This window comes from Podarcis vaucheri (assembly GCF_965113315.1).
Source record: "Podarcis vaucheri genome assembly, chromosome: 10".
Lineage (NCBI taxonomy): Eukaryota > Metazoa > Chordata > Lepidosauria > Squamata > Lacertidae > Podarcis > Podarcis vaucheri.
In genome coordinates this window covers 3,889,003-4,010,898 of record NC_138748.1, presented here as the reverse complement: position 1 = coordinate 4,010,898, position 121,896 = coordinate 3,889,003, and the positions used below count along the sequence as shown (strand labels likewise).

General features: G+C 46.0%; 1 protein-coding gene across 3 annotated transcripts; it reads left to right on the top strand.

The window, feature by feature from the left end:
• Window positions 1-1,054: 1,054 nt before the first annotated feature.
• Window positions 1,055-108,557, top strand: FAM107B (family with sequence similarity 107 member B). 3 transcript variants are annotated; one of them, XM_082240179.1, is made up of 5 exons: window positions 1,055-1,069; window positions 32,841-32,919; window positions 83,822-84,005; window positions 102,787-102,940; window positions 103,842-108,557. In XM_082240179.1, exons 2-5 carry the CDS (start codon window positions 32,877-32,879, stop codon window positions 103,956-103,958), a joined length of 498 nt encoding a protein of 165 aa, XP_082096305.1. In that variant the 5' UTR covers window positions 1,055-1,069; window positions 32,841-32,876; the 3' UTR covers window positions 103,959-108,557. The 3 variants fall into 3 exon arrangements, with proteins under 3 accessions (XP_082096305.1, XP_082096306.1, XP_082096307.1); XM_082240180.1 differs by lacking the exons at window positions 1,055-1,069; window positions 32,841-32,919 and adding an exon at window positions 50,308-50,341; XM_082240181.1 differs by lacking the exons at window positions 1,055-1,069; window positions 32,841-32,919 and adding an exon at window positions 52,400-52,705.
• Window positions 108,558-121,896: the final 13,339 nt, after the last annotated feature.

Below are 121,896 nucleotides of genomic sequence, written 5' to 3'. Positions count from 1 at the left end.
CAAAGAATTTGATGGGCGATTTTGCATCATTATTCCTTCCCACTTAAGCTTGGCACAAAAGATCTGAGCCTTATTCTTTCAACAGTTAAAGTCTAGAGTTCAGAAACTTATGCTGTGGTTGAAGTAACTTGTAGGCACCTGGTATGACTCTTATTGTGACCTAATAAGTGACTGCAAACACAAGGGGAGGGGAGGCTATTACACAAGGCGGCTTATTGCTCTAACGGCAGCTGCGCATGGAGAAGCCAAGGTGGAAGGCAGCCCAGGATGTCCTCCTTGCTGGTCCTGTCTGCAGTCCCAGTAGCTGGCCACATGGTCATACACTGCGCCACCCAGGAAAAGCTCTGCTTCAACCCTGAATGCTCAAAATCCCCACAAAAGAGTTCTCCCACTCTTCCTCACAGGGAGGGTTGATAAGCAACACCATTTAATGTTCTCCAGATGAGCCTGTCCGATGAGACACAGTGGGTGGCCTGCTGCAGACGCATACTTACTAAATGTTACTTAAAATGTTACTTTGGAACATTTTAAGCATTTGTGCCAATGGTTTATGCCTCAGAAATACCATGCAATTTCACTGGGCTTCCTCCAAGTATAACCAAGGGCTCCATCCTGCCCCGAGGGGCTTACAATCTTTAATTTGACACAGGGAGGGAACAGAGGAAGGTTGAGGCCCGGGGTGTATCCTAAGTCCTCCTGTGAGACATCAGCCAGGGTCTGTGAGTTTAGACTTTGGGATTCCCGGACATTTCCCATCTGTAACCTCTTCCTCTCTTTTTGCAGTAGGGTAATGAAGGTGATTCTATTAGAATTCCCAAGTGAATGTCCAGCAGGGAGGGAGGGGGAAGAGAGAGAGTGGAATTCTGGTGGAGACTGAAGGTTGGAGGAGGCTTGGAAAGGGAGAGTGAATGTTGGGGGGAGGCCGTTGAGAGTCAGTTGAGAGCGGTGGGTCCTAGAAGGGGGGCACTTGGTGGGGGACCTGAAGCTGGGCTGGGCAGCTCTTCAGGATCAGTAGTCCAGTCATAGGATCAAGTGTGCCCATCAGTGATCATGCGAGGGAACTCTGAAGGTAGGAGGAGCTCTGAGGCCCAGAGGAGATGAGTGGCATAGCATTATTATTATTATTATTATTATTATTATTATTATTAGCATCATCCACCACAGGTGCATGTGTCTTGGCTCCCTGGCTTGATTTGTCCACAGCTGTTGACAGCTTGGCAGGTCCTCAGCTGTGGTCCCCATATGATATTTTCCGTTGTTAATAACGGGTTGCTTACAAGGTTGAACCATATGGTCTTTCCATGTCTCTATTCTCTTTACTCTAAGGCTGCATTCACGTCACACCTTGAAATCACGGGGTCATTCCATTAAAATGGCAACATACACACTCATTGATCCTAAATATGTTCTAGATCTTTTTAAAGGGAATGTCCCAAAGTTTCAGGATCTTGCCCCTGTGTGGAATGGGTTTTAACAGGAAGGAGAGGATACATTAATTGAAATTTATCTCTCCAGATACCCACAAATGTGAGCTAAACAGCGTTTTAAAATCCCCTCCTTAGCAGCAAAACCAAAAGCTTAGGAGCTAGGCTGCGAAATCTTGTTTGGAGCAAGTCCACTTCAGAAAGACCACTTCAGAAAGAATCGGGCAGCAAGCTGAGAAGCTTAAAAATAAGTCTTATTTTATTATCATGCATTGATTCACAGCAACAGTAGCAGTAAAAACTATGCAGGCAAAATACTGTTCTGGATTTGCAGGATACACCCCTAAACCTGGAGATTAATAAATGGTAGGGGTTTGAGGATTTGAAGTATTGCAGGGAAGATTGGAAGTCAGTGGGAAAGTGCAGGCTCCAGTTTCTTTCCAAGCCAGGGTCTCACCTGGGATAGAGAGAGGAACATGCCAAAAGGGGTTGATGGCCCATTGGAGAGCCAGGGAGAGAGGCCTTGGACTCCAGGGCTGCCCTGCTGTGGAGAACAAGCCCCTCTTGACAGGACCCTGCTGTCAGATGCAGATTCCCTCCATGCAGACGGAAAGTGGCAATAGGAGAATAAAGCATATTTCTTGGAGCTCCGACCGTCTCTGTGTCTCCGGTCTCCCGAGGAACACGGACCCTGGGTGAGTGCCTGGACCCTCCAGTGTTGGTTATGTAAATGTCAGTTTTGGTACAAAAGTTGGGGGTGACGAACTGACATTTACATAACCAAGGCCAGGCACATGCGAAAGAGGTATGTCTGCATCCCACACGGGTCCAAGAGAGAGGGAAACAGAAAGTGCAATACAGTGGTACTTAATTCATTCTGGAGGTCCGTTCTTAACCTGAAACTATTCTTAACCTGAAGCACCACTTTAGCTAATGGGGCCTCCTGCTGCCACTGCGCCGCCGGAACACGATTTCTGTTCTCAACCTGAAGCAAAGTTCTTAACCTGAAGCACTATTTCTGGGTTAGCAGAGTCTGTAACCTGAAGTGTATGTAACCTGAAGCGTATGTAACCCAAGGTACCACTGTATACTCTTTTCTCTCCAGGAGAGCGGACCTCGCACAGAGCCCTCTCTGCCAATTGCATTTCTAAGGTCCAAGCCCCGGCCTGTCAGCAATGCTGCTCTGGGGACTTAGCCCCTTTGCAAGCTGCAGGAGCCCCCAATGGATGGTGTGTACACACCTTTGGTTTTAAGGGAAAGGCGCCTGGCGGGCTTCATCTTGCACAGGGCAGGAGCGTAGCGAGATTTATTTTGCGTTATTTCTTTGCACCATCGCTGCATGTGCCCCTTGAGAAGAGGTTCCTGCCCCGAGGGGGCTTACAATCTTTAATTTGACACAGGGAGGGAACAGAGGAAGGTGGAGGTCCAGGGTGTATCCTGAGTCCTGCTGCGAGACATAAGCCAGAGTCTGTGAGTTTAGACTTTGGGATTTCTGGACATTTCTTATCTGTATCTTCTTCCTCTGCTTTTATTTTCCTTTCTGTCTCCTAGCTCCGAAGACAGGTAGGCCGCAGAGGCTCTTGTGGCTCTGCGAAATGAAAGAAGGGGCGGGCGCCACGTGTAAAAATGGTATTTTGGAAGTTGTGGAATCCATTCCCCTCATGTGCCAGTCGGTCGTGGCACCAACCTGAGCGAATCAGGTCTGGGGTGGGGGGAGCAGGCCAGTCTCGCCCCAGCCCCTCGTCCCCCTCCTTTTGAGCCAGGGGTCAGGCCGCCGTGTGCCCAGGCAGGAGCAGCGAGCGCCACCAGCCAGTGGTGACGTGGGCATGGCCAGCAGGGCAGGGGTGCTGCTGCCCCCCCCCCACTTTCCAGGGATAGGTCTGCACTTTCCCGGTCTGTGTCTGAGTGCTGTTTTTTCCACCTCCCTTCCTTCCTCAGGAAAACCTCTCTTTAACCCTGAATCAGAACAAATGGCAATTCTGCTTTCCACAGATTGCTGTTTGATCCAATTCAGCAGTAAAGAGAGGATTTTCATGGTGAAAGCAGCAGGACCAGCCCCCCCCAAGCACTTGGACCTGTGCCTAGAAATGCAGAGCAAAGTTTAAGTGTGGATGAGGCCCAAGATTGCACTCCTAGCCCTGTCTACTCCCTTCAATAAATCCCACTGAATTATCCCAGGTAGGCGGGATTAGGATTACAACCTAAACTGGGATCCAGTCCTATAGCTGCAACCCCATGCTCACTGATCTTGGAGTAATCTCCACTGAAATCTGTGGGACTTAATTTTGTGCAGGTAAGTATATGAGTGCCCTGTAAGTTACTTTTGTGTCTATATGCATAGGATTGCCTATGTAAACATTGCCATGTTTGGTTTTCAGGCTTACAGGAAGCTGCTCAGAGAACCTTCATTTTTTGGGTGGTTTGTAAATATTGTAGATCAATCAATCAATCAATCAATCAATAATAAACATCAAATATCATAAGAAAAATGCTGTTACATGTCAGCTGTCGAATACGGGTGGCACTTTCCCTAACGTTTGACAGACCACTTAGTATCTAACAATATTTGACAGGTAAGGAGAAATGATCATTAGTACTTGACAGTCGCCAGCTCCTTAGGAGATTTCACACGTGAAGTCTGCCAGAATTAAAGGAGTCACGAAATGCCAACCAATTCAGAGTTTTTTGTAGCTGGCCACCAGGTGGCTCTCAGCCCCTGCTCCCCACCTCCGTTATAGCACTGAGAGTTGTTATTTTGCCACAGCCTGACATCGGGAGTCCTGGCAACCGCAGTCTTTGCAGCTGAAGCTGTGTGGCCACTGCTCCCCTTGCAGGTTCCCTTGGCTCCCAGGCATTTTTTAAGCATATCATCCCCTGGGAACTTGTGAAGGAACTGAACTTCCGTATTTGGGGTGTGTGCCTTGCCTTCTTTCTGTTACACCTACAAGACACTTCACTGGAGTTGGAAAAGGTCACTGCCGCCCTTGCAGCAGGGAACCCCACCAAATTAATTCCAAACTCTGCAAAAGCTTCCAGGTTTCCCCGTCTTCAGCATCCCCCCCCCCCATTGCTGAGGGGCACCCTGAGGTCCTGGCGTGGGCCCCTCAGCCCTTTAGAGGAGCAAGACCTGAGTTCAAAGTTTTGCATTTGAAATGTGGATCCGCTTCTTTGCTTTAAATGTCTCATCCAAAGGTTAGGATGGCCAGATGGAATCGTTCACCCAGCGTGGTCCAGGACAAGGGCACGTGGAGGATGGAGAACGGCAATTGCCACTTCCTTTCTGGTTTATGTCACAGCAAAAGGATAGCAAGTGAATAGGGAATGTACATTTTCCTCACGTTGACTTTGCTCAAGTATTCTGCCATGCTAATCCAGATGGAATAATTATGGAGGAATGGATAGAACAGGCACAACTGCCTCCCCCCCCCCCAATGTGAAATCAAGGAGAAAAAATCTTAGTGGCAACATCTTATTTCCATAATCTGGCAGCACGTTGGCCTAGCTGCCTCACGTGAGCACTGGGGGAAGGCACAGTTAATGGGTAAGTTAGTGGAGAATTCCCTCCGTGTCATCAATCATTTCTTTTCTTGCTTTCATTCCATGCCTGAAGCAGTGTCCAGGCTGGTGGATGAGGTGTGGGTGGAAGTCCCCAGCTAAAAAAAAAAAAAAAGATATGTGAAAATGACACACATTTCCTTCCTTAACATCACATCACACTTTCCACTCCCAAACATTTATCACTTGGGTATTATCAGTGGGTTAATAATGTATTTTCTTACATTCCTTACTCATTTTTAGTATCATCATGGTCATGTTTCATGAGCAGGGTGTGCCATTTTAGCAGGCAAAACTTAATTTTTGCAAATTTCTTCAGCGAGGGGTCTTAAGAAGATGCTTATGGACGTGAGGAATTCAAACATGCTGTTATTTTTGTGACTAGACAACATTTAGCTTAGTAAGCCTATGACTGATGAAGAAACACATGAACTACTTTCATAAAACCAAATATTTTAAATTTTATCTTCTGAAAATGTTAAAGGTAAAGGTACCCCTGCCCGTACGGGCCAGTCTTGACAGACTCTAGGGTTGTGCGCTCATCTCATTCTAGAGGCCGGGAGCCAGCACTGTCCGCAGACACTTCTGGGTCACGTGGCCAGTGTGACGAAGCTGCTTTGGCGAGCCAGCACCAGCGCAGCACACGGAAACTCCGTTTACCTTCCCACTATAAAGCGATACCTATTTATCTACTTGCACTTAAGGGGGCTTTCGAACTGCTATTTAGGCAGGAGCTGGGACCGAACGACGGGAGCTCACCCCGCCGCGGGGATTCGAACCGCCGACCATGCGATCGGCAAGCCCTAGGCGCTGAGGTTTTACCCACAGTGCCACCCGCGTCCCTTTCTGAAAATGTTAGGAAATACTAAATAATAATACTGATATTTATATATAATATAACCACAAGTACATGGCAATCAATTTTTATTTCTGTGCAATTTTACACACATCTTACTTACCAAGAAAAACTGAATTATATTAATTTAACCAAAATACCTTTTGAATTCCCAAGCCATGTTACAGCTTTTTAACACCCCTCATTTTTTGAATAGGAAAGTTGAACAATTCAGCGTGCCCTATGACTTGGTGTGATTTGAAAATGTTGTGTAACCAGTGCCCCCCCCAACCCAATCCATATAAAGTGTGTTAGACTGAATATGACCTCCAGTTAGCCATTCTATACTTCTCCTGTTGGTTTCAGTGGGACTGAAGTGGAGCTGAACGCTTTTCCTGGGTTGGGGCCAGACTCATTGCGGGGGAGTGTTTGTCCGTTGTTTGTTTGATAACTGCTGGTCTTCCTTGACTGCTCACTTGGTGCTTTCCAGCGTCCGTCAGTTTCTAGCATGCCTAGTAGTGGCAGGAGATGAACGGTCTCATTGCCCTTGCCGACATGCTGCTTCTTGTCCCGCGCTCTTGGAGAGGATCAGGCCACGAAGGGAACCTTGGAACTGGGCCTGTGCTGTCTTCCAAACCACTTGCCCTGGGTCTGGCCCTCGTGACCTGCTGGCCCTCATGTCCCAGGAATAAGCCTCGTGACCCTGGGCAGCAAACTCCCAAGAACAGCTCGGATCGGGTGAAGCCACATGGAAGAAAGATTCAGGAGTCTTTGGAATGTGCGGCAGGCTGCTCAGGTTTCTGCCGGGAAAAGTGGGCCAACTTGGCTAAAGGCTGTCGGTATGTTTTCGCCTGCCAAACATGCCTGCAAGCCTTTGGCTTCAGGTGTACAGTGAGCCACACCTCATTGCCATGGCTACACAGGAAAAAGTGAAATGATAGTCTCTGTTGATCTGCCAGAGCAATGTTTCCCAAGGGGGAGGGGCATACCGTCCCCTGGGGGACCCAGGATAGTTCAAGAGGGCAGCAGGTGAAAAATGTGTAAACGGGGGGGGGGGGGGGTCACAGCACAAGGCTAGGGGGGCACAGAGGGAAGTGAGAAGGGGGAATCCTGAATAGCTGGCTCTCCACTTGCCAATCCCAAGTGGATAAGGGAGCGTTCCTTTTTTCCACATGTATTTTCTTGGAGCAGTCCTGGTTTCTTTCCAGCAGGAGATGGTGATTGCTGAGGATCCCCTTTTGACCAGTAGAGCCTGCAATCCAGAACCCCCAGGTCAGGTAAGCGCAGTGATGGGGTGGCAATGGGTAGGGCTGGGCGAGCCAGAGCTGCTGGGCCCGGGGGCAGCCTGGGCCTGACTCCGCAGGGTGCAATCCACCCCAGCGCCTAGTGGATCAGGGCCTTTGGATATTGTCCATAGCATCAGCCCGGCTCTGAAAGGCATGGGGTGAAATCCACTCCAGCGCCTAGTCAAGTGGGGTCGTCTGGTTAGGGGGCAGGCTTTTGTTGGGGAGGACAGAACCTCGGATTTGTATTGATTTATACTTATTGGAGAAGCAGCTGCCCACCTTGGCGACACCCATTGGGGTGGCCACAGGAAGGAAACAAGGTTGGAAGGGGGCCATGGTCAGAAAAAGGGTTGGGAAACACTGTCCCAGAGGTCTGAATTCATCCTGGGAGTGTTTGTAATGGGTTGGATCCAACATTGCCGTCTTCCGCTGGTGCAATGGAGCGTCCCCTCCCTATCTTCTCTTTGTGTGCCCCTCCCCAATCTGCTCCAGAGGTCAGGGAAATGCTCAGAAGAGATTTGGGAGGGGTCACGGGGAGGGGAGAGGGAGGTGACTTCATCTGATGTAGGGGAGTCTGGCAAGGACAAGATGGAGTGGCCTGGAGAGGGTCCTTTCAGCCCTGCGCCTGAGGCTCCCACTCCTGATTTAAAGATTCTCTGGTCACTGTAGAGCTGGAAAAGCTCTCCTGGGAATGTTTGTGGGCTCTGCCAGTTTGGGGCGGGAGTGGGTGAATGGTGCCTGGCTGAGTATCAGCCAGTTCCTTCTATTGAGGAAGGGAGGTCTGGATTAGCTGTGAGTGTGACACATTCCTTCAGATGATGCCAGGGTGGAGGGCAGACAACAGTGGACTCTCACAACTTCCTGGGAATGGAATTAATAGCCCTATAATTCAAGAGGCGAAGGTTTGGGCTTCGGTGAGACAAAGACTGACGCTAAGCTGGCGATGCATGAATTATCTTGGAAAAGGGGGGAGCCAACTTGGCAAGCTTGACCTGATGGGATGCAGAAACCTCATATTGTCGTCCTGGTCTGTGGGCCAAGGAATGACGAAAAGCCAGAGCCTGGTGACTGCAGAGCAGAGTTGTCTGACCAATGCAAAGCTTTAGGCTGAATGGACTGTAGATGAATCTGAATGCAGCAGCTTGCAGTTTGGGCAACCAAATGCACATTTCCTTGACCGTATTTGATTGGCTGTTCTCTTCCACCCAAACACGCTCTTGTCTCATAATGTTGACTAATAACTAAATGACATGTCCCCTCACCAAAATATGGCTTTGTCTGTCTCTCCAGTTATCTCCCCCCTTAAATATTTTCCCGTTCCTTGAAAATGCTGTGAACAGATGGCATCATCTGCTTGCTGGCTGCCAGCAATCTCCATGCTGGATTTGCCCCAGCCTGGCTCTAGCCTTCTCTTTTCTCATTCTGATGCCTTCAGTGACATTTTCCTGGACAGATCTTGAGATAATTTCTCATTTTATCTGACCTATATTCAGTCCTTGATAGAGACAAGGCGAGAGGGGAGTTTCTGCTCCTAGGTCATTAAAAAGTCGTATACAGTGGTACCTCGCAAGACGAATACCTCGCAAGACGAAAAATGCGCAAGACGAAAGAGTTTTCCGTTTTTTGAGTCGTTCCGCAAGACGAATTTCCCTATGGGCTTGCTTCACAAGACGAAACGTCTTGCGAGTTCTTGCGAGTTTGTTTCCTTTTTCTTAAAGCCGCTAAGCCGTTAATAGCCGCTAAGCCGCTAATAGCTGTGCTTCGCAAGACGAAAAAACCGCAAGACGAAGAGACTCACGGAACGAATTAATTTCGTCTTGCGAGGCACCACTGTAGTTATTAATCTCCTTGACATCTGGTGGGAGGGTGTTCCACAGGGCTGGTGCCACTACCGAGAAGGCCCTCTGCCTGCTTCTCTGTAACCTCACTTCTCGCAGGGAGGGAACCACTGCTCCATATGCACTGAATTAAATAAAAACATGTCTGTAGGATAAAAACCAAACTTGCAGGTGTCTTTGCTTCTTTATATACTATGCATTCATGCCACATAGGTATGTTTATTGCAGCTACAATATGAAGACTCAGAAATGTGGAATTTAATAAGTACTTCGAAGTACAGTACTTGTGGGTTATGGGATATTATCTCAATAACAACAACCAACTGCTGGCTTTTCCTGCGTCTTTATGTGTTGTGTGTGGAATTTAAAGTTTTGGTATTAAGTATATTATCCTTTGAGCAAGCTGTCTCTTAGACAATCTATTATCCATTAATAGATTATCTATTTTAATCCATTATCTATTACATTAAAGGTAAAGGGACCCCTGACCATTAGGTCCAGTCGTGACTGACTCTGGGGTTGCGGAGCTCATCTCGCTTTATTGGCCAAGAGAGCCGGCGTACCGCTTCAGGGTCATGTGGCCAGCATGACTAAGCTGCTTCTGGTGAACCAGAGCCGCGCACGGAAACGCCGTTTACCTTCCCGCCGGAGCGGTACCTAGTTATCTACTTGCACTTTGACGTGCTTTCGAACTGCTAGGTTGGCAGGAGAAGGGACCGAGCAACGGGAGCTCATCCCGTCACGGGGATTCAAACCGCCGACCTTCTGATCGGCAAGTCCTCGGCTCTGTGCTTTAGACCACAGCGCCACCCGCTTCCCTCATCTATTACATTACCTTTCTATAAAACAGAAGCTATAGTAGCTGTTCTCAGAGGAGTGGTTGGCCTTCCCTACTTCTCTGTCATGGCAGCAGAATAATCCCACTTTCCCCTTTTCAGATTTTTAAAGAAATCACACATGTAAACAGTTGGAATGCAAATGCAAGCTGCCATACATTGGCTGGCCCTAAAGTATTTTTTGCTTCCATAAATCATGAATATTGAAATATACTCAGAGTCGCAAAGTGATTTCATGCTCTTTATTCAGCTCATAGTGGTGAGGAGGAATGAATGAAAGTCCCCTCAAAGTATCTGCTTATATACATTATTTACACAATGGGCTGCACATGATTGGTTAATTCTGGAATTCTACTGTAAGCCAATCAGGTTGTGGTTTCACTTATATCTGGAGCATGATTGGGTGGTTCCTGCCAACCAATCATACTGCTGCATTGTTCTTGGACCAATCAGACTGCTGCAGTTTGGATCCTATTGTTCTAGGACCAATCAGACTGCTGCAGTTTGGATCCTAGTCAACTCAGTACATAACACCCCTCCCCTCTAAGTTCCAGTCCTGCCCGGGAGGTCGCATTCATAGTCCTCGAGGTACGCCGGCGGCCTACGTGTGCGTTGCGGCCTGTGGTGTTCCCTGGTCCGGGGTTCAGGTTCTGGCTCGTGTTCCAAGGATGCTGGCTGTGATGGGCCTGTTTGGTTTGGCACAACCGGCTCGCTCAGTCGTGGTTCTGGTTCCGGTGTCCTTTCGGCCTCACGGGTCCTCTCTGTATTTACTGGTTCTGCCTCTCCTGCTGGCCCCTCCTGCTCTATGGGCCTCACTGCCCCTCTGTTCCCTTGGGACTCCTCTGACCTGTCCTCCTCCTGGTTTTCTCCCGGGAATCGTCGCCGTATCTGGTCGCAGTGGCGGCGCCAGCATTGCCCCCCATCTGTTAGCACCTCGTACGACACGGGGCCAGTGACCCTGGTGACTGTGGCGGGTACCCATGCTGGGCCTGCCCCAAAATTCTTTGCGTACACTGGGTCCTGGGCCTCGAAGGTCCGGGGGTTCCTGCCTTCCCCCACCACTACCTCATCCTGAGCTCTATCGGGGTGAAGGCGGTCCAATCTGATTGCAAGGCGCCGACCCATTAGTAGTTCAGCGGGGCTCCGGCCAGTCGTTGAGCTGGGGGTGCTGTGCTGTGCTAGGAGGAATGTGGCAAGGCGGTACTCCCAATCCCCTTGCGTCATGCGGCGAAGGGTGTCCTTGGTGGTCCACACCATGCGTTCTGCTTGGCCATTGGTGGCAGGGTGGAATGGCGCCGAACGGATGTGGCGGATGGCGTTCTGCGCTGTGAAGGTTTGGAATTCTCCTGACGTAAATGCAGTCCCGTTGTCTGAGACGACAGTGTCAGGGAGCCCGTGGGTTGCAAACAGCCTGCGTGGTACCCGGATGGCTGCGGATGTAGAAGTGGACGGTACCAGTGCGACTTCCAGCCATTTGGTGTAGGAGTCCACCACTATGAAGAATGTTTTCCCCTGAAAGGGGCCAGCGAAGTCCACATGCAGGCGTGACCATGGTGCTCTGGCGGACTCCCAGGACTGGACTGGGGCCCTTGGGGGATCTGGGCGTGATTCTTGGCAGGCCTGGCAGTGTTTGACCCAGGCCTCTATCTCTCTGTCGATCCCTGGCCACCACACATAACTCCTGGCAAGGGCCTTCATTCTTACTACTCCTGGGTGTGTCTCGTGTAGGGCTGTGAGGACCCTTTTGCAGAGGGGCTGGGGAACAACGACCCTGCTTCCCCATAACAGGCACCCCTTGTGGGCCGACAGTTCATGTTTGCGGGTTGTGTAGCCAGCGAATTCTGGCCCAGGGCCATCCCCTCCACACCCAGTCCAGGACCCGGGAGATGACCCTATCTTTCTTGGAATGGTGCGCAACTTCTTGTGCCTGAATGGGGCGGTTGGGAAGCAGCTCCAGGCTCATAACCTCTTGTGCAGGTGCTGGGTCAGGGCCTGTTTCCGGTAGTGGTAGCCTGCTGAGGGCGTCCGCATGGCCTATTGCCTTCCCTGGGTGGTGAATCAGTGCATACTGGTAGCTGGCAAGGAAAATTGACCACCTGAGGACGCGAGGAGACAGCACTTGGGGGGTCTGCTTTTCGGGGGCAAACAAGCCAAGCAACGGCTTGTGGTCAGTCACCACGGTGAAGGGCCGCCCGTACAAGAAATCATGGAATTTTTTTATTCCCTTCACGATTGCCAGACCCTCCTTGTCGATTTGCGAGTAGTTCCGCTCGGTTGCATTGAGTGTCTGGGAAAAGTATGCCACTGGTACCTCTCTTCCATCCGGGAGTTGGTGTCCCAGGACAGCGCCAATGCCATAGGGTGAGGCGTCGCATGCTAGCACCACTGGCAGCCTCTCGTCGAAGTGTGCCAAGACTGAGTTTGAGACAAGCAAGTCCTTGACTGCCTGGAATGCAGCCTCCTGGCGCTGGCCCCACACCCAAGTGGCCCGCTTGTCCAGGAGTCTGTGTAGGGGCTCCGCTACTGCTGCCTTATGGGGAAGGAAGGAATGGTAAAAGTTCAATAGTCCCAAGAAGGCCTGAAGTTCAGTCTTGCTCTCGGGCGCTGGGGCATCACAAATGGCCCGTACCTTGTCCCCAGTCGGGTGGACCCCTTCTGCGTCCACCATAAATCCCAGAAAGTCCACCTGAGGCACTCCTAGTAGACATTTTTCCCGCTTCACCTTGAGACCCGCCGTCTGGAAACGGTGCAGAACAGTGCGGAGGCGGTCCTCAAACTCCTCTGGTGTGGGCCCGGCAATCAGCACATCATCGAAGAAGGGGGTGACGCCAGGAATCCCTTTAAGGAGCGAGTCCATTAGGTTCTGGAATATGCCTGGTGCCACACTGACACCGAATTGCAGCCGCTTTACCCTGAACGCTCCTCTGTGCGTCACAATCGTCTGTGCCTCTGCTGTGGCCTCATCTACTGGCAGCTGTTGTTATGCTTGGGCCAAGTCCAGCTTGCCAAAAATTTTCGACCCAGCCAGGGTGGCAAGGACATGGCTGACCACTGGCACTGGGTATGCGTGGGCCGTGAGGGCCTTGTTTATGGTACATTTGTAGTCTGCGCAGATGCGGACCGAACCATTAGGCTTGACGGGTGTGACGATTGGGGTTTCCCAGGGGGCATTAGGCACTGGCTCCAGCACTCCTTGCTCCACGAGTCGGTCCAATTCCTCGTCTATACGGGGTTTCAAGGCGAATGGGACTCGGCGGGCCTTGAGCCTGACCGGTCGTACTGCGGGGTCAAGCTGTAGCGCAATGGGGGGGCCCGTATACTGTCCCAATTTCCCGTCGAAAACCCCTGGAAATTCCTTGCATATGGCGTCCACGTCCACTTGTAAGCTAGTGTGGTTCACCCCGGTGACAGCTAGCCCCAGTGGTCCAAACCATGCCAATCCCAGTAAGCTAATGTAGGGGCCCTTGACTACGAGCAAGTCCAGTTGCCGTGTCCGCCCTCGGTATTGCACCCTGAAGGTCCCCACCCCCATTGTGGGGACCTTACGTTTCTGGAAGTCCCGGAGGGTGAATGGGGCCGGCCTGAGTTTGGGACCCCCAATAGGACACAGTTTCCTTAAGGTCCTTGCCGAGATTATGGATAGAGTTGAACCTGTGTCAAGTTCCATGCGGCATGGGGCCCCCTCTATCTGTACCTCTACATAAATTTTCTCTACGTTGGGGTGGGGCAACTGGTATACCTGGAAGTCCGTGAGCTCCGTAGAGTTGCCTTGGTGCGTTGGGCCCCGGGACCTGGGGCTCTTGGATTGGTCATCTGATGCCTGGCGTCGGGTGGGCCGAGCTCGACACACCCGGGCGATGTGTCCCAATTTTCTGCACTGCCTGCACTCTGCATTGCGGAAACGGCAGGTCCTCCTCTCGTGACTCTCCCCGCAGCTTGCGCAGTTTCCTCCTTCTCGTCGAGGCAGCTGTGGTCTGTGCGCTGCTTGAGTGCGCTGCTGTACTCGGTGCACCTCCTCCCTGTCAGATCCTGAGTCGTCGGTGAGGTCTTCATGGTGGACCCTCGGTTGGGGTGGCAGGCTCGGCCGTGCCTCTTGCATCGACCTCTCGGCAGCTTCCGTTGCCAGGGCCTCCTCCAGAGCGACCTGGAACGTTAGGTCCTTCTTGGCGTAGAGGCGTCGTTGCAGCTTCTCATCCCTCAGTCCACCGACGAGGCGGTCACGAAGCATGTTCTCCAGCTCTGAGAAGTTGCAGAACTGGGCAGCTTGGCGGAGAGAGGTCACAAACCCAGTTATGGTTTCCCCAGGGGCTTGCCGCTTTGCGTAGAAGGCATTTCGACGAGCCACCACTGAGGGCTGTGGCAAAAAGTGCCCCTTCAGCTGTTCCATTATTGTTTTGGATGGAACAGTAGCGACGTCTTCAGGTGCAAGGAGAGCCCGGGCGATTTCAAATGTCTCCTCTCCGCAGATGCTGAAGAATATTGCCCTCTTCTTGGCGTCTTCTTCATCGGTGACCCCTTTGGCTTCTAGGAGGAAGGTGAAACGGGAGGCATACGCTTCCCAGTCTCCAGATGCTGGGTTGAACGGCGAGAAGCTGCTGTCGGTTGCCATTCTGAGTTCCTTGTATCCCGGAGCTGAAGCCTGGATACACGGTGCGAGGCAGCGGTGCGTCAGGTGGCGGTGCTGCGGTGCTGTGTGTGGCAGTCAGCTCAGCGGGATCCCATCCTCGTCGCCAGTGAAATATACTCAGAGTCGCAAAGTGATTTCATGCTCTTCATTCAGCTCATAGTGGTGAGGAGGAATGAATGAATGTCCCCTCAAAGTATCTGCTTATATACATTATTTACACAATGGGCTGCACATGATTGGTTAATTCTGGAATTCTACTGTAAGCCAATCAGGTTGTGGATTCACTTATATCTGGAGCATGATTGGGTGGTTCCTGCCAACCAATCATACTGCTGCATTGTTCTTGAACCAATCAGACTGCTGCATTCTGAATCCTATTGTTCTAGGACCAATCAGACTGCTGCAATTTGGATCCTATTGTTCTAGGACCAATCAGACTGCTGCAGTTTGGATCCTAGTCAACTCAGTACATAACAAATATAAATTCTTTTTTGTCAATAAAGCTGCCTTTCTAACTAGGACATGCAAATGCTATTTATAAAGAATCCCCATCTCCTCTGTAAATACTGTGGGAAGAGATCTGACACAGCTGGCAATAATAAGTGCTTTGGAGCCAAACACAGCTAAATATTGAAAAATAATTTGTTTCCTGCATTTTTTCAATCTTTAAAAAATAGTTTGGGCTGCAGTTTTCATACTATACTGACAAATAATCTCAAGAACAGACTCTGAAAGACAAAATAACTGATATAGATTAACATTACTTTGAAAGTCAGTTATACAGCATATATCTAATATATAAATACAATATAATAATCATGCTGGGATGCTACCACTTAATTAAATATACATTATAATTACTGTAAGTATAAAATCTAAATAACAATGTAATGAATGAATAATGAATAATGAATTGCAAAATAAAGTTGGACAGAATTCTTCAATGCTCTCGGTGCACCTCTTATTATGCTAAACTCAGTCATCTTGATGATTCGATAAAACAGCAACTTGGTAATTATGTCTTTGAGTAATCCCGTATCCAGGGAAGTCAATTGTCAATGGAAGTACTCAGCTTTTTTCTGAGTATCAAAATTTGTTGATCTGCAGCCAAATATTTGATTAGCTGATTCAAATCCTATGTAAACTTCAGCCTATCCTTATTTATTCTAAGGTACAGAGCCCCCTTGCTTGCTGAGCTCTTTCCTTCAAAAAGCACACAATCATTCCCAAACATCAGAGTTTGGGGTCACCTTAAAGATTAAGGAATTCATTAGGGCAAAAGGTTTCTTGGAGCATGGTCCACTTCATCAGAGGTATGAAGTCTTAATTTAAATGATAGACAGATAGACATGGTGGTGCTGGAGTTCTAAACACACGCTGTAGCACCCTGCTTGTGGTTAACGCTTAGCTGGAATGAAATATTCAACGCAGCAATAGAGAAATTAAAATAATTATTTATTTGTCAGACAAATAAATGAGAGACACAGTGGTATATGGTTACCAAGCTCTGGCCTGGGCTCCTGCCATTATGGCCAGCACTTATATTCCCTTAATCCAGCCCCCTTTGCTCCTCCTGTGGCTGCCTCTGTCCAATCAGCCTGGTTGAAATTCCTATTGGCTGATTGCTAGAACCAATCACAAAAGATACACCCATATCCTCCTGTCCTTATATGGAACACAAAGAGCTATATATTGTTACATCTATAAATGACAAATAAGTAGTAATATATCTTACATGTGTCTCAACAAGGCATCTTAATTACCAGCTCACCTCTTGCCCTCCTTGCCCTATTGCCTTCTAAAACAAATGGTTAATCTTAAATTTTTATCTTAAACATATGTCAAGGATCTTGAGTTTCACATCAACATTGAAAGATCTCCTTCATTTGAAGGTTTCTAAACAAATGTCTGACAACTAATATATCAGGACTGCTCAGGACGGCGTCTCTTGTCTAGCAAGGGGGGCAAGACTGGTGGCTGACTTAATTTCAAAATACAACTCTTAGAACTATATGAAATCTAGCATTTCTTAAATCCTTTGCATAATTACATTTAAGACAATATATTTAATACATAACATAGGTAGCCTTTTAAAAGGAATAAGGCCTTTGTAAAGTAAAAAGGAACTCAGTAAAAAAACAGCTTCAAAAGAAGCCTCTCCAGTTTACAACCCCTCCTTCAGCCAGCTGCTTTTCCCATTAGAAAAAAAGACTTGCCAGCTAGATGCTTCCCCATTTGGTCTTGGCCTTTTAACCTTAGAAAGAAGATCTGGCTCATTTTACTGGGAGGCACATTGGCATTATTTTACTATTTACTCATTCCTAATTATATTTATTTCTGCCTTTTTTTATCTTCTGTAACATGTAGGGTCAGTGTCCTCATTCAGTCTGTAATTTCAGCTTTTACGACTTTGAGAATTGTTTTCTGCTATCAATCAAAGGGGCCCTTGTCTAGGAGGATAAACATTACCAAGGTTGTAAACTGCTGGTCTTCTGCCTGGCTTGAAACTTTTGAAAATCTGAGCTCTCTCTTTAATATACAAGTCCTGATCAAACATTAATAAAATGCAGTCTTATGCCTGATGCCTCATTGCCATCTGAATCGGGGCCTGCTTTGGCAATTCAGGATCCAGTTCTCAGTCAAGGGTGGGTGGGTGAAACCCACATCTTCAGAAATCCCATTGGGAATGGGAAACCCAAATGGCACTCATGGAATTTAGGGGAATGTTAGTCCCTACAAACCTGCTCCCCCAAAATGTTGAACTTTTTGTTACAGGAAACTGTACTCTAAAATGTGGGATATCACTTGCTTTGATCCAACGCCATCCAACCTGCCAGCAAACAAATGAGAATGACTGCTCATTAAATGAGCAAACAAATCAGGATGAATGCTTAATAAACAGATCAGCAGGAAGAGCCCTAAGTCCAGCATGCTAAATTAATGGACTGGCTGGATGCAGAGGAGTGGTGGAAGGGCACCAACTGGGGAATCCCCAAGGGAACCCCCAGGGACTGGTGGTGGAAAGACAATGAGTGGTCAGAGGGAGGAGACTGGGAAGAGGAGAAGTTGGAAGCAGAAGAGGTCACTAGGTTTAGAGAGCAGGAAGACGCTGTGGCAGAGAGCAGTTCAGATTCCAAGGCTGAAGCAGAAGCTGGAGAGGACTGGGGCCAAGAGGCAGCCATGAGGTAGGCTGCCGAAGAAGCCGGGGGGGGGGTTCCCCCTCCCATTGTGACCAGCTCCCCACCCCCCACCCCGGTTTCCCAGAACCGGCAGAGGTGTGAAGAGGGTGGAACAAAGACAGACCAGGCGAAGAAGTCTCAGATTGCTTGGGAAGGACCTGGGAGAGGAGGAAATTTAGCTAGTTGTGTGAAAGTGTGGACCTTTAGTCCCCACAGCTGCCTCATAGGGGCAAGTTCCACCAGGAAGAGATGCTGCGCTCACTAGGCCTGAGCTGTTCTGTTTTTTGCAAAAAGTGTTAACTTCACTGGCACCTTGTGACCTGCGCCCAACTCCTGCCTTGAGACACTGCTCCGTAGTTCTTTGTAGTATCCCGGATGCTAAACAAGCCCTCTCCCTGCAGCGTATGGAGGGAGGAGCTTCAGGAACTGGGGTAAAGAAAAAGGACCACTTTCCCCTGCCCACTCTCTGGAAATCGACCCCTTGCATATCAATGCGGTTCTCAGATTTAGGGCTGACAAAAGAGCTATTCCTGAAACTGCCTTCCTCCCTCTGCAAACCTTGAACAGTGCTGCAAAGCTCCAGGTCCAGGCTTGATGGAACCTTGAACAGGAATTTTGCACTATTTTGCTGCAAGTGGTCAGTTTTCCTTTCTAGTATAAGCTGTGTTTGAAGCCGGGTGGGATGCCACCCACTTCCTTTTGTGTGGCCCTTTTCCCCCTGTTTCTTTTCAATGGATGTAAAACCATCCTGGGATGCTGCCAGAGAGGTTTAGCAAAATGCCACTTAAACCCTTTGTAAAGCTGGGAGAGGCAGGGACCTGCTAAGGCAGCTCTTTCTCTGACTGCTGAAGTGGGAAGCCCCAAGCTCTGCTGGAGGAAGAGAACGATGCCCATTAGGTACCTGCCTGCTGATGCCGCCTCTCCCAGTCTAGCCTGGGGATTGCTAGAAGACAGATCAAGGTCCTGTATGGGAATTTTTTTAAAAGAAAAGAAAAGCATGCCATGCCTAATATTATTAATTTTTTTATATAAAATATTTATTAAAGTTTCAGAAAAAGGAATTACATAAAAACAAGAAATACAAAAGTAAAAGACAAAAATAAAAATACAAGAAAAATACAGAATAAAAAAGTAAGTACACTTACAGAAAAAGGGAAAAAAATAATAAAAAAACAATCTTTCCATATCTTACATTCATATCCTTGTTTCCCTGACCTCCTCATACCTCCCTTTTTTGTGTTCCAATTCAATTAATTAATTCAGCAATTTCTTTCCCTCCTTATTATCCTGATCTTTAATCTTAATATATTGTAACATTAAATTTTTACCTATTTAGAGATCCAATTTTCCATATTCTTTTATATCATTACAGCTAGAAACCACTTAACTTCAATCAAACATCATGCCATGCCTAATATTAGGCCACATTCTTTTAATGGCAATGATTGATGATACTTGACAGTTATTATTTTAAAGGGTGAATGTACTAGTTTGTGTTTGCTAGCAAGCTTTATTTACATGGTTTACAGGTGAATGGACCACAGACAAGTTGATCTTGCCTAATTTGAAAAGGAACCAATTTAAAATGGATAAAATAAAAATAAGAGGTCCAGTGAGGACTGAGCTGTGTAGGTTCATACCTGAGCTATCACCATTGCTAGAAGAGAAAGACTCCATCATTGAACCCTGACTGGCTGTGCAGATACACAGTCTTGAAGGATCCTACCATTGCCTGCCCATTGTTCTGGGAGCTGATTGGCAAAGTACCTATATATCTTATTGAGAGTAAATGGATGTGTGTGTCTCATTTTAATGCATAAACAAAACTGTGTCCTGAGTATTGAAAGAAGGCTGTTTGGACTAGTCCTGTCTGCTGAACAGGAGTCCCCAGAATGATGTAGCCATGGGAGGCCTTTGGCTCCTTTTAAATATGTGCTCAGGGATGCGGGTGGCACTGTGGGTTAAACCACAGAGCCTAGGACTTGCCGATCAGAAGGTTGGGGGTTCGAATCCCTGCAATGGGGTGAGCTCCTGTTGCTCGGTCCCTGCTCCTGCCAACCTAGCAGTTTGAAAGCACATCAAAGTGCAAGTAGATAAATAGGTACCGCTCTGGCGGGAAGGTAAACGGCATTTCCATGTGCTGCTCTGGTTCACCAGAAGCGGCTTAGTCATGCTGGCTGCATGACCCGGAAGCTGTATGCTGGCTCCCTCGGCCAGTAAAGTGAGATGAGCGCCGCAACCCCGGAGTCAGCCATGACTGGACCTAATAGTCAGGGGTCCCCTTTACCTTTACCTTTAAGTATGTGCCCAGGGGACCTCTGATTCTTGCTTCCTCATTCTCACACCCCCTTTTAAAGAGGTTCTCCTGGTTCTTCCAAGAGAATGGGATTGAGATTTGTTTGGTAGTAGTGAATTCTTTTCAGTATTCAGTGCTGGTTTTGGCTTTGATTGGGTTCCAAGTATTTGCTAAAGCCGAAGGAAAATTGGACCAGAGGGTATGGAAAAAAGAATCTGAGGTTCTTAAGCAAAGGGAAGTTTACAAGAATAGCTTGGCTTCTAAAAAGGAATAAATCTTCTGAACTTTACAAGCCAGAATCACTTTTTTTCTTAGGTCAATTACATTTCTTCTTATGTGACCCATGGTCCTTCCCCCCCAGTCTGGCCAATTTCTGAATGTAGTTATGATTAGGGGGAAGTGGGGCAGATTGATGCAGAAAAATTCAATCTCATATTTTATGTACCAAAATGAGTCAAGTAATAAAAAAATTTGCTTTATGCATGGCATAATCAATATTATAACAGCAATCAAAAGAACCAATAAAGTTAGAATATAATGAGAATATAATGACTTGAATAAAAAATGGGTTTTGTATCATTCTGCCCCACTTACGGGGCACTTTGATACAGTGGATGGGGCACTTTGATACAAAGCGTAAATTGTATGAGAATGGTAATTATTTACAAAAATATATATAAAAAAACAAATTTTATTGTGAGAGATCATAATCAGCCTTACAATTTGTTACTTAAAATCTAAATTATGTATCAAAACTAACAGTGTTTCATACATATCATAGACTTTATTACAGGTTTTCTGAAAAAAACATCAAAACCTATATTAATATTAATATTAAAACTTATATAAAAAAACATAAGAACTCACATTAGGTAGTCAAAAAGTAATTTAAACAGCATGCTTATAAAAGATAAGATAATTACTTAACATTTAGCTTCTATTGCACAATATATCTACTGAAGTCAATAGAAAAAGTATAAAGAGATGATGTTTGAGATGTGTCCTTTGAGAAATTTGGTTTTGGCAACTGCAAAACAACATCCTTGAAATCAACGCTTGCCTTATCTTCTACAATGGGGAAGACAAACATACAAGATCCTGTTTTTTTCCTGAGATATGACACTTGGTCATATTATATTTAGAAATGACTTTGGCCATGTAGTAAACTAAAGTTTTCTTTTCTTTTCCAATTTAATGAGTAGGAAATCTCCAACATTTATATTTTCAGGATTGGGAACATCAAAATTTATATTCTCATCTTCTGGATCAGATGCAACTTAAAAATCTTTTTTGTTATCATCACTCAATTCCACATATTCATTCCGTCTGGTACTGGAGTCAGATTGTGAATGATGACATATTTTCTTCTTAGTTTATTTTTGGTTCTGTTAAACCCAATAAAACTTGTATAAAGGTAAAGGGCCCCTGACCATTAGGTCCAGTTGCAGACGACTCTGGGGTTGTGGTGCTCATCTCGCTTTACAGGCCGAGGGAGCCGGCATTTGTCTGCAGACAGTTTTTGCGGATCATGTGGCCAGCATGACTAAGTGAAACCATGACTCTGGCGAACCAGAGCAGCGCATGGAAACGGTGTTTATCTTCCCGCCGGAGTGGTACCTATTTATCTACTTGCACTTTGAGGTGCTTTTGAACTGCTAGGTTGGCAGGAGCAGGGACCGAGCAACGGGAGCTCACCCCGTCGCAGGGATTCGAACCACCGACCTTCTGATCAGCAAGCCCTAGGCACTGTGGTTTAGACCACAGTGCCACCCACAAAACTTGTATATTAGGGCACTATTGGGGCACTTTTATACGTATCAGTGTGCCCTGTGTATCAAAGTGCCCCAATGGACATTTTCAAAAAACTAACAATTATGAATAAAACCACTGAACTTATTTAAAAATAAGTCCTGATTACTGAGCGGAATAACTTACCTTTGGTATTTTTAAATCTTAACTAAATGATGTAAAACAGCGTTGGAACACTTTTACATTTCATGTAATTTTTTCGTTGGTCACGCTAAAAACACACTGTGGCGATCACACAGGGTCACCGGACGTTTGACGGTCTATTGATCCCTGTGCCACCACTATGATCACTTTCCCACTGCCACCAACCCGTTTCTCTTGGGTACACACGGAGTCCAGACAGTTGTTAACATTAAAACAATTAATCAAGTTTATTTTATAAGCATGAACAAGTTTATGGTTTCGGTTAATTTTTCTTGTCAGTTTCTTATCCTTAGTTTCTATACCTTTCCTAATAACTGCTAACTGATTCTCCCAACTGTCTATCTGACTCCTCCTAACAGTTTCTCTCACTCTCTCACAACACAACTCGACCAACCCACAGACTTATCCTCCCTCTTCCTTCTCCAACTCCCAACTAACTCCTTAACAACCTAACTCTAACTCTAACTCCTCCCCTTGGGTTCCCACTTGTCAATCACTTCACACTCATTTAACCCTTTCCTTATGACCCAGCATGATGTCACCTAGGAGGGCAAAACGCCACACACACCTACTCTCGTCAAACGCCAACTGCTAACTGGCGGGCGGCGTGGTCGCAACTGATGTACTCACACATGTATAGACACGCTTTAGTGATGTCACGACATGAATAATGTTTATTGATATTGAAATATTGTTGGTGTATCAATGTGCCCTGCCTCCCCCCTTTTCACCTATTTGATGGTTAGCTCAGTGTTATTTTGGCAATCAGTCAAGGAAGTCAGGCTTTCTCCAGTTAAACTGTAGGTAATGCCTAAAAATGCTTCATCAGTTTAGCTTAGTTGTTTAGCTTTTTTTCCTGGCCATAGTTTTTGAGCTTTATGGGGGGAGGGGCGGAAATGGAGTTTGAAAACTGTTTTTTAGGAAAATTGCCAAAAAAACCAACACTTCCAATATGGGTTGCCATATGCCTGGTTTTTCTGGGATGTTTTAGCCAGTTTCTGGAAATTCTGCCCGGACGCCATTTTCAAAGGAAATTCGGACATATGGCAGGCCAAGTGCTCAAGATGTTTCACATGCTTTACATGTGAAGTTTTACATATTTCTAATCCCTACAGCAGCTGTAAGGCAAATCCCCCCTGTTCTGGTGTGCTGAGGTTGAGAGAGAGAGGCTTGCCTGGAGTCCACTGGTGGGTTCATGGCAGTGATTAGATCTGAACTTCTGGCCGCCCTGAGACCTATGGGTATAGGGCGGTATATAAATTCAATAAATAAGTAAGATAAATAAATATTTAAATTGTGATTTAGAATGGCCCCCTAAACACCCATCTAGCTGCCCATCACCAGGCAATTATCCACCTTTAACTTCAGTTACAGAAATACTCTGTGAAATGCTGAGTTTAAATACCACAACTTGTTAATGTAGAGAGAAAGATAGATGCCTGGGCAAATAGGGTTTTATTGGGAGAGAAATAAATACTGGGGCTCAGCTGGGCAAATGCCTTGGGTTAGAAAACACTCAGTGCAACTGTTTCATTGGATGAAAATCCTGTTGGCCTTCAAAGTAGAATTTCTGGCCTCTGGCAAAAGACCAGGATCCTCTCAAGAGATTAGTGTTGAATGACAATCTGGATTACCAAATTATAGTTGGTATTTACGCGTCCGTGCGCAGCTCCCAGTGATGATGTGGGCCCTTATCTGGGATGAGGAACAACATCTGTGATTTCTAAAATTACATTCCTGGTTAGGACAGGGGCTGGGAGTAACTCAGGCAGTTAAACAAAATATAGAGGAGAGGTAAACACCCTATAAACTACTATAAAAATGTTGTTGGCATCTGTCTCAAGAGACAACGGAGTGCACCTCCGGGTCATCACTTTCTGCCCTTTCCATGCCCAAGACTTCCTCGTTGCTTTCATTTCTTTTCCAGCTCTGTTCCTGAATGCAATACCCCCTCACACACACCTTTGATCTCTCAGATTTGCACAAAACCATTAAATTGGACATACCAACCATGCAAAAAAATTCTGCACCAGATATATTGGGTAGCAATCTGAAAAGTGTGTGTGAAGAATGTAGTATGTAGTAAGGGTGCCTTCGGAGCTTAGCCTATATGTGTGTAACATTTGCTTGTGTGGTTTTCTGATTTTGGACAAATCTGAGCAATCAAAAGATACTAAACCAGAAAACCACACCAGCAAATTTACAATTGCCTGACTGTCTGGTCCCCCCCCCCCCACTGTGGGTGAGGCTTTTTTGTTTTTGTTTATTAAAAAACAAGGTGTGTGCACAGCTGACTACTAAACTGGCATAATAAATTGGCAGATTGAAGGATGAAGTTTTCGCACCTACTTGTTGGCATCTGTCTCAAGAGACAATGAGGACACATCTGGGGGTAAAGTCAGACCACTACATGAGCAGCTCCAAAGTGCCCCCCCCCCCGGGACGCAAGCCTGAAGGTCCTGAGCTGCCCAGACAACAAGTTCCCCCTCGGAATGTGTAAAATGGATCTTGGGCAGATGTTGAAGCAGGTGGTGAGATGGACCGAATGAAGAGACAGCCTGAAGAAGCCTGGAGAAGAAGCAATTGGAGGTCATGGATGGGAAGTTATTGGGAGAGAAATTCTGTCTGAAAACAGGCTTGATACCATGTTGGATAGAATTTAAGTGGTTATCAGCTGTAATGATTAAGATAATTGGGGGGGGGGAGAAAGAAAGGTGTAAAATTAAGTGAAAATTAAGGGCGAGGATTTGCTGAATGAATAATTTGAATTGGAATACAAAAAGGGGAGGTATGAGGAGGTCTGAGAAGTAAGTTAAGAGAAAATAAGTGAATGAAATTATATGTGTTTTAATTTTTGTATTTTTGTTTTTTGCTTTTTTTGTATAATCTCTGAAAAGTTAATAAATATATTTTAAAAAGAAAAAGAAAACAGGCTTGATACCACACACAGATACCTGCAACAACACAACAAGGTCCCAGCCAGGATGGCCTTGGCGGGTAAATCTGGGTTGCTGTTTCTGAATTATATGTTCAATGTGGCTAGTTGTATTTGGATGTTAAAATTACAGATATTATTATTATTATTATTAAAATGGCTGTTTTGGTTGTCTTGTCTTTCCATAAATCTGTATGTGTTTCACCCCCTGGAATGCCTTTGGGACAGAGAGAGCAGCTGCTGGTGTGCTTCCCTGTCCCCTCCCCCATCTCTCTTTTTCTCCTTCTTCTCCTTCTCCTCCTATGATATCGTAAAATGGCTGGGCAGGGACTCTCTTTTTTTTAAAAAAAAGTTCAGCATATGTGAAAATGTATAAACTTTATAAATGATAAGCAGTAATAGGTAAGTAAATAAAATCTGCAGTCCAGACCTGGTGTCATCTTCAACCTCTTCTTTGGTCCCATCGGAACATTAATTTTAAAGCAGTGCTATACCACTTTAAACAGCCATGTCTCCCCTCCCCAAAGAATTTTGGGAACTGTGGCTTGTTCTGGGTGCTGAGAGTTGTTAGGAACCCCACAGAGCTACAAGGGCAGAGCAGTTTAGCAACCAGTCCCTTTTTGCAGGGAACTGTCACTCTGCGAGGGGACTAGGGGTCTCCTAACAACTCACAGTACCCAGAATAAGCTACAGTTTCCAGGATGCCTTGAGGTTACAGGGCACATGGAGCCTTCCACCCACCCCCCTTGATAAATGGGCTTTCAAATCATGGTCGCCCAAACGCCTTCCCTTTCCAGCCGTGTTTTGCTTAGCTTTGTAGCAGCCAAAGGGGCATAAGCACATGGCGCAGATGAATTGCTTTCTTGCAAATAAGCCGGGCTGGGAAAGCAATCTCCATTGTTGGTCCAGATTTTCTTCTTGCAACACCTGCTTAAATCACATTGAAACACATTCAAGTCAAAGGCCTTTTACATCTTGGGAGATAAAACTGTTGGCAGGGTCATTTGGAAAAAGAATGAAAGAGAACAAGTTGTGAAGCAAGAGCATCTCTGTAGGTCTGCTGTACGTTCTCTCTTGATGTCGTTTTGCTGTAATAGAAACCCGTAACAAATCATTGTCTGGCATCATGGGCGCTTGATGAATAACTGGAGATGAACTCCCAGTGGATTAATGCAGCGGCTGCTCTGTGCCAAGGAGCTTTAATCAAAGGAAGTGAGCCAAAATTAAAGGATGTGTGCATTCTCCTAGCCCTATTATTTGCTGTAATTCTTTAAACACTCTACTCTGCACCATGCAAATGTTTAACATTCATGAGGCCACAGGCAGTGGGTTCAGCTGCCACATCTATGTGGGTTAGATCTTTAAAGGAAAAGGCAGCATTTAGATACCTTGTTTGGCTTTCTGTTCATTGTCTGTTAGATGCCTGTTTGAAAACAGGTCCTAGAGAGTCAGCAAAAGCATCAGATTCTTTAGGCACCTCTGAAAATGTGAGTTTGTGTGAATAGCTTTGCTATTGGGGAAGCCTAGGAATGGCATGTAGGTTGTGGACTGACCAGCAATTTCCAACATCACCAATAGTTGGGCATGATGGGAGTTATTGGCATCTGTCTGTCCAGTGGGACAGTGGAGGAGTGTCAAACTGTGGGAAGGTTATAGTGCCTTCTGTGGGTGTGGAGACTGATATGAGAGAGACATGTTTTCTTGCAGCCGGGGCAGAGGAAGGTGTCCAGTTGTGCTGCTGCAGATGCGCCAGGGCATGTCTTCTCTCTGCCTTCCTCCCACTGGCTATTCCTCCTCTGCTCACTGCTATGAATGCACAACCTGCCTGCCTGTCTCCAGGCACTCGGGTCATTTGCAAGGGGTTCCCACATGGCAAGGTTGATGCTGCCAACCTTCATGTCATGTTTGCAGACTTCTTTGAAATGCAGAGTTGGTTTGCCAAGGGGCCTGATGCCCATTGTGGGAGGCGTGGTCCAGCAATATCTGTCAGACCACGGTCCCCCAACCCCAGCAGAACAGCAGAACAGCATATCTTGGAGCCTCAGTGCAGAAAAGGCTGGTCTAGGAGCAGAGATCATGGGGTAGGCTTCATCATTGTTGAAGTGCAAGACATATGTGGGCAAGGAATCCCTCAGGAAGTCAGAGGTCAAGTTAATCATAGTTTCCTTGCTGTTACTGACAAACAGGGAGACAGGCTGCAGCTGCATCTACTTCCCCCATGTATCTATTTTGTGTTTCCATTTTTCTCATCTAGAACAACAGAAAGTCACAAGGACGTGTCTGGTTGATTGAAGCATAAGTCCGTATTTCCTAAGGAGCAAGACTATCATTCCACGGTCTGTTTAATTGTTTGCCACAAAAACTTTGCAGGCGCAAACAGCATTGAAAGCAGGGTTGTGTATCACTGCCCTGATACCACAATGAAAGCAACTAGTTATGAATGCACCATCAAAAGGATGTCTGGAGGGGACCATAACTGGGGCATATTTCTGCAGGGAGGCGGCTGAAATGCACAGGATATTTCTTCCATTATCTCCCCAGGGACAGGGAGGGGGTACCAAGGGTGAAGCTCCTGGTACAACTCTCCTGCCAGGAAGGGTGGAGACTTTGCTGATCTATAAAAGCAACACAGTTCAGCTCCAAATGCCAATCACTCGCAGCTCCAGTTCAGCCCCAGAGGCTGAACGCACAAGCCCAGAACACAATTTGTATGGACAGCAAGCACTGTATTGGTCCATGCTTCCACTGAGGGAGAAGAAAAGGGGGGAGTTCAGGAAAGGGAATCTGGGGGGTCCAGGGAAGCTTTCCCACGTCCATCCTGGCGAGAGGGGGGGAGGTGATAGACCCGTCCTGGAAGAGGACCACAGAATATCCTGTGCAGCTGTTCAGATTAGTATGTGCACAGTTACCTGAGAAAGGAAAGGTGTGCCTAGGAACAGCCCACACAGCCCAAGACCCGCCACCTCCTTCCCACATGTCCCTCCTGCTTTAGACACTGCTTCCTAGCCTGGTGCGGCAGGATAAATGCAGGGCATCCAGAGCAGCAGTCCTTGGCATGTGGGCGCAGGGTGGAAGCTGTGCTTTGTGCAGTGGAGGCTGATTCATTTGGGGGAATGGGGGTAGTGTCCCACCAACCCAAATCTGTCCTCTGTCCCTGGAGTGGCTTTGCCTCTCTGCCTCCTTAGCCGCAGTGTTGCCTTTGTAGGACTCAACAGGGACGAGGATGAGGACGAAGCCAGAATTAGTAGGCTCTGCCTCTTGTTGGCTCCGTCTCCACCTACACTTGGCCTCCTGGTCTTCTGCTCTACCAGCCCCAATTGGCAGCAGCCGGCCCTTGTTTCAGGGAAAGGGGTTTCCAGGAGGGAAAGATCAGAGCTGCTCTTGTTGCTGCAGAATGTTGCCAAGGTGGGAATTGCAGGTGGGGAGAAGAGGGCTGTTATGCCCCAGTGCTGCTTGCAGGCTTCCCATAGATGTCTGGTTGGTCAGCGTGTCTTTGGTCTGATGCAGCAGACGCTTATCATAGAATTGTAGAGTGGGAAGGGACCCCAGGGGTCATCTAGTCCAACCCCCTGCAATGCAGGAATATCAGCTAAAGCATCCATGACAGACAGCCACCCAACCTCCGCTTAGAAACCTCCAGTGACGGAGAGTCCATCCCCTTCCAATGGAGTCCTTTCCATTGTCAAACAGCTCTTACACTCTTACACTTTCCTGGAAGAAAGTCCCATAGAAGTCAATGGGGCTGTTTTTTAAGTAGACACACATAGGATTGTGCAGTGAAACACTTAGTATAGGTTCTAATGAAATAGTGTTATAGAATAAAATTCAGTTAGGTGGAACTTCATCTGTTCCATGGACACGAGTCAGTTTGAGTGGAGTTTTGTGCCATATTCAACAGGCTTCCTTTAAATTTTCCCACAATCACAGTGAATTCTCCATGCTCGAAGGTCTTTTCATATAGGAAGCATTAGGTGAGAAGGAAGTTGTCGGGATGTTATAGCTGCATTTCTAAATAACATTTTTCATAAAAATAATAAAGTTTCCAGCTATCCGTTGAAATTGCTCCTCTTCAGTTTGGTTTGAATATTCTTCTCTCCAACTCTACAAAGGATTTCCATTGACATCACATTTCCTCCCCAAAGGAAATGAATGACATGTGAAATAAGCTTGAAAAAAATACTAAATATAAAATATGTGCCTGTCTCTCTGCAGTGGGAAGCTGGTCTGCTTTGCGTTCCCGGTGACCCGATCTAAGAACAGCAGTGCTATAGCATGTTTTTCTTCCCAAGAAAATTGTTGACCTGGGTTGTTAATGTCTCTTTGCTCCAGAGTTAGTATAGATGAGTTTTAATGGTTGGAACAAGGGTTGCCAGCAGAGCACCTGTGGGTGTAATGCCACCTTCAAGGTCTCTCAAAGGCCTCCCATGAAGCCTCTGAACTCCCTCCTCCTTCTCACAGACACTCAGCTCGAGTCATGAGGTGGTGAGAGCAGTTACATTTTTCCCTCCTGAAAAGAACTTGGCGCTATGGCAGGAAAACTGAATAAGGACACTCTTTCCCACACCCTCTTTGAGCTCTGTGTGCATTTCAAGGCTCATGTTAATTCTGCTGAACTGGACTTTCATCCAGATCCCTTAGAAAAGTCAAAATGTGTGTTTGCATGGGTGATTTATTTTTTTCCTGCCTCTCTGGGATGTGTGTGTGGAGCTGATCTAGGGAAGAGGGCAAGAAGTATCCAGAGAGGATTTGCTGCCCCCGGCCCTCACCTAAAACTCAAAATGTGCCCCTGGGTCTAGAAACGTTGGCAGCTCTGTGGGAGCAGCCAGAGAGGTGGTGGTGGTGGTGGTTGGCATCCATCTGTCTTGAGTGTCCCTCTGGGCCAGAAGTCTAACTGCTGGGTTGGCAGCACTGAAGTGGTCTCTCTGGGGCGCAAGCCTGGGCAGGGGGTCCGGGGGTCCTGGGCTGCCCAAATGACAAGACCTCCCTCTCAGCCTGGCTGATGTGGCCCAAAGGAAAGCAGAGCAAGACATTTGGCACCAGCTGGGCTGCAGGAGTTGCCAAAAAGAGGCACGCAAGGCGCCATACAACCACCTTAGGGACTCCACTCTGGATTTGTGTAGGGTTCGTGCCTTAACCTTTTTTCCTCCCAGACATTCCTGCAAGGCAGTGAAGCTTTAAGATAAGAGTTTTCCTCCTCCTAGATGGGCTCCTTTCCTAGGTTATAATAATAATAATTTATTATTTGTACTCCGACCATCTGGCTGGGTCTCCCCAGCCACTCTGGGCGGCTTCCAACAAAGCTTAAAATACATTAAAATGTCACACATTAAAAACTTCCCTGAGCAGGGCTGCCTTTGGATGTCTTCTAAATGTCAGGTAGTTGTTGTTCTCTTTGACATCTGGTGGAAGGGCGTTCCACAGGGCAGGCGCCACCACCAAAAAGACCCTCTGCCTGGTTCCCTGTAGCTTTGCTTCTTGCAGTGAGGGAACCGCCAGAAGGCCCTCGGCACTGGACCTCAGCGTCCGGGCAGAATGATGGGGGTGGAGACGCTCCTTCAGGTATACTGGGCTGAGGCCGTTTAGTATATCAGTATATTTATATTATTTATATAAATAAATTATTATTATTATTATTATTATTATTATTATTATTATTATTATTATTATTATTATTATATAGGGCTTTAAAGGTCAACACCAACACTTTGAATTGTGCTCAGAAACGTACTGGGAGCCAATGTAGGTCTTTCAAGACAGGTGTTATATGGTCTTGGCGGCCGCTTCCAGTTCCCAGTCTAGCTGCCGCATTCTGGATTAGTTGTAGTTTCCGAGTCACCTTCAAAGGTAGCCCCAGATAGAGCGCATTGCAGTAGTCCAAGCGGGAGATAACCAGAGCATGACCACTCTGCCATGACAGTCCGCGGACAGATAGGGTCTTAGCCTACGTACCAGATGGAGCTGGCAGACATCTGCCCCGGATACAGAATTGACCTGTCCCTCACTTCCCTCTACAACATGTTGGACCTTTGGACCCACCCTTGGTCTTGTCTACTCAATCGGGTGGAGACGGTCTTTTCATGCAGTGAGTCCCCAACTCACTCAGCTCCCCTCACCTGGTTTAGTCAGCCAGTCAAAGCCGTTCCTGAGGTGCGGTTGCTTTTACATGCTGACAGCTTCTAGGAGCCACAGGTGAGAGGTGAGTGCAGGATGGGGACAAACGGTGGACAAACTACCCCAGAAGGAGCATGACGTGTCCCTCACCAGAGGTACCGCCCATCCCCAAACACCGCATACTAGAGACGTAAGCACTGCAATACTACTTAATTGTCCCTCAAACTGTAGAACATTTTCTGGTTGCACATCCTGCTTTCTCTAGATACGAAGTTGGAGGGCAGATTTGTTACATTATTTGGAACGACCAAAATATAAAGTGCAAAGGAGCTGCACTTCTTCCTCTTTCTACAATTCCTGGGTAACGAGGCTGGCAAGAAAGACTAACACAAGGCATTCTTCCTACCTTTGCATGATGTGCAAAACCATTCTCACAACACTGAAGAGTTAAGAGCACAAGCTCTGTATAGCCCACGAAGCTGAATAATGATTAACACTGAAGGGATTTGCAGAAACTGCACACTTGAGTTTTCAAGGGAGCCATGTGGAAGCAATTTACATTGTTGTTTTTATTTTGCTTAAGTATGGAAGAGATCAGTGTGGTGGTGGTGGGGTGGAGCTAGAAATATTTTTATTCAGAGCAGGATGAGAATGTGGCTACAAAGACAGGCAGTTTCCTAATTTTCAGATGTATACTAACTAATGTTGCTTCCAGACTGTTGCTAGTTTGTGAGAGGAATTCAGTCACATGCTAGGAAATGCAAGTTGCACAATTAAAGTTGTTCCTGAGATCTTTCAGAACTAAACTCACTTTCAAACCCAATAACATTTTTTGTGGTAAGTGAAGAGAGGGGGAAATTCACTAGGAAGTGTGTAATAACAATTGCTTGATGAGACATCATACAATCTTGCAAACAAATAAAAAGGAGTGTTCACTAATCAATAAACAGTGAATGTTGCATAACCAGCCCACAAACTTTGTGTCAGCAAATAAGGCTAGATGCTCGATAAACAGGTCATCTGTAAGCAACTGTAGTGTAACTTGCCGTGCTATCCGATACATATCTGCACAAAATTGAACACTCATGGGGGCCCCTTTGCAACCAGCGACAAGGTCTGGGTAACCAGGGTTATCTTCTTCAAGGGGTTGTTCCATGACAAATCACCACACCTTTACAACATCTGTGCTACTGACTTTCAAACTTTAGGAGTGTTGAAATATATGCAATAATAATCATCATCATCAAACTGAGTCATGTGACTCAGATTGGGTCTACTAGCTGATTCTACTCTGCGGAAGCCCTTTAGGAAGTCTCACAAATCTCTCTCTTGTTTCTTCACCACTGGCATCTTCTGTAGCAATTTCAAAGGCTAATGGCTCAGCTTGTCTTTCTTTCTGCTGCATTTATGAATCACTCCATAACTGCGGGGTTCTCTGTGAAACATACAGTGTACAAAAGTAAAAATAATAAAAGGTAAAAGCAGATCAATTAATCAATCAAATATAAGAATTACAAGTTCAGACTAGTTCCGTGAGATTATTGAAGTAGTTTTCATTACTTTTAAGTAAGTCTGTAACAAATAAAATGACAGATATTTAAGAGGACACTACCCCTCATTTTACCGTGAAGACATACCACAGTTCGTTCCTTCCCCACTGCTGTTTCTGATTGTTTCTGAAATTAGTAAAAAGTGTATTTCAGGTTTTTAAAACATTAATGATTGATTCATTTTTCAAACCCACTCTTCCTTATTGGTAACAGTCTTTAAAAGCTTCACATTAAAAAAAAAAACTGAATTACTTTAAATTTTGAAGGCAGGTACAATTTACTCCACTGCAGTTCTAGTGTGCTCCTGGTTTTTAACTATTCTGTTTCTTGTTGTCCAACCATTCTGTTAATTCACTGTTTTCTTCTTTCTCTTCCAACTCCCTTTCCTTGTTACCTTTGGGTGGATGCAACGTAGCAGGAAAAGCAAGATGGAAAGCAAGTGGAATCACAAATGGATTCAGATTTGACGGCATCTGACAATGGGCTCTTAATAGGTAAGGTGCATTAAGTAGCCTTTACTATTCTTTTCCTGACAACCATACAAAGCAACAGCCTGTCTTCCCTGTGTAAGTGCTACTCTCAGGGTCCCTTAAGACAGTACTTGTTTCCTGTAAGAGTTGTGAACAACTGCCTGAGCAGTCGGCTAATAGAAGCTAGATTGTTTCATGAGACAAATATTGGGCTGGTTCAAATGTAAAACTAAATCCCCCTTTAGTGTTACAAGAATGAGCCAAGGAGACCCTTCTTCTCTCCCCCATGTGCTCAGTGTGGCTATAAAAAGAATTTAGGAAGCTTTTGCTTCTGGTTTATATTATCTGTAGCTCGTTGTCTTGTTTAAACCTGACAAACTGTGCTTAATCTTAACTGTGGTTGCTTGAAACAAACCAATTTCAAACCATAGCTTAAGAAGTTGGCTTGTTTCAACAAACCATGGTTAAGATTAACTGCAGTTTAGGGACGCGGGTGGCGCTGTGGGTTAAACCACAGAGCCTAGGACTTGCTGATCAGAAGGTTGGCGGTTCGAATCCCCGCGACGGGGTGAGCTCCCATTTCTCGGTCCCAGCTCCTGCCGACCAAGCAGTTCAAAAGCACATCAAAGTGCAAGTAGATAAATAGGTACCGTTCCGACGGGAAGGTAAACGGTGTTTCTGTGTGCTGCTCTGGTTCACCAGAAGCGGCTTAGTCATGCTAGCCGCATGACCCAGAAGCTCTACACCGGCTCCCTCGGCCAATAAAGCGAGATGAGCGCCCCAACCCCAGAGGCGGTCACGACTGGACCTAATGGTCAGGGGTCCCTTTACCTTTAGTGTCTGGACATGCATGCTGAACAGTGGTTAATAAAAAATGGAATTGAAAACTTCTGGCAGCACGTCTCTTAGTGACTTTTAGCAGACTGTATAGACTTGCCTTTGCTGGAAAGTTTTGTATTTGAGTCGGTGTTGGGCAATAGGAAAATTCCGCCTCTGGTGACCGAACTGCGATGGCTCCTGAAAACAGACAAGTCATCACTAGATGCTGCAGTCCACAAGGGATTCATATGTCTGTATCAACAGGTCCCTCAGAGTATGTTTCCTTGAAGTCAAAGAGGCCAACTTCCGAGGAAAGACTTTAGAATCCTTATGGAGGGTTGCTGGTTCCTCGTGGATTGGCTCGTGGATCTGGGTGCATGGTAAATCAATTTGAAGTTCCAGGCTTGCTAGTGCCCCCAATAAAGCACATTTTGTCATAATAAAATGATCCTATGAACCAGTCACAATTTGGTTCTCAGTGTTTAGAAGTCTTTGTGCTTCAGGCTGAATGAAATCTGCCCCAAGGCTATTTTTAGAGGATGCCTGGTGTCCCTGGCTATATTGAGCCAGATTACAGAAGGGCAAATGCCAGGCAGTGGTAGATGCCTTAAGAGCTGATTAAGTAATGCACATTTTGAGACAGAGAGGAGGAGAATGCTTTTTGTGGTAAGTGTAGCCAAGAGATTTGCACTGTCTTCTAACATTTGCCTGAGAAATGGATTTTGGACGCCGTGCAAAATGGAACTGCACTTGCCAAATGCCTCCGGAATCATGGGAATGTGTCGTCAAGTAGCTGTGTTGGTTGTTGATCAGCTTTGTAGGCCTGCAATCATTTTTAAACTTTTGCCACCAGGCCCGTTGAAAGTGGCAGCCATTGCCCCTTTCCCTTAGGTGAGTCGTGTTGTTTGCGCCTGTCATGAGTCCCATGGAGACGTCATGGTCAGATCCTGAAGACGACTGGAAGGAGCTTTGGGGGTTGGAGCTGAATGACCCCAGAGAGGGTCCTAGGAAGATTGGTGTGGTGAAATTGGGACCCCAATAAGTGGGTGAGCCCAAGAAGGGGGCCAGCACGCTGGGCTAGGGAGTGGAGAAGTGGATTACACTGTCAGTTGGTAAATGGAGATTTAACATTAGAAACTCTTCTCTGATCCAGTGCATTGATGAAGTTTGTCAACATATTTCATTAAATTTAAAATTTGTTAGATTCGTTTCCCCTACACAACCTAACCCAAACCCTAAAATGTTGGAGCTCTGGGTGCTGCTTGCTCTGTGGGCAAAGAAAGACGGTGCTTGTCAAACAATAAATGTCTGGTGGCAACGGCTGGCAGCACCGAGAAGGAAATAGTCTTGGGTTCCAACCTTCTTTGTTTAGCAATTGCTAACCACTGCACTTACTTTATTGATGGCTTTCATCCTGACATTTCAGTGCTCTGCCCACTGCAGCCCAACCTGGGGTGGTGTGTGGGAGAGGACTATGCACAGCTAGTCAGATTCCTACATTAAATTTCTGCAGATTTTTGGATTATAATGTGACTCTGAAACTCCTTTTTAATTAAAGTGGCCTGGCAAGTCTTTGGAAATTTCAAGTATGACTCAAAATTTTATCCTTCTTTGCTGGAGAGAACATCCTGTAACTGATTAATGAAGTGTAAGGCAGGCAATAAAAGCTTTGTAGCTCTGATAATGATTTATAATCTGGGGCATAAGTACAGTGAGGTCATGTCCCCCAGAAAATAATTGATTTTTTTATTTGATCTGCATAGTCACTGAAATATCTTTCATATGTGTGCCTCCTCTCACTTCTTCATTACCATTTGCTAATTTTATTTTTGTATGTCTAATGCAATCCTAGAGAATAGGATACAGTGGTTGACTTTTCACACCCTGTGGCTGTTGAACATTTATTAAACCATGGCATGTAGTGTTATATCCTCCAGCTGGGCAGGATCCACGGATAACCAGAATCTGAACAAACCACAGTTTAGTAACCTGGGGGGGGGGGGCTGTCATGCTGCCCTAAATTTAGCTCTGCACCGAGAGTTTGATACCCATCGGCTCCCCTCAGGCAGTCAAAGTCGTTCCCCTTGCGTAGCCGCTGTCTCATGCTGACAGCGTCTAGGAGCCACAGGTGAGACGGAGTGCAGGATGGGGACTCAAGGTGGACGAACTACCCCAGAAGGAACATGTTGTGTCCCCCAACAATAATACACCCATATTAATAAATAAATTAATAAATACTAATAAATAATTATTGGGTGGTTTATAACAAAACAATATTAAAATACAATATACAATATTCAAAAACCACAACAAACAAAAACTCAACAGAGATACCATAAAAGCCCTAACTTAAAACACAATTTAAAAGTCTGAGGGACAAGAAATGTTTTCACTGGGTGCCCAAAAGGGGCCTTTTCCCATGGATGTTCACCAGGAACTCCTCTGCAGAAGCCAAGTGCCTCTGATCCAGAAGCCATGGACAGTCTTATCCTCTACCGATTTGCCTCAACTCCTTTTATAGCCTGCTGAGTTGGTGGCCAACCTCACATTGCACAGCAGCAAATTTAATAGTTTAACTTTCCACTGTACATTTCTTTTTTAAAAATAGCCTTGACCTGCCTGGGGGTTGAGTTCTCCTTGTGTTCTCTCAGTGAGAACCAGGCCACCTGAGCTCTGAATGCCAGTTGGTGGGCAGAGGTCAGGGGAAATAGCTCAGGGGAAAGGCTTAGGGAAACCCTCTTGCCATGCCGTAGTCCTCCTCTTTTAAAAGAAATATAAAAGGGAGAGGAGAACCGGCCACAGACCTCCTGGACCCGGCCTTGTTTGGCCATTGGCTCTGGTAAACAGCAACAAGCTCCAAGGGCATCGCTGCCCCGGAATGAAGCAGGAAGGGCAAATGCCGGCCTGCTCTTTGCCCCGCCAGAGGGAAAGGTCCAGTCTCTTGATCAAAGAGGGAACTGTAACGGAGCGGCTGCCCCACTTTCCAGCCATAACTTCAGAGGTGCATTTTAAACCCCAGAGCACTGTAACCCTCAGGATCTGGAGCGGTTAAATACTTTGGATCCTTGCATTTGTTTTCAAGCACTCTGAATGCAAGTCAAATAAAACCACAATCAAATAGAAATAATGGTATTTATACAGCACTTCCCCCTAAGTGCTTCATACGCATTATTATCCCACAACAATGCGCTCCTGTACAAAGCTGCCCATTTGTTAAGGTCATCTTCTTATGCCGTCTCTCCTCCATCAGACGGTGTATGTGTTTGTGCTTGAGGTGGGGAAAGCACTTTTTCTGTCTGTACAATGCCAGGAGCATTAAATAGCAGAAACAAAGACTCTTTGAACCTGGGTTAGTGCAAGTAGAAATGATAGACTGAACTCTTGTTACTTTTAATTAACCTTTAATGCAACCAGCCTCTGTATGTATTCTGCAACCACCCTGTTCGTTCTCAGTGAATATGGAAATGGCAGAGGTTGAATGAATACTCCTTCGCATTTGAGTACAGTATGTTCCTAATTTAACACCAAGGCCACAGATGCTTAGAGAGAGAGAGAGAGAGAGAGATCACAGTGAAACTCCAATCACAGTCAAGACCTGGAATCCAGTATGTGAAATAAATCAAGTTGTGAGACGGCAGGTGTGAGCTGGGAGTCTGAAGTACCAGGAGATGGTAGCACCTCAGGCCAGGCCAGGCCGTCCCTCAGCCAACAATGGTTTGGGCTGCAGACTCAGGCCAGTTTATAGGATCAGGTGGAAAGCTCTTTGCTCATGTCTCCGACCCCTGCAGAGCTGTTGGGGGCAATTTAAGTCTGTGGCTTCACTGACACCAAATCACACAGCAGGCGCGCAGCTGCTCCCTTTGGCAAGCTGACATCATTCTGCAGAGATCAAGCGGCCGGAATCTGCTGTTTTGAGACCCCTGCGCTTTGGAATGGTTTCCTGATGGAAATGATTCTCTCCCCTCCCAAGTTGTTCAGAAGCCCTTAATGCTCCGTTTCTCTCTTTCGCACGCCACACGGCCTGTTGTGTTTCACTGTGCCCTTAACACGCTGGTTACACTTCTGGGCCCACCAGACATTGACCTTTTGCTCTGTGATAGAAAGAAAGAAAGAAAGAAAGAAAGAAAGAAAGAAAGAAAGAAAGAAAGAAGGATAAGCAACCCTACATCCCATCTTGAGCACATGAATCCTGTTTCTCTCCGTCCCTTGTGGGCATATTGCCATGTGCAGGAGGACTTCATTCAGGCAGGCTCCCCCCTCGCCTCCCCTTGCCCCTTCCTCAAACTGTTTCTAATTAGTAGGAACTAGTCTGTGGGAGCCTATCTCAGATATTATTCCACAATATTTTTACTTCTCTGTTTCACTAATATTTAGCCTTCTGTTTTCTTCTCTTCCCACGTGTCCCCAAAACCCTAGCACCTTTGTTGCAAAGCTGGAGTTGCTACAGCCCTCTGGGTGACCCACGCCCTCCTCCTCCACCTCCTGCTGCTGCAGATGTACAAACTGCCTCCGCCTCCACCCTTTCCCCCTCTTTCCCCCTCCATTTCAGCACATTCCCATGATCCGAGACCCTCCCAAATTCCCAAACCTGAGTGCTACATCCTGTTTCCTGCAATTGGAACCACATCAGTAGATTTACAGTGTAGCTATTTTTAGGTGTTTGCTTATGATACGTGTGGTCTGTGAGGCACCTATATCCCAGATCACGACCCGTTCATAGAGACCTTTGTCCATGTGCATGCATTCTGCGGTCACGATGAGGCATGATTGGTGTGCAGTGGGCTGCTGCCAAAACAGCCATCACCACACTGGTTGTCTATTCACTCCAGTTGGAAGAAGCACCACCACAGTACTGGGCATGGCTACCGATTGCAACAGAGAACAGCCTGTTTCACAGTGGTGTTTCCCAACATGTGTGCAGGCATATGCATATGCTAAGGAGTGGCTTGTTGCCATCCATGTGCCTCGGGAGACAGTGGAGGAGTGTGCCTTTGGGGGTGAAGTCATAGTGCTTGCTGTGGCTGGAGAGACCCACAGGGGACAGACATGTTTTGTTGCAGGCGGGGCAGATGAAGGCGTCCAGTTGTGCTGCTGCAGATGCCCCCGGGCCTTTCTCCTCTCAGCGCTCCTCCCGGCAGTCACTCTTCCTCTGGTCACTGCTATGGATGCGCAACCTGTCTGTCTGTCTGTCTCCAGGCGCTGTGCTTGTCTGAAAGGGATTCTCACACGGTAGGCTTGATGTCGCCGGCCTTCATAAGCAGTGGCTGCCAGTGGCGTAGCGTGGGGGGTGCAGGGGGGGCCGGCTGCACCGGGCGCAGCATCTGGGGGTTAGGGGCGCAAATCCACGGGTTAGGGGGCGCAAATCCACGGGTTAGGGGGCACAAATTACTTGCCTTGCCCCGTGTGCTGACAACCCACGCTACGCCACTGGTGGCTGCAGATATTTGCAGGGTGAACTGGGCCAAATGTTTGGATCACTCTGCACCAGTTTTATTCCAGGCCTTATTCCATCCCCTTTTTTTGCATGTCCAAAAATAGACAGTAGAGCAAAAACATCTTTTCAGATGCGCTGTAGTTTGCCAGCAAACTTGTGTTTTGTGGCTGTTTCTCAGATCAACATTCTTGGACTTTCAAAAAATTCCTCATCCAGGGCTTCTGAGTCAACTCAGCAGTTCTGGGATAAGAGGACAGGTTTTCTTAAGGATCAGTCACGGGTTAAAGAGGAAGCAGAGAGCAGGAATAAAGGGACAGTTTTCACAATACAGTACAGGGAAATCTGTGGGTTCCCCCAAGGATCTGAACTGGGATTAGCAAAGGGCGAATCTGACAGTTTCTTTCTCAGTTTCTAATTTTTCTAATCTTAAAGTCAATTCTCCACATTTCTGCGATTCTGTGATTTTTTTTTAAGTCTTCATGAAAATTCAACAGCATTTAAATGCTAATTTCACCTAATAACACATTTCTAATGCAAATTTTCCTAAGATAACACATTTTTGCAATGTGATTTCCCCTAATATATGCATTTTTAGGTGTACTTTAGTATATGCATTTTTGTGCATATTACTGGGTTGGGGAGCTATATTGCCAAAATTAAGAGAAATGTGAATATAAAAAGAATGGCTGTGTTTTGGTTTGCACACTGATTCAGAAAGAATGAATTGGTTAAGTTTACCTTTGAAAACAAACTGAACCAAATTTCTTCTTGATCCCAAATTGAAACTGGGGAAGGGGTCCAGAAGGATCTCTCCAACAAAATTTCAAACAAAATGGCTAGTTGGTGTACACTGATGCACATTGAGACCTCCCCACTCATATAGGGTGTTTGCACATAACAGTACATTCGGGACTCAGTGCTGCTCATGCATGCAAATTTTGTGGACAACACCATCAATTAAATGCTGTCTCATTTTATTTTCCTATTTAATCCAGTTTTACTGGAAAATTTACTGGAAAATTCTATAGATTATAAAACAGCAGAATCTATTTTTCTATAGATTAAAAAATATTCACAGCAGAAATGGTGAATTTGAATTGGTTGTGTGTGATATTTTGATGAGTATGATGGTGATGTGAAAAAAATGCAGATAAGAGAAACACGAGTCCACAATAAACCCCTGTGTGGAAGTAGGGTCTGAATTATCAGTGGCTCCTATGGACACAGCAACTTGGGTCTGAATCCGGAAACAGATTGGGGCCCAGGCAGGTAGCTCAGCAGCCATCATGGGGTGTCAGCAGTCACCCCCAAGCTCTTGGCGTAAACGCGCGTGGATGAGGGCCCTCTGTGTCCTTGGCTGAGGGTCTTCTTCCTATGCTCTAGGCACTGTGAAGCCCTTTAAAGGTTTCTTGCAGCCTGCCCTCTTTACAACAAAGCAGAAACATTTTCTGAGGCAAAACATTAAAAACAAACGCCTTATTGTGTGCACATGGTGCACAAATATTTTCAACTCCAAGTTTTTATTTATATATATACAGTGTGTGTGTGTGTGTGTGTGTGTGTGTGTGTGTGTGTGTGTGTAATATTTAGTGCTATTTTTCTAGAAAAAGATGTGCTGGAACCTCTTTTTTCTGGAACCCTTGTTCTCTTAGAATGCCAATGGCACCCACTTGAGAGATGCCAGAACTGAGTTCCAGTGAGTTCTGGCTGAAAAAACGCCCTGTATATATTTAGTATTATAACCCCCCTTAAAGCATAGCTGTCAACCTTCCCCTTTTTTGCGGGAAATTTGCTTATTCCAGCGCCATTTCCTGCTGCTATCCCGGATTGTTAGATATCCCGTAGACTGTCCCTGGGACAGGGGAGACTGCTGATCCCTTATTTTCAAATCCGAAAGTTGACAGCTATGCCTTAAAGGAGCATTTTGCCAAAAACGTGTAAACAAGGGTATGACTTGAGTGTTTTTCAAATCTTTTCCTTTCGGGGAAGCTCACAGTGAGTTGTGGTCCAAAGAGCTCCCCTCCGCATGGCTGCCACAGAAGGCCAGGCAGGGGATTCTGGGGCATATTTTAGGGGGTCTTCTCAGTTTGTGGGGGATGTAGCTGCCTGACTTCTGGGATAACTTACCCTGCTTAAACAAAAACACACCCAGCAATCTCCTGTGCTGCACACCACAGGGGGAAAAGAGGCGTGATATTGTGAGCAGGCTGCTTTTCAGAGGAGTTTGACAATTAGTTACCGTATTTTTCGCACTATAGGACGCACCGGACAATAGGGTGCACTTTGTTTTAGAGGGGGGAGAACAAGAAAAAAAAATTCTCCCCCTCTCTGCCCAGCACCCCTTCAGTGAAGCGGCAGGAGGCGATGCACAGAGAGGGGGAGAACTTTCCCCCTCTTGTTTTCCCGCTCTAAAACAAGGTGTCGTTTAAGGTGCGTTCAGGCGGCTACCTTGGAAGCCTGGAGAGCGAGAGGGGTCGGTGTGCACTGACCCCTCTCACTCTCCAGGCTTCAGGTTCCTTTTGACCTGCTCTTTGGGGCGGGGGAAGCCCACCACCAGCCACAAAGAGCAGGTCAGGGAGCAGCGGAAAGGCGCAGCGGAGAGGCTCCTGCCATAGCTGCGCGTCACCTCTCCAGCCGGGAGAGCACGCGCGGTGCTAAAGCAGCCCCCCGCAACCCTCTCCTGGCTGAGGAGGTGACACGCAGCTATAGAGGCTCCTGCCATAGCCGCGCGTCACCTCTCCAGCTGGGAGAGGGTGGCGGGGCTATGGTGTCTTCGCTCCATAGGACGCACACACATTTCCCTTTCATTTTTGAAGGGGAAAAAGTGCGTCCTATAGAGTGAAAAATACGGTATCTCCCTGTTGAGAAACCCCTGAGTCACACCTGGGCTGTCAAACACGGTTTGAAAATCAGTGTATTAGGTTACCATAGAGGCATTTTAACTTGAGTTTGAGTTTCATCACAATACCGCCACAAGTGGGCTTCTTTTGTAAGCTGTATTAATTTATGGCTAGTCCCCACCCCCCACCCCGGCCATTATGCGGGGCCTGCACAGAGCAAATGATTTCAGTGACCACAGGCCGTCCAGGAAACGCAAGCAGGAAGCTTTTTGTTTCCATTTCTCTTTGTGATTAACTGAGGTTTATATATTACTCTCATGAAAGCAAAGTTTTCCACTGTGGCCAAAAGGTTGCTCTCTCCACAGCTTTTCATAGCACTGTGCCTGACTTTCATCATTAAAGAAGGCAAGCATAGACAGTGTTGACTGTTACTTCATTTGTAAAAAAAAGCCATAAGTTAGAAAGAACAGATTGGCCATTGCAGACAAATCTCTTAGGCCATGGCCTGTTAACCTATTTGAAAAATCTGACTCTGGTCAAAATCGCCTAAATGTCTGGTGACTGGAGAGGGGAATAAGTACAGGGTCACGCAAAGATATTCTTGACTGTTCCACACCTTTTTCAAGGACTATCCAGATGGAGCTCACAGGCCACCAGTGATTGGGGACCATCGTTTGAGGATTTCTTTAATTCTTTTGTGGGGAATGAACCTGGGGCGACAGAAGCATGCTCCAATGTGGAGAGCAGAGCTTGGATGGCTGAGTCCATTGCAAGCCACTCTCTCTCTGTCTACCCGCCTCACAGGGTTGCTGGGAGAGAGAGCACAGGATGTGCCCCTGAGAGGAAAGAATATAAATTGGATAAACACATAGCAGAATTCAGAGGAAAGGTTCACCAAACTAAAACGGACCTAAAATGTCTGCCAAGGTTTGCCATGTATATTGCTGCAAACCTTCATGAATACACATCATGCAATTAAATTCTCATAAAACTTTGTGCTAATGGCAGTGTGGTTTGTTTGTTGGTTTTTTTTTGCCAGAGGCAATTAACTCTCTCAGAAGACACAAACTCCCTTTGCATTTCTTGCTAATGGAAATGGATTTAAGAAGCTTAACTATGCTTCAGAAAACTGCTAGTACTCAGTGTACATGGTTGAAAGAATCATGTATGATGTTGTTGTTGATGCTGATGATGATTAGAGTATGTAAAATGTTTTATTTGTTTCTAGTTGATGTTATCTGGTCATAAACAGAATGGATGGATTGTTCTGTTTCTGGTCCATGTCAGTTTTGCATTTGTTCATAAGTCAATTCCATCCCATTTCTGCTTCAGTCTGCAGTTTATTTTTATTGCACATCGTCTTTGAATGTATCACACATTTTGGTATGCATTTTACCCTAAAATACACATTTTCCCTTTGCTTTTTGAGCTGAGAACCAAAAACAGTAACAGAGTTCGATTCCACAAATTAGCATGGGGGCGTAAGAAGGGTCTGCTGGATGAGGCCCCTGGCCCACTTTGTCTGCCTTGCTGTTCTCACAGTGGCCAGCCATAGTCCTGTGGGAAGCCAGTCAAGGGCAAGAGCGCCATCCCCTCCTGTGGTCTCCAGCAGCTCAAACTGAAGTGTGAGTTTGCTTACAAAATGTGAACCCAACAAAATCCTTGAGCATTCCTACAAAGAGCTGCAAATGGAAATGAGGCTGTAAGAATGCCTTGAAATCCCATTAGTGTTGCTGACTTCCTTGGTGCTATAGTGGAAGGCTTTAGAAAACGAACTTGTTCACCCTCTTTTTCAGTGACCGAGTAATCAGCCGGTCCAATGCACTCTCTCTGTCAAATCATATACTTTCATCTCTTCTTGACATCCAATATTCTCTATAAATTCCCGTGCAGTGAAAGTGCAGTGATGTCAAAGAGGCTATCACTTTCTACCACCCATGATGCACCCTGCCCTTATAAATCAAACACATTTGTTATAATTTTTATACCATGTCAAGCAACTTTTATTTCTTCCTGTTGGAAAGTATGCTCTCTTTTTTATCTCACCCTTGGAAGTTATGAATCAGAGAAATCTACCTAAGTGCATTTCCTTCCATGACATCACTGTTATTGATGTATTTTCTGAATGCTCAGTTCTTGGCAGCAGGAACTGTTAGTTATGTTCAGCACTAATGTAAGCACAGAAAAAAAGATTCCTGCCACGACACAGTAAGATTACATTAATTGGAATGGTAATAATGTATTGTTCTGCTGGACAACACATGCAATCTTGGTCTTACTCCTGAGCATTCATGTTTACCATACTTAGGAGTGCTTTATCTTCTTCATGCTCACTGGGGAGGCCATGTTTTCAATTGTAATCTTAGATAATTGCACGAGGCATGCAGGATTAGATCAGGTTTTATAATGAGGGTGTAGCAGCAAAGGAGCTGATGCTTTTAGACTGAAGATACATAATTCACCACAATCCTCAGCTGTGAAATGGGCAGTCGGTAGCTGAGCTACAGATAATTTAAAGGCAGCACCAGGTATTCTCGAAAGGTGTCTGCCTTTGTAAGGAGCACCAACTGGGGACACACAAGGGGAGAGAGCGGGACGTCTGGGCAAGAGCATTTGGAATGAAGCTAATATGAAAGGGACACCAGGAATTTGGGATTTCTAACAGATCTATCATCTGAGGAACAAATGAAAAATCCCAGATAAAATAATAATAATAATAATTTTCATTAAAATTTGTATACTGTTCTTCACATGACAATTCACATGACACCATAAAAATACAAAATAAAAACACAAAATACATAATAAAAACAAGAACAAAAACAAAGCAAACCAATAACCGCCCCCTATCACACAAACACATTTAAAAGGACATTGGATGATAATCAGCCCAAGGCCTGCTTTAAGGGGAACATTTTTGCCTGGTGCCTAAAGGTGTCTAATGAAAGCACCAGGCATGCCTCCCCGGGGAGAGCAACCGACAAACGGGAAGCCACCGCTGAAAAGGCCCCTTCTCGTGATGCTGCCTTCTGGACCTCTCATGGGGGAGGCAGACAAAGAACGGCCTGTGAAATAATGTTCCAGGGCTCCCTTTCAACACCTACAAGTCCAGAGACGAGAGCTGTGTACACACTAAAGCACATTCCTTCCCTCAAAGAATTCTGGGTACTGTAGTTTGCCCTTTACAGAGCTATACTTCTGAGCAACCCTTAATGAAGGACCGTGCCCAGAATCCATTGATGGGAAGAATGTGCTTCGAAGGTGCTTTAAAGGTACCTTGTTACCATCCCTTGTTGCTCTTCCTGCACCTCCCTTAGTCCCTACACCTGTTGGAGAGCAAAGTGGCATCTGGTGTGTGCAGACCCTGCAAGAGGCCATCCCGTGACGCAGGAGCAGCAGCAGGGACCAAGAGGCTTCCACCTGGAACGGCCAGCGTAGTTGCTCCTGCGTCCTTCCGCAGGGAGTGACAGGGTCCCCAGGGTTTTTATTTTATTTATCCTTCATAAAAGTATTTCTGTGCATCACCCACTCACATAAAATATCCAGGCATCACCTCTTTGGTAAGCATCGGCAGAGCAGAGCAGGGCCTTTCTTCAGTTATGTCACACCACACGCACGTGCGTGAATGACATTTAAAGTGTCACGCCAGTGTATTGGCCCAAGAGGCACCGTTCCATAACCCAGCAGGTGCTGTGGCGTGAAAGGAATGTTAGAAAACAAGACAGAAGTACAGTGGTACCTCAGTTTACAAACTTAATCTGTTCCTGAAGTCCGTTCTTAAACCGAAACCGTTCTTAAACCGAAGTGCGCTTTTCCTAATTAGGCCTCCCGCCACCGGTGCCCTTCCACCGTTCAGATTCCGTTCTTACACTGAGCTAAAGTTTGCAAACCTGGACACTAATTCCGGTTTTGCAGAGTTCGTAAACCAAATAGTTCGTAAACACGGCTGTTCTTAAACTGAAGTACCACTGTACTAGTGTTATAAACAGGAAGACCAAGACAATATTCCCCACCCCCTGGATGCCCCCCCAGAGAGTAAAAAGACTGGTGTTTTCTTAGCTCATGTTAACTTGGTGCAAAATAACGTGGTTTGTTTATTATAAAATATACATACACCATTTGAATGTAAAAACCTCAAAGTGACTTAGAAAAGATTAAACAGTGTAACAACATCAACAAATTGAAACCAAATTGTTAACCTGGTTTATTTTTAACTGGTTGGAAGGTTCACACAAAATAATGTCCCTTTTCATCTCACATTTCCATTTCAATTTATTTATTAAATTTGCACACTGCCCTTCATACAACGATCTCATGGCAGTTCAGAGCATAAATATACAAGGAAGATCTGATACAGCTAAGATCTCAGGCTGTTGTTTCTAATTAGGTATTGCCGTGTGCTTAAGTTCTACAGATAGAATCATAGAATCATAGAATAGAATCATAGAATCATAGAGTTGGAAGAGACCACAAGGGCCATCGAGTCCAACCCCCTGCCAAGCAGGAAACACCATCAGAGCACTCCTGACATATGGTTGTCAAGCCTCTGCTTAAAGACCTCCAAAGTAGGAGACTCCACCACACTCCTTGGCAGCAAATTCCACTGTCAAACAGCTCTTACTGTCAGGAAGTTCTTCCTAATGTTTAGGTGGAATCTTCTTTCTTGTAGTTTGGATCCATTGCTCCGTGTCCGCTTCTCTGGAGCAGCAGAAAACAACCTTTCTCCCTCCTCTATGTGACATCCTTTTATATATTTGAACATGGCTATCATATCACCCCTTAACCTCCTCTTCTCCAGGCTAAACATGCCCAGCTCCCTTAGCCGTTCCTCATAAGGCATCGTTTCCAGGCCTTTGACCATTTTGGTTGCCCTCCTCTGGACACGTTCCAGTTTGTCAGTGTCCTTCTTGAATTGTGGTGCCCAGAACTGGACACAGTACTCCAGGTGTGGTCTGACCAGAGCAGAATACAGTGGCACTATTACTTCCCTTGATCTAGATGCTATACTCCTATTGATGCAGCCCAGAATTGCTTTGGCTGCCGCATCACACTGTTGGCTCATGTCAAGTTTGTGGTCAACCAAGACTCCTAGATCCTTTTCACATGTACTGCTCTCAAGCCAGGTGTCCCCCATCTTGTATTTGTGCCTCTCATTTTTTTTTGCCCAAGTGCAATACTTTACATTTCTCCCTGTTAAAATTCATCTTGTTTATTTTTGCCCAGTTCTCTAATCTGTCAAGGTCGTTTTGAAGTGTGCTCCTGTCCTCTGGGGTGTTAGCCACCCCTTCCAGTTTGGTGTCATCTGCAAATTTGATCAGGATACCCTTGAGTCCATCATCCAAGTCGTTGATAAAGATGTTGAATAAGACCGGGCCCAAGACAGAACCCTGTGGCACCCCACTAGTCACTCTTCTCCAGGATGAAGAGGAACCATTGATGAGCACCCTTTGGGTTCGGTCAGTCAGCCAGTTACAAATCCACTGAGTGGTAGCAGAGTCAAGACCGCATTTTACCAGCTTCTTTACAAGAATATCATGGGGCACCTTGTCAAATGCCTTGCTGAAATCAAGGTAGGCTACATCCACTGCGTTCCCTTCATCTACCAGGCTTGTAATTCTGTCAAAAAATGAGATCAGGTTAGTTTGACATGACTTATTTTTCAGAAATCCATGCTGACTATTGGTGATCACAGCATTCCTTTCTAGGTGCTCACAGACTGTTTGCTTAATGATCTGCTCCAGAATCTTCCCTGGTATTGATGTCAGACTGACTGGGCGGTAATTATTTGGGTCCTCTCTTTTCCCCTTTTTGAAAATAGGGACAACATTTGCCCTCCTCCAGTCTGCCGGGACTTCGCCTGTTCTCCAGGAATTCTCAAAGATGACTGCCAGTGGTTCTGAGATCACATTTGCCAGTTCTTTTAATACTCTTGGATGCAGTTCATCTGGCCCTGGAGACTTGAATACATCTAGACTAGCCAAGTATTCTTGTACTATCTCCTTAGTTATTCTGGGCTGTGTTTGCTTTGCTGAATCATTTGCTCCAAATTCTTCAGGTTGGGCATTGTTTTCTTTATCGGAGAAGACTGAGGCAAAGAAGGCATTGAGGAGTTCAGCCCTTTCTGTGTCCCCTGTTTGCATTTCACCATCTTCTCCTCTGAGTGACCCCACTGTTTCTTTGTTCTTCCTTTTGCTACGAACATACCCATAAAAGCCTTTTTTGTTGCTTTTAACCTCTCTAGCAAGCCTGAGTTCATTCTGTGCTTTAGCTTTTCTGACTTTGTGTCTACACGTGGTTTCCCCCCTTTTCCATTTTTTTGTACACATCCTTTTTTAATCTTAACTCAGTTAAAAGTTCTTGGCTTCTTTAGGCACCTTCCATGTTTCCGTCTCATTGGTATTGCCTGACGTTGTGCTTTTACTATCTCCCTCTTAACAAACTCCCAGCCATCATGAACTCCCTTTCCTTTTAGTATTACTGTCCATGGGATCTCACCCAGCACTTCCCTAAGTTTTATGAAGTCGGCTTTCTTAAAGTCAAGAAATTGAGTCCTAGTATGCTTGGCCGCTCCTTTCCGCTGTATAGTAAACTTCAGAAGAGCATGATCACTCGCGCCTAATGATCCTTCCACTTCTACCCCACTAACCAGGTCATCAACATCGGTTAGGACCAGATCTAAAATGGCTGTTCCTCTTGTTGCTTCTCCCACTTTCTGGACAATGAAGTTGTCTGCAAGGCCAGTGAGGAATCTGTTTGACCTTATGCTCTTGGCTGAGTTTGACATCCAACAAATATCCGGGTAATTGAAGTCCCCCATTACTACTGTCTCCCTTCCTTTTGCATGCTTGGCCATCTGTTCCAGGAAGGCATCATCTATGTCCTCCGTTTGGCTTGGGGATCTATAGTAAACTCCCACAATGAGGTCTCTGTTATTCTTTTCTCCCATAATTTTGACCCAAATGCTCTCACTTTGGCTTTAAGGATCTAAATCTTGGATCTCTTCACAGGTATACACATCCCTGACATATATCGCCACTCCTCCTCCTTTCTTGTCTGGTCTGTTTCTCTGAAATAGATTGTATCCCCCCATTATTACATTCCAATCGTGGGACTTATCCCACCAGGTTTCAGTGATGCCTATTATGTCATATTTAGTTTGCTGTACCAAGAGCTCAAGCTCATCTTGTTTATTTCACATGCTTTGCGCATTAGTGTACAAACATTGTACAGATGTTTTACCTGAACAGGATTCTCAAAATTTGCCACATTTATGAAGTACATAAACGGAACCCATCACTTGCCTTAAACTTCTTGATTGTAAAAAAGTGCAAACAAGTAAGAAGTGCGGCAAATGTCTTGTTCCATGTACCAACCAATCTTATTTTGTAATGCGGCAATAAAGCATATATTGGGGGAATGCCTTCGACAACGCCATCTTCACAGATGCAATGAGAAGGAATGCCCACAGAACCCATCTAAAACCAGGGGCAGAATCTGCTGAAACATCAGCAAAGTGGATGTTTTCCTTAAGGGGAATTTATAGAAACCTCTGATAAAAATAGGATTCAAAGCCACGGTTGACCTTTATCATAGCAGGCAGATTTCAGAGCTGGCCCATTGCTCCATCTCTAATCTTTATTTGTAATTACCCTTATGTATTCCTGCAAAACCACCCAAGGCATTTGTTGAAAGAAAACTAGGTTAGAGGCTTTATTAATGAATAGCGTTTGCATTTGGGGGGGAAAGGTTTCCTTTAAAGGCTTAATTGGGGAGGGAAAAGAATCCTTTTGACTTTCCACTTTGCTATAGGGGAGGCATCTTCTCCAATCTCAGCCAGCCGACAGCGCCGGCCCCCTCCTGGGGCTCCGGGTCCGCCGGCCTCTCGCCGGGGAGGCGCGCCGAGGGCGGCCGGGTCTCCGCGCGGCGCAGCTCCCACCGACGGCGGGCAGAAGGCAGCGGGCCTCGCTCTTCCGGCAGTGGGCGCCGCCGGGCTCCTTTTCGGCCACCGCGCTCTGCGGAAGCTGATTGGAGACTCGCGCGGAAAGCAGCCCGATTCGGAGCGCCTTCCTGCCCGACGGTCCGCCTGAGACGCCGCCGCCGCCACCGCGCTTCTCGCGCGCCCCAAACAACAAAGGCGGCGGCGGGCGGAGGGGCCGAGACACAAAGCGGCGGAGCGGGGCGGAGCCGCGGCCCGTGAGTCAGCAGCCCGCGCGCCGGCGGGATCCGCCCCGCGGCGCCTGCAAGGCGAGCCCGGGCGCCGAGCGAGCGAGCAGCGAGGAACGGACGAGCGAGCGAGCGAGCGCGGGAAGGAGCCGCCGCGCGGGGCTCCGGCCGGAGGAGAGCGCGCCCCGAGGTGAGGGCTTGGCGGCGGGCGGGCGCGCGGGGCACGTGCGGGCGGAGGGCGCGCGCCGGACGCGGAGGTTCCCCCAAGCGAGGGCGGGCGAGGAGCTGCTCTCCATCCCCGCTTCCTCGCGCCCGCCTCGCCTTTGTCCTCCTCGGGGCGCCCGGCCGCGGCTTTGTCCGCCCTGCGCTTCGGAGAGGAGAACCGCGAAGAGGGGCGGGCTGGGAGAGCGGAGTCGCTTCGGAGTCTGGTGGCGGCTGCTTTGCCCAACCTCCCTCCGCGGAGCTTTCTCCTTCCTTCCTTCTTTCTTTCTCTCCCCCCTCCGGCTTCAAAGGGCTCCTGGGCTGCCTCTGGCTGCGGCTCCCCGGCTCCCCTTGGCCCTTTCCGGGCCACTTTCGGCGCTTCCCGGCGCGCCCCCTGCGCGGGTCTGGGACGCGCCTGGTCCCTTTGTGAGTGGGGCGGGGGCCGCGAGGCGCTTTGGCCCTTCAGTGGGCGGCCCGCGAGCGGGGCAGAGTGCGGCCCCTTCCCCCGGAGTTGTGCGGGAAGGAGGCGACAGGGATGACTTGGCCTGCCTCCGTTCAATCGACGGGGGTTTTGTTTTAATGCCCATAGCAGCGGTTTGGGCTTCAGCCCGATGCGAAGGGCGATGTGCGCGTGTGCGCTTTTCCCTTTCTGTACTTCTTTCGGAGCTTGCCAGCTGGTGTGGGAACGTGGAATACGAAGGGTTCAATTCCAGCCTCCGTGTCGCGCCGCCAGTCCAAAGTGGCTGCAGATGTTCTTGCATCTGGGGTACCGCTCTGGGGCCTGAGCTTTCGGCGACCTTGCAGGGAATGCTACCTCTGCGCATGGGACTTAGAAGGACTGTATGTGTGAGAGAGAAACTTTCGCATAAACTGCCCACACCCCAAACTGAACTGTAATGGCAGATAAGGAATTCTGTTGCCTTCTTCCCAGATGAGGCTGAACTCCAACTCCCATCTTCCCCAGACATCATAGCCCATTGTCAGGGGGGATGAGAGTTGGAGCCCGGCGAGATTGGAGGGCCAACTCAGCTCCGCTGGGAAGAGCAGGGGGCTGATAGCACCAAGGTTGCAGGTTCAATCCCTGGACGGGACAGCTGCAGATTCCTGCATTGGCGGGGGGTGGGTGGGGGTGGGCTAGATGAGCCTCAGGGTCCCTTCCAGCTCCACAGTTCTCTCATTCTGTATGGCCTCCTATGCCAGAAGAAGGGCATTAAGCCTTTAAATGCAATCAGTGACTTGCAAGTGTTGCTTCATAAGGTTTGGAGCCGAGTCTTGTTGATGCTGCCAGAGGGTATCAGGAATTCCCTGGCTGGGGGTCTGTTCATCCACGCCCTCATTCCGTCTCCAGCAGCCAGGTGTGTTGTCTGGGCACTTGCAAGCAGGACATGATAGTAGGGATCTCTCCTATCTGGTGTTCAGATGCCCCTGAACTTGGAGGCTGCTTGTCCCTTACTAGACCTGCCCCCCACGTTCCTCAAATCTGCTTAAAAAAACTTTTCTGCACACGTCTCCTTTGCAGTGTTTCCCATAAATTAGTTTTGTGAAGAGGAAACTCTTCTTTTGCAATTTCTGAACCCGCTTCCAGTAAACTATTGAGGGGAGTAGGAGTTCTACAACTGAGAAGGGAGGGAAAAGCATTTTTCTCCAAACCACTAATATGTAATTTTATAAATCTGTCACGCCTCCCCCATACCTAGTTGTCTCGCTACTCAAAACCAGAAAATGTGGTCTTAAATCATGAGTAATCATGTAAATTCTTGCAAGTATCTTACGTACCATTTGTTTCTCTTTGGATGTCCCCTCAACCCTTCTCTGTAAAAACCAAAACAATAAGGATCATTTCTGTCTGGGTCTGTCTCTGTTCTCCAAGAAGTGATGTTAGCTGCTTCACTTGCTGAGTCTGGGGAAGTGAAGTCCACTATTGCTATTGTGGGCTTATCTAAAGTATTTGAGTACTTTGGTGGCACTTACACCCCCAGGCCGCCTTTGCCTGGGGGCATTTAAGGAATGCAAAGGAAGGTTGGTAGAAGCAGCTGCTGGGCCACAAGGAAGGGAACTGCAGCAGACGTGGAGCCAAGTTGGAAGCAACCAACCCGTAGGGGAAACTCCTGTGCTTCTCTTTCAGTTGGGGTGTTGCAGGAGGTTAAAATTGTGATGTGCAGTCACTTGATTGGCCCATTGAATCTTCTTGATCTCCCACCCCCTCTGACTTCTTGTAACTTTTAACTGTGCCTCTTCCTTCCTAACCGACAAGTGCTGGAGCTGGTTAACATGGGTTCATCCTGAATATTTTCGCTGCTTCAGGAGCCACTAACTCTAGAGGGCTTTGCCTGCAGCAACACCTGTTGCACTGGTAAGTTCAAAAGAGCAAAAAGCAACCTGTTTGTTGCTGTTCCGAATACTTTTGGCCATGCTGAGAAGTGAGCATTTTGTGGCAAGCCGTATGCGTGACAGCCTAAAATTGTCTGAAGTGACTATTAAATATTTGTCAATACATAGTTTTTGCTCTATATGCACACTGTCTAATCTGCCCCTGGAATAGTTGGGCTGACTTAGGTGAAGGTGTGTTTCTTCTGTTTTTATTTTTAGTATCATGCATATAAGGTGTCCAGCGCTTGGCAGAGGAGTCAGAGAGCAGTATTGTCTTACAGAGCTGGGTTCAGTGTACCTTGTGCAGCCGCAGCAAAAGAGAGGATGGTCAACAAAGGCAGGAAAGGACCTTTGAAAGGAAATCAAGTTTCTTAGTGAAGCAGCAGCTGGGCAAAGAAAGGAGGCTTGAGGGCTAAATTGTGTGTTGCATTTTGCCCCCTGACTTTAACCAATGAACTCAAGAATGGCATGCCAGAAATCCTGCAGAGCAGGCGGCTCTGCTCTTCCTCCCCAGTCAGGAGGTGATGCTCCGGAATCCCAGGTGCTGGGGACCAGGGCGGAGGCGGCGGCTCGTGCCTTCGGGTCCTGCTTGCCGCTTTCCCCCAGGCATCTGGTCGGCCACTGTGAGAAGAGGGTGCTGGACTAGATGAGTCCTTGGCCGGATCCAGCAGACTCCTTCTAGTCCTGACACACTTGCATTTTACGCCTGCAAAACTTCTGTGAGTTAGATTTAAGTTAAGAGGGAAGGGGCCAAGCACAGCCCTCTGAGCTTCACGGCTGAGTGGGGAGTTTGTGCCGGGGTCTCCTCAACGCAAGATTTCTCCTTCTTGCCCTGCTTCAGCTCTCCTTGGAGACTGACTACAAATCTGCAGAGGTTGACCTCAAAATGAGGTTTGCTTGGAAGCTGTTAGGAAAAAGCACAGTTTTGGACAAGACGTACTAGGCTTGGGATGGGACTGTGACTATAGGAGCATGTTTGATTCTTGATGGCTGGAGTCACGATGGGTAGGCAGCAAATTTATGGTGTCCCCCACTGCGTGCCTTTATTTCTTCCTCGTAGAACAAAGTGGCTGCCATGATGGGGCATTGTTTATTTTGTTTTGCTTTTGTTCTTGTTTTTATTATGTATTTTGTGTTTTATCTTGTATTTTATGCTGTCCTGAGATCTTCAGATGAAGGGCAGTATACAAATTATATATATAAACACACACTTAAATTAAGTTCTGTGTGTGTGAGTTACAAGTGGCACTTGGGGACACTCCTGCAGTGAAAAAGGAGTCTACCTTTTACCCTCAGGACTGGAGTTCCTTCCACATGCATGCCTGCTGATACAGATAAAGAGTTCCCTCAAAGCCCCCCTTCAGGCAAACGCCCCCCTTGGCGGGGGGGGGCAGCTGCTCCCCCCCATCAAGTAAACAAACAAAAATACTTAACTAACTGGCCAATTGTGTTTCAGACAGCTGGGTTCTGCCCCCCTGTCAGGAATGCTGGCTGTGCCCCTGCCCCTCCCCTGCCAGCTTGTTGCTTCTTCCTTCCTGCCTACAACTCTTCCACCAATAAATAAACTCCTTGGTGCAGTTCTCCTTAAGGCAGCAAGCCTTGACCTGGGCTGCGCCACTTCAGACTCCCTTCCACGGAGGATAAGGCTATGGAGTAGCTCCCCTGTCAGGCAGCATGCTGAGAATCCCAGGTAGGAATAACTCCATTGCTTCCCTGTCCTGCCTGTGGGCTTTCCATGGGCGCCTGGTTGGCCATGGGGAGATGAGCAGGAGTGTCTAGAATGGTCCCTTGGCCTGATCCAGAAGAATATATTCAAATAACCCTGCATAGCTGCCAACCAGGGAGAAAGTTCTCCATCCTGGTCCCCAACATGCTAGCATTTAATGTTCCAGCTGTTTTCCTTTTGAATGTAAGGCCCCCCCCAGCTGTAGCGTTCAAACACAGGCACCACCACACCCACACACCCGCAGTGAGTACCAGGCCTTGGTTCTGACTAAAGGCACTGGTTTTATAAGTATTGCAGTCATTCTGTGCCAGCAGATGTGGGATGATGCAGTGTCACCACTGAAGTCCACTCCTTCAGTTAGAAGGTTTGGTTTTGGTCTAAACGATGGGAATGACACAGCCACCCATCCATTCATACAGTGCCCTTTCTGTATAATATCCGTGTGACCTCATATTTGCTTACTGTCCTTTGTCCTGCTGAAAATTAATAAAAATCACATTATTGAAGGCAGGGTGTCAAGACGGGCATCTGCTGGTACGGAGTGACCACATGGGGCTCATGGTCCTGAGCTCACAGAATGCTTAAAAATGCAGGTGTTTTGGGAGTGATAGAATAGGCACCAAACAAACTAGGTTGGAAGAGATTCACCACAAAAAGCTCAGCACATAAAAAAGTTACATTGATCTTTATCTTATCACCATCTTTCAAAAAACAACAAATGAATGTTTGTTCCCTTGCCTCCGTTCATTCACATGCCTCCATCTCCTTCTGACAGCCTGTGTTCTTGCTGCCCTGCAGGCAGATTGCAACCACAAACACACTGAACTTTCAATTGCTGCAATTGAGATTATTTTGCAGTGACTAGTTTTATGAAATAGTTCTGTGTTTAGGTAGTGCTGGCTTTGCATTCCTTTTTATTAAGGACTTTACAGTAAAAAACTATAAATGGGGAACAATTCCGCAGCAAAATGCATTTTGGAAAACAATTTGGGGAACAATTCTGCAGCAAAATGCATTTTGGAAAAACAAGCCTCTTCCAGTTCCCTCTCAGTGTGGCCAAGATTGGCCAGTTATAATGCAGGTTCCACAAATATCAACTGATGCACATTAACCCGTCTTCATAAGTTGTTTGGGACCTTTCCCAATATTAAACATTTCCAAACTGAAACATAATTTTTAAGTGATGGTGGTGGAACTTGTTTTTAGTATTTTTCACAGTGTAAGCGATAAAGTCATTTCAAACAGGGAAATGTGGTTCTGGTTTCACTGGGCTTTGATCATGTGCATCTGGTGGGTACGTTTCTCTGCTGCCCTCTTCCAGAGCTTCCTGTACCAACGGTCTATGGCATCTGTAGAGTTTTTCCCAATTGTGTAATAAGCAATCTAGCTGCATAAAAAACACAAGCTCTTTTTGTCTCTTCTGTGTCTTCTTCAAACATGGAAAGCAATCTTAGCTTGGGAGTCATTTACTCCCTGAATTTGGACCCACAGGTGCTTCTCGCTAGTGCTTATGCCAGCCCTGAAAAGTAGGCCAGTGCTGAGACCCTCCTTCGACATTTTGTGGCAGGAGGCGGAGGATGGAGGCTCTTAGGTAAGCCAGGTGACGTCAGGTCCATGAGCTGTGTCTTGGCTTTGAAGACAGAAGGAAAGTTCAGGGATAAATACTAAATCAATACATGATAAAAGTGGGGAAAAGAAGTCTCTCCATGGCCACCTTTTTGTTTTCCTCCATTTTTGGGCAGCTAATGTTTACAAACAACAAGGTGGCTTCTGCCACCAAACAGACGAGACTAATGGAGCCTTCAGAGGGGCAGTTTTTTATTCTGTGAATCACCATGAGATCTTTGATGAAGATGTTCCACTTGGCCCATATATTGTGTGTGGCACAAGCATGGTGGAAAGACATGATGGCGGCTTGGTGTAGTGGTCAGAGTTTTTGACCAGGCCTGGGAAGACACGTTCGGCCATGAAGTTCTCTGTTCGAACTGTGGGCTGAGAGAAGGGGCCTGGCTCACCCTCTCTGGCAAGGTGTCCGTAAGGATAACATTGTGTGGGTCCCACAGGCACTGCCCTGAGCCTCTTGGAAGAAAGTTGGACTAGGAATGTAATAAATAAAATTTGTAAGCCCAGGGCTCTCTTCCTATTACCGTCAGAGAGAGGAAACTTGAATTCCAGTGTTGACTTCACCTTTCAGTAAAGTAAAGCCTAAGTATCCCACATGTTCTCTTGACTTCCTTCTAGGTAGGCACAGTTAAGATGGAAAACAGCATGATGACACATTCTTCTCAGTGTGTTTTAGAAGGTGGTGGAGAGAGTCTTCTGTAGGTTAGGTTTATTCTCTTAGTTGTTTTGTCTTTACCTTTATTTTGCTGTTGTCCCAGGTCTTCAATCCAGGCCCCCCAAAGAGCTTGGTGTGGGCTTGTCTGTTCTTTAACATCGGGTATCATCAACAGGGAGAAACTGGGTTGCTGGCTGTCGCATCAGATAAGGCTCTGGGGCCAGTTTGCCCTCTCTGCTGAAGAATTTCAAGAACCAGTTATGCAAAACCAGCGGGTTTTAGGCACACCTTTAGAAACATGCCTGCATAATCATTGTTCCAGGTAACCACAGTCAGGTTGCTATAGCATTGCCATGGTAGCCTGTTGGTGCCTGTAATTTCAGTGGGAAAATCTAGTCCTTCCTTTTCTGATCAATACTGTTCTTGGGGGGAGTCCAGTGCATTGTGGTAGCAATACTCCTTGAAAGGTGGCCTCCATCCGTCTTACTCTAGTGAACCCTGCAGAGCCAGTAACCCTTTGTCAAGTGCTGGGAGCTGGAGGGCTTAGAACAGAGTACCTGCCATGGAGAAGTTTCCTGCTGCCTGCTATCCAGTCTAGAGGCTGCGGGTGGATGGGAGTCGTGGGAATGGGGAATTCTGCAGTGGAGGAAAGGGGCAAGCGGGGACGCCTCTGGGCACAAGCCACACCGCCCAGGTCATGCCGCAGTGTTTTGCTTGGACTGAGGCCGCCAGCAGCTCCCTGCAGAGGCACTTGTGGGACAGGGGATTTGGTAAGAGGAAGAGGCGAGAGTGAGGGTGCAGCAAGCAAAAAACGGGTTGGGGGAGAGGAAGTGAGGAAATTTAGCCACCTGAGTGAGGAAAGGAGGGAGGCTGGAGAGTTGTGACAGATCTTGAAGGAGAGGAAAAGGAGAAGTTCCTGCCCGCCCGCCCCAAATGCTGTGGTCTTCCTCCCCTCCTTCCAGGCCCCCTGCTGAGCCAGAAAGCATCGCCTCCCTTCTGTGAGGAAGATAAGATGCAGGAAGGAAATTTAGGAAGAGAGAGATGGTTCGTCATTTTACTGATAATAAACTTGGGAGTAAGGGAGGGATTAATCAAATTGGCTATTGGGCTTTCTTTTATTGATTGAGTTTCTCTTTGTGCATCTAAATGCGGGAATGAAAGAAGAAATTAATCAGCTGTGTATCATGTAATGGCCTCCTTGGCATAGGCTTCCGACTAGGAGGAAGACGGGGCTGGAAAGGGAGGAGGGATGGAAGAAACAGGCAGTTTGCAGAGAGCAGCAAGGAGATACAGAGAGATAAAAAGAAGTCTTTGCCCTCTGAAACAAAATCTGCCTAAAATGGTATGTCCTGTGTCAACATTTTGTGATTGGTGGGCTTCAGTAGTTTTTTATCCTTTCGAGAAGACTCTGGGGTAAGGAAATCTGAGAAACCCCACCTTGTATTGTTCGCCAAGCATGCAAATAAGGCTGAGTTGAAGCTTGGGGTTGCTCTTTAGCAGCTGCTGATGTCAAAAGGGGATTGACTGAATGCTGCCCCCCCCCAATAATAATTGCTAGACCCTAGTTTAGTGGCATGTGACTGGGCTGCAGTGAGCCTCGGACTCCTATGTTTCTCTCTTTCTCAGCACAGTTGCGAGAAGTTCATACGCTTGGCCTTCTAGTTTAGATTGAAGCTTGCTGGCTGTGTTAACCTAACCGTAAACTGTAGTTTATCTGAACTATGATTTGTTTTGAACAAGCCAACTTCAATTCATGGGTTATGAAGCTGTCCTGCTTGAAAAAAACTGTTAACCACAGTTTAGCATGTTGACCAGATCCTTCACTGTGGTTAACCAAAGCTGCTGGGATCCTATGCAGAGAGATGAAGGGGAGGGGAGCACAGGAGCCCAAACCTCATTGCAGCTTGTCTGGTGGTCATTGCCTCTTCCCTTCTCTGCCTCCCCCACCAAAAAAACAAAACAAGGGAGAAATTGTGTGATTACCTTATTCAGCCCTTGGAGTGTGGTGTGTGGAGAAATTTTATCTTGGAAGAAAAATTGCAGGATATCAAGACTTACTTTGCCCTCTAAAGATTTGGACAGAATCTGTCTGTCACCCATGCTATCAACAAAATTTTAGGAGAAAATGAACATGAAAGTAGGCTGATAATATATGTACTTAACACTCCCACACCACTCCAAGACAGGTATTTCGTAACTCCAGAAAAGGTTCTCCCTTTTCAAAATTAAATAGCGAATTTCTTTAAAGGTCTAACATTGGGACCAGCTTGGAAGTTGAGATGAGTTAACATTTCCCCACATTAAAGAGTTTGAGTTCTGCTTCCTTCCTACATTTGATAACTATCCCATTTGTGCCCAGAAGTTTGGAGTCTAAAGGCGGCACAAGAAGCCCAGTGGAGCCAAGAGCTCTTGAAAGGAAAAGGACTTGTAAAGCTTAAAGGTAAAGGACCCCTGGATGGTTAAGTCCAGTCAAAGGAGAGTATGGGGTTGTAGCGCTCATCTCGCTTTCAGCCCGAGCGAGCCGACGTTTGTCCGCAGACAGCTTTCCAGGTCATGCGGCCAGCAGGACAAAATGCTTCTTGTGCAACAGAACACCATGACGGAAGCCAGAGCGCATGGAAACACTGTTTACCTTCCTGTCGCAGCAGTACCTATTTATCTACTTGCTGGGTTGGTAGGAGTGGGGACACAGCAACAGGAACTCACCCCGTCACAGGGATTCAAACTGATGACCTTCTGATCAGCAAGCCTGAGAGACTCAGTGGATTAGACCACGGCACTACCTGCCTTTGTCTGGTATTTAAATATTGGTGTCGTTTTTAATGCAATAGTTTTTAGGTATGTTTTTTAAAAGCTAGCACAAGTATCCTCAGTCACAGCCTGCCTTATTCCTTTTTGTAAAATGGTAGAACTATGGCAGTAAATGACCGATCAGTAATATTAATTAATATGTTTGATTGTTTGTGGGTTTTTAACTTGCCCTGGGATCTTACTGTGAAGGGGGGGGGGGCTAATAAATAGTAATAAAGAAGCCTCAAGGCTGAAATGAACAAATACATTCAGCTGATATTTAGAGGAAGTTTGCTGGCAAAGGAAAAGCAAGGCTAAAGCTCTGGTGCAGTTTTCCTGTGCTCAGGAGACCCTTGCCTTCCAGGGCCTTTGCAAGTAAGTACAGCAGAGCCCTTCAGAGAGCAGAATACTCTCGAGTTGGGTGTGGCCTGGAGAAACCGGAACACCTTCGTACATCCAACAGTATATTGGTATGCAAAGCTGTTGTGGGGTGAATGGGGAGTTCTTCACTTGTGATGTAAGAATTTCCATTACAGTGCAGAGAGATAGACATTGAGAACCAACTATTCTGGCTTCCAAACTCCCAGTTGACATGCCCAGCATACCTGATAGATGTTAAAAACACAAAAATGTGTGTGAAATAGTAGTAGTGAACAATCTCCTCTTTGCAACCTTGAGCAATTCAATACACATAGGAGGGCTGCTAAATGAGTTTGGCAGTTCAAATAGTCCAGGCAGTGCCATCCATCCAATATATTTTTAGATTTTCTTATGAGAAGACAGACTCCGGAGGATGGAATGGACGAGACCAGTTCTTGTGTACTCAAGAAGGCAGTTTCTGCACATGCTGTAGAGGGAAGTGAAGGGCCGGTGAGGCTTGCCAATGGGAAGGAAAACTCTGACCCTAAAGCGCCACTGCCTTGCGGCATATCTTCAGGAGAAGAAAAGGCTCAGGAGTAAACCCGACACAAATCTGGGGTGGGGTCCTCAATATGGTTAGATGGCGCCTTGTACCCCTCTTTCTGGCAACTCCTGCAGCAAAGCTGGTATCGAATGTCTTGCTCTGCTTACCTTTGGATCACATCAGTGAGGCCAAAAGAGAGGGGGGTTGTTTTGTCTGGGCAGCCCAGGACCTCCAGGCACAACGCCCAGGCTAGCGCCCTGGGGAGGTCACCTTGGCACTGCTAACGCAGAGGCTTGGCTTCACCCCTGGAGGCGCACTCCACTGTGCCTCGAAAATATGAATGGTGTTGCCTGGTATTGTTGAGTGCAAAAAATCCACAAAAACCTTAGTGATGCATTGAGTAGAATTTAATTTTAAAAATGCAAATAGCTCTGTGTTAAGGAAGGACCACAGCTCAGTGGTGGAGCTTTTAGCATGCAAGGCCGTGGTTCAGTCCCCAGCATCTCCAAGTGGGGCTGGGAAAGACTCTCTGTCTGAAAGCCTGGAGAGCTTTGCCAGTTGCTGTAGAAAACTCGGCTAGATGGAGCGGTGGGTCTGTCTTGGGTTAAGGAGATTCTTACGTTGCTGAGATGCATTCTCAGGGTTACAGCGAAGTGCTTGCGTCTTCAGAAAGTCTGCGCACTGCTCAACTTCCACAGGGGTTATGTTCCGGGGATTGCACCTAAAGTCAAAATTGTGTGTAGTCAAAACACATTGGGTGGGATTGCCGATGCCTTTTCCCCTGGACTGCCTCCCCTTAAATTTTTTATATTTTTTATTGCCAAGCATGTAAAGCTGAATGTGCACAAGTTAATTGCGCCTAAGTTGCGGACTTACTAGATCATTGTTTGCCCAACTCTCCTGTTGTTTGGCCAATTATTACAGGTCCCGAAGGAGACTTGCAGCATAAAAACAGTTATAAAAATTGAAATATTGACAGTCATAAAATAACAAAGTCTAGAATAACATCAACATTGACAACCATAAAACAATGAAGTCTACAATAATATCAACAGTCACATGATGGGCTTTGCAGTGAAATAAACCTTTCTAGCAATCTGGCTTGTCTATGTGGCTAAAAACTAGCAATGAAGGTGCCTAATGAAGAGTTTCCAAGAAGAGATCCCATCACAGAGAGGCCTTGGCTCTTTGTCAACATCACGGTAACCTCTGCAAATTGAGGTACTAGGGTAAGTTAGGAGACCCGCTCCAAGAATGTCTTATGAGGAGTTATGCCACCTGGTCAACCAAGGCCTAAAGCCATTTTTTGAAATATAAAGGCGGGAGCCACCGCTTTGATTTGTGCACGAATGCCAGCTAACAACGAGTGAAGCTCTATCTGCACTCTTATGATGTGCTTTTCTTGTGCCCAGTGAACCAGTTGAAGCTATGGACACGTTTATGATGGGAACTGGAAGAGTTGAGTCCTTGGCACCAAGGCAGAGACACTCGCTCATTCCGGGAGGCAGAGTGAGGAGGAGGAGTCCTTGCTCCGTCCCAAACACCAAGTGCAGATGATCCTTAATGATTGTATTCCAAACTCAGCAATCAAATATGCCTGAAATATATAAATCTTTACCTTTAGATTGATCTTCCTGTTTCGTGTGTGTTTTTGCTTTGCTGCCAGACTAGAGGAGAGATGAAACAAGAAGAGTTTGCAGAAATTAATGGTCAAGAAATGAGGGAATTGGGCTACCTGGTGGTGGGCAGACCGTAGCTAGCTTCCTGGGATTGGTGATAAGGCAAAGTACTGCAGATACAGTCTTGTGGAGGAGGCAGGACTTCCTGTAGTGTTTTAAACCTTGGCTTGGACTGTGATTTCTTCCACTCCCACCCTAAGAATGGAACATCATGTTCAAACTCTCATTGGGACCCTCTCCCCCCCCCCCATGTTGGGCAAAGGTTTCCTGCACTGCAGGGGGTTGGACTAGATGACCCTTGCGGTCCCTTCCAACTCTGCAATTCTATGATTCTGCCCCCACAAGCAAAAGGACCGAGGAATGCTGACCCAAGCTTGTGTTGCCCTCACTGGGGAAGAGGGAGGGAGATACCTTGGCCTGACCAGCTGTGTGAGAGAAGGTGGCTGAGAGTGTGGGTGGGGTTGTGAACTGTGTTACAGGTGTGGTGGGAAACCTCTTAGGTCGGGGTGGGGTGGGGTGGGGTGGAGGGACTCGTTCTTCCTCTAGTTCCATTGTCAACTGCATTGTTTTGCAGCACCTCCTCGAGTCCTCTGGTAACTGCTGCTGTCTGTCTGCTGGCATGGCAAATGTTCCTTTTTTCTGCTTTCCTTTTTGTGCAAACTGTTGCACCACATTGTTTTTCTTGCTGCTGAAGCATTCCCCAGCCTAGAAAGGAAATAAAGAAATAAGCCACAATGGCAAGATAACATTAATTGACCCACCTTCAAGAATTATACATAGATCAACAGTTGCATAGATGGTAAGGAAATTCTGGGCCGCTTCTGCTTGGCTCTGAGAAACAGGAAACAAATGTGGTGGTTTTCCTGTCAAAACAAGAGGAGGAGGGTGTGTGCTCAGAGAGGAGAGAGTTTTGTGTTTAGATATGTGCACAGCCCTCTTAAAACACACAAGGTGCTTGTGTTCCCTGTTGGTTGAAGGTGGAAGGAAATTGCCAAAGAGACATATGTAGTGGAGAGGAGCAGGGCGTTTCTTATTACTCCTGAGGTACAACAGTAGGGATCATTTAAAAATCAAACCCCCAGCTGTGGTGTGCCGTGCTGGGAAGTAACAGACCAAAATTGGGGGTGTGTGTGATGTAGACTTCATTCTCTTGATTATTATTTTTTAAACCAATGTGCTTGCAGCAAAAGGGAAATAAATTGTCCTGGCAAGAGGTGGGCTTGCAGAATTTAATGTTTCCCAAATGTGTGAAAGGAAAAAGACATGTCTCTCTCTCACACACCGGCCCTATATTGGAAGGATCCACACTTGTTTGTCACCCCTGGACTGCATTGTCAAAGTTTCATGTATTTTAATCACCTCAAATGGGCATGAAGCTTAGTTGAGTTGGAAGGAGCCTCTCTGCCCCCATGGAAGCCAGGCAGGCAGACCAGCTCCTTCGCACAGTATCAGTGGCTGGTAAGTCTCAGCAGCTTTGAAGCTCAGTGTGCTGTCAGGCGAGTGTCCGTGAGTGGAGATCTTGGGCTGGCTGCAAAGGGTGGCTAAAAATTGGGAACACTTGTCCATTCAAATAATTTGCACATTCCCTTCCATCATCTGTTGAATGGTGGATTAACAGAAACATCTGTTAGAACCAGTCTTCCAGGCTTAGTTCTGAAGGCTGTAGTTCATATAGTTTACACACAACCTTTCCTGATGTAATTGAAAGAGGAGGTTCTACACCGGAACTCTCCGTTCAAGTGACTTTGCTTTTGGGATCATTAGACTACCACCTGGGTGATCAGCTTGCAGCATTAGCTAGCCTAGGCAGGTTGGGTTGGGGCTTGCACTCCTAGACAGGAGCAGGAGGACCTGCAGGCCTTCTGTGGACCTTCTTCCTGCCTCTCCCGTGCTATGGCCTGTTCTATAGATCGGCAGACTGAGGCGAAAGCACCCAAAGCATGCTGGCCTATGCTGGTATGATCTGCTGCTTTGGGCATGTTGCAGCCTGTTTGTAAACACAGATCAAGGACTGCTGAAAGACCAGCAATAATGGATTGTCTGGAGAAATTCCAGGATGGATTGTAGAGTGGGCATGCTCCTTTGTCCTCTTCTCCACTGGTATTCAGAGTAAATCCCATTCAAAGAACAGCATATATATATACAGTGGTGCCTCGCAAGACGAAAAGAATCTGTTCTGTGATTCTCTTTCACAGAAAGAAGAAAGAAGATTCCACCTAAACATTAGGAAGAACTTCCTGACAGTGAGAGCTGTTCGACAGTGGAATTTGCTGCCAAGGAGTGTGGTGGAGTCTCCTTCCTTGGAGGTCTTTAAGCAGAGGCTTGACAACCATATGTCAGGAGTGCTCTGATGGTGTTTCCTGCTTGGCAGGGGGTTGGACTCGATGGCCCTTGTGGCCTCTTCCAACTCTAGGATTCTATGATTCTATGATTCTTTGTCTAGCGGTTTTTTCGTCTTGCGAAGCAAGCCCATTGACGGATTAGCGCTATTAGCGGCTTTTAGCGGCTTTTAGCGGCTTATCTGCTGATCGGATCAGCTGATAAGCGGCTTAGCGGATTAGCGGATTAGAAAAAAGGGGGGGGAACCAGCAGGAACTCGCAAGACATTGTCGTCTTGCGAAGCAAGCCCATTGGAAATTCGTTTTGCGAAGCACCTCCAAAATGGAAAACCCTTTCGTCTAGCGGGTTTTCCATCTTGCGAGGCATTCGTCTTGCGGGGCACCACTGTGTGTGTGTGTGTGTGTGTGTATCAGTTCTGAATTTTATGTGTATTGGAAGGATTGTATTTTCCACAAGACTTAACTGAATATATTTGTGTGGAGGATATAATGGAGAAGGCATTGGGGCCATTGGCAATACTTTATTCTTCAGCTTATGGGGCTGCAGAAGGGACTGAGTACCCTATGCTGTTAGATATATTTAAGTTATGCTTATTTTAAGTGTTTGTATGTAAATAATTCATATTCCTTTGACCTGATTTTCTGGCACTGAAATTGAATGGATACAGCCCAGCACTTGACTAATGGAAAATTCAAAGAAAATAGCTGATATCCATTACAACAGAAATCATGAAGCGTGACAAAGTTAAGTGGTGCAAAGAAATGCCCTTTTAAAAAGTGGACAGATAAGTCCTTGCCTGTTAGCTGAAAGCCTTGCCTGTAGCTGTATTTTCACAAGCCTTTGTGCCTTGTGAAAATGGTTGGGTGTTCTCCCACTCCTTCTCAACATGCCTGAGCAAGACCTAATCTCTCGTGCCAGTAGAACCCAGTGACTTAGTGTTATGTGTGAACTTGACCAGGCAGCTTAACTGGATTTTTCCGCTGCCAACAAAACAAAATCAGATGCTGCCATTTGTTGCTGATTATCACCATTGGTTTTGTCTGAACTGTGGCTTAGCACTACATGTGAAACCAGCAGCCATTCTTTGTGATGGCTAGTTTGACCAGCCTACTCTGGACGCTCAAGAAACTATAAGACTAGCTGGAAAACAAGCCAAACTTCAAGGAAACAAGCTATAGTTTGTTTGATCATCCATGGGACAACGCATGGCTGCCACATAGTTTGTCAAGCAAACCACGGTCTATGGTCTAGCATGTGTGAGCCGGGCCAGAGCAAGGTGTCGGACCACCTAGGCCCAAGATGTCTTAAACATCTATATGAGTCTGACTGGGTGAGAAACCCTTTTGTCTCTCGTCGTTGGTGGCGGATTATGGGGAGGCCACGAGAGAGGGACAACCTTCTCTCCCTGGGGAAGTCATCAGTCTCCTTTCCTGCCTGTCTTGACCTTTTTGTTCTCTGCAGTCTTTGGCTGTTGAACCATATCACTATTGATTTTTGTGTAATGTATTCATAGTGAAATAAAGTGCCTTCTGGGCCACATTACATGAGCCAGTGCTCTTTTCTCAGGAACTCACTTGTGTTCAGAATGCATGAGTGTGCATGTGCAGGCAGACACACCCTTGGTGCAGTGTAGGCTTGTAGCTGCAATCCTGATCCCCTGATCATTCTCTCTATTCGCCTTCCTTCACGTGCAGTGTTAACCTTGTACTTCACCCATTCTTGAATGCACCTTTTGCATGATAAGAAATCATTTGGAAAATCATTTGGAAATGCCCATTTTGTGTGTGTTTCTTCTAAGGGATGTGTGATGCATGCTTTTCTCCTGAGTATTCATGAAGGACTTGCATTCTGCGTCTGTTCATGTTCTTCCCAGAGATAAATAATTCCCCTGGGTGAATCTTGCTGCCTCGTGTACTTCCATTCACCCCTATTCCAGACAGAATGAAAGGAACACTTGGCTTTCAAGGCAGTCTCTCCCTGTGACTGAGAGACCCGGATCAGAGGTTTCTGGAGCTGTTATAAGTCAGAGAGGTCTCTGCATCAAAGTGCCCACTAAGATAACACTGGGCATTGTTGTCTCTTAGTGCAACAAAGTCCCTGGTGAATTGCTGCTTGCAATCACTGAGTAACAACATCCACTCAGAAGTAAGTCCTACTTGAATTCAGTTGGGTTTACTCCCAGGTAAGTGGGGTAGGATTGCTTATTTTGGTGAGCATTTGTTTTCCTTTTCTTTTTGTAATCTAGCACGTTGCAAGCAATAATTTGGGCTACTCTGTGTTAATCTTGAGATCCAACAGACAGACATAGGTCTTACCTATTGAATTTTTATTGGAATAATATTCTGAGTACAGAAAAGTTAAAGCTGGTTGTAAGGAGGAGGTGGCAGAATGAGGATGGATTTAAAAATCTGGCATTGGTTAAATTGGTTAAATGCCCCCGCCTCAAATATGATCTAGTGTGGGATTCCTTATCTGCCTACACCCTTTCATCCGAAAACCTAGACTTCAGTAAAGTTCATTTACTGTCTAGACTATAATAGTTTTATTTCATTTGTTACAAGCCCATGAACTAGTTACTAGTTTTGCTGCCCACGCATATCAGTCGTCAGAACGACATGTTCCTACGCCTAGCTGCCAGGTAGGACTGTCTGTCGTGAGGACACCTTCACTTGCAGTCAGGGGGAGTCTTGCACAGTCAAGTGCCAAAGCCTCTCGGTTGTGTTTAAGCCAGAAAACCTTGTCAACGAAATGCTGTCTATTAAATGCAATACATTAATGGTTCCCTTTAAATAAAAGTGGGGCAGCATATCTATAGGAAAGCAAAGTTGAGTTATTGGAAGGTGTGCTCTCATCGGACCTTGTGTGTTTTCTTTCTCATTTATACTTCCTGTTTTTGCATTTTGCTCCAAGGCTTTTGCCTTAAGGTGGTTTCTGAAGCTCTTCAGAAACTTTTCTGATTCTAAATAAAAAAAAATCCTTCCAGTAGCACCTTAAAGACCAACTAAGTTAGTTCTTGGTATGAGCTTTCGTGTGCATGCACACTTCTTCAGATACACTGAAACAGAAGTTGCCAGATCCTTCTATATAGTGAGAAGGTGGGGAGGGGTGTTTTCTGATTCTGTAAACACTCTATAAACACACAAATTAACTACTGGGCGAGCTGATAAGATGAGAAGATAAGCAGCCAGATTGGATGTTTATGGCTGCTTTCTGGCAAGTAACACACTACGGATGCTGAGAAGGAAGGTGGGGAGGATCTGGCTTCTATCTTGGGGTGTCATTCAGATGATGATGGGGCTTTAATTGGTGGAATGGAGAAGGAAGCAATTTTTGGTTGTTCTCCTCCACTCCCCATCTGCTTTGGAGGGTCCCTCAACCTGGGATTAGGAAGGCTACAGCAGGAAAAACTAATTGCCTTGTTTTCAGCTGGGCAACGGCTGTTAGATATAACCCTCTGTCTTCAACTTGCTCTCTATTTTTAGGCTAATCTTCTTGCTTTGCTGCACAGACCTGATAGATCTAGTTACAGGTAGGTAGTTGTGTTGGTCTGCTGTAGTCGAAACAAAATTTAAAAAATTCCTTTCAGTAGCACCTTAGAGACCAACTAAGTTTGTCATTGGTATGAGCTTTCATGTGCATGCACAATTCTTCAGATACCTTCTTCTGATCTTCTGCTTCTTCAGATATTATTCCGAAGAAGTGTGTTTAGACCTGATAGAGAATGACTTCCTGAATAATTGCTGCCCTGTAGCGCTATTGAAAAGCATTTGCTTGATAAGTGAATGAGAAACCTAATTAAGTTCATGTGAAATGTTATGTGTGCAGCTACCATCTTTTGGATTTTAAAAACTACATGTCAAAAGATAGTCAAGGCCGTAAAGCAGATCAGGGCACAGGCGTGGCCAAGCTGAGCTCTTCCGTTGTTTCATCCATGAACTCTGAATGGGGTCCCAGATGCACAGATGAAGGAATGGTTGCTCCAGCACTGCCATCTTGTCATTTCCCGTAATCGGCTGATCTAGCCATCCCAAGTTAAGATTTGATGCTTATGAGTTTCTCACAGTGCAATTCTAAAATAGTTGGTCAGAAGTAAGCCTCATTGAGTTCAAGGAGTCTTGTAGTATGTGTGTAACATTGCAAAAGTAACCTGCATGTGCAGAAAACTTGCGCTTGGGAAGCTATGGTTGCGCTTATGTGAAGGAGGGGGAAGAGAGAGCAAGAGAGCGCACATTTTTATTGCATGCCCTGTAGGGTGTCAACATGTATAAAGTGGAGCTGCTTTATTCCGCATACTTTTTTTTTCATTCCAAAATAGTCTAATTATACTAAAGAGAGGCAGCTAGTATTGAATTAAAGACCTTTCACCTGATACAAGGCTACCTAAAGTTGGTGATGGAAAGAGATGGATTTCAGTTGATTTCTAAGTGTAATGGGGACTATGTGAGGAGACAGGAATAAATGTTTGGACTCATTGAAATCCATGTTGGTTTTCAGAGCCCAAGAACAATTAGATTTTTTAAGGTTGGAAGCAAATAGTACATTTTAGAGTTGTAAGAGACTTCATTCCCAATGTATAGGCACACTAATTTTGTTTCTTTATTGCTTTTAGGTCAGGAGCTCCCCAACACCACTGTTGCTTGACCAACTGCAATTTGCTGAGGTCTTGGTGGAGCATTTCATGATTTTTCTGTCTGTTGTAACAGTTGTAATGCACTGCTCTAGATGCTGTCTGGTTTTTAATTGCATTTTTACAGTCATGCTGCAGACCGCCTGAATGAGCAGAGCAGAGTTTTGGGCCCTGAGCTGTAGGCTAAGCAAAGTTGGTTAACCAAAGTTGAGACGATACAAAAACATATGGATCACATGTGCCTGTTTCGTACCTGATGTTTTTGTGTTGCTTGGATGTGTGAGCCATCACTTTGGGCGTTGCAGTGAGAAACGCCACACTTTTCGGTGGAGTCTGTTAATATGTTCAGTTTATAAGCCAACCATCAAGTGAGTTGTCTCTCTTCCCTTGAGTACTGGCAAGGTCAGCACCTTCAAATGGACTAACCTGCCTTCTGAAAGTTGAGCTCAACACTCCGCTCTGTTCACAGAGTCTTTCCTGTAGATTTTGGGTTAGTGTAAAAACAAGGCTGCAAATGGGCACCAGCCTGAGCAAAAGTGACCTCAGTGCCAGGAGGTTTTTCTAAACTGGAAGGAAATTGGTTCTGTTTTTCATCTTAAAATGGCCAGAATTGGGAAATGGGTTTTATGTATCCTATCCTGGAATTGTTCACTTGATGAAGGTCTGAAATCCTTTTAATATAACATTTGGAAGGGGGCGCAATCTAGTAGCTGTTGTGGATGATTAGCAATTAAATTATTTGCCTTAAATGGTTCCCGAGGAAGACCTAGCGCAAAAACCTTTTGGGGCCATAATGCCTCGGGCTCCGAAGGCGAGCCCTGCTGGACCCAGCCAAAGGCTCCTCTAGGCCAGCCTCCCGTTCCCACAACTCTCCTCTCCTGCGTTCCCCAGCAACTGCAATGCACCAGCTCACGTCTGGACAAAAAGATGCACACAAAAAGACTGGGCACTCATGTTGAGAGGTCCCTCGGGAGGGAGAAAGGGCTATTTCTGTTTTCCATGGTATGAGAGTGATATGAGCAGCCACGACCCAATACAAAGGTCAGCAGCAAATGTTGGTGCGGTGGTCTTATTTCCTGGTAAGAAAGGGAAGGATTGTGCCATGGAGACATTGGAACCCACAAACCTCCAGGGACATCTGACTGTGGGAACTGTTTAAGCCATCAAAGCTGGAAAAGTTCCAGCCTGTGAAAGCTCTGCCCCGTCATCGGTTGAGCATCTCCCGAGATGGTTCAGAAAGAATTTCCCCATTAGCCTCTGCAGATATTTTACATGTCAGTGGTTCATAAAGGGCTAAAGTAATTAGAAATGCTCCTTGCTGTGTGTTTGTAATCTTTCCCGTACAGATGCTACGGCTACAGAGGATATCAGAAAGCAAACGTGTTCCCAGGTAATTCAGAATTTTCTCCATCGAGAATGCTGGAGATTTTAAAGCCATTAAGCTTTAAATTTACTGTGATCAGAATATGTACAGTTCAACACAAAAAATAATGGTATTTAATTCATTAGGAAGGTGATAAAATATCCCTAAGTGTGCCTTTTTTCAGATATTTCATTTGAATGAAATGAAAGGTGTTCTGATGAAGTTAATTTTAGAGAAGAATAAAGTGTTGCTTATTTTGCAAAGCGTCCAGAACGTGTCATATTTTAACAGCCGTAAATGTGTCCTGACACCTTTGTTTCCAGTAGTTCTTTTAGAACTCTGGAAACCTTTAACCTTCTTCTACTGCGGCTCCTCTTAACTTCCAGTTTGCATTGGGCTTCTGCCTGTTTCCAGCTCCTTTCTGGATAATGATGAGACAGTGGGTCGGTTCAGAGGTAGCATTCTGAATCCTCGGAACCGTGGAACTGTGGGTTAAGGAACAGGGACTGTGTCGCAGGCTTGTGCCACCCCCCCACCCCCCGCTCCCCTCCACACTTCAATTCAATGGGTTACTTCCTCTTCATTATTACTTGCTTACATCTGTACCAATTGTGGGAGAGGCATGCTTGCATCCAGGCCTCAGGCTTGCACACTGGTTTGGAGGGCAAGCACAAACCATAGTTTTCCGGTACAGATCTAAGTAACAAAGAAGAGGAAATTACAGATTAAATTGAAGTGTGGAGGGGAGCAGAGGGGGAGGAATGGCACAAGCCAGCAACCTGTCCCAGCCAGTATGAGCCTGAGGTTTGGATGCAACAACGTCTGTCGCCCAAACAGAGCCCTTTTTCTTTAGTGCTCTTGGGATGTCAGGATTACAACCCTCCCCGCCCCAGTCTGGGACGTGCCCTGCCATGTCCTCTTTGCCCTTCAAACCCTTCTACTTGAGCGAGGCATGACCAACCCTGTGACTTTAGGTTGGGAAACAGGTTTGCTCCCTCCTAGTCACTTCTGCGATGGGCTGCCTTCACAGGCTTAGTCAGCGTCAGAACAGGATGCAAAGTGTCTGTGTCACAACAACGCCTCTCTCCAAAGCGCCTTAGGAAAGTTCCAGGGTGGGCAAAGGAGACAAAGCGCACAAATGCTGCCTTGTTGAAAGCCACCTGAGCCATTTGAACTGCAGGCATGGTGGTTCTGAGCTCACTAAAAAAGCTGAGGAATTCCTCACCTTGAAGAGAAGTAGACGCCCCTTCTGCTCTCTGTCCTCTTCAAGTCCCCATTCAGCATCCCACCAACAATACCTAGAGGAGGAGGAGGAGGAGGAGGACCCATGACTAGGAGGTGGAACTTAATTCTTGCAAATTTCTTCAGTCTTAAAAATATGCTTTTGGGTGTGAGGAGTTCAAGTGGGCTGTTATTTTTGTGATTGGACAACATTTAGCTTGGTAGTTCTACATTTGATGAAGAAGCACATAAACTTCTTTTGGAAAACACCAAAGATTTTTATTTTTACCTTCTGAAAATGTCAGGTAATGCTAAATAGTAATTATTATTATTAATAATGATAATGATAATGATAATAATATATAACCACAAGCACTTGGCAATCATTTTAATGATTTCAGTGCAATTTTACACACATTTTACTTACCTAGCAAAACGGTATAGTATAGTAATTTAGTGCAAATATCTTTTGAATTCTCAGGTCATGTTACAACTTTTTAAGCACCTCTCATTTTTGGAAGTTGAAAAATTGAACCCACCCTAATAGTGTGTCTTGAGGACAGTTGTGAAGCACTTATGACAATGCTAATTAATACAGGGTAACTGTTTCACATTGCTTGCAACTAGTCACACAGTTTTGCCGTATGGCATGTTCCTTGCTCAGGTTTTGAGCCGTCCGTCATGGCTGGTTACTAAAAAACCCCTCCCTCTCTTATGCAGCTTTCCGCTCCCCCAAACCTCAGCTGTCAGTCAGCAATCTGTGGCTACTGAGCATGCTCAGTCCTCGTTGGGCTATTCTTGGGGTACCCCCTCACTTAGCTTTTTAAAGTTTATGTTTTTTGGCAGATCTGCAAATCTTGGGACCCTGCCTAGCGTGAGGGTGGCTGATGCTGTTTCGGCAATATCAGGACTCCTGAACACCACAAATTCAGGGAGAGATCCTCTGAATCAGGCATAGGCAAACTCGGCGCCCCAGATGTTTTTGGCCCGCAACTCCCATCATCCCTAGCTAACAGGACCAGTGGTGAGGGATGGTGGGAGTTGTAGTCCCAAAACATCCGGAGGGCCGAGTTTGCCTAGGCCTGCTCTGAATCGCGTTTGCCTGTTCCCCTGATGTGCAAGGAGGCGTATGGCAAAACAATGTTTGATTAAACCACCTGCTCTCATTGGGAGAAAAAGTCAAATAGGGCAGCCTAATGCAGAGGGCACCTCACCCAGCAGGGAAGTTATGCAAAGCGCGGCAAGGGAAAGGCAGGCGTTCAGGGCGTTTCCTCCCTCCCTTTCAACACCCCTTAAAAAGAGTGTCAGCTGTCAGGGAATAGGTAAGTCTAGGTTTTCTCCTACTGAAACCTTCCTAAACTCAAATGTGGCATTTGTGTGAAATGCTCTTTGCACGGAAATGCACACTTTACAAATGCCACATTTTAACAAATCCTGTAAGGTGAGCCAGAATTGTTTATTTTGCTTGCATCGCAGGTGGTGGTGGTTCAGCTAAGCTGCTTGCCAGGATAGTATTACGAAATGGGTTTTTTGTGTATGAAAAATCAGCATCATTTTTGGGTTTCTTTGGGGCTTTTTTGCTTAGTGTGGAAATTTAAATTATCTAAGCAGCCAATGTATGTTGCTAGACTAAAGTTTAACTGAAGCACAACATTTTTAACCCTATGGGTGCATTTTAAGCTTCATTTTATGTTGTCTTGGGCTTAGTGTGCAATGGGAGGGAAAGCAGTTTATAAATGATTATATTAATGTGTTTTGTCTGTGTGTTTCGCAACCATGCTTAGTGCTGGAAAGACCTTCTATTGGCTAAGAAGCCAAGGAAGTTGTAAAATAATTGTGGGGAGTTGCAAACCATTGTGGTGGTTGGAACTTAAGAAATGTAGACCATTAAGAAATGTAAGGAGGCTAAGAAAGGGGAACCTGTTTGTTTTCCGGGAATCTGCTAGAAGGCCAAGCCCTTCCTGATGTGTAGCATTGGAATAGCAAAACTGAATTCACATGAACAATATGGAAGCCTTGTATTTCTCTTGAAGCTCTGGATACCCAGGATGGGACCTGTTTCTGAAGTGGCCAGTTCACAGGTGCAGTTCTTGTTTGACTACTCTAAGGGCATTGGTAGGGTTTTAGCAAGTGTAGACAGGAAGATGGGGAGTGTGGGGTCTTAGGGGAGGGTTGGAGCCTCTGGTGGGGAACACATCATGCTTATTCTGGGGTAGTTTGTCTACCTTTGGTCCCCACCCTGCACTCAGCTCTCACCTGTGACTCCTGGAAGCTGTCAGCATGTGACACTGGCCACACTCTGGGAAACAGTTTCAACTGGCCAACTAAACCAAGTGAGGGTAGCCGATAGGTCTCAAACCCTCAGTGAGTTAAGGACTCACTGCATGGGAAGACAGTCTCTGGCAGATTGAGGGGACAAGACCAGTCAAGAAGGCGGTTTCTGCACGTGCTGTAGAGAGAAGTGAGGGGCGGCTGGGGCTTGTCTGCCTGTGAAGGCAGCCCATCTAGGAGAAGGAAAACTCTGATCCACTGCCTTGAGGGATATCTTGGGGAGAAGAAGAAAAGGCTCCAGGAGTAAGCCCTGCAGGGATCTGGAGTGGAGTCCATAAGACAGTTGGATGGCACCTTGTGTGCCTCCTTCCAGCAGTTCCTGCAGCCAAGCAGGTGCCAAATGTATTGCTCTGCTTTCCTTTGGACCGCACCAGTGAGGCCGAGAGGAGGGTCCTGTTGTCTGGGCTTCCCAGAACTTCCAGACACGCTGCCCAGGCTTGTGCCCCAGTGAGGACACTTCAGTGCTGCTGAAGCAACGGTTTGACTTCACCCCTTGAGACGCACTCCATTGTCCCTTAAGACAAACAGATGCCAACAACAAGAATACAGGAAGATATATGCTGGGTTTTCTTGCTTGTGTTCCAGTCCGCTCTGTAGGATTCTCAGATTTGACTACCGCTGTTTTGAGAGTAGGGGCTGCTGTTGTCTTCCTGCTTCTCATACCACTTTGGAGCTAACAGAATAGCAAGAGCACCTGGCTCAGGTGTGGCTGACATAGGAAGTAGTTTTATGCTGACAAACTATACTGGCCTAGTTCGGGCAAAATATGGCTTACCAAGACTGCCTGACACCTGCAGATTGCACCTACCTTGCTCTACCCAAGGCTTCTTAGCATGGCATGACAGCTAAGTTAAGAATAAACCTTGGCTTCATATCGTAGTTAAGGAAGAGATTCCATTTTCCAGCAATATGATAAGCTAAACCTTGGCTCAGCTGCTACGGTGAGTTAAAAGGCCCAGGGAGGTGGCACATTGCTGTTAAGCCATGGTTTGGAAACTCGGCAAATGTGAAGGTATGGTTTGTTTTTGGCTTGCAAACCATGACTTGTTTGGCCATCCCACCACAGGTGCTTGCCAAGCTGCAAAGGAGCAAGACGAGCAGGTGAGACAATACGAGCAGCTTTGGAGAAACAAGGCATGACTTGTTTTCTCGTCTGTTGAGCAAACCATAGTTAAAACAAGCTGTCTTTAGCATTCTGTGTGAATGTAGCCAACAGCTTTATCCTTGAACTATCTAAATGTGTTTCCTCCTATATCAAGTTCCTTTTAGACAATTATATTTAAATAAAATACTAATAAAAAGCAGAGGTCCTTCTGTATTTCTTGCAACAGCATTTGTAGTAAGCTGTAAGCATTTTGTCAGTTTTGGGTCAAATGGTTTATGAGCAACTAATGCTACCAGCCTCTAGGTAAAGTATACGTTTTCCCCGAGTGCTTGGTCTCTGCTACAAAATGCATGCAGGGCTTAGCAAGCAGCCCACAAATTCTATAATGAAGTAGTACATCCAGCAATTGGCCGTTTCATTTGAAAAATTGAAGGCTATTCATAATATAGGGCAGTCTGTTTTTCGCTCTGCTTTTTTAAAAGCAAATGTGTTTTTATATTTGGCGTTGTATTGGACACAAGTTATTGGAGCATCACGGGCACTGGATTCTTTCTGCTCCCATGCACTTGAGGATTATTGCGCTCATGTTTGTTGTGGCTTATTGTTTCAATTGTGTTCTTTTTTCAGAACTGCTCTGCGGGTCATATTTGAGTGGAAAAGCAGGAAACAAATATTTTAATAAATATTATTTGTCATCTTTTGCCTACTAGCATATGCGGCTAAGCTTTCCTAAGCACAGTTTGCGTTTAACCTAAAGTCAGTAATGCTGGGGACATGCAGACCCCCCAGAAGCTCCTGAGTGGCTTTCAGGAATTTTGGTTTGGAGAGAGGTGAGTGGAGATCAAGTGAGGTTTAGTGAGAGTGCTTAGAATTTACCTTGCCTATCACAACCCCCAGTATTCTTTGGGAAAATTGACAGTTATAAGCTAAGATTAAGATGGTACGAGGTCAGAGTATTTATTCGAGTCTCATGCACCATCAAATCTAATGCGCACCTCAATTTTCAGAACCTTGAAACCAAAAAAAGCATTTGCTGGTGAATGTAAATGTGCCATCAAATCTAATATGCACCTTAATTTTTGCAACATAATTTGGCGAAAAAAGGTGAGCATTAGCTTTGAGTAAATTTGGTATACAGCTGTACCTTGGTTTGCGAATGCCTTGTGACTCGGAACATTTTGGCTCCCTAACACCGCAAACCCGGAAGTGAGTGTTCTGGTTTGCGAATGTTCTTTGGAACTCGAAGGTCCGACACGGCTGACGCAGCGTCTGATTGAGTGCAGGAAGCTCCTGCAGCCACTTGGAAGCCGCGCCTTGGTTTCCGAATGTTTTTGAAAGTCAAAATGGACTTCTGGAACAGATTCCACTTGAGTGTATACATATCCAAGTCTGACAGACAAGAAGCTAGAAGAAATGCTTATCTTTCTCCGCATTTAATGTCTTCATTAAATAGGAAACCATTCAGTATATAAAATAGACTGTGTTGTTGAAGACTTTACACCTCACAGGGTCATCTTTTGGGTATGGTTAGGGTACTCCAAATGCACCTGGAATGGAGCCATCCATTTTCTTTCCTGTTTGGGCGAGCCAGACGTAGAGCTGAGAAATGGGGAATGATAGGAAGTGACTTGTGATGATGCTATAAGCATTGGCTAATCAGTGCTGGGAGATACAAAGTCCTTCTGAACACTTAAGTGCTTAAGGGCTGTTTGAACAGATTGCATGATGCAACAAAAGTTGTAACCAGCTTGGGGGGGGGAAGGGTTTTTACCCCCCCCCAGCACAATTCTAAATCTTGTTCTCTTGCAGCACAGTGGTCCACATAGTCTGCCCAGCTTTTAAGAATGAGCAGCAGACAATAGGATAGGAAGGCTGTACCAGCCTGTATCAACAGCCTTCCCACTCGGAAGTTGGGAACCCTGGATAATAGACGTTTAAAGCACTTACGCAATGCAGACGCATTAAAGACTTCATATTAATTCAAACTGCTGTCCTCTATGCATATTAACAGCAGAAATGTTACGAATATGGTATGAAATGGAGAGATTCCCTACACCCTGCAGCTGCACTGCCAGCCCAAATTTGCCAGTGAGATCCGCACCCTGCTCCATCCATTGCTCAGGCTGCCGCTGGCTCCCCTCTAGACCAAGGCAGACCAAGCACCCTGCACCGGGGGGGGGGGGCAGGGGAGGCTGTGCTACTTCCGCCTTTTCTTTTTCGTAATGGGCACACCTGGCCCCCCTCTAGTCTGCTGCATGTTGCACTGGGACGGGGGGGGGGGGAGACAAGAGTGGCCACTTCTCTCCGGAGAAGTAGGCAAAGGAGGGCAGCCCCCACCCTCTGTCTGCGCTGTGGGGGGGGGCTTAACTTTCTCAAGTGAGCAGGAGGTCAGTGGAAGGGAGGAAGGGCAAGTCTGTCCACTCGTTTTGACTCTGGGCTTGCAGGGATAGAAGGAAACTGGATTTCATAAACTGGAGCAAGAATTCCTTGATGTTCACATTTGGTCAGATCCAGGTAAAATGGTAACCATGTTGGGGTGTGTGTTTCTTTTTCCATGTTTAACTGCATTTTCTACTTCAGTTACCACTGGGTGACACTGTTTGACTAGATACTTCTGGCTTCCGAAAAGCTTTGTATTTGTGTTTAAAGATGCTGTTGTGCCATAGCCTGATAACTTAACCCGTACTAGTTCTAATCTTAAAAGTACCCAGAATAATTCCATGGATGCATTATGGAACATCTTTTCAGTGGTAAAATTCTGAAGTAAACAAGCTACGAGAGAGAGAGCACATTCTCTACAGATGTAATGTTCATCTGCATGTTAATGAATTTCTGATTAATTTTTGGGAACAGGAGACTATCATTTGGAGATGCGTAATGCTGTTTGTGATTCCTTCCTCTTCCAGTCCTCCTGTTATGCATGGTTTCAAGTTTCATAAGCAATGTTGACGGTGCTTGCCGCATGGCTATTTACTTAGGGATGCATTTTTATAATCGCTCATATTTTTTAGAAATAACTGTTATCATACTGTAGTTAATTTAGGATCTTGGGTCCAGGGCTTGATCCCAGTTATGTGGACCCTGAATAAGAGGTGCAGTTTCAACCCCAATCCCAGCAAGACCTCTTCCTCTTTGATTTATTCTTTTTCTATGCTGTATTTCATTCAATTCAATCCCAAAGCAATACAGCAAATAACAGTAACATCATAAACCAAAACAGAATATCACAAATGCAGCATAGATCATATGAAATAATTAACAAATCACCAATAAAACAATTACAATTGATAAAGCACTCTTTCAGCCATGACCTTCCTCACTTGACTTAAGATTTCTAACTGACCCCCCAGTCCGCAGGCTACAGACCATTTGCAGAAACGAGCTGGGGAGCAATTCACTCTTCACAAAACTTAACAAGTTAAAATTGCTTCCCTCTAATGCTGCCTCTTGAATCTTTTATGTTTCGATTCTTCTTTAAACAAGCATGACTTTACTGGCCTTGTAAGAGCAAAGCAGTTTGTACGTGCTCAGAGGCACAGTTTGCTCTGACTCCAAGTGAACTGTCAGGTGACCAGAGCAAGAGGCAGGTGAATGAGATGGCTAAGTGAATTGAGTGGGCAGGCATAGGGAGGTGAGAGGTTTGTGGCCTCCGCTCACCTCTTCGCCTGGAAAAGTTGACACAGAAATAAATTGTAAATAAGCTTCATTGTTTAGACCAGCCTTCTTCCCCAACCTGGTGGGGAGCTGCAGTCGAAAACATCTCAAGGGCACCAGATTGGGGAACGTGGCTTAGAAGGGCTTTAGGGAAGGTCTGTGAAAGACACCTCATTGCTTTCCCTGAGGATTTCTCACTCAGCTACCCCTGAGAAAATTGAGCTATCTCAGCTTGAACCGTGGTTGAGCTCTCTTTGTGATGGACCCACCTGTCTTTTTGGCCTCAGCCTGAGCAGAGCAGCTTGCAAGGGGGAATATTGGGGAATCCCAAGCAATTGGAGGAGGAAAACTGACTCCCCATTGAAATGCTGCAGTTAAGTGGAAAACACAGCACCAGAGTCTCTCCCAGCCCGTGTCTCAAAACTAGGGAGTGAGCTTCTCTAACCTATATGGTCCTGAGAAGCTTTTGCAGAATTGTTTGAGGTAGCTTCTCTTTTATATTTCCCAGTGATGTGCACTTTGTGGGAAATTTTCCTCTGCAAATTAAGGTAATTTGAATTAAAGATTGAGTTACCATTGGGGGAAATTATGATGGTCTAGAAGAGTGATCTAATTTGGCAGGTTTATTTTACACAGGAAACTGAATGATACAGAGTCCCTCCCTGGAGATGCCAGCCGTGGAACCGTGCAAAGGAGGCCTCCTTCCGCTGAGCTGCAGCCTTCCCCTGACTTTTAGCAAAGCTGAAAACTGGGAAGTTGCTGTGTTTGCCTAACACTGTATTTGCAATTGGCACCCATTCATTGTTACTAATAAAGTTATGAAATGGATTTTTTTCCACAGAAAAATAAAGCGTGGGAAAACATTTCACCCATATCACTGGTGTTTCCCAGCAAAGGATTTGCAGGATTTTAAATCTTTTACATGGGGTGATTACTGCATTTGTTGCTTTAGTACCTGAGACCCACTGAAGAAATATATTTCTAAGTAAGAAGACAGGTGCAACTAAGAGACTCCCCCGCCAATGAGATAAGCTCCCTCTGCCTTCCCAGCCTGTGTGAATTAAGCTTCCCAGCCTGCACGGCCGTAATTAATGGCTCCATTAACTGCGGGAGTAACTCTTGCCATGTTTCCGGGATCTAACAGGGCACCCAACTGACCATGCTTGCCACCAGTCACATTCCGGGATAATCCTCTGGTTTTATATTTCGGGCATGGCTGGCCTAATTGCATGTCTCTTGCCAGGCTCGTAAAGTTCACCTTAGTTTCCCCCATTAATTCTACACGGAGTTGAGTGGATTTGTGAGAAAAGCCTCCTGCTATAGACAAGAAAAGGTAAACAGTAATTAACAGCAAATGTTTGTGCAGAGACTGGGCGATTTAAAAGAACTACAACAGGCTGGTGCAGCCCAGTGCCTTGCAGACTCAATGGAAACCTCTGTTGCTTGACTTGTGGCATTGCTACGGCACACTAACAGTCCAGCACATGCAACAAAGGGTGTTTTAATGGGCGCATGATCAGCTACTCCTGCACATGGCCCCTTGTCCCTCTGACAATTAGCTTACTCCCTATACAGTTGGGACATAAGAATGCATGAGGTTTACAAAGTGCAAGAAGGAATTTCTGATGTTGGGAAAAGGAAAAGCGCCAATGAGGCTAAAGTGACTTACACATCTTTGCATGCTCACAGTATAAATAATCGTATCTCTACCATGAGAGAGAGAGAGAGAGCGTGTGCGCGCGCACTGTGTGGGAGCTCACTAGTCATTGCTTCAGATTCTTTTATCAAAAGTATGGAAAGAGAATGTAAATTATTTGCATGTTCTCTACTTCTGTTTCTGTGCATCCTCTGTCTTGGTGTTTGTTGCTTTGGAGTGTTCACAATTCTGCCTTATCTTTTAAACCTTGTTGCGACCCTGTAAAGTGGGTTAGGGAGAGGTTCTCAGATGTGGTAAGATCCAACCTCCCCGAGATGTCTTCTCCCTCCGCAAATCAGATGTCTTAATTTGTAGCTCAGTCTCTCAGCCAGTGGCTATAGGTCTGCATAGGGGAGAAGCATTTATATCAGAATTTTCTTTATTTGCCGTATTTGTCCTATTGACAAGCCGCCTTAAGCAGAACGGAGGGAGACGGCCAATAAAGCCGGTGCCTTTGGCTCAATAGAAATCCTCCTGTGCAATGGGGCAGATATTTTTTTTTTGGGGGGGTGCATGGAAGAACTGCAGCAGGAGAGGAATCCTTGTTGCATGAGTGGAGGCTCTCTTATGGATTGGATCTCACCCAGAGCCAATCTTATGGATTGGCTCTCTCTCATTGGATCTCACCCAGAATCTCCTAAAATGTTACAGACTTTTGCATTGGGCTCAATGAGCGGAGGTTCTGCAAGCCCTTTAACATGGAAAGAGGCATATTTCTAGCTTAATAATTAAACTGGGCTGATGGTTCTCTGATATTTACATTCTTTAAATAGCCAAAAACGAAACCACACCCTGCTGTCTTGGCTTAAGTGTGGCTGTAGTTTTTCTGCTTCGGTGAGTTACTATGAATTGTGTTATTTTATGGTGAAATGTCTGAAACTCTAAACTTCCCAGTACACATAACTGAGAGTCAGGAGTGGTCGTAGTTCTTTTAAAAAGTTCTTTAGCTTGTCTCTGAGAGACTCTTGTACTGTAAAATGTTTACCTTTTGAAATGAGTCCCACATGCTTATTCCAACAAGAAAAATTTTCAAGTAATGGACAGAATTCAAGAAGCATAGAATTAAGGGAGTTGGAATATCATGGGGCAACTAAGTACAGTGGTACCTCGGGTTAAGAACTTAATTCGTTCCAGAGGTCCGTTCTTAACCTGAAACTGTTCTTAACCTGAAGCACCACTTTAGCTAATGGAGCCTCCTGCTGCTGCCACACAATTTCTGTTCTCATCCTGAAGCAGAGTTCTTAACCTGAGGTGCTATTTCTGGGTTAGCGGAGTCCGTAACCTGAAGCATCTGTAACCCGAGATACCACTGTATTTTCCCCAAATTTCAAAGATGCACCTCTGGGATGTTTGGAGTAAAGTGTTCGCACTATTTGGTACTACTTTTACTCAGAGGAGGTGAGGGCTGACTTGTTAAACTCCAGAGGACTCAAAAAGATAATTGAAGACTCATGCTTCTTCAAAGGCTACAAGATGACATCCTACTAAGTTCTGCTCTGGCGTAGACCCATAGAAATATTATTCTTGGGAACCGTGTGGTAAAATAAAAGTGGAAAATAAAAGAGCTATGTCTCTATTTCCTGGTTGTTTTGGATTGTTGGGGCTTTTAATTGTTTCTGTCTGCAGGAGCGGAGGCTGTTTGCCGCTCCCCCCAGGCATCTAGTCGGCCACTGTGAGAATAAGATGCCAGACTAGATGTGCCCCTGGCCTGATCCCACAGGGATGTTCTTCTGAATCAGCTTATTTATTCTCTGTTCACTTAGTCTGTTCATATAGTTCCCTTTGTGCCAAAGCACACAAGGCTGCTTACACTTTATAACATTGGTTTGCAGTCTGAGGAAGCAAAAGGTACAAAAGGAACTATGCAACTTGTTTTGGGATGTTTATAACTTGAAGTATGGTAAAAGAGCCTAGGAACCCCTGATGCTGCCTTACAGCAAATCAGATTATTGGGCCATCTAGCAAAATAGTGTCTCTGGTGACTCTAGCAGGAGCTCTCCAAAGTCTCGGGGGCCACTTTTCCCGCTCTTGCTGGCTGAGATTTTTTCAACGGGGTGTGCCAGGGACTCTCCCTGCGACGGCTGTGTTTTGTTGCTTGCAATGGCATGAACTCCTCTGAATGCTGGCAATGTCTCAGGTTGCTCTAACTCCTGCATAGGATGGAGTCCTGAATAGTAAAATGTCCTCCATTTTATTTTATTAATGTTTCTTTCATGGTGTTTTGGTCAGATGCATTTTAGGAAAGATGTTGATTCTATTTCAAGAGAGAGCTGATGTAAGAAATGTAAAAACAATGCTTTGAGATTATATTAGTATATACGCAAGCTAAAATAAAATTATTATTTATTAAATTTGTATGCCACCCTTCACCTGAAGATCTCATGGTGGTTCACAGCATAAAAGTACAAGATAAAAACACAAACTACGTAATAAAAACAGGAACAAAAACAAGCCAATAACCCCCCGACACATTTCAAAGGGTATAGGATGTTAATCAGCCCAAGGCCTGGTTGAAGAGCAACGTTTTCGCTTGGCACCTTAAATATATATATAATGGAGGCCCCAGGTGAACCTCCCTAGAGAGATCAAACGGGGAGCCACCACAGAAAAGGCCCGTTCTCATGTTGCCACCTTCTGGACCTCACCTGGAGGAGGCACACAAAGAAGGGCCTCAGGTGAGCATCACGGGGGCCAGGTTGGTTCATATGGAGATAATAATGGCGTAAGGGCCCTTTGTTCTCCGGGTTTGCAGAGTTGTACCTCGGGGTTGGCCCCCACCAAGGGCACAGGCTGGGTGTGTGAGCAAAAATTGCAAAGAAAGACAGAGCTGGCAATTGCCATGGGCCCAAGGGACAGAGTGGCGGCAGCGGCTGATGCAGCTCCTTGCCAGGTGGCCCAGGGACGCCTCTTAAGGTTTGCAAGGGATAGAGGTGCACATACGGCAGCCACGTACTTCGTTCAGTGATAGACAGCCTCTGCTCTGTCATCTCCCCTCTCTGCTCCCAAATGAGCCAAATGGCTTGGGGTCTCCTACTTGCCTCGCGCTGTAAATACCCGCAGGCCTCTGAAAGCAATACAGGGTTTTGGAAGAAGCTTATAGGAAACATAAACAGTTCCTATGGTGGCATACCCACCAAGTGCCCAGGGCTCAGGATTGCTGCAAAGTCCATAGCATTTTCTGGTCTTGAGGAAGAATTCCAAGAGAAAGTCCCCAGCATAATCCTCTGCCATTTGTTCCCTATTGAATAAATTAATCCTTTTAAAAGCTCAACTAGTTAATAGGCCAGGTGGCAGCCCTACCCATATGAGAGGATATTTGATTCACCTTTTCTTGTTGCTAAATAAAATGGATTGAGCCATTGAGGATGTTTTCTGTGCCTTACAGATAACTCAAGTGAGGATTCTGAATCCAGAGAGCCTTCTTTCATTCCCAGAAATATAATGGCTGAACCAGATTACATAGATGAAGACAATCCTGAGCTAATTAGACCTCAGAAACTAATTAATCCTGTGAAATCATCCCGAAATCATCAAGATCTTCATAGAGAGCTCCGCATGAATCAGAAAAGGTAAGAAATAAGGTGGTAAATTCTGTAGCTAACAGAACTTTAATTTCCAGTCACAAATGAACAGGCACCTTAATCCTGGAAATTACCAACTGTCCTTGTGCCCTTTCAGCTAATTCTTAATTTGAACTACAACTGCCGTTGGGGGCACAGTATATTTAGGCTTCTTCCTTCAATACAGACCCATGAATGTTTGTGGCTGCACAAAGGAGTTGTATTGGGGAGGGGAGCACGAGCCTGAGTCAGGCCCGCTCTCGATCTCCCCACGGCTCATCTTTGGGGTGAACTATTGGTTGGGCGGGCATGTTAGTTGAGTATGTGTGTGTACCCTACTATTTCATAGAAAAATACCAAAGTGGCTTGCAATAAGACATAAAACCATGCAATAAACTGTACAAAATGTGGGTGCAGCTATGTCATTTAACATACACTCCACTTCGCTGAGCCGTGAGAAGTGCCAGGGTTCCTTCGTAAGGAGGAAGCATAAGCCGCTTGACATAAGCACAGGTTGCATGCAGGCACCGTGCAGCACCACGGCTACAACTCCACGGCATCCCGAAGATCCTGTTGCCACCCGTGAGGCAGTTCCATCTCTCTCACTTCCTCGCCTTGACTCTGCCGACAATCTCTCGGTCCCCTTTGCTTGGGGGAGTTCCCTGTCTGAACATTTCCAAGTGGCCCAGTATGACGGAGCAGCTCTTTGGCACTTCAGACATGGGCGGAGGATCCTGGGCAATCGCCACTCCTCTTCTCTAAGCCAGGGATGGCCTTAAGGCAAACCTGTGGCATTGGTCCTCTTCACTGATGGCAAAGTTCAGAACAGTGCACATTTTGCTGCATCTTTGAACGTGCCCTGGAATACGGGTCCAGGAGGCCTGCAACTTACACAAGGGTCACGTTCTATGGATCGCACCTAAAGCCAAGACCGCACACAGTCAGAACCCATTCAGTTCCATGGTGGGTGGGTTTACTAAAGTCATTTCCCCCAGAACCTCACCCCCTTTTGATTTTTGAAAACTTTTTGCCACACACATAAAGCTGAATTCGCACAAGCTAAGTGTGTGCAAGTCGTGGGCTTTCTGAATATCTCATACAGTCAGGGAGTCATTCTTTGGAAAAATAGGAAAGACTTCTTTGACATAAATCATACTGTATTTATAGCATTAATCTAAAAAGAACTATGAGAGTATTTTCAAGGGAAGAAGACTGGTCCAATCTGCAGTAGGAGCAGTAACTCTCAACCCCCCTTAATCAAAGAAGCATATTTGAGAGAAGATGAAATGAGACAAATCCATGAAGTTCTATGTTGTCTGATCCTTCCTTTTATGTCTTTATAATTTAGTTTCATGGGGCGTACTGTGACCTTACCTCCAAGTTAAGCTTCTTTAATAAAGTTTACTTCTGTAGCATCCATACTTGTCAGGCTGTTGACCGTTCATGAAACTGATATTCTTCTAAACATCATCTCAGTTGTCGCATGGTGAGAAAATCAATAGCAAGACCTTTGAAATTCTGTTCAGTCTGCAGAAAGTGTATGCTTATTATAGAGAGACTCAACATTTTGCTTGTGGAATTTGATAGGACTTGGTTTGGTAGGACTATTTAAAACAGGAAACAAAAAGAGTGTTTTTCTTTTTGAACAGTTGTTTAGTTATTTAGTCGTGTCTGACTCTTCGTGACCCCATGGACCAGAGCACGTCAGTCACTCCTGTCTTCCACTGCCTCCCGTAGTTTGGTCAAACTCGTGTTGGTAGCTTCGAGAACACTGTCCAACCATCTCGTCCTCTGTCGTCCCCTTCTCCTTGTGCTCTCCATCTTTCCCAACATCAGGGTCTTTTCCAGGGAGTCTTCTCTTCTCATGAGGTGGCCAGAACTTCAGGATCTGTCCTTCCAGTGAGCACTCAGGGCTGATTTCCTTCAGAATGGATAGGTTGGATCTTCTTGCAGTCCAGGGGACTCTCAAGAGTCTCCTCCAGCACCATAATTCAAAAGCATCAATTCTTTGGCAATCAGCCTTCTTTATGGTCCAGCTCTCACTTCCATACATCACTACTGGGAAAACCATAGCTTTAACTATATGGACCTTTGTTGGCAAGGTGATGTCTCTGCTTTTTAAGATGCTGTCTAGGTTTGTCATTGCTTTTCTCCCAAGAAGCAGGTGTCTTTTAATTTCGTAGCTGCTGTCACCATCTGCAGTGATCATGGAACACAAGAAAGTAAAATCTCTCGCTGCCTCCGTTTCTTCCCCTTCTATTTACCAGGAGGTGATGGGACCAGTGGCCATGATCTTCGTTTTTTTGATGTTGAGCTCTCCTCTTTCACCTTCATTAAAAGTTTCTTTAATTCCTCTTCACTTTCTGCCATCAAGGTTGTCTCATCTGCATATCTGAGGTGGTTGATACTTCTTCCGGCAATCTTAATTCCGGTTTGGGATTCATCCAGTCCAGCCTTTCGCATGATGAATTCTGCATATATGTTAAATAAGCAGGGAGACAATATACAGCCTTGTCGTACTTCTTTTCCAATTTTGAACCAATCAGTTATTCCATATCCAGTTCTAACTAGCTTCTTGTCCCATAGAGATTTCTCAGGAGACAGATGAGGTGAGCAGGCACTTCCATTTCTTTAAGAACTTGCGATAGTTTGCTATGGTCGACACAGTCAAATGTGAATTTTGAGCAATGTGTTTTGAAGAGTTAGCCAAAGGCAAACTGTTGTTTGCTGGGAAAGGACACTGTATTTTTCAACATTCTGGATCAAATCTGATTTGGTCTTGTAATCTTACATTTGTATCCTGCAGTTCAGAATGAAGATGGCAATCTTCTGGTGTCCATCTGCCTGTTCCAAAATGTCAAGTTAAAGGAAATCTTTCCCTGATCTGAACCGTCCCCCCACCATGAGGGCCCTCCAAATGGCAAGGCGGCCCTTTCCCCCCATCTCCTTACCTGGGAGAACGACAGGTGAGCATTCAAGGAGACCTGGACACCTCACACTGACTGAGCCCTCAGCAGCTGTTACTGGTCGAGTGGGCTGCAAACTGGGATGGCTTTTTAACTCTCCAGTGGAAGTTTAGGTGCTTCAAAGTGGACCTGTTCACACAAACCCTAAAGGAAATCTGGGGAAAGACAGCCAAAGTAGTTTTGGAAGCCACATCTCGGCTGAGAAGCTCTTGGTTCTTGGAGCTGATTCCTCTTTCCACAGTCCTCCCTTATTTGCTTCTTCTGCACCAGGGCCTTCTTCCGCAGGGCCTGCTGTCTCGCCTGTCTCCACAGTGGATCTAGCTTGTCACCTGGGGCTGAAGTGGTGTTGTTGCTGTGCTTGTTGCATTTATATTCCGCCTTTCCTCCAAGGAGCTCAAGGTGGTGTACACAGTCCCCCCCCCATTTTATCTTCACAACAACTCTGTGTGGTAAGTTAGGTTGAGAGGCTGTGACTGGCTGAAGGTCACCCAGTGAGTTTCACAGTCAAATGGGAACCAGCATCCTGGCCTCCCGGGTCTTAGTTCTGGGCTGCAGTGATGCACTTGCTTTGAACACGCACAAAGCAGTCATTGCCTGTATCAGATGCCACCTGCCCCCCACATTTTCATGGACTTCAACTTCTGTTACAAAGGAGGGAACTGGCTCCTTCTGCGTCTGGGAGGGCCCATCAAAACCTGACACCTTTCCTGGAAAATAGGGTCCAAGGTCTCCCTAGTGAACCCCTCTCCACAGTTGTTTAAGCGCAGGTTCACAGGGCAAGGGGGAGACTGCAGCAAGGAGGAGGAATGCAAAGTGTTCCCTTTCTGCCCTAATTTTGCATCCAGTATGTTGCCGGCCTTGAATTCAGATCTACCCAGCCACTAGTAGTTCTTCCTAAAGAGTGATCAAGTTGACACAGAAGTGGAAGACAGAAATCATGGATTTCCTATTATAAAGCAGCACTAAATTTTCCGTGGGGCACATTTCTGTTGTTCTAAAGTAAAAGGTAAAGGGACCACTGACCATTAGGTCCAGTCGTGGCCGACTCTGGGGTTGCTGCACTCATCTCGCTTTACTGGCCGAGGGAGCCGGTGTGCAGCTTCTGGGTCATGTGGCCAGTATGACTAAGCCGCTTCTGGCGAACCAGAGCAGCACACGGAAAGACCGCTCTAAAGTACTTGATCATAAAAAGACAACTTATTTCCCCCCTTTGTTTGTGATATGAATGTTAATAGCATGTTCTTTTATAATTTATAATAAAGCAAGGAAGGGGATAAAAGTCTGAGTGATGACTGTGATAGCCAGAACAAGTACCGTATTTTTTGCACCATAACACTCACTTTTTCCCTCCTAAAAAGTAAGGGGAAATGTCTGTGCGTGTTATGGAGGGAATGCCTACGGGTGGCATGCCTACGGATTTTCCTCCTCTAAAAACTATGTGCGTGTTATGGTCGGGTGCGTGTTATAGAGCGAAAAATACGATAGATTTTTGCCTATTAATCTTCATGGCCAGTGTGACATTTTATCTTTCTGTCTGTACCACACAATTTGTCAAGTTGGGCAAATCTTTTTATCTCCTTTGGCTAAAACTCTCTTAAAAGCCTTATTTTAACACACAAAAGTATTATTCAAAGGAGTCTGAAAAGTACACTCTTTTCAGTGCCAATATAGTAAGAGAAAGTTGGCAGTGAGTATGCCCTACTTTAATTAACGGGATTAAGCATCAAAGCCCAACTACCACCTTGGAATTTTTTTATTAAAGACCTAGGGAAACTATTTTAAATTCAGTTTTCATTCAGTTTCAAAGCAGATTCAGGTGGAACTGAACTGCATCCACATAATAGCATAAAGTCCTTTAAGTAATCCGGAGACTTTTGTTTTCCCATACAAAGACATCCAATTACACAGTAAATCTCTCTTCAGTGCTTCCATTTTTCTTATTAACAGCAGAGTATATAATTCTAGATTTCCCCTAGTTTTCATTGAAATAGCAGTTTGTGGAGAAGCACATTGCAGACCTCTGGTACTAGGCTTCCTTTTTTAATTCTTGATTTTTATTTTAAAGGGAAAATGGGCTGCTCTATGGAGTGTTTTTTATAATAAATTTTTATTAGTTTTTAACAACATATAAACAAAATGGTTGATGGATAACAGTCATCAGGATGCTCATTTGAGTATTTTAGGAAGGAGTACCAAGCTTAAAAAAAATTGTCCACATCAGATATATTATTCAAGGCATGTACCCACTTCGTTTGTTTTTTGGATAGGGCAGTTGTCCAAACATTCTGTCACCATCGTGTGATATTCAGATGTTCAAGTCCTTTCCAATTCTGTGCTGTAACTAATTGCCAGAAGAAAAGTCTGGAATCATTGAATCATAGAATTTTAGCGTTGGAAGGAACCCCGGGGGTCATCTAGTCCAGCCCCCTGCGATGCAGGAATCTCAACTAGATCAAACATGACAGGTGGCCCTCCAACCTCTGCTTCAAAACCTCCTAGGAGGGAGAGTCCACCAAGGGCCAAGGGAGTCAGTTCCACACTTCTGACAGCTCAAATTGCCAGAAATAATTCCTTAATGTAGTAAAGCAAGGAGATCTTCCTTAAAAATAGTTAACGAACCCAAACTTGGATTGCACATTACTTTCTGATTTGCAATATTACTTATTTCCACGAATACGAAGCCTTCCCAGAATGGCTGTACTAGTTCACGCGTCTTTGCAGCTGCCCTTGAGCGCCACCTAGTGACAAGCACCCCGGGTGGAACATGCATCTCCCTCTCTACAAACCGACTTTGAAGCTCTGGGAGTTGGCTGCTCTTGCAGAGATGCCACTTGGCTCAGGAAGGCTGCTCTTGGGCTTCCGGGACTCAGGAAGGTCACACATTAGGGATGGCGCTACCAGAACCACTCATAAGGCCGGCTTTTCAGAACAGGATTACATAGCATTGGTTTCCCAAAATAGCATGGAAGATCAGAAGTTAGTCAAATCACCTAGCTTCTATCATAGTGGAAAATAAAATATAATACTGTGTTGTTGTTTAGTCGTGTCTGACTCTTCGTGACCCCATGGACCAGAGCACGCCAGGCACTCCTGTCCTCCACTGCCTCCCCCAGTTTGGTCAAACTCATGTTGGTAGCTTCGAGAACACTGTCCAACCATCTCGTCCTCTGTCGTCCCCTTCTCCTTGTGCTCTCCATCTTTCCCAACATCAGGGTCTTTTCCAGGGAGTCTTCTCTTCTCATGAGGTGGCCAAAGTCCTGGAGCCTCAGCTTCATGATCTGTCCTTCCAGTGAGCACTCAGGGCTGATTTCCTTCAGAATGGATAGGTTGGATCTTCTTGCAGTCCATGGGACTCTCAAGAGTCTCCTCCAGCACCATAATTCAAAAGCATCAATTCTTTGGCAATCAGCCTTCTTTATGGTCCAGCTCTCACTTCCATACATCACTACTGGGAAAACCATAGCTTTAACTATATGGACCTTTGTTGGCAAGGTGATGTCTCTGCTTTTTAAGATGCTGTCTAGGTTTGTCATTGCTTTTCTCCCAAGAAGCAGGTGTCTTTTAATTTCGCGGCTGCTGTCACCATCTACAATGATCATGGAGCCCAAGAAAGTAAAATCTCTCACTGCTTCCATTTCTTCCCCTTCTATTTGCCAGGAGGTGAGGGGACCAGTGGCCATGATCTTAGTTTTTTTTATGTTGAGCTTCAGACCATATTTTGCACTCTCCTCTTTCACCTTCATTAAAAGGTTCTTAAATTCCTCTTCACTTTCTGCCATCAAGGTTGTCTCATCTGCATATCTGAGGTGGTTGATATTTCTTCCGGCAATCTTAATTCCGGTTTGGGATTTATCCAGTCCAGCCTTTCTCCATAATCCAGCGCATGTTTGCAATTTGGTCTCTGGTTCCTCTGCCCCTTCAAAATCCAGCTTGCACTTCTGGGAGTTCTCGGTCCACATACTGCTTAAGCCTGCCTTGTAGAATTTTAAGCATAACCTTGCTAGCGTGTGAAGTGAGCGCAGTTGTGTGGTAGTTGGAGCACTTTTGGGCACTGCCCTTCTTTGGGATTGGGATGTAGACTGATCTTCTCCAAACTTCTGGCCATAATACTGTAGGTAAGATTATAAGAGAACGCCAGCACCCGTAAGGCCTTTCCCAACAGAACTACTTACTGAAGGACCATCCAGGCTGGAGGGGAGAAGAGTCAGTCCTGTGCCCCCCCCCCCCGGCCGGCCAGCTGATTGACTTCATTATCTTATTTATACAGCTTTTATTCATTCTTATTGTCACAATGTTTTTAGCTGTTTTTTTAGGGTTGCCTGGAAAGCAACATATAATTACATACATTAGAGTAAATATGCATCAGTATGTAAATGGCATCAGTGAAGCAAAAAACCACATCAAGGGTTTTCTTGTAGCGGAGGTTTAGTGACCTATTTCCTAAGTCCATATAGAATCATAGAATCATAGAGTTGGAAGAGACCACAAGGGCCATCGAGTCCAACCCCCTGCCAAGCATAGGTAAAATAGATCATGCACTATAACCCCTTATTATTTTTGCCTAGTAATTTTGGTTTTCAGAGTGTCTCTAACGATGACACTCTTTGTTTATATTTCTGTAAAATACTTGCCTCTTCTTTTTTGAAAGGTAGTGATGTTGCTGTCTTTTGCTGCCTAAATGAACTCTTTCCCTCCCCAAAACTCAAGGAAGTGAGGATTTTGAAGATCATTAGGGTGCACGCTTCTGCCTTTACAGAAAATGTTGACAAACTCCAAATGCGTTCTGCTCGTTGACAGAGCCACTGAAATAGGAAAAATGCATAAACATTATGAAGATTGAGTCATAAGCCGTTGTTCAAAAACTATTTCTACCAGAGCAGTAATCTTTAAATTTCACATTGGCTTTTGAGAATTGGACATGGAACTATTATGGGTGTTAAGAGGGCGCATTCTGCGATGCATGCTCAGTTGCACTGCACTACTGGCCAGATATTTGAGGCGTTGTGTCATCACTGTCGCTTTTGCCCAGAAGAAATCCAGCACTTCTCTGAAACTCTGTGATACAGGGTGATAGTGGAAGTGATTTATAATAGTGGAAGTGATTTATATTTGGGGTGGGGGAACTAACCTGTTGTTTCAGTTCTTCTAATTAATGATAAGCTTCCAGGGAGTCACGGTCTGAATCTCTGCGCTAGAGTAACCTAGCCAGTGTGGTGTAGTGGTTAAGAGCGGTAGTCTCGTAATCTGGGGAACCGGGTTCGATTCCCTGCTCCTCCACCTGCAGCTGCTGGGTGACCTTGGGCCAGTCACGCTTCTCTGAAGTCTCTCAGCCCCACTCACCCCACAGAGTGTTTGTTGTGGGGGAGGAAGGGAAAGGAGAATGTCAGCTGCTTTGAGACTCCTTAAAAAGGGAGTGAAAGGCGGGATATCAAATCCAAACTCCTCCTCCTCCTCTTCTTCTTCTTCTTCTTCTTCTTCTTCTTCTTCTTCTTCTTCTGTAGTTTATTGTCATGAGAGGTGCCTCTTTCCCCTCCTCTCTTTGCTTAAAATATTACTCAAAATGCGTTCTTTCCTCACATAATGTATGCATTAAGTGTGCCATGGAAGCCCATGAGGATTTTGTATCTTGGGCTTTATTGCATCTTCACAATATTTCTTTACTTGTTCATTTTCTCATTTTATGTGATCTTTCGCACAACATAAAAGCCACTTCTAGGAATCTAGAAAAAATGCTGTTGCAGCCCTGTTAACTTGGGAAATGGTGAGAGTTTCGTATTGATGAAATTTGGGGCAGTATAGTAGCATACAGATATTTCCTGCCATTTAAAATTTAGCACAACTTGGCAGTATACTGATCGAAAAGCCGCAGTTCTCAAAAACCTCACACATACATTATGTAAAAGAATGAAAGTTTACTACCCCCCCTCACTCGCTCTCCCCACCTCTTTTCTCCCCCAACCTTATACTGTATGCAACATCAAAGTCTCACATTGAATATGACTGATCTGTAGAAAGGACTTTGTGAAAACAGAGATGATGTATGTACCTTTGTAACCCACCCAAGAAAATCTTAATAAAAATGTTTTGTTTTGTTCAAAAAAGCCGCAGTTCCGAAGCAAACAAAGTACCACAGTGCAAAAGAAATGTTAGAAACCAGAAGTTCTAGCACTACAACCAGCACAACTAAGGCATTAAACCCGACATCTGAATGCAGCCTTGATTCCTTCTTTCCTTCCTTCCTTCCTTCCTTCCTTCCTTCCTTCCTTCCTTCCTTCCTCCCTTCTTTCCTTCCTTCCTTCCTTCCTTCCTCCCTCCCTCCCTCCCTCCCTCCCTCCCTCCCTCCCATCACATGAGTTGAAGGTGGGAGCACAGAGTTCTTGTCACTGGGATCTTTTGCATTATAAACAAAAATGATGAAATGGGTAAAGATTTAACATTGTTAAATATGTTAACAAGCTGTAAGATATATATTACGAAATCTAGTAAAATGGTATTTTTACTCTTGCTAAATATTTCATCTTGCCAGAAGCATAATATACAGAAATTGAACAATGCATAATATATCAAGTCTTTCGTGGACTTAATAGTAAAATATCTCAAGTAGCAATTTGGCTTTGAGATTATTTGAGGAAAATTTTGGGGAAAGTGTGCTGTTCTTCTACAGATGGTTCCATACCTTGAAGCGGATAAAAAAAACTCCTTTAGAAACAGGCAAAGGAGGAGGCTTTGTGAAAATGTGCTCAGTATCTGGTGCTAAAGTTAATGTGCCAAACAACTACAGTATATTTTGAAGAGGCCATATATTCTTCAGGGTAAATGATAAAAATAGCAGTGAAGTGAAGGCCACAAGGGCTCATCTTTTTTAGCTTAAATTTTTCTTCTTAGAATCATAGAATCATAGAATCATAGAGTTGGAAGAGACCACAAGGGCCATCGAGTCCAACCCCCTGCCAAGCAGGAAACACCATCAGAGCACTCCTGACATATGGTTGTCAAGCCTCTGCTTAAAGACCTCCAAAGTAGGAGACTCCACCACACTCCTTGGCAGCAAATTCCACTGTCGAACAGCTCTTACTGTCAGGAAGTTCTTCCGAATGTTTAGGGGGAATCTTCTTTCTTGTAGTTTGGATCCATTGCTCCGTGTCCGCTTCTCCGGAGCAGCAGAAAACAACCTTTCTCCCTCCTCTATGTGACATCCTTTTATATATTTGAACATGGCTATCATATCACCCCTTAACCTCCTCTTCTCCAGGCTAAACATGCCCAGCTCCCTTAGCCGTTCCTCATAAGGCATCGTTTCCAGGCCTTTGACCATTTTGGTTGCCCTCCTCTGGACACGTTCCAGTTTGTCAGTGTCCCTCTTGAATTGTGGTGCCCAGAACTGGACACAGTACTCCAGGTGAGGTCTGACCAGAGCAGAATACAGTGGCACTATTACTTCCTTTGATCTAGATGCTATACTCCTATTGATGCAGCCCAGAATTGCATTGGCTTTTTTAGCTGCCGCGTCACACTGTTGGCTCATGTCAAGTTTGTGGTCAACCAAGACTCCTAGATCCTTTTCACATGTACTGCTCTCAAGCCAGGTGTCCCCCATCTTGTATTTGTGCCTCTCATTTTTTTTGCCCAAGTGCAATACTTTACATTTCTCCCTGTTAAAATTCATCTTGTTTATTTTTGCCCAGTTCTCTAATCTGTCAAGGTCGTTTTGAAGTGTGATCCTGTCCTCTGGGGTGTTAGCCACCCCTCCCAGTTTGGTGTCATCTGCAAATTTGATCAGGATGCCCTTGAGTCCATCATCCAAGTTGTTGATAAAGATGTTGAATAAGACCGGGCCCAAGACAGAACCCTGTGGCACCCCACTAGTCACTCTTCTCCAGGATGAAGAGGAACCATTGATGAGCACTGTGATGGGATGATTAGCTGCTTGTGCGTAAAATCGTGGTCCCTCAGAGTTTGTGCAACTCCACAAACCTCTGTGTGTGACAGAGCTCCTCAAACATGTCTGCCCTAGTCACTTGTAGATTCCGACAGTGGCTGTCTGCGGAAGCGCTTCCAGCAAAGAAGCTCCTTAACGGAAACGCGTCTTCTGGACTCACGACGTGGCAGCTTCCTGCGAAGCATGGGTCTCCCTATGGGAGCTTCTGACACCTCCCCGCTGTTCTCGCTGGACGTGTCCCTGATCCCTCCCTCTTCCCTGCTAGTTCCTGCTTTAGCTGCTGCGTCTCTCTCCGCATTCATGAGACCCTCCTCCAGAGACCCCTCTCTCCCCCTGCTGGTCCCTGCTTTCGCTGCTGACTCCCTCCCAGCCTCTGTGAGCCCTTCCACCTCCCTTTCCTCTGATGGCAGTTCCCTGACATCCACCTCCCCTCCAGGGCCCCCTTCCCCCCCGCCCATTCTCTCTCCTCTGGGCGGTGAGGAGATAAAACCCCGAAAAGAATCCTCTTCATCTTCAGACGTCTCGAACATTTCCCTCCATCGGTTTTCGTTCCGGCTCGCTGAATCCTCCTCCACCTCGGAACCAGAGAACCCCTCCAACTCTTCTTCTTCGTCGGTGGTGGCAAAGTATTCCCTCCGGAACCTCGCCACTGGCTGAGGTTTACGTGGGAACCTCTGATGAAAAGTTTCTATTAAAACCTCGTCATCTACATCCTCTGCCATAACCCAGGTGTTTTCCGACTCCGGCTCCCCTTCCCACATTACCAAATACTCTACTTGATCTCCCTTCCACCTGGAATCGAGAATCTCCGCTACATGGTAGCTGTGTTCCTTCTCCTCCATTGCTGGTCCCCTATTGACCCGCCCTTCTCTGTCCCCTTTATACGGTGACAGCAACGACCTGTGGAAAACTGGGTGCAGCTTCATGTGGTTCGGTAACCGGAGTCTGAAAGCCACTGGGTTGACCTGCTGCGTGACTTCAAATGGGCCCAGCCTTTTGGGTCTTAACTTCTTACAACCCCCTTTGAATGGTAACCCTTGGGTTGACAGCCACACCTGGTCCCCCACCCTAATGCTTTCCCCTTCTCTTCTGTTTTTGTCTGCCTGCCTCTTATATTCCTCCTTAGCCCTGTTTAAGTTAAGTTGGAGCTGGCGATGGATCGCTTCCATTTCTTCTACGAACTGTTCTGCAGCTGGAACGCTCCAGTTCTCCCCTTCCCCCCCTGGGAAGGCTCGGGGATGGCACCCGTAATTAGCCAAAAAGGGGCTCATCCCCGTGGACACGTTCTCTGCATTGTTGTAGGCAAATTCTGCCAACGCCAGCTTCTCCACCCAATCATTCTCTCTGTCATTCACATAACACCTCAAATATTGCTGGAGGACGCCATTAGCTCTTTCCGCCTGCCCATTGGTTTCAGGATGCCGGGCAGTTGAGAAATTAACCTCTACATGCAGTAAGCTCATGAGCTTCCTCCAGAACCTGGAAGTAAATTGTTTCCCTCGGTCTGAAACCACCCTCAAGGGGGCGCCATGCAACCTAAACACATTTTCTACAAACAATTTAGCGGTTTCTTCTGCCGTGACCGCATGTGAGCAGGCTATAAAGTGGGCCATTTTGGTTAACAGGTCTACCACAACCATGATGGCTGTTTTCCCTCTGGACCTTGGCAGATCAGTCATGAAATCTATTGCCACTGTTTCCCATGGTCTTTCAGGTGTGGGTAGTGGTTCTAATAACCCTGCCGGTGCCCGCCTCTCCCCCTTGGCTCGTTGGCATTGGTCACACCCTCTCACATACTCCCGCACATCTTCCCTGACCTTGGGCCACCAAAATTCCCTGGTAACCAGCCACATGGTTTTGTGTTGCCCAAAATGCCCTGCTGTGGGGCTATCGTGCAGTTGCTTGAGTACCTTCTCCCTCAATTCACCTTCAGGTATATATAACGCTCCCTTGTAATACAACGCCCCGTTTCTCTCCTCAAAACCCCCGGGTTTGTCTCCCTCCCTCCTGAGACCCCTGAGTTTGTCCTGGGCGTATTCATCATGCACCGTTCCCTCTACCAGTTCCCTTTGCCCCACCAATGCCGCCCCACACACCCAGCGGTCCTCTGGAATGACATGGGTTTCTTCGGGTGCTCCCTCCCCCTCCAAATATTCAGGTTTGCGTGAGAGAGCGTCCGCCCTAATGTTCTCTGGGCCTGGCACGTAACAAATCTCAAAGTTAAATTTGGAAAACTCCTGGGCCCATCTCAACTGCCGTTGGTTGAGCACTCGCGCAGTTCTCCAATACTCTAGGTTCTTATGGTCCGTGCACACTTGCACCTTATGTTGTGCACCAATTAGCAGGTGCCTCCATCTCCGGAAAGCCTCATGAATAGCAAGAAGTTCCCGGTCGTACACCGTGTAGTTCCTCTCGGATTTGTTCAGCTTTCGCGAAAAGAAGGCACACGGTCGCCACTCTGACTCCTCCTTCCCTGGCTGCAGAAGAAGAAGCACCGCCCCTATGGCTCTGTCAGATGCGTCTGTTTCGACCCTCAGCTTTTTTTGTAAATCCACATGCAGAAGTTGTCCTTCAGAGGCGAAGGCCCTTTTCAGTTCCTCAAACGCTCGCTCCGCCTCCGCAGTCCAAACAAATTTCTTCTTACTGCTGAGACAGTCCGTAATGGGCGCCGTCAGGTGTGCAAAGTTTCGGATGAACTTACGATAAAAGTTTCCAAACCCTAGGAACCTCTGCACATCCTTCTTGGTTTTGGGTGTTTTCCATTCCAGCACTGCCTGGACCTTGCCGGGATCCATGGCCAATCCCTTGTCTGACAGGCGGTACCCCAGGAATTCCACCTCCTTGGTATGAAACTGACACTTCTCCAGTTTCACCCACAGCCTGTTGGCTTGCAGCCTGCTCAACACTTCTCTGACGTCTCTCACATGCTGCTCCTCATTCTCCGAATACACCAACACATCATCTAGGAAGGCCACGCAATTCTTGTAGAGCAAAGGCCCCAGTACGTGGTTCATAAACGATTGAAAGCACGCGGAGCCTGCCTGTAATCCAAATGGCATAACGAGATATTCAAATGCCCCCAAAGGGGTGAACATGGTGGTTTTCCATTCATCCCCTTTCCTTATACGTATCAGGTTGTACGCCCCCCTTAGATCCAGCTTTGTAAAAATCTTTCCCTTCCGCACCCTGGTCAAAATGTCATCAATCCTGGGCATAGGGAAAGCCACTGGTTCTGTCACTGCATTTAACCCCCTGAAATCACACACAAGTCTCGGCTTGTCCGTGTTCTTTTTATCCACAAAAAACACTGGGCTACCCCCCGCTGCTTTGGACTCTCTGATGAAGCCTCTCTTCAGGTTCTTGTCAATGAACTCTCGCAGCTCCTGCATTTCTCTGTCTGACATGGCATACAACTTGCCTACAAGAAGCTGTGCTCCAGGGAGTAAATTGATCTGACAGTCAAAGGGCCTATGCGGGGGTAGTTGGTCGGCTTCCTTCTCGCTGAACACGTCGCTGAGATCTGCATATTGTGGTGGTACCTTCACCTTCTCCATTACTTCAGTCCCTGCTAGGGTGGCTTGGGCCCCTGCTGAACCCTTTTCCCCTTTGCAGTGTTCTAAGCAATGTGCTGAACCAAAGGAAACCACTCTCTGATGTCAGCCCACCAGCGGATCATGTAGCGCTAGCCAGCTCATTCCCAAAATAATGGGAGCGCCTCCCAAGGTGGCCACATTAAACGCTATCAGTTCTGTGTGCCTTGCCACCCTCATTATCATTGGGACGGTCTGCAAGCTGACTCCTCCTCCCAACAACTCCCTGCCATCGATCGTGGTCACCTGCAGGGGGTTGCTTAAAGGGATCGTCTGTATCTGGTGTTCAGCAGCAAACTCCTTGCTCATAAAATTGCAGGAGCTGCCTGAGTCCAACAGCGCCTTTATTTTTAGGGGGTGTCCATTTTGCAGCTCTAGCGACACTTCAATCACTAGAGCAGGTTGAGGAGCTTCTGGCACGGGCACTTTCACTGCTCTTTGGCCTGGCTGCTGTGCCCCGACTGTGGCAACCAGGCGTTGGCTTTTACCTGCTCCGTTTCTCCCTGCTCTCTTCCCTCAACAGCTCCCACCATCCCTTGCCATTCCTTCCTCTGGGGGCAGACTCTGGCAAAGTGGCCTGGCTGTTGGCAGAGATAGCATTTCCGGGCGCCCTTTTCCTCCTTCTTAGCCCCCTCACTGGGCTTTGAAACTGCGCGCGCGCGCACTGTTCCTATTTCCATCGGCTCTGCCGGCGGGAAAGTTGTCTCTGGAATCTCAGGAATGCGGAACTCCTTCCAGCGTTCCCCTTTCCCTTCCCGCCTCTCCAAAGCTCTCGCCTCCTGGCGCGCTCCTATAGTCAGCGCAGATTTAGTCAGCTGATCCATGGAATCCGCCCTAGGACCCCGGGACAATTCGTCTTTCACAGCCGAAGCCAGGCCTTCCTCAAAGGCCTGGCTTGGCAGGGGGTTGGACTCGATGGCCCTTGTGGTCTCTTCCAACTCTATGATTCTATGATTCTATGATTCTATGAAATAGCATTTGAATGGGTGCCGCCGATAAGTCCCAACCCAATCTGTGAACCAGCATAGTGAACTCAGTCCAGTACTCACGGACAGATCGGCTTCCCTGCTTGCAAGCCATGAGCTGTCTGCGCACCATTCCCTCCTCAATATCGCTGGAAAACATGAGATCCATTGCACGAAAGAACTTCATGGTGTCCTTTAGGACGTCATTGTGCGTTGCCATCAGGGGCCTAACCCAGTCTCTCGCCCCCCTCTCAAGATGCCCAATCACGAAAGCAACTCGCGATTCCTCGTCAGGGAATTCATCAAACTGCACATTGAGGGCATATTGCATCTCTGTTCTAAAGGCATGATAGTCCTTGGGGTCCCCCCCAAATTTCAGCACCAATCCTGGTACCTTTCTGTTGAACTGGGTGGCTCTCCCCTTCTTGTCTGCATCCTGAGCCCTTCTCTCCTCAAGCCTAGCCGTCTGCAGCGCCAATTGGATTTCCAACGCTCGGTACCTATCTTCCAAGCTTGGACCCGCTCCAACTCCTGCCTCTCCGGCTCCGGCTGGGTCGCTCATGATGCCTCCTCCTGCACAAACAGCTTACAAAGACTGTCGGAATGCTGTGATGGGATGATTAGCTGCTTGTGCGTAAAATCGTGGTCCCTCAGAGTTTGTGCAACTCCACAAACCTCTGTGTGTGACAGAGCTCCTCAAACATGTCTGCCCTAGTCACTTGTAGATTCCGACAGTGGCTGTCTGCGGAAGCGCTTCCAGCAAAGAAGCTCCTTAACGGAAACGCGTCTTCTGGACTCACGACGTGGCAGCTTCCTGCGAAGCATGGGTCTCCCTATGGGAGCTTCTGACACCTCCCCGCTGTTCTCGCTGGACGTGTCCCTGATCCCTCCCTCTTCCCTGCTAGTTCCTGCTTTAGCTGCTGCGTCTCTCTCCGCATTCATGAGACCCTCCTCCAGAGACCCATCTCTCCCCCTGCTGGTCCCTGCTTTCGCTGCTGACTCCCTGCCAGCCTCTGTGAGCCCTTCCACCTCCCTTTCCTCTGATGGCAGTTCCCTGACAAGCACCCTTTGGGTTCGGTCAGTCAGCCAGTTACAAATCCACTGAGTGGTAGCATAGTCAAGACCGCATTTTACCAGCTTCTTTACAAGAATATCATGGGGCACCTTGTCAAATGCCTTGCTGAAATCAAGGTAGGCTACATCCACTGCGTTCCCTTCATCTACCAGGCTTGTAATTCTGTCAAAAAACGAGATCAGGTTAGTCTGACATGACTTATTTTTCAGAAATCCATGCTGACTATTGGTGATCACAGCATTCCTTTCTAGGTGCTCACAGACTGTTTGCTTAATGATCTGCTCCAGAATCTTCCCTGCTATTGATGTCAGACTGACTGGGCGGTAATTATTTGGGTCCTCTCTTTTCCCCTTTTTGAAAATAGGGACAACATTTGCCCTCCTCCAGTCTGCCGGGACTTCGCCTGTTCTCCAGGAATTCTCAAAGATGACTGCCAGTGGTTCTGAGATCACATCTGCCAGTTCTTTTAATACTCTTGGATGCAGTTCATCTGGCCCTGGAGACTTGAATACATCTAAACTAGCCAAATATTCTTGTACTATCTCCTTAGTTATTCTGGGCTGTGTTTCCTCTGCTGAATCATTTGCTCCAAATTCTTCAGGTTGGGCATTGTTTTCTTTATCGGAGAAGACTGAGGCAAAGAAGGCATTGAGGAGTTCAGCCCTTTCTTCTTGGCTTAAATGTTTTATTTTCATGAAAATTTCCCATCCCTCTTCCAGGAAGGCTGAATAATTCAGATGATAGGACCCTGTTTCAGACTGCAGGGTGAAATAACGGTGGAACTCGCTTTAAAAGTGAGGTGGTGGGCGGGGGGAGTCCCTGTGGTGCGGAAAATGGGGTGCCTGTGTCACAGTCCTTGCCTCCCCTTCCACACCGTCTGTAATCGGGTCATTGTGTCGTGTGCTCCCAGTCTTCCCCAGAGAAAAGCACAAAGTGGCGTCATGTCTCAGGATTGGTCCCGATGTTGTGGCGAGGGAAGACTCGATGGGCATTCTGCCCACAACTCCCTCCAAGCTCACTTTGTTGAGTAAAGCAGCCCCACCAAACCAGGCTTTTGCTCCCGGGGGTGGGGGGGGGAGAGGAAGCTGGATGACGCCCTCCTTCACCAATTTGCTCCCCAATGTTCTTGATGTGAAATCAAGAGAATGAGCTAAACATGTCTCCAAGGACTGAATTGGGCTCCACGTTTATGTTGCCTGAAGATCAGTAACATCTTTTCTCTTTTCATAGGGAGCATGTAATGGCTTAACTTGGGAATTTGAGAGCAAGAGGGAAATGGAACCAGTATTTTACCGTTTGAAAAGACCTGGTGGACTGCTCTGTCCCAGGAGACTAGGGCCCTTCAGGATTTAACCTCCTTCCATCGGGCCTATAAGACAGAGCTATCCGCCTGGCCTTTAATTTGAATTCAGCCTGATCTTTTATTTCCCTTCTCTTCCCTCCCCCTCCCCTTTCATGAAGATCACCCGCTCTGGGATCCCACAGCTAACTCTCCCCTGGTCTCCTTGCTGGCCCATGTAGGACCAATTCAGCCAGCAGCCCTGGGGATTATCTAATGCTTATTTCCCCTAAACTGATTTCTGAATTTTGGATTTCATTGTTATTCATGTTTTTATACTGTATTTTATGCTGCTTTTACAATTAAGTGTTTTAAATTTGTTGTTAGCTTCCCTGAGCCCGGTTTTTGAACCAGGAAGGGCGGGGTATAAATAAAATTATTATTATTATTATTATTATTATTATTATTATTAAGGGCGGGGTATAAATAAAGTTTCATGCCTCCAAACATCTTCGGTGTGATTATCCGTATCCTAGATTGGGAAACTGCTCTCATATTTGAACAGCTTAGCTAAGATGATACAGTCAAATGGAGAGCCACGCCACATGGCTGCAACATTTAGTCAATCAGTTGGATTGATCTAAAAACATTTTTCATTCAAAAGGTACTCCCAAATAAACCTATTTACAAAAACATCCTGTTGCAGACAATTTTTTAAAAAGTACTTACTGGTCTGGTTGCAGGTTATTTTCTTGGGCAGGATTGCTTTTTCTAAGGCTCTGCATATTACAAATGTGTGCATGTTATCTGAAAACAAACAGTTTCTTAAAACTATTCATATGAAGATTTGTGCTGATTTAGTCAAATAAATGTATATGACCGCCTGATTTCTCACCATCTGGTGTCCTCTAATATAATGGGAATATGTCATGTCAATAAGTAACTCAACGCAGAGCCCTCTCCCTTCTTTTGATAGGGGTCTTGCTCCTCAGAATAAGCCGGAGCTGCAAAAGGTGATGGAAAGACGAAAAAGAGACCAAGTTATCAAGCAACAGAAGGAGGAGGAGGCACAAAAGAAGAGATCGGACCTGGAAATAGAGCTACTCAAACGACAACAGAAATTAGAACAGGTAAGAGGGCAGGGAAATGGTATAGAATAGACTCAAGGAGCTTCTCTTCTCTTTATTATAAAGGTAAAGGGACCCCTGACCATTAGGTCCAGTCATGACCGACTCTGGGGTTGCGGCGCTCATCTCACTTTATTGGCTATGGGAGCCAGCGTACAGCTTTCGGGTCATGTGGCCAGCAGGACTAAGCCGCTTCTGGCAAACCAGAGCAGCACACGGAAACGGTGTTTACCTTCCCGCCGGAGTGGTACCTATTTATCTACTTGCACTTTGACGTGCTTTCGAACTGCTAGGTTGGCAGGAGCAGGGACAGAGCAATGGGAGCTCACTCCGTCACCGGGATTCAAACCGCTGACCTTCTGATCAGCAAGTCCTAGGCTCTGTGGTTTAAGACACCCGCGTCCCCTCTTTATTACAGATTTCATTAAAAATTATATACCAAAACCTCGAAGCGGTTTACAAAAAAGATAAAATAATAATATTATCTAGATCAGATTAATGAATTCAGTACCACAGAATGTGCTGGAAACTCTTTCAAAATATAAAAAGAAAATGTGATTGTTAGTTCCACAGCTGACTTTTGAAAACAATTGGTAATACTAGGTTTAAAAATTATAGGAGAAGATTCATGAAAGAGAAGTGTTGTAAATATCGATCAGGCAAGATGATCAGGGAATGTGTCCTCATTCTCTCAGGGTGACCCTGGAAAGTTGGAAGTGAGGAACCAGGTAGTGAAATAGACCCAGATCCTCCTTGCCCGTGTATACTGCCATCGAGGCTGAGCCCTGCACATTAACAAAGTGCTGAATCTGGTTACGCTCGCTGCTTACAATTCATATTTTGAGAAACGCCACTCTGATCATTTCTTCCTTCTTTTTTAAAATTGATCTCATTTTGTTTTAAGCTTGAACTTGAAAAGCAGAAGATCCAGGAGGAGCAAGAGAATGCACCTGAATTTGTAAAAGTGAAAGGCAATTTGAGGAGGACAGCGCAAGAAGCTGCAGAAGCTCAAGACTCCTAGAAGAAGGGCCCTTTCAGACTTGAAGCCATTTCCCCAGTGGCTGCTGCAGAAAGGCGACTGCAGGATCTCTCACCCAGTTGCCCTGGATCTGGGTGGAAAATGAGCTCGTACGTGGAGGTCAACGTCTGGAACATGTGCAGATGAATGATTGCACACCAGATAAAACTCGCCAATAATAATGTGGAGATCAGAGGATAAACAAGCAACCTGTTGTCAATTTAAAGTAGTTGACCCCGGGAGGGAAACAGATTTGAGTTGTTGACATTGCTTGCTTATTCCTGATCCGAGCTTAGTGGGCATCTCAGGCTAGTGTGTGTTATTATTTTTTTTGTATTTCCCACTTTGTGAAGTTCTGCTATGCAGAAGAGCAAAGTGTTCTTAAACCACTCCTTGTCACATTTTGTGTGGAAACCCTTCTTCAGAAATGACGCCCCCCCCCCGCTCCACAGTCTCTAATGTAAATAGACGTTCCTTTAGACTTGAAGTTGGAGTTCTTTTGTCCTGCTACTTGTGTGTGGGCCAAGGTGTGTCTTATTGCCACGAGGGAATCTGTAAGAAATGAGTTATAGGAAAGAACTTAATGTCTTCTTCTGCCATTGAGCAGTTTAAGGGTGTTGGTCGCCTGCGCCTTTCTGGCCCACCGCGCATTCGTGGCGCTGGAATGCTCACGGATGAGTGGCTGGTTTTCTCCTCCTCCAACCTTGCTAAGCAGCCATGCTGCTTTTACCATGTTGTTCTTCCTGTGCGATGTGCACTTGGCCATGTCTAAATTGCCACTGGCCTTTTGTTCGTTTGTTCTTTCCTTCTCGGTGGTCTAAAGAACAGCATACTAGACCCAGCCCTACGCTGCAGGGGGTGGGGTGGCCGATGTTCTCTTGGCAGCAGTCCCCGTTGTGCTGCATGGACTTTGAAAAACAGTTTGTGGACCACTTTGCGGAACAGCATGCTGCTCTTCAAAGAAGAACACAAAATCTAAAACAAACTGGGCATGCTTGAACTCTCACAGGCCTTTTGGAGCTGAATTAGTTGTTTTAGGGTTCTTTGTGCTTTGGGCAGTTTGAAAACAAATCCCGCAGGCATCTGCTTGGCCCCAGGATGCTGGACTTGATGGGCCGTTCTGCTGCTCCAGCAGGCTGTTCCTACATTCTCAAATGGCTCTGCAGGTACAAACACTTGCAGCTGCTTCTCAGAGCTTGACTACAGGGTAGAATATCTAGGAGCTTGAAATCATTATGAATTCCATTGCCTGCCCATGCAGTCCTATACATGTCTATTTTGAAGTGAGTTCCACTGAGCTCATTGGGACTTACTTCCAGATAGCTTACAACCCCCGACCCACTTACCACCAGGAGGCATATATATTTTTTTCTGGACGCATGACCCAGCTGGCCATTTTTATTTTTATCTTTTGGAAAGCTTGATTTCTGTGGTTCATTTCCTTGTTCAATTGATGGAAAACCACTGAAGCCCAGATGCAAAACTATATATTGTCAGTGGGGTAAGAGGGGAAGCCATTTAAAGGGAAAATGCCAATTTATTATTTTTCCTAGATTTCTATCCATCTCTTCCAGCTAGGTTTAGCAGCTTTTACAATTACATTCAAAATCACTGGGCATGAGGCCCAGTGTACAGGATAGCCCATGATGCTCCAATCTGGATATGGTCCTTAGACGTGTTTTTAGTTTTCAACACAGTCTGGAATCTGGGTGCTTTAGCTGTGGAAGCCTGCAATACTTGTGCATAACTAGAAACAAAAGAACCTAAAATATGGACATTCAGGTCCTCTTCTAAACACAGTCTCTGACCTTAGTGATTCCAGTACTCTTGTGTGTGAGAGAGAAACATATATAAATAATTATTGCATTTTTTGTTTGGGGTGTGCAGCTGAGCGATGGCTACTGCTGGAAACCTGCAAAGCTGGCTTTTCAGCAAAGGCCAAAATGGTTGTTGGAAAGATTCTCAAGATAGGTTCAGATCATACATGTGTCAGTAGCTGCAATTCAACAGCTGCTTACATCTACATTAGATGAGGATCATGTCCATCGGCTTGTTCTGGCAAGCTGAGCAAAATGAATCTTTCTTTTGCAATTATATCCAAGCAAAAAGCGTTTGATACCAATACCAACTTGTGAAAGCGATGTGTTCTGTCATTGCTGCAGGCGCTGGAAATTGGAAAAACAATTTCAGGACTGGTTCCTGGGGACCAAATGTTGACAAAGAGCAGCCTTGCCTTTGGCATAAAGCTTTTCAAGTTGTCAGGGCCCAAGCAGCTCTTCAGAGAATAAAATCGCATTATAAATCCAAGTCAATGATAAATAAGTTTTGCCAAGATTTAATTTACTTCTAATTTAAATCCTGACATGGCTTATTTATCATTGGCTTGGACTAACATTTTTGGAAGAGAGTGTGGATGTCCCTAATATGAAACCCATTAATAAAGCAGTGCTATTGGGCTGCTTAATGTTGGCCAAATCTGGGGTCTTTCTTTTAGAAGCAGTGGCATCTTGGGCTGCTTTTGCAAAGCAGGCTCCGAAATGCCCAGTAGCTGCCTTGATTTCATTCCTTCTCATTAGTATGTAGATGGAAGTTGTGGACATTTCTAATCTCAAAAGAGGTCACAACCCATGTAGTTGCGCTGCGTCGGCTTTGCCACTGATTTCCCCTGCCTTAGCCTAACTTTCTGTACTGCCCTTGGGGTGGGAGGAGCACCCAGAAAAACCTGCCTTAATGCTTTTGTTTTATTTTTAAAAAATTATATTTATTGGCTTTTAAGAACTTGAAAAAATAACCGTAACTGAAAAAAGATGACTGCATGTGAAATGTCTCCCTGTGTAGCTCCAACTGATGCTGCTCCCTGACCTTCCTCCTTCTCCCTCTTGCCTTTTCTCCTGCATTTCCTCCCTCCTTACGTCTACGCAAATTTGCCTCCTTTTGCTTCACCTTGTGCTCAAGCTGCCATCGCTCCCACCTCCGTCTGCTCCCAAAGCCGCCAGCAGCTTACAAAGGCAATCCCTTCCCTTCGGCTTCCTCTCCTCCACTCCCTGTTTTTCCTCCCTTGTCGGGGGGGGGCGCTCTGGCAAGATTTTACCAGAAATGAGCGCCAATTCTGGTGCTGCTTATATTCTGGCAGCAGGGGGCCTGCAGGGGTTCTGTCGGGGGGGGGGGTTCTGCCACCCATGGCAGGGTCTTCACACACCCCCTCCTGCTGCCAAGACCACAGCGGTGCGCAAAGGTAGCCCTTCTGCTCCGCCTTTTCCAGGGGCTGTTTCCCATCCTCCCGTTTCCGTTTTCCTCATTGTTCTGCCTCCTTTTGTTCTTTGGTGCCTCCTCTTCCTCATGAGAAGCTGCAGTTCTCTTTGTCCTTGGCATTTCTGCCTCTTTCGCCACAGAAACTGAGAAGCACGTGGGATGGACACCCCCATCTCCCAGGAGAGCCTCCTGCAAGGGGCCTCCTTAACGCTCCAGGTAGCTGCTGCATGTTTCTCAGGCTGGCTTTTTAAATAGATAACCAGGAAGACTTTGAGAGTCCAGTTCCATTGCAAGCTTCTGGCTCAATAGGTAAATCAAGGTGTTCACAACAACTTGGGAGTAATGATTCCAAAATGAGACAGATGCGTTTTGGCCCAAAGCCCTCTGAACGTGATAGAGAGAAGCCCTAAGATCATAGCATTGTAGGACAGGAGGCCAAGGCTCATCTAGTACAGCCTCCTGAAATGCAGGAATCTCAACACATGGTCCCCTATCCAGTTTGAAACCAGACCAGACCCTGCTTGGCTTCTCAAATGGTCCTGGCAGGTTTATTGCTGCCCTGCTCCATCACTGAGCTCTGAGTCAGACCTTTAGCTGAATGCACAGAGGAACCTCTCTGGTCCCAGGTCCTTGTGGATGGTGGGCTCAGCTGCCTTCTGAGGCAAGGAGAGACGTTTCCTATAGTGCTTGAGGGGACCAGCCCTGCTTTGTAGATACAGCACGTATGTAGTAATCTTCGGGGAGGGGGAGAGTAATACTGCTAAACTACTAGTAGAATGTGAACCTGCTTTAGCCCACATCAGAAGTCTGCCAGACTTTTTGTGTAGGAATCCAGAATCTTGTTATGTGTTGGTATGACACACCTGACAAATGCTGTCAAATTGCTTGAACTTTTTCCCCTTTTGTTTTTCCTTAATTTGTGGAGCTGAATTAACAGCTTTCACAATTGAGATTCTGTTCACCTTTCTACCTTGTTCTAAATCTTCAATCTGCTTAATATTTTCAGTTGTGCTACCTTGGTTTGAAAATGCCGGACTCTTTTTACAACTGATGAATGCTTTTAACTGATGAATGCTTTTAAAACCTGCTTTATTTTTAGCAAGTTAAGATAGCAAATTAATATTACCTCCCTTCTCTTGGAGTGGAGTTAGTCTCTTTTATGTCTCCATTTGTTTCTGTGTGTACATATATAAATATTAAAAAGGGAGCCTTAATGGGATTTGTTTTCGTAATTTAATATTTTTTGTATTTGCTCTTGCCTATTGGTTTTTAACAAAGTGTTACAGAATTGAGGATGGAATTCTTAGAACCAAAGTTAATACTTAATAAAAATCTTCTACATGCTTGGAATATGCAACTGTGTGGGTGTGTGACCTTGGTCTCCGCTGCATTCAATGCTCTCTTTAGTCACTTCACATTGAATTTTGCCTCTTGCAGGGAATAATGCCAAGGTCACATTGACCTTTCAAATTACTTCCATGACTATACACATACAAGGTGTAATTAGTTTGGCAGAGGCCAGTCTCCCAACTTCCTTGCATTTAGAAGTCTGGAGCAAAGATTTTTTTACTCTGGATAGTGGAGTCTTAAATGACGTTTGTTCCACTTCTGCCATCTCTCAGCAAATGATGCAATGTTGAGCTGCATCTTCTGTCTGTGTCCTCTGACACCCCAGTGGTCAGCTGAAGGCACTTGTTCAGGTGAGAGGTGTTTATCTGCAGCCATAAGAATGAAGCATTCATGTTGCTCCTAAAAGTGAAGTTCAGTTATTGTAAGGCTAGGAAGATGCTGAACAATTGGACACAAAAGGTCTGAGTTGTCAGCCCTGCATTTATATAAACCATATTATGGTTTCCTAGGACATATTCAAAAAGCTAACTTTGCTCCAAGCATGATATTTTGTTGTGAAACCCTCAGTCTTGACTACCCTGCAGCAGCTTGCATTTGTGTAAAGAAAGCTGTCCCCCTAAGCAGAGTAGGGAAACTTCTAGTATATTTGTTTCCTTGAGGGTTTCCTTCTTTTAGTATAATACATCTAGTGCTGACAAGAAAATCAAAACCCTCAAGGGTAGCCATTTCCAGTTGTGCATGGCAATTTAGATGAAGGTTTACAGGGAAAGCCCAGCTACAACTTAAGATGGCACCCAGGCCACCTCCAAAATCTGCTTTGCTTGTGGTTAAAATTTACTAGGTAAGCCAGAATCCAGGATGGTGTACTTTAACAAGTTGCCTTTAACAACATTTCAGTGCTGCTCTTTAAGAAATAATGCAGTGATGCAGGGATTGCTAGCTTTCAAAGGAACAGTGTTTTGCTTCCCACAGTTCCTGCACAGCTTTTAAGACTGGCAGCTTCTGCATAGTTTGAGGCCCTCCTAGTTTTAGCTCTGAATTCTGATGGCTTTAAGTCCTGAATTGTCCATTGAGGGGGAGAGTCTTATTTTGTCCATAGCCAGTATTTTCAAATGACATGAAATATTTCACAATGCTAAGTGTGGTTATCTTCAGTTGCCAAGCAACGGGTAAAAGGGTTGTCAGTTTGCAGTCTACAGCAATGGGCAGATGGGGGCCTGGAACTGTTCTTCCCTATTCTTTCCCCTCCTGTAGCAGGAAACAGGACTCCAAATTTGGTTGGCTGTCTTCCATTTGATTGGTGCACTTGAAGGAGAGCATCTGAGAACTGCTGCCAACGAGGCTCTGGCTTTTCTGTTACAGGAGAAATGCGCTTTCTGAGCTCCCATCACTCCTCACAGAAGAACACTGGAACCATGTTGGGGGGACTGGCTTCATTGGGACCTGATTGGGGAGGGGATGAATGACGACGGGCATGGTTTTCCTTGCCTGATCCCTTCCACGTGACTCCATGACTAAATGGGTATGCCCTGTTGCTGGCACTCCCTTAGCGACTCCTCTTCCATTCTAGTGCCTTGCTGGCCTCCCCCCAACCCAACGTGGGACCTTCCCTGGCCTTGTTGCAGCCTCAGCTTTATTCCTCTGAGGAAAGCGGAGCCTCTTTCCCCTCCTGCTTCCTGCACATCCTGCTTTCCTTCTGGGCAGACCACCCAGTTTTAAGAAGGATGGTGTAGTCCAAGGAATGCCTCGCCTGCTGCTGCTGCTGCTTCAGTTTCAGTGATGGCAGCAATGGCTGCATCGTGTTCCTTGGAGGCCAGCTCTGCTGTCTTCTCCACAGCCCCCTTCCAGTGCCCCCTCTGCAGCAGCTTCTCAGCGAATCGTAGGTGCTGCTATCTCCTCCCACCCCAAGGGAGTAAATGCCAGAGGCTGCCCCCTGGCGTCTCCTGGGCTCTGCACCTCCCAGCATGATGCAGAGGGGCCCGTTTCCCACCCGCAATGGCCCCCTTGTTCCCAAGGTAGCTCTTTATTCCCACCTTGTTCCTGATGTAGATCTTCACTCCCCGCTTCTTCCCTGGTGGGGTGGGGGGGAGCATTTTGTGGTTCACCTCAGGTGCCCCAATGCCTTGGGCTGGCCCTGGCCATCTAGCCCCCTGGTTCATGAAGCGTCAAGCCAGAGCAAGAGCAAGAGGTCTTGCAGAGATGCTGCTGCCCGGCCTGCTGCTGCTGCTGCTGCTTCATGCAGACGTAAAAGAAACAAGCCGAGACGTGACAATGAAAAGGCAACAGCCGCAGGAGCTAAAATGCGAAAGTGTGACCATTTCTTTCTAAGTAGCAGGACTTTTTGAAAGAAAGAAAAAATTAACTTCATGCCTACCAGCAAAGCATGACCTTCAAATAGATACTCTATTTGGGTGAAACTGCCACCGTATCTCAAAAGGGTGGATGATGGCACATCATGTCTTAGCCTTGCTTCTGCCAGAGGGACAAAATCCCAGGAGGAGATTGCAAGTGATATTTGGGATGTGGCTCAAGCAGTTGCATTTCTCCCATTCTAGTAAATTATTTTGATAGCAATGTTGTTATGGATGGGCTCTCTTAGCCATTGTTTATACACTGACCTTTCCACTAAAAGAAGATCCTCTGGTTTTGTGTTCATGTTTTAAAAAGCTCGCCCTAGCTGCAGAACAATACGGCCTTCATTGCATCTTTTAAAGCAGCATGGTGGGGCCTGATTCTGAGATGGCTGGGCACCTGTCAGGGTTAAGTTGGTCGTGTTTATATATCTCTTATGGAAAATATTATAAACGGCAGTACCTAATGTTTTGATAGCCTTAGGCTTCTTAATTCAGCTTCTCTGCTGTAATTATACTTAGGTTACTGATAGAAAATTGATCTGACTTCATGTGGCTGGTCATGCACACTTCTATGAGAGTACATACATTGATGCTTTTATTGTTAAATCAATTTGGGATGTTTCATGGGAAGTGATTGATAAATGAAATTAATAAATACTTCAGGCAAAAATGGAACCGTTCGTAAACAGTTCAGTAAAGGAAGTATCATTTATTTTAAGAGTTCTCCATTAGTGATAGCCAAAATGGTACTCCCCAGATGTTCTACAGCTCAACATCATCCCTAATTATTAACTGCAGGCAGAGATTCCTGGGAGTTGTGGTCCAGAACATCTGGTGGGCATCACATTGGCTGCCAGTGCAGTGCATTTAGCAGCTGTTGTCACTTTAGCCAGCCCATGTGGACATTTAGCCATGGGAGCACACAGAGAGCTCATTGTGTGGAAGCCAGTTCTAGTCACAAACAACAAGCACAAGTCGAGAACAAAAGGATTGCTTTGTTGGATGAGACCAAGATCCATCTGGTGGCCAGCTAGCTGCCTTGAAGCAGTCACAGTGAAGGATGCTTGAGAAATGTGACCTTGAATTACCAGATGAACTGACCTGGTCCATGACTCCTGGATGAATAGCAGATCAGAGAGTTTTGGATTTTGTACTTCTCTGCATATCGCAATGGAATTCTCAGCTCCGAAAAAAATGCATATTTGGGGAAAGAATATATTCCAATACAGTGGTACCTTGGTTTACGAACTTAATCCGTTCCAGAAGTCTGTTCTTAAACCAAAGCATTCTTAAACTAAGGCGTGCTTTCCCATAGCAGCAGGAGACTCAATTTACAAATGGAACACACTCAACAGGAAGCGAAACATGTTCTGCTTCCAAGGCAAAGTTCACAAACCAAAACACCTACTTCCGGGTTTGCAGCGTTCTTAATCCAAGTTGTTCATAAACTAAGCTGTTCTTAAACCAAGGTACTACTGTACACATGTTTTCATGCATTTTTTATTTTAAAAATGGCAGATTATTGCAGAAACGGGAGTACAATGATCGATCAACTAACACTTTCGAAAGTGTCACGGACGGCAAGTTGGCTTTGCTCATCCCTACTTGCAAACAAGGAGTGAAACTAAGTCTCTCTTTTTAAAAGATAGGTTTCTTGTGAGGCATCCCAACTTCTCCAGAAGTCGCCGTGGCAACAGGATGTGTGGAAATCCCTGAGTTACATTTTGACATTTTTTGTTCGTTTGTCTCCATTCAGTCTAAAAGACAACACAAGGGGAGGAAAGTAGCGCCCCCTCTGAAAAACCTACAAAGCCAAAAGCCACCTCATTACTGGAGCCTGTGAAAATGATGGGTGAATCAAAATGAACTGGGAATTAAAATAACACTATCATCCTGAATCAATATTTCAGTAGGATAAACCTATAAAAGTTGTAAGATATAAACCAATATTTTCCCAGAGGGTTCTGGCTTCTTTATAATATTATTCTGGAATCATCAAGGGGAAACTAGTAGTATTCCTCACTCCCTTCCCCCTGGGATGTACGTAAGCTGGAGAGTGTCGGGTGTGTTTGTGAAATTGCACTTTTTAAAGTTTTGTATCCAAGAAGCCTAGCAGGCTGAAATAACGTGCTCTAGAATACAGTGGTGCCTCGCAAGACGAAATTAATCCATTCCGCGAGTCTTGCAGTTTTTTCGTCTTGCAAAGCACGGCTATTAGCGGCTTAGCGGCTATTAATGGTTTAGCGGCTTAGCTATTAACGGCTTAGCGGCTTTAAGAAAAAGGAAACAAACTCGCAAGAATTCGCAAGACGTTTCGTCTTGCGAAGCAAGCCCATAGGGAAATTCGTCTTGCGGAACGACTCAAAAAATGGAAAACTCTTTCGTCTTGCGCGTTTTTCATCTTGAGAGGCATTCGTCTTGCGAGGTACCACTGTATGCTCTAGGCTTTGCGGTGGATGCTTCCAGTTCTTCAGGCATCTTAGTGTGAAAGTTAGAAATCTATGCAGGGTGTATTTGGTCTCAAGCCCTTGGTGAGTGAGGGACTTCCCCTGCATGTGAAGACAGCCTCCGGTGGATTGAGTGAACAAGACCAAGAGTGGGACCAGGGATCAAGAAGGCGGTTTCTGCACGTGCTGTAGAGGGACGTGAGGGGCAGATGGGGCTCATCAACCTGGGAAGGGAGCCCATCTAGGAGAAGGAAAACTCTGAGCCTAAAGCTCCATTTTCTTGCAGGGTATCTTCTGGAGAAGAAAAGGATAAGGAGTAAACCCTACACAAATCCGGAGTGGAGTCCCTAAGATGGTTTGATGGTGCCTTGAAAGATGATCAAACAATTCCTTCAGCTTTAATGAGCCTTAAGTCAGCATGAGGAGGTGTTTGTTTGTTTGTTTGTTTGTTTGTTTGTTTGTTTGTTTGTTTGTTTTTAATGTTAACTCTGGAAGTGCAAAAAAATTAAGATTGGTAAAATTTGAAATTGAGAGAAAGCAAGATTGCAAGATTGCCCATCCCTAGGTATGGACTTGGATTTGTTGTCTGGGGGGCTGCACTAGGGTGGGAAAATATCATTTTAAAAACACAGGGTGTAAGGGAGAGAAAGGTCTGCCAACAGGCTTATGAGGAGACTTCCACTTCCATGATTCTTCACCCCTTTTATTTCTCATCCACCACTGCCATACAAGGAAGAGGCAATGGTGGACTTGAGGTCTGTGGGCATTACCTATCTGCCTAGTAATGGTTGCCAAAAGCGGGTTGGCTGAGGGCTCCCCTTCATCCATTTTGGTGATTGTCATCAGAGCCCATGGCCCCTTTCCAAATTGTTGATGTGCCCAAAGGATGCCAGTGTTATTTCCTCTAGGTTCACACGCTTGGAAACCTTCTTCCTGCTGCAAATCGATTAAAAGGGAGGGTGCAGGGTTAGGTCTGTAACAGAGCTACACTACCCAGGGATGTATCTTCCTTGGCAAAAATCAATAAATAAATTCAGGGGGGAAATACGTTCCTCCTTAAAAGTTCCCTTCCCACCTCCAGAGGAAAGTCAGGAGTCTTTTTGTAACTGATGGTTTCATTTTATTAAACACAGCAAAAGGCCCACCTTTGGGGAAACCCAACAGGAAAACTACATTAAGCATACTGAAACAGCTTTCTTTGGACCATAAAAATACAGCATTTGAGTTGGGAGAATTGGGTGTGCTTTTGAAGGACGATCAAACAATTCCTCCAGCTTTAATGAGCCCTAAGTCAGCATGGATCGCCTCGCCACAGTGAGAGAGAATGCTCCCTCTCCAAGCGATGTATAATAAGGGATGCGTCTGAGTCTCTGCAACCAGCTATATCATTCAGTTTAAATTACCTGACTGCCCCTCTTAGATCCGACCTGCTGTGATAATCTGAAAATGTGTGTGGGAGTGTAAGAGAGGAAGGGTCCTAATTGACAGGAAGGGAAAAACCTAGTTACAAAGATAAAAGAAGAATCTGAGGATACAACTTCTGCAGGTTTAGATCATCAGAGCTGCCAAGCTGCATTATTTTTGAGTGGATCTCTATTTTCTCTGTCCCTGCCTCTCTCTCTTTGAAGAAATCTCCAGAACGTTGTATTAGAGGAATATCTTAGACCTGCCTAGTTCACATTTGCTATGAAAAATGTTTGATGCTGATTTTTTGAAAGTTATGGTTTGTGGCGTATTTTAGAACAGATGGAATGGAGGAGAGGAGGTGGTGAAGGGAAGAGAAGGGAAAGGAAAGGAAGAAGCAGGAAGAAATTGCAGTAGATCTCGCGCCTGAAGAGATGCGAAATGAAGCAGAGATGAGAGCTATGATTTCCCTTTACCTGTAAAGAGCGGCTGTCACTCTCTTCCGACCCCCTTCCTGCATTTGTCATTTCTAAACGGTCTTCCTCCGTAGGAGAGCTGGAAGCTGTCAGATGTGCATCAGCTTCAGAGTTATCTAGCATTTTGGACCTTCAGCTGTTTCCAAGATTAGCTGCTGCTAGAGGCGGGTTTCAAGGTGGAAAGAATTCTCCAAAGGCTTGCCTTGATATGCCGTGTCTTCTTTGTGCTCAGTGGGGTGCGTTTTAATGTGTTCTATGCTCAAAACACAAACACACAAAGACCCCTCTGTGTATGTGCAAACTTTGGCCAGATATTTGAAATGCAGGCTTATTTTTCAAAAACCTTCTTGCAAGTAGCAGACGTCCAGGCGCAGGCCTTGTAAGATTTCCAGTGCAGGCAGCAAGAGTGGCTTGCCATTTTAAGAGAGGCAAAGCGAAAGAGACAAATGCGACCTGTGGGGAGCACCATCCACGGTCTTCTTTTCCTTCACAAGCTCTGCTGAAATGATCAGGAACTGCTATCCTCTTCATTTAAATATGGCTTGCCCTCAAGTGTGGATTGTGACCGTGTTGCCTAGTGACAAGGCTGGCTGGCCCATTAGCCTCGGTAAGGCTGTTCCCTCAGGTGGCAGCTTGGGGGGACAGCAGGGAGGGGAGGCGGATCCAGACCCCCGAGGAGCGCATCGCCCACTGGCTCCTGTGCTTGCTGCCTGTGGCTGCCACCTGGGAAGAGCCACACCGCTGCCACTGCCTCCGCCTCCCCCTGCTTCTCCCCCACAACCTTCAGGGTGCCAGTTGCCTCAGGAGGCCATGGAGAAGGAGGCAAGAGGACAGACGCCATTTTCTGTTTTGCCTCAAGCGGCAAAATGTCTCCGGCCAGCCCAGATTGGTGGGAGTGCTGTGTGGATTTTCTGCCCTGGGAACCAAAATATCCCCAAGCCCTTCTGCAGAAATAATCATACTATCATGACACTTCAGTCGAAATTGAGGACTTTGTTGTTAAAACCATATTACAAATAATCACACTGAAAAGGGGCGAAACTAGATGATGTGGTGAGATATCTTGGATCAGAACTGTGTTTTCTTGGATACCTGGTTGTTTTCTTCAACAAGGCAGAAAATCCTTATTCCTGCATCTCAGGGGGTTGGACTAGATGGCCCTTGGGTCCCTTCCAGCTCTACAATGTTGCTATAATTCTGTGATTTCCATTATGTACCATATTACTATATTGGTTTGGGAAATGAAAGCTTAGCTGACTAACCGTGGTCTTGTGTGCGGCGTGGTTTGTTGAGCCAGTGTGTTGATCCTTGAGGCAGAGTATGACAGCTTGATATTTTTATTTTTTTGCAATCTTGTCATTTTTTTGGTCACTATGGTAACTGCACCCTGGCCACAATATGCAGGTTGTAAAAAAGTCCAGTGGTTTCTCGCTCTAATCTTCCATTCTACCCACACAGATATTGGGCACAATTCAGAGCAGAGTTACGCACATTTAATTGGCACTTGCTGCCACAAGACAGAAACAATAAAACAGCGTTTTCCTTTTTCCTCTTGCAGTTGGATGAGGATATGATTATTTCACTTTCTTGTTTGACCAAAGTCCTGTGTTTCAGAGGTAGGTAAGACACCAGAAAACTCTGCCCCTTTTTTGCTGGTGACGTTCTCTTATGGCCAGCGTGTGTTGCTCTAAACTAGGGTTGCTTGGTGAACAAAATATGACTTGGGTGATTCTTTAAATGTACACGTGCACATGTCCAAGATTTCTGAGGAACAATCACAATTTAAAAGTTTCTTTTAAAATATAATGTTGAGTGAGCACACTTCATATTGCAGCCCTTCTGTACTGTGAGATCAATGGTGCAGGGATGTGATTACCATCACCTGGTATTATTCCTCACCCCCAGTACCTAATACCTGAAGCTACAGTGCTCCTGCTCATGGATGTTCTCTTTCTTTGTCACGCTTACTAAGATAATAAGGGAAGGAACATCTTGTACAGCATCCTCAGGCGCTTCCTGAGGCACCCACATGAAACCCAAACATCCCCCTTTTCCTCTTTCCCTCACGTCACGCAGGGATTCCAATGGCGACTTGTGCTGAGCTGCCAACTGGGCTCAAAGACACAAATGCACAAGTGGGAATTTGCAGGGACTGCGGATCTGCTGAAGAAGAAGGATATGACTCACCCCCTCATTAGAAGGACTGCAGGGACGGGGGGGGGGAATTCTATTCCTCTGCATCCATCTCCAGATGTAGGTCAAGCGTGATCAGTGGACTGTGAGATTTAACAGCTTGAGAGCATATTTCAATTAATAATGGAGGCACGGTTGCTCTAATTGATAATTTGTCATAGACAAACACGGTCTATCCAAGGCATAGCCTTGATAAAGTTATGTTTATTGTTTTAATATTAAAACACAGGTGGTGATGCTTAGTCTTTCAGCAACATGCTTCTGAGCTTTCAGATTTTGGTCCATGCTAGGATTGAATTCAGATTTTCTGAGTGTGACCTTTCCTGTTTCCACGCTATCTTACATAGCATAACCTGATTTATCTGAATAGCATAGGAGACACTGAATGGGATGATCACATCTTTGAATAAATGGAGGCAACATATATGTTGAAATGTGCCTCTCAGGCCACACTCCTTCTGAGAAAAGTGTGATTAATCGGATACAGTTGATGGGAGGGGAATAAAACATATCTATAAGACTGAACAAAAATACCCCATTCTGTTGTTGGAAAAGTGCATGGAAATCAATTTATTTGTAGAGTGACCCAATTCACAAGCTTTAATTTTGCAGTTGAGTTTCTTGCAGCCTTGCTCTAATTTTTGAGATGTGTGAGGAAGTTGGTGAGAAAGAGAGAGAGGAATCAGGAGCCTGTAACTTCCTTAGCTACAGTGAAGATGAGCACCTGCGTATCACCCCCCTCGAAAAAAGTTGTACTGCCACAAGAAGATTTCCTTAACAGATTCGCCTGTGCTCCACAAATTTAGACAGCATTAACTTCATCTAGAAATCTACCTAAGGAGGACTCCTCTGGGGACCTGTGTGCCTGCTAAGCCTTGCACAGGTGAAAAGTGTTGGTGGGCAACTTCAAGGCCACTGTTCTCCCTTTGCACAGTTCTCTTAGCTTTTAAACTGGGAGCCTTTCAAAGAAAGGCAGTTGTCTGTAAAGAAGGATTTCTGGCAGCCGGGGCTGTTGAAACAGGTCAGGAAGGGAGCAGGGGAAAATGCCAGCCTGCATCCTGGCAACCAATTTCAGATTTCTGTGACAGAACTAGACACAACTGTGTATGTCTGGGTCTGGTTAGAAAGAGCATGCAAAAATTCACTTCTTGAAGTGTCTCTGGTAGGTGAAATGTGAAATTATAACATGGTGGTTGAAAATAATAATAATACAGTAATGATAATAATAATAATAATAATAATAATAATAATAATAATAATAATAATAATAATAATAATACCTTTATTATTTATTTCCCTAGCCACTCTGGGCTGCTTCCAGCACATATAAAAACATAATAAAATGTCAAACATGAAAAACTTCTTGAATGAAATGTGGGAATGGATTAAATTCCTGGTGTATCTTGGGTCGTTCTAACAGGAGAGACCTGTGATGACCAGGGACATACTTGAATGTTCACGGTTAGGGTGAGCTCACTCCTGCGACCGAGAAGGGCTGCTCTCTGCCACCGTGACCCAGAGCTGCTGCAGCCAGGTGCAAGGTGCGCTGTGGCCAAGGAGGGTGGGCAGCAGTGTTGCCACCTGCTCTCCTGCCCTGGGTCAGGCCTGTCCTGGGGCGGAGCCACAGCCAAAGTGCAGCCAACGAAGCAGCCTGCTGTGGAGGAGCCTTTTGTGCCCCCTCACAAAATTGTGCCCGGGGCCACAGCCCCCCCCCCGCCTCTGCATGCAATAGCTCCCAGTTTCAGCCCCCACCGTCTCCAAGTGGGCTGGGGAGAGAGCCCTGCCTGAAAGCCTGGAGAGCTGCTGCCAGTCAGTGTCTAGAGAAGGGTCGGACTCTACGGGGCAGCTTCCTCTGTTCTTACTGTGGTCTACATTGTCTCCTCGTGTTACTGACGAGGAGTGAAAGGAACTGGGGTAATGGAGCACTTGTCACTTCTTTATTTTATTCAAATATCAATTGTATTAACATGATAGAACTTTCTTCTAAACATATTAAGACAGACTGTACGTAGGCAAGTATTGTGCAACAGTTCCCTGTTCTTCGATCCCTGATCCCCAGCTACAACCTGCACATAATCCCAGATGATACTAGCAGAAGAGGACGGACGAGAACACCTTAACTCCACCTCCAGCAGCGGCAGACTTTGGTAAGATGGCACCCTTTGGGTACTAGTGGTAGTGAGTCTGGAATGCTGCTTTCTGAGTTGAGACGTGTGACGCAGCTATCAAAGCGCCATCTGCATTTGGCCGGTGGCAGAATCATGATCCTCACAGCAGCTCCCTGCTCCCCTCTCCTTTCCTCCCCTGGTCCTAACTTTCAGAAGGGCCTGGTCAGACGGGTGATTTAGTTGCAGCAACCATGACATAGAGCACTTGAGGGCATGCACAGAACGGAAGGCCGCCTGCGCATGCTCTCATGTGCACTACGTCATAGTTGCCTGTCTGACCAGGACCGAACATTGAGTAGGTGCCAGTATAAACGGAGGCATTTTTATTTTGCCCCCCACCCCCCACTAGGCGCCCTGTGTAAGAGAACTTCCCGCACTGCCCTGAACCCCTCACTGCCTCCTGCTATCCTTCATGGTGTTGCACATTTATACAAATCACCCCTGAGCATTTGCCATCTGTCTCCACTTAGATCCAAGAGAGGAAATCTCCCTTCCAGGTCTCAGCAGGGCTTTGGCCATAAAATCTGGTCAAACAACTATGGTGGTTACGCCTGAATGATTGCTAAAACTTAGATGATGGCACAACCTGATTATATCATTTTGAATCTGTATCTTGTAAACCAGGGGTGTCCAAACTTTTTTCAAAGAGGGCCAGATTTGATGAAGGGCCGCGAGGGCTGACCAAAGGCCTGACCAAAGTTGTTGATCTTGTTTTAGGACTGAAGTTGTAGAGCTTTTTTTAAATATAATTTTACCCCAATGTTGTAGAGCTTTTTTTAGGATTGAACTAAAGGGCCGGATTGAACCAACCGGCAGGCCAGATTAGGCCCCCGAAACAGACTTTGGACATCCCTGTTGTAAACCATGGGTAGGCAAACTAAGGCCCAGGGGCTGGATCCGGCCCAATTGCCTTCTAAATCTGGCCCGTGGATGATCTGGGAATCAGCATGTTTTTACATGAGTAGAATGTGTCCTTTTATTTAAAATGCACCTCTGGGTTATTTGTGGGGCATAGGAATTCGTTCACACACACACACCCCCGCTTCAAAATATATTCCGGCCCCCCACAAGCTCTGAGGGACAGTGGACCCCCTGCTGAAGAAGTTTGCTGACCCCTGCTGTAAACCAGCCTGAGATCTACAGATGAAAGGCGGTTTACAAATTTAATAAATCAACATCATCATGGCCACTGAGTTGATGCAAGCCAAGCAGGGCAACGCCCTCCTGCCAAGATGTTTCTTCATCAGCCTTGTGAAAATTTACACCCATGGTATCTCTCACATTCATGATTTGGGAGGCACACTTTTAGGATTTTTTTTACCCCAGCATTGCCTTAATGTAATTGGTTTGAGGCAAAGCATGAGAATATGTGCTAAATTTTCGTAATAGTCATAAGTTCATCCTTATTCAATAAAGTGTTTAGACATGGGCACAAATACCACTGAAAAGACAGATTAAGCAATTAACTTTGAAGTTCCCCCAAAAGCCAAGAACAGAAAGCAGCAGCGGTGGGGTGGGGGGTGGGGCAGGAGGGGAAGATAATGCCAAAGAGAGACAATCAGCCTCTTGGTCCTTGCAATCAAGTCCTTAGTTCTCAGAAGTTGCTTGCCTTGCTTCACGCGACCTTTTTCTCCATGACTTTGCAGAAAAAAAGCTTCAAAGAACAAATACTAAATTCTGAACACTGCATTAAACTTGAAAGTTAATTTAGAGCGGGTGTATTTTCTCATTATTATTTCTGCTTTGATGTGAGGCATTACAGGAATTAGGTTAATTCATAGACTCAGGGTTTATTCATAACCATCTCTTATTTCCCTAAATCATCCAAGTTTGAATAGGTGTAAGTGTGTGTGTGTACTACAGCACTTGCACATACCTAGTAAAAATAGCAAGACATGATGCGCACAGCCCAGACCTCAAAGCTACTCTCCGGCACCAACTATCTTGCTTTAGAAGGAATCCAGGAGCAGGACTTCTTCACCTTATAGCAATTGTGCAGAAAAAGACCCCTTCAGCTGACACAATTTTTCCAGCTCCAGCCTCCTAAACTGGGAGTCTGTGTAGTATAGTGGTTAGAGCATCAGAATAGGACTGGGGAGTCCAGGTTCACACACCCCCCCACTGTGATTTGTGAAGCTGATCTGAGGACTTTGCGCTGGCCACTTACCTCTCAGCCTGATCTCCCTCACAGGATTGTTGTGAGGATAAAAGGGAGCGGGAAGCAGGCTCCTTGCAGGAATTGGGGCCTAATTGCAGTAAATAACATGGAGAAGTAAAATGTTGTCTTCTAGTAAGGG

Excerpts from the sequence above, each read along its gene's own strand:
- FAM107B (XM_082240179.1), top strand. The coding sequence starts at position 32,877 with ATGGATTCAGATTTGACGGCATCTGACAATGGGCTCTTAATAG. Across the intron at positions 32,920-83,821 it reads TGACAATGGGCTCTTAATAG|ATAACTCAAGTGAGGATTCT; the intron begins GTAAGGTGCATT and ends TGTGCCTTACAG. Across the intron at positions 102,941-103,841 it reads GACAACAGAAATTAGAACAG|CTTGAACTTGAAAAGCAGAA; the intron begins GTAAGAGGGCAG and ends TTTTGTTTTAAG.